At 33.5% G+C, this 144,179-nt stretch overlaps 4 protein-coding genes and 3 long non-coding RNA genes across 13 annotated transcripts; 3 read left to right on the forward strand and 4 right to left on the reverse strand.

Annotated features, from left to right (window-relative positions):
* Positions 1–5,349: 5,349 nt before the first annotated feature.
* On the forward strand, positions 5,350–13,809 carry LOC127714894 (uncharacterized). Of its 2 annotated transcripts, none has more exons than XR_007987985.1 (2): positions 5,350–5,742; positions 12,861–13,809. It is a non-coding gene; the product is annotated as an uncharacterized LOC127714894 (long non-coding RNA). The 2 variants fall into 2 exon arrangements; XR_007987984.1 differs by lacking the exon at positions 5,350–5,742 and adding an exon at positions 10,980–11,372.
* A 10,768-nt stretch (positions 13,810–24,577) lies between these two features.
* Positions 24,578–32,316, forward strand: LOC127714630 (uncharacterized). 6 transcript variants are annotated; one of them, XR_007987833.1, is made up of 4 exons: positions 24,578–26,754; positions 27,636–27,913; positions 28,270–28,855; positions 30,439–32,316. It is a non-coding gene; the product is annotated as an uncharacterized LOC127714630 (long non-coding RNA). The 6 variants fall into 6 exon arrangements; XR_007987834.1 differs by having other exon boundaries at positions 24,578–26,152; positions 26,327–26,754; positions 27,636–28,855; XR_007987836.1 differs by having other exon boundaries at positions 24,578–26,152; positions 26,681–26,754; positions 27,636–28,855.
* Positions 32,317–40,910: 8,594 nt separating this feature from the next.
* On the reverse strand, positions 40,911–42,953 carry LOC127714389 (uncharacterized). Its single transcript, XR_007987712.1, has 2 exons — positions 42,051–42,953; positions 40,911–41,349 (listed from the first exon to the last, which is right to left on the reverse strand). It is a non-coding gene; the product is annotated as an uncharacterized LOC127714389 (long non-coding RNA).
* Positions 42,954–44,953: 2,000 nt separating this feature from the next.
* LOC127714386 (uncharacterized) lies at positions 44,954–59,650 on the reverse strand. Its single transcript, XM_052220442.1, has 9 exons — positions 59,496–59,650; positions 57,641–57,841; positions 56,850–57,014; positions 56,263–56,325; positions 53,415–53,624; positions 51,883–52,053; positions 51,128–51,382; positions 48,853–48,946; positions 44,954–46,585 (listed from the first exon to the last, which is right to left on the reverse strand). Exons 1-9 carry the CDS (start codon positions 59,554–59,556, stop codon positions 46,258–46,260), a joined length of 1,548 nt encoding a protein of 515 aa, XP_052076402.1. The 5' UTR covers positions 59,557–59,650; the 3' UTR covers positions 44,954–46,257.
* A 5,392-nt stretch (positions 59,651–65,042) lies between these two features.
* On the reverse strand, positions 65,043–96,124 carry LOC127715932 (von Willebrand factor A domain-containing protein 7-like). Its single transcript, XM_052222040.1, has 21 exons — positions 96,029–96,124; positions 93,174–93,432; positions 92,290–92,406; positions 90,935–91,108; positions 90,324–90,427; positions 86,667–86,793; positions 85,436–85,624; positions 84,182–84,400; positions 80,829–80,951; positions 79,406–79,567; positions 75,689–75,807; positions 74,480–74,639; positions 73,249–73,319; positions 72,776–72,929; positions 71,832–72,001; positions 70,639–70,750; positions 69,804–69,999; positions 68,665–68,734; positions 67,236–67,444; positions 66,688–66,820; positions 65,043–65,246 (listed from the first exon to the last, which is right to left on the reverse strand). The coding sequence occupies exons 2-21, from the start codon at positions 93,394–93,396 to the stop codon at positions 65,064–65,066; spliced, it is 3,015 nt and encodes a 1,004-aa protein (XP_052078000.1). The 5' UTR covers positions 93,397–93,432; positions 96,029–96,124; the 3' UTR covers positions 65,043–65,063.
* A 5,003-nt stretch (positions 96,125–101,127) lies between these two features.
* Positions 101,128–109,919, reverse strand: LOC127715933 (uncharacterized). Its single transcript, XM_052222041.1, has 7 exons — positions 109,786–109,919; positions 108,797–108,997; positions 107,873–108,037; positions 106,273–106,335; positions 104,572–104,952; positions 104,068–104,149; positions 101,128–103,446 (listed from the first exon to the last, which is right to left on the reverse strand). The coding sequence occupies exons 1-7, from the start codon at positions 109,838–109,840 to the stop codon at positions 103,125–103,127; spliced, it is 1,269 nt and encodes a 422-aa protein (XP_052078001.1). The 5' UTR covers positions 109,841–109,919; the 3' UTR covers positions 101,128–103,124.
* Positions 109,920–119,198: 9,279 nt separating this feature from the next.
* On the forward strand, positions 119,199–133,859 carry LOC127714385 (uncharacterized). The gene is made up of 12 exons (XM_052220441.1): positions 119,199–119,329; positions 121,077–121,283; positions 122,871–123,035; positions 123,414–123,476; positions 124,874–125,074; positions 125,899–126,063; positions 126,477–126,542; positions 128,835–129,044; positions 129,344–129,508; positions 130,243–130,314; positions 130,771–130,867; positions 131,705–133,859. Exons 1-12 carry the CDS (start codon positions 119,263–119,265, stop codon positions 131,832–131,834), a joined length of 1,608 nt encoding a protein of 535 aa, XP_052076401.1. The 5' UTR covers positions 119,199–119,262; the 3' UTR covers positions 131,835–133,859.
* Positions 133,860–144,179: the final 10,320 nt, after the last annotated feature.

Here is a 144,179-nt window from a genome sequence, read left to right on the forward strand (position 1 = left end):
AAAGTTTCATCCAGTAAGGTCTAATAATAAAAGATTTTGATTTTTGATTTTTCTTTTACATTTTGAGGGTTTTCATGGAAACGATGGCCATTTTGAACTACTCGAAAGTCGGGTGCACAACTTTACATGGGGGTCTTCAATATAGTAGAGTTCCATCAACATTGGTCCATTAAATTCCGAGAACTAGCGCGGACAAAAACATGTGGAAGAATAATCGAAAGGAAAAAAAGAAACGTAGAATAACAATACGTAACCTCAACGGAGTAACAATAAATACAATAGGTAGGTCCTGTAATACAGTCCGTTCAGGATGAAGGTTGGCAAATTTAGATCGCCACTGGAAAATGAGCCTCATTCCAGCTAGGTCGTTTTCACAGGGCGGTCCGCCCGCCCTTTCCCGAGTGCCGCCTTGTGCCCTTTTTCTGACGCCCTGTTCCCTTTTTAAGACGCCCTGCCCTTTTTCGTAAATCCATGCCTTTATTGCCGTAATATTTTGATGAAAATACAATTATTCTACCTGTCTTCATATTTATGACAAGTTTATGACCCTCAGCTAATTAACATTTACAGCAGGTGTAATAAGTTGTGATTACAGATAATCCGCTTATCGACATCGGATGGGTCATTAATCCGTTAATTAAACTTCATAATTGACCATTGTAATAATTTTTCTCATTAAATTTGGTCAGTCAGCATTTCAATTTCAATATTTCTCAAAAGATGACAATTTGCGTTTGATGTACATCCGTAGATCGTCTGTTGTTTATATGTCAAAGATTTTTTTTTTTAAATTGATCTTTTAAACTAGTTTTAATCCAGAAGAAAGTAAAAACAATGCTTGACTGTACCTTTCATTGAATATCTATATCCAAATTAAATTAATTAAGGTTCATCATAACAAATGGACAAAAATGGCTGTATTTCCACATCAAAAACTACTCTGAGTACAGACTTACCTGTCCAGTTGGAAAAGTTTTAATGCCTGGCATCCACTAGATATATAAAAGTTAAGTGCATTTTGTGTTTCAGAAAGATATAATCTTTTTTGGATTTTGATGGGCATTTTTTTCCTTTCTGCAGAAGGTGTAAAAATAAACAAATACCTGAATTACTTTGATACTGTCCACTCAGTTAAACCCTTTAAACTCACCTATAGTTGTGTGGATACCTATTGTCTGTCTAATGTCCATGTCAATCAAGGACAATCAATACAATACAATACAGTTTTTACCTGAGAGGGAACATCTCAAAGTTGTATCCCAACTTAGTTTATTTTTACACCTTCTGCATGAACGAAAAAAAATGCCCATCAAAATCCAAAAAAAATTTTATCTTTCTGAAACACAAAATGCATTTAGCTTTTATATATCTAGTGGATGCCAGGCATTAAAACTTTTCCAACTGGACAGGTAAGTCTGTACTCAGAGTAGTTTTTGATGTGGAAATACAGCCATTTTTGTCCCTTTGTTATAATGAACCTTAAAGCTGTAATCCATGATCACAAATCAACTGCTTTGTTTACATTTGTTGAAAGCCATGTGCTTTTTTGGCGGGAAAATTCGGAAAACCCCTTTAACAAGAAACAGTTACATTTCATTGTTATTTATAGACAGTAAGATTTTCATTTTGATTAACTGCTAAGATTATTTCATTAAAAATGAATACTTTCTTGAACTGATAATACTTTAATACTCTACATCTAGGGGTGTGTAAAATGGAAAAGGGGGGGGGGGGATTTTTTTATATATTTTTTTATATATAATATTACAAATATAAGTTTAACAGTCTGAAAAGACATGGTTAAATGGATTTTAATTCTGAAAAACTCAATGTGGTTTATTATAATTCATTTATTATTTCTATCATAATCAGAAACACTGGGCTACATGTATTAGGCATTTCAAACATACATTATTGCCTTTATAAGAACATTCAAGACTATTAATAAGTATGTACCTGTAGTAAAAATACCCTGGTAGGGCCTTAAAATTTCTACTGGGCCCTTGGAAAAAAGTTTTGGGATCCAGGTTGGCCCCTGGAGAAAATGTAAGGTATTGTTCCTGACTGTATTGCAGATCTAGTGTAGTATTTTAACTGACATGCACAATTCATTTCACTAATGAAATAAAAATAATTCTACAAAACTTAACCTTAGACCTACCATGCATAAAAAAAGTTCTAGGGAAGACTGAGCTAGTAATATACGTCCTTGCATGGTCTCTTGAAAACTGTTACCTTAAATAAGGTTGATTTTCATCTAGCGTAAAAGTGACTAAACCCCCTCAAAATTCTTAGCTGAAACCCCTGCAGTTATCATAAGACAATGTTTGACATGCCCTTTTTGAAATATCAATCATCGTGCTAAAGTGCCCTTTTCATGATTGGCTCCCTGCCCTTTTGAAATCCTAGCTGGAACACTGTTCAGAGGGTATATTGGATAGGGACAGAAATCACGCAATCAACGAACCACTCAAAGAGTTGTTGTAACAGTTCGTAACGTGCAGAGAGTGTGGCACTCTTTATACACGCCCCATTCTGACTGGACGTGGCTGCGTACTTGTATTTGCTCAAAGTTGATTGTCGCAAGATAACTTACAAAAGTGCAAATAACATATACGGAACTATCCATTATTTCAAAAATCAAATATCCCGTTTCCATTTATTCGCTATTGAAAAAAAAGCAGTAATCACAAAGTCGACAAGTAATTTCTGCATATTGTTAATTTAGTTAGATAATCAAAGTGTGTAAAAATCAGGTCTTACTAATTATTTTTTAGACTTAAAGAAACATATTTCTCTTTTTCGCCATGTATATCAAACAAAAGAGAGGCGAAAGATAACAGAGGGACATTCAAACTCATATGTCGAAAATAAACAGACAACGCCATGGCTAAAAAAAAAAAGACCAATAGACAAACAAAAGTACACAAAACACAACATAGAAAACTCAAGACTGAGCAACACGAACCCCACCAAACTAGGAGTGATCTCAGGTGCTCCGGAAGGGTAAGCAGATCCTGCTCCGCATGTGGAACCCGTCGTGTTGCTCGTGTTATTACAAACTCTGTAATAAGTAATTCGGTAGGTCACAAGTTAGCCTCTTGTTTTATAATTTTTATTATATTTAGTTTGTCAGAAAATATTGTTTTCGTTTTGATTTGTTTGGGTAAATTTCATTTCGTTTCCTTCCATTCTTATTCCGTTTCGTACTTGTAACAGATATCCACTTTTTAGTCCTTTCCCCCTTTCCTATATTTTAATCAAAAATCAAAAATTTCAAAATTCAAAAAGCGAAATGGTCAAAACTGTACGTTCAGTTTAGTATTTTTAAAGTTTGCTTAAATATCTAAACTATTAAATTTTAAAATGAAGTTTACAATTTTAAAATTTTAATTATTTGGTGAAATTTTCAAAATTTAAAAAAAAAATAAAAAATTTGGAATTTTGATATTTTAAAACTTTGGTCAAAAATCAAAAAACTAAAATTTGAAAACTTTTTGAAATTTTGAATTGATAAGTGTTACACGGACCCCTTAGCATAATACAATTTCCGAAAATATACCTAGTTTTCTTATTTAAGTTTTCGAATACACCGGTGTGCTCTTGTCACGTGAACTTTAAATATAGAAATATTGTCCGTACGTGAATATTATAATTTAAAAGTCGCGTCTGTGCAGGTTCAAATATTAAAGATAATTTTTTTTGATAAAGTAGGTTATTCATTATAAGATTTTTACTATTTTTTATACTATTTTAAGAAAAAAGTCATATTGATGTTTGTACGTGAATTGGCAGTCCTCACGATCTATTCCCATTCAATTTCTTACATCGGGATAAGGTCCGTTTGAATTTGCTTAGTTATTGTTACTTAATTTCAAAAGTGTTTATATTTGCTGCATATCAATCGATTCCTTTGGAATTTATTCCCTGATCTTCTCTGATCTAGCTCCTTACATATACGGATACTTGGCTTGTTCCAGAAAGGTAATATACAGCCAGTAGAAAAATAAGTTGAAGTTGGTACTCCAGGAATTCATTCGCATAGCAACATTTAAACCTATCCTTCACTAATCTATAGCCTGTATAGTCAGTTGTTAATTATTTGATAACTGTTCATGTATATTGACAAACATTTGTCTTAACAGTTAAGCATGTTTGTCTCGTTGAGTTGCTGTCTCATTTACATATTCCCCGCATTTCCATTTACTCTCATACGTTCAATTTTATTTCAATTATAGTAGCTAGATATGTTAGGTGTTAACTGGTGGGTGAGACGGGCAACAGCCGAAGACTATGATGGCGTCATATCTATTCTACAAGACGGCGAAAACGAAGAAGACTATTTGTCTGATTATTTTCATATACTTATAAAAAATCAACTTTGCTATCCATACGTCTGCTTAGTCGATGATAAAATAGTAAGTGCAAATAATTAACTTGACACCCAGTGGCAAAATTTTCATGCATATTCATATTAAGTAGGTTCTGCAAAGTAGGTCACTGAGGTGGTGTCGAACCACCAATGTACCCACTCAAATTCAGAACATATTTAAAAGGGGCCCTACTCTGATAACAGGAAAGTGATGTTGATGCATGGTGTTGTTTCTTTAAAAGAGAGGCGAAAGATACTAAAGGAACATTCATACTTATTAGCCAATAAAAAAACTGACAACGCCATTTCAAAAAAAGCCGGGGTTGATCTCAGGTGCTCCGGAAGGGTTAGCAGATCCTGCTTCACATGTGGCAATAGCAACTGACAATCCACGAATGAAATTTTGGCTGAATGTGAAATACAGTTTAACCATTTTGAGCGCAACTATTTGTGCATGTATTTGCATTACAGTTTAAAAGTAGATGTGGTACATGTTATACTCACTGAAAATATCAGAAAATCAGAGTGCTATTTATAATTTTTTAGTAGTAGGTAGATTTCGGAATGTCATGTGTCAATACGAGGCTTTAAATTGATTTAGATTTCAAATTGGCATGTCTTAAAGTAAATATAAATTTATTGAAGAAAATAAAAAAAAAATTCTTCAGGAATATACCATTCCAATGTAATGCCGTCGTGTAGGTTGATTTGCCATCAGATTATACTTACCCTACCATAAGTCTTAAGTAATCAAATAGCCTTTCGCTTTGGTGGATACTTTTCAAAAGATAAGAAGAGGCTAAGAATTCATCGTACTTATACGAGTTATAGGTTTTATCTGAAAACGATCAATGATTTTCCAATTTCATCCTACATGTATTTTTTTTTCGTGTGTTATTGTGTTGCTGTCCTGTAATGTTACATGACTAGTCTCTTTTTTGCAAAATCTTTATTGTATACATGTACTTAAGGGACTACCATCTGATTTAGAGGGGGTAGGAGGAGGATTTTGAAAATGAATATCCTAATCTGGTAAAAGCTAACACAAAATGCAGGAAACAGTTGTATACAAAAGTGAATATAAATTTTGAGAGCAAAGGCGCTGAAAAATAATTTACATTTACTATTGTAGATAGGATTTTGTTCAAATTGTCATAATAGACAATGGAGAAACTGCATCTTATCGGTCAGGGCGAGTGAGAAGAGAATTTAGAGGTTTTAATCTTTATGAACAATTTGCCGACTACGTTCTTGAGGATCTCAAAATGAAAATAAGAGGCCTTAAACGTATAGTTTTCGCAACAGCAATGCAGTTCAAAGATGTTTACCAAAGACTGGAACGAGGAGGGTTTACCTTTATCACAGCACGTGTATGTAATGTATAAGGCCAAGAAAATTAATGTTTTACTGTATAAAAGCCTGCCCTTATAATCATTTGTAATATTGAAATGAGATGATTATAAAACCAAAAATTTGTATTTTAAAAGGGGGGGGGGGTCAAATGTTTTGCTTTCTGTTTTCGGCGAAATTATGGTTTCTATGCCTCTGTAATGGTTAAAGTTTAAAATTGGCCTGTTTAACATAGCATTTATTTTACATGGCCTTATTAGTAAAACATTTGTTTAAATAGAATAAATGCTCTAATACTACATAATATTTTTTTTTTAACTCACTACAATGTGAAATTCTAGAAATAGTTTTTAGCTCTTTCCATTTTCAAGATAATAAGTACACTGTTTTATTAAATAAATACTGTAAACAACACATTGCCATATGTGTGTCAAGAGTGATAGTCGGATTAACTAACAGTAGTATTCCACTCGCGCTATAACATACATTTGGTCAGCCTTCCTTTTCGACTGGCTATAGTTGTGGTACCATGCGTAGAGCTGTTATGTTCTATATAAAAATAAGTAGATTTGGTGTGATTGCTAATGAGCCAACTATCCAACAGAGAACAAATAACGTAGATATAAGAATATATAGGTCACCACAAGGCCTTCAACAATGAGCAAATAAAATACCGTATGGTAGCTTATAAAAGCCACATGCATGACAAAATGTAAAACAATTCAAACAAGAAAACTAAAGGCCTGATTTATGTACTAATCTATAAACGAAAACAAAATATGCTAGACAGCAACCAACGACAACCACTGAATAACAGGCTCTTGCCTTTGGACATACACTTACACTTACAAAATGTGGCGGCATTTAAAATGTTCGCGAGCGACAAACCCTCCCTCCAAAGGTTCATCATAACAAATGGACAAAAATGGCTGTATTTCCACATCAAAAACTACTCTTGGATTTTGATGGGCATTTTTTTCCTTTCTGCAGAAGGTGTAAAAATAAACAAATACCTGAATTACTTTGATACTGTCCACTCAGTTAAACCCTTTAAACTCACCTATAGTTGTGTGGATACCTATTGTCTGTCTAATGTCCATGTCAATCAAGGACAATCAATACAATACAATACAGTTTTTACCTGAGAGGGAACATCTCAAAGTTGTATCCCAACTTAGTTTATTTTTACACCTTCTGCATGAACGAAAAAAAATGCCCATCAAAATCCAAAAAAATTTTTATCTTTCTGAAACACAAAATGCATTTAGCTTTTATATATCTAGTGGATGCCAGGCATTAAAACTTTTCCAACTGGACAGGTAAGTCTGTACTCAGAGTAGTTTTTGATGTGGAAATACAGCCATTTTTGTCCCTTTGTTATGATGAACCTTAAAGCTGTAATCCATGATCACAAATCAACTGCTTTGTTTACATTTGTTGAAAGCCATGTGCTTTTTTGGCGGGAAAATTCGGAAAACCCCTTTAACAAGAAACAGTTACATTTCATTGTTATTTATAGACAGTAAGATTTTCATTTTGATTAACTGCTAAGATTATTTCATTAAAAATGAATACTTTCTTGAACTGATAATACTTTAATACTCTACATCTAGGGGTGTGTAAAATGGAAAAGGGGGGGGGGGATTTTTTTATATATTTTTTTATATATAATATTACAAATATAAGTTTAACAGTCTGAAAAGACATGGTTAAATGGATTTTAATTCTGAAAAACTCAATGTGGTTTATTATAATTCATTTATTATTTCTATCATAATCAGAAACACTGGGCTACATGTATTAGGCATTTCAAACATACATTATTGCCTTTATAAGAACATTCAAGACTATTAATAAGTATGTACCTGTAGTAAAAATACCCTGGTAGGGCCTTAAAATTTCTACTGGGCCCTTGGAAAAAAGTTTTGGGGTCCAGGTTGGCCCCTGGAGAAAATGTAAGGTATTGTTCCTGACTGTATTGCAGATCTAGTGTAGTATTTTAACTGACATGCACAATTCATTTCACTAATGAAATAAAAATAATTCTACAAAACTTAACCTTAGACCTACCATGCATAAAAAAAGTTCTAGGGAAGACTGAGCTAGTAATATACGTCCTTGCATGGTCTCTTGAAAACTGTTACCTTAAATAAGGTTGATTTTCATCTAGCGTAAAAGTGACTAAACCCCCTCAAAATTCTTAGCTGAAACCCCTGCAGTTATCATAAGACAATGTTTGACATGCCCTTTTTGAAATATCAATCATCGTGCTAAAGTGCCCTTTTCATGATTGGCTCCCTGCCCTTTTGAAATCCTAGCTGGAACACTGTTCAGAGGGTATATTGGATAGGGACAGAAATCACGCAATCAACGAACCACTCAAAGAGTTGTTGTAACAGTTCGTAACGTGCAGAGAGTGTGGCACTCTTTATACACGCCCCATTCTGACTGGACGTGGCTGCGTACTTGTATTTGCTCAAAGTTGATTGTCGCAAGATAACTTACAAAAGTGCAAATAACATATACGGAACTATCCATTATTTCAAAAATCAAATATCCCGTTTCCATTTATTCGCTATTGAAAAAAAAGCAGTAATCACAAAGTCGACAAGTAATTTCTGCATATTGTTAATTTAGTTAGATAATCAAAGTGTGTAAAAATCAGGTCTTACTAATTATTTTTTAGACTTAAAGAAACATATTTCTCTTTTTCGCCATGTATATCAAACAAAAGAGAGGCGAAAGATAACAGAGGGACATTCAAACTCATATGTCGAAAATAAACAGACAACGCCATGGCTAAAAAAAAAAGACCAATAGACAAACAAAAGTACACAAAACACAACATAGAAAACTCAAGACTGAGCAACACGAACCCCACCAAACTAGGAGTGATCTCAGGTGCTCCGGAAGGGTAAGCAGATCCTGCTCCGCATGTGGAACCCGTCGTGTTGCTCGTGTTATTACAAACTCTGTAATAAGTAATTCGGTAGGTCACAAGTTAGCCTCTTGTTTTATAATTTTTATTATATTTAGTTTGTCAGAAAATATTGTTTTCGTTTTGATTTGTTTGGGTAAATTTCATTTCGTTTCCTTCCATTCTTATTCCGTTTCGTACTTGTAACAGATATCCACTTTTTAGTCCTTTCCCCCTTTCCTATATTTTAATCAAAAATCAAAAATTTCAAAATTCAAAAAGCGAAATGATCAAAACTGTACGTTCAGTTTAGTATTTTTAAAGTTTGCTTAAATATCTAAACTATTAAATTTTAAAATGAAGTTTACAATTTTAAAATTTTAATTATTTGGTGAAATTTTCAAAATTTAAAAAAAAAATAAAAAATTTGGAATTTTGATATTTTAAAACTTTGGTCAAAAATCAAAAAACTAAAATTTGAAAACTTTTTGAAATTTTGAATTGATAAGTGTTACACGGACCCCTTAGCATAATACAATTTCCGAAAATATACCTAGTTTTCTTATTTAAGTTTTCGAATACACCGGTGTGCTCTTGTCACGTGAACTTTAAATATAGAAATATTGTCCGTACGTGAATATTATAATTTAAAAGTCGCGTCTGTGCAGGTTCAAATATTAAAGATAATTTTTTTTGATAAAGTAGGTTATTCATTATAAGATTTTTACTATTTTTTATACTATTTTAAGAAAAAAGTCATATTGATGTTTGTACGTGAATTGGCAGTCCTCACGATCTATTCCCATTCAATTTCTTACATCGGGATAAGGTCCGTTTGAATTTGCTTAGTTATTGTTACTTAATTTCAAAAGTGTTTATATTTGCTGCATATCAATCGATTCCTTTGGAATTTATTCCCTGATCTTCTCTGATCTAGCTCCTTACATATACGGATACTTGGCTTGTTCCAGAAAGGTAATATACAGCCAGTAGAAAAATAAGTTGAAGTTGGTACTCCAGGAATTCATTCGCATAGCAACATTTAAACCTATCCTACACTAATCTATAGCCTGTATAGTCAGTTGTTAATTATTTGATAACTGTTCATGTATATTGACAAACATTTGTCTTAACAGTTAAGCATGTTTGTCTCGTTGGGTTGCTGTCTCATTGACATATTCCCCGCATTTCCATTTACTTTCATACGTTCAATTTTATTTCAATTATAGTAGCTAGATATGTTAGGTGTTAACTGGTGGGTGAGACGGGCAACAGCCGAAGACTATGATGGCGTCATATCTATTCTACAAGACGGCGAAAACGAAGAAGACTATTTGTCTGATTATTTTCATATACTTATAAAAAATCAACTTTGCTATCCATACGTCTGCTTAGTCGATGATAAAATAGTAAGTGCAAATAATTAACTTGACACCCAGTGGCAAAATTTTCATGCATATTCATATTAAGTAGGTTCTGCAAAGTAGGTCACTGAGGTGGTGTCGAACCACCAATGTACCCACTCAAATTCAGAACATATTTAAAAGGGGCCCTACTCTGATAACAGGAAAGTGATGTTGATGCATGGTGTTGTTTCTTTAAAAGAGAGGCGAAAGATACTAAAGGAACATTCATACTTATTAGCCAATAAAAAAACTGACAACGCCATTTCAAAAAAAGCCGGGGTTGATCTCAGGTGCTCCGGAAGGGTTAGCAGATCCTGCTTCACATGTGGCAATAGCAACTGACAATCCACGAATGAAATTTTGGCTGAATGTGAAATACAGTTTAACCATTTTGAGCGCAACTATTTGTGCATGTATTTGCATTACAGTTTAAAAGTAGATGTGGTACATGTTATACTCACTGAAAATATCAGAAAATCAGAGTGCTATTTATAATTTTTTAGTAGTAGGTAGATTTCGGAATGTCATGTGTCAATACGAGGCTTTAAATTGATTTAGATTTCAAATTGGCATGTCTTAAAGTAAATATAAATTTATTGAAGAAAATAAAAAAAAATTTCTTCAGGAATATACCATTCCAATGTAATGCCGTCGTGTAGGTTGATTTGCCATCAGATTATACTTACCCTACCATAAGTCTTAAGTAATCAAATAGCCTTTCGCTTTGGTGGATACTTTTCAAAAGATAAGAAGAGGCTAAGAATTCATCGTACTTATACGAGTTATAGGTTTTATCTGAAAACGATCAATGATTTTCCAATTTCATCCTACATGTATTTTTTTTTCGTGTGTTATTGTGTTGCTGTCCTGTAATGTTACATGACTAGTCTCTTTTTTGCAAAATCTTTATTGTATACATGTACTTAAGGGACTACCATCTGATTTAGAGGGGGTAGGAGGAGGATTTTGAAAATGAATATCCTAATCTGGTAAAAGCTAACACAAAATGCAGGAAACAGTTGTATACAAAAGTGAATATAAATTTTGAGAGCAAAGGCGCTGAAAAATAATTTACATTTACTATTGTAGATAGGATTTTGTTCAAATTGTCATAATAGACAATGGAGAAACTGCATCTTATCGGTCAGGGCGAGTGAGAAGAGAATTTAGAGGTTTTAATCTTTATGAACAATTTGCCGACTACGTTCTTGAGGATCTCAAAATGAAAATAAGAGGCCTTAAACGTATAGTTTTCGCAACAGCAATGCAGTTCAAAGATGTTTACCAAAGACTGGAACGAGGAGGGTTTACCTTTATCACAGCACGTGTATGTAATGTATAAGGCCAAGAAAATTAATGTTTTACTGTATAAAACCCTGCCCTTATAATCATTTGTAATATTGAAATGAGATGATTATAAAACCAAAAATTTGTATTTTAAAAGGGGGGGGGGGGTCAAATGTTTTGCTTTCTGTTTTCGGCGAAATTATGGTTTCTATGCCTCTGTAATGGTTAAAGTTTAAAATTGGCCTGTTTAACATAGCATTTATTTTACATGGCCTTATTAGTAAAACATTTGTTTAAATAGAATAAATGCTCTAATACTACATAATATTTTTTTTTTAACTCACTACAATGTGAAATTCTAGAAATAGTTTTTAGCTCTTTCCATTTTCAAGATAATAAGTACACTGTTTTATTAAATAAATACTGTAAACAACACATTGCCATATGTGTGTCAAGAGTGATAGTCGGATTAACTAACAGTAGTATTCCACTCGCGCTATAACATACATTTGGTCAGCCTTCCTTTTCGACTGGCTATAGTTGTGGTACCATGCGTAGAGCTGTTATGTTCTATATAAAAATAAGTAGATTTGGTGTGATTGCTAATGAGCCAACTATCCAACAGAGAACAAATAACGTAGATATAAGAATATATAGGTCACCACAAGGCCTTCAACAATGAGCAAATAAAATACCGTATGGTAGCTTATAAAAGCCACATGCATGACAAAATGTAAAACAATTCAAACGAGAAAACTAAAGGCCTGATTTATGTACTAATCTATAAACGAAAACAAAATATGCTAGACAGCAACCAACGACAACCACTGAATAACAGGCTCTTGCCTTTGGACATACACTTACAAAATGTGGCGGCATTTAAAATGTTCGCGAGCGACAAACCCTCCCTAAAAAAGTTATTGTTACCCTGAAAAAACATTTTTACACCTATGTTTTTGATTGTTTATTCATTCATTGATTAATGACTGCTTAACGTCCAGCGGCAGATATTGCATTTATATTCTGGACGATATGTTTATGTGATAGGAATATACCGTTTGTTGTTTTAGACTAACCCACTTAGTCCGATTTAAACGTGGTAGCTCTCAAAGTAACATTCTCCAGACAGTCTGGTCTTCCTGTCCTGACAAATATTGATGATGCTGGATCAACCAGTCTTTGTTAATGCATGCTCCTAAAGGTCACGTGCTTGATCGAAAAGAGGCATTTCCCAATTTTAAAGGCTTAAGATGACCAAGACGCGGGATTAGGGATAACTATATCACACATTCGAGGCAAGCACGTCACATAAAAACGCTCATTCAGTTCTTTCGACGATTTAATTTACCGTCAGGTACTAGAACTGATTTGTCGATGATACATTGTATTATGATTTTTAAGGGTTTATGAAGCATTTGTAAACATTGAGGAACTTAAAACATGCAGTTTATTTTATGTAGTTTTGTGTCTGATTTAAATATTGGTTGCATTTAAAGGATTTAATGTATATATATTTTTATTATTTTAGAAATGTACATTTTATGCTGGATCAAAAACTTCTGTGAAGAAAAGTATTCAAAAGTCTCAAAATGACTGTTCCTCTACAACTCTATTGGACGAAGTGAATTTCCGAAAAATTATTGCTTCGAAAGAAAAATATCCGAATGTGTTCAAAGATGGCCGACTGGCAGTTGACTCAGTGTTGTACCATATTTATCAGGAAAACGCACCATTGATACTGATGGAAAGAACGAGCGCAGTTATTTCATTCCCAGAAATCTTTGATAAAACACTTTTAACTTTCTGCAGTTACTTTCGTTTACTGAACGGCGAAACTTTCTGTAAGCTTGATATATATGGTAAAATCGGAAGTACTTTATTAGAACATATCAACCTGCATTTACGGATTGTTTTGGAACATGTTACTGATGTGTTTACGATTGATGTTCGATGCAATGAGGATATAGACCTGATTGACTATGCTATGATAAACATAGGTATGACAAAAGTACCAGAAGGAACTTATAGCTATAAAGGCAGTGCTTTCAATGAAAGACTAGTTGTGACACAAAGTAGGTTATAAATTGTGGACCTTATGACGCAGTGACATTTTTGTTTAAATAGCGACACGTGCTATTGAAGACTACAGTGATGTACAGGAAATCGAAGTTGATAAAACTTTTTACTTTTAATTTTAAATAGTTTGACGTTTCACCAGTTCCAAGGTGACTCGGAACAGAACTCGAGCATGCTGTTTGAAGATAATTATTAATGATTTACTCCTTAAATAAATCATTAGCATTAAAATTAATCATTTCACAAATCTGATGTCAATAGAAAGACTTTATATAGAAAACCCCAACAAATGAAGGAAAAACAAATAGTAACAGAATTTGTTCTTTTCCACATGACACCGTAAAGTAAAACCGCTCTATCTTGTATTTAATTTTATGATAAATATATTAGATTTGTTCTTTTACAGTTTGAAGAATAACCAAATTAGTTTCTTTATTTTCTACAGTGAAACTCTGTTTACAATCTTACTTTTGGTATTGCATAACATTGTGACTTATTGTGCTGGTCAAACGAAATCTACTCAGTAGTACAGCGGTCGATATTATGGTGTAAAGAAGCATTACATGTATGTCTATAACAACAGAACAAGTAATATTCAAGCTTGCTTTCTTAATATCTGTGAGTATATTCTTTGATACTGTATGCTTCAACATTGATCTAATTGGACTTGTGTTTTGTCGTCTAAAATACAATGTTATTGAAGTCAGTACTTTTTCAGAACAGATTTTAATAGGACATCTTTTTATGTAAATGAACATTTTCCCCATATTAATCAGCTTACAAGAGAAAGAGTTCAGTACTATCAAAATATTGCATGTCAGTGATTACTGTTGTGTCTGGGTGTACGTCTTTCATTTGGTCAGTCGGAGAGAAAAGTGTGACACCTTCTTTCTTTTTTTTTATCAAAACTTACCTTTTAGTTCTTTTAAATGTAGAATATGACAGTTCAACCAATATAGCTGCATCATATGTTGTTATATGGTGTTTCAGGGTATAATACCACAAGTTACAACGCTTAGCAAACAATGATTAGTTGATCTCATTAAAACATGCTACTTTATGTATTATCTGTTACAGTTGTGTATCTAGTTTCGTTATATCTCAATCAAATACTTTATACTGCCTTCGAAGAGTCAAAAGTGCTTCCAAATCACAGAGATATAAAAGCGTTTTAAAGTCTTGCACCTCTAAGCTTTTTCCACAGCTGTTATCCTTGAGCCAGACCCCCGAAACTACCGGAGGGTTTGACTAGAGCGTCACTAATGAATGTTAACACGATTTTACTTTGATCATTCACACGATATACATGTAATCTAATATTAATTTCCACATAGTTATAAAAAAAAAATGGTTGTATATTTGTCAATGAAACAACAATCCAACGACACTATTAAACCAAAATAAACATTAGGATATGTGGTATGATTGCCAATAAGTAAATTATTACGAGTCCAAATTATTTAGATTTAAGCAACTATAAAGAGCCATATGACATTGAATTGTTTTCGTCCTGAACATGTTATATGAATACTAGTATTTTAAACTCGCCACGTTATCCATTTATTGGAAACCTGTACATTTATCATTTCTGTGTCCGAACATGCATTTAGCGCCAGAATGTGCCTAGTATATAAACTCAGCATAGATACCATGACTAAAATTGTGTACGACAGACGGGCGTTTCGTCTATAAAAGACTCATCAGTGATGCTCGAATCAAAGAATTTAAAAAGGCAAAATAAAGTTCGAAGTTGAAGAGCATTGGGGACCCAAAATTCCGAAAGGTTTTGCCAAATTCAGCTAAGGTAATCTATTTCTGGGGTAAAAAGTCCTTAGAATTTCGAAAAATTTGAACACTATACCTTCCGAATTCTTTCCCACTGAGGATAATACACGGGGAAAGTAACTTAGCGGTCAAGAAATGCTGATCAGACGGATAAATGATTAAATATCGAACTATTTATTCTTCACACTTTTGAAAATTATGCAATTTTTTAACAACCATTTTTGTTATATATAACAGAATTGCTATAAGATTTACACTGGGACAAATCTTCATTAGCATGATTAGATATCTCATCAGATCCTTAACTTATTTTTATTTTACTTTGTTTACGCAATAGAACAAGAAATTAAACGAAAAACCTCTGTTAATTAGAAGACATGGCGTCAAAACAGTAATTGGAATAACTGATATAATCACGTGTCTGAAAGAATTGTATAAAGACGAGGATTTTGAAATGTACTGCGTTAAACGTTTTTATAGAAATAAATGAAGTATTAAAATTACATCAAATGTTAAATATATTCAATAGTCTATGTTCACAGTATATGTACAACAATCGTAGCGCCATCTACATTTGCTTTTTATGATAAGAAGTAACAATATTAGCGGTAGCTATATCAGATACAATTCCACACAGTCCACTTGTTTTGTAATACCGAAATCCACAGCAGTCCTTCACTGCGATACATTCCAATCCACATTCAACATTCGAATATTTTTTCATGGACCGTATCTGTTCAAAAGTAGGACAGTCCTTTGCCAATCTGTAGAGTTTTCTGGACCTAATGGGACTATTTTGCAGAGGTGTAATCGTCTGATCTAAAATATGAAATAATAAAATCTTTAATTTCATTTATTAATTTTGACATTGACGGAACATGTAACTGCATGTGTTTTTATGTGTCGTTTGTCTATGTTTGTGCGTTAAATTTGTTGCTTTTTTATTTTATTTAAGTAGGAGGAAGAGCCGGAAGTAGATGATTGGTGACGTCTGCTGTGCTGTCGAATGTTTTAAGTAATTCCCATTATCTTATACTGTGTATGTAGTGTGCATATTATTAATTGTCGTCAAATTACAGTAGTGTTTTGTCTAAAAATTAGAAGATTTGGTAAGATTGCCAATAAGACAACTCTCCACCAAACGACGCAGAAGTCAACAACTTTAGGCCACCGTACGGTCTTCAACAATGATCAAAACCCATACCGCAAAGTAAGCTATAAAAGGTATAGAAATGTGTCGAGTAAGTAAAGTGTTGTTTACCGTTAGATTAAAAGACGATCAAAATGAGGAATAAATTATGGCAAATAAAACACATCAATGTATCGAGTCATGTTTTGTCCGTATTTGGTTCTATAAGTATACATATACATGTATATATGATCATGTGCTTCGTGTTATTAGATACAGATAAAAAAAAAACAGGCTTAAACCTAAATAATAGTATCCGCCTAAAATGCAATTTTCTTCCAGGAATTTTCCCGGAAAACAGCTGTCCTTCAATTTGCCATGCTGTTAACACGTTCGGTAAATACTTTTGAGTAGCATTTGTCTTTTTCGTTTTTAGCTCACCTGGCCCGAAGGGCCAAGTGAGCTTTTCTCATCACTTGGCGTCCGTCGTCCGTCGTCCGTCGTCCGTCGTCGTCGTCGTCGTCGGCGTCGTCGTCGTTGTCGTCGTCGTCGTCCGTCGTCGTTAGCTTTTTACAAAAATCTTCTCCTCTGAAACCACAGGGCCAAATTTAACCAAACTTGGCCACAATCATTATTTGGGTATCTAGTTTTAAAAAAGTGTCCGATGACCCCGCCAACCAACCAAGATGGCCGCCATGGCTAAAAATAGAACATAGGGGTAAAATGTAGATTTTGGCTTATATCTCTGAAACCAAAGCATTTAGAGTAAATCTGACAAGGGTAAAACTGATTATCAGGTCAAGATCTATCTGCCCTGAAATTTTCAGACAAATCTGACAACTTGTTGTTGGGCTGCTGCCCCTGTATTGGTAATTTTAAGGAAATTTTTTCAGTTTTTGGTTATTATCTTGAATATTATTATAGATAGAGATAAACTGTAAACAGCAATAATGTTCAGCAAAGTAAGATCTACAAATAAGTCGTCATGACCAAAATTGTTAGTCGACCCCTTTAGAAGTTATTGCCCTTAATAGTCAATTTTTAACAATTTTTTGTAAATTTTTGTAATCTTTTACAAAAATCTTCTTCTCTGAAACTACTGAGACAAATTTAACCATACTTGGCCATAATCATTATTAGGGTATCTAGTTTAAAAATTTGTCGGATGACCCCGCCTTCCAACCATCATGGCCGACTTGGTTAAAAATAGAACATAGGGGTAAAATGCAGTTTTTGGTTTATATCTCTGAAACTAAAGCATTTAGAGCAAATCTGACAGGTGGCAAAAATGTTCATCAGATTTATATTTATCTGCCCTGAAATTTTCAGGCGAATCCGACAACCCGTTGTTGGGTTGCTGCCCCTGAGTTAGTAATTTTACAAATATTTTGCAGTTTTTTGTTATTATCTTAGATATCATTATAATATCTAATACTATTAATTATGATTTTAACCTTATTTTACATGATTTCCAAAGCATCAGTAAATACAGGTGAGCGACACAGGCTCTTGAGAGCCTCTAGTTTAATTATAAAACATTTTTCTTTAATCAAATGTCTCATAGTCAGAAGGACACCTTCTATCTTGAAATCGTCTCTTTTATATGACAATACAAGTAACGAAATTTTGATATAAAAATAAGAAGATGTGGTATGATTGCCAATAAGGCAACGATACACCAGAGACCAAGTGATGTTAATATAAGCAACTATTGGCCGACGTACTGGTTTCAACAATGATCAAAACCAAAACCCGTAAAAAGCTATAAATGGCCTCGAAATGACAAAATTTAAGCTAGAAAATCAACGGCCTGATTTATTTATTTATTGTCACGCATATTAACACTAGTCAACCTTAACTGCAGAATGAGTTTGACAAGGTGGGTGGAACACATGTCAGACAGTTAACAATCATTCTAAGAATTGACATGATAGTTCTATGGTGTTGAACCATTATAAACAATTACTTACTAGTACTGTTAGGAACAATAGTCCAATCCACTGTTGCACCATCTTTACCAGTGCTTATTTCAATGTTGTTTATAGCGAAAGGACAGTGATCAATGTCAGACAGAAACACGTTATCACCAATCACATGTCCTCTACCAACTTCAATAATACCACGTTCCCAACTTATCCAAAATGGCTTGTAAATAGAGCAACCCATTTCAGAAGAAAGGTATTCCTTAAGAAGTTTGTATTCTTGTATTTGTCTAGCAAGTATCGACTTCTTGTTGCCATATCCACCAATGATAATATGATAATATGGAGGTGATACTTTTGCGTGGGATGACAGAATAAACATGGCGTCCCGACAACCTTTTACACTAAATATTAGATATTTATCCTCATTTCTAAATGCTCCGATATCTGCCATAAGTATGTTGTTGGTAGCTCCGTCAATTGTCAAAAATATCTCCGCCACTGTAACTAAATTTACAATTTTGATTCAAAGAGTAAACCTGTAAAGCCTAAATTAGTCACTAAAAATATAATTGAACCTGAACCAAACTTTATGCAAACGTTGGGATAAAATGTCATAAGTTTCTCAAGCTTTTTAAGATTGATGCTCATTATTTTACTGTTGTTTTGATGTCGATTTGGTCGTCAAAAGGTCAAATACAACATGTATCATGTAAATTAACATAAGTTTCAAAATGCGATGTTTTTGTCAAAATAAGTCATCACGGCATCGTCTGACTAGACAGTTTGTTTGCCATATCCCCCCCTCAGATTTTCATTCACAAATTTCTTTTGTCAAGTTGAGATAATACAAAGTAAAATCATAGTACTTAGAGTCCATTACGAGGAAAAACAATTTTACAATCCGAGAAAGCCACTTAAAAGCGTTTTAGAGAAAATACGTAGATTTTTTCCCATTCTAAAGTGATTTCCACGAAAATTAAAATATAAGCAATCTTTTAATTTCAAAACCTTGCACAAAAATCATATTTGCATGACAATATAGTTGAAAATTCCCGCATCAAATATCATTTATTGTTTAAATCACATGATTTTCGTAAAAATAATTTTTGAGAAAAAGGTCTGCTTAGCGCCGCTTTTCCTTTCACACAACTGACATTTTTTGTTGTAATAAAATAGAAATCTTACCAGAGGACGACAAAAGAAACAATATACCAAATAAACATTCCATATTTAAAACGCCTGTTCTGGATTTTACATATAGAAGTTACAACTACGTGATCTTGTACTGATGTAGTATACTAGAAATAACTGAAAATTTCTGAGAAATGTAAACAATTACATTTTGTACGTTACTTTTAACCTATTAAGCAACTAAGAATTTTACATTTAACAAATAATGGTTCTGGAATATTTAATTCTCGTTCATATTGCGTGTCTAATGAGTTTTATATAAAAATAGTAACTTTTCCTAGAAATCAAAATCAATCGTTCCTGAAAAATGTTTGTAATGACATTCGCACTGATTTAAACAAAAAATCGAAGAACTGAGAACTGGAATAAATTTTTACTATTAATGTTTTAGTGGGGTTTTTTCATGCAAATAAATGGAAATGCATTTTTATATCGGAAAAAGGTGAATGCAACTGGCGTACATGTCTAATCGACATATCGCAAACTGATGAATATCCGGCAAGTAGAAGTGCGCATTCTTAGAATTGTTTTTAGCGTAGGTATTGTCAAAAACAAGTTCCATAATTTGATATGTAATTCATTTTCCACCTTAAAAACCCTATACTAAACATACCATATTCGTACAGTGTAGGAAAATATAAAATTTATTTGACGACCTTTAGAAACAGAGATAAAATCGAGGCTCGCTGACCTTTTCTTCAGTATCGTAGCAAGTACAAATAAATTTTATATTTTCGGACACTGTACGAATACTGATTTTATCCTGCAATTTAACATTGAACTAAACGTATTTTTGTTCCCCATCTAAATCGTTGAATTTGTTTCTGAATTAATAAACGAGACCGCGATGAGGACCCCAAATTGAATTGTTACTATTTTGTGTTTTGTATAATGCTGTGTATCTTTCGATCTTTTTCTTTTTTGCCATGGCTTTGTCAGTTTATTATCGATTTATGAATTTGAATGTCCCTTTAGTATCTTTCGCCTCTCTTTTTCTTGAACATAACAGTTCGTTCGCAACAGAAGTAAGGTACAAGCCTTATAGGGTATGTTTATCTGTGGCAGTCGACCTGTATTTGTATAGACTGAAGAAAGGTCGATTACAAGATACATTTTATTTATCCTTTGTATCCTTAGTAAAAGTCAGGTGTTAATAGTGTCAGTACCGCCAAATTCTTTTCACTCTAAATAATTTTACAAGATGAAAAAGCGAAGTAGGCCAGTATGACGTAACTAACATAAAAAAAGTAATCACTGCATTTATAATGTCTACGTGTGATTTTGGAAATTGTATTTTGCACGAGTAAAAGTTTCAAAATTCCATAAAATAATATATGTAACAAAAAGTGCAGTCTTGATTTTTTCCCCTGATAATGACAATGTATACCCATTTGTTTAAAGATAAAATTTGCGTGTCTTTTATAATTCGTATTTAAAAACAAATTCACAATATCATTATTTTATAAGGAAGTTTAGGGGTGAAATTTTACCAGGAAAGAAAGAAACAGCATATCAAAAATCAGAAAATATATATATATATCTGCCTTTACTATAGAAATTTTAACTATTGTATGTGAAAAATGTCCACGTCTGGGAAAAGAAATATACTTCTCTAACCGTAGACTTTATGCAAGTAAAACTCCTATTACACCATAAGGGGCGTTCGTTTGGCTGTGTGAGATATAGTAAAACACAGCCAATTCTAGTCGAAACGAATCGATTAAATCAGTGTCCAACATACAGCGGCAGTCAAACATTTCATCTCGTTATCCCCGTCGACACTTTACAGAGCCTATTTAAGCATGAACTATTTGTCACTGAACTCTAAACACAACAACCAATCGTAAAAGATATTTTCATGTAATATCAATATATTCATTTTATGTAAAGGTGTCCTGCAGAATGCATCCGTTTTCCAGTACTCTGTCTCTTTGACATATACCCGTCATCTTTTTTCTTTCATTTACAAATATTTAGAAGTCCACGCCAACTTGCAATCTGGATAATCATAAAAGTACAAATTGACACAGCATGTCTGACAATTAATGGTAATGTTAACTTTAAATTATACTTGTTTGAAGTAGTATTGATAAAGCAAACTGTTAGATCAATCAGAATTTAAATCATGGATATAATTTGCATTTTCTGAGTTCCTGATGCTAAAAGTACACAAGTCCAAAACACTTTGAATAATGAATTATAAAAAACAAACTTAGATAATTGCTGATAACAAAGTTATCTTATGTTATGTAATAAATGTATGCTATGCTATGTTATGCTAAGTTATGTTATGTTATGTAATGTAATGTATGAATGCTATGTAACTGCATTTACCAACCACTTGTTTCATTATTAAGGATTTTTGCTCCTCTGTTAAAGAAAACAAGCTTTTTAAAAGAATGTGATAAATTGATAGTTAAGAAATGACGGAACTGAAAAAGTAGAAAAAGACAGGTCCGTGTCCTTATTTTTGAGATATGATCAACTGAAAATTTGGCGGGAAATGATTCTCTCTAGACTTTTCATACATTTTACATTGGCACCCTTTTTCTTAAAAAGTATGAAAAAATAACAAGGATTTTATAAGATTTTCAAAAATGGCTTTTTAAAATTATGAAAAGAACAGTAGGGGATTAGCGGGCAAATTTTTTGTTGGCACTACATAGACAAAACTAGATGATTCCGAATATCTGACAAAAAGTCAAAAGCAAGAGTAGCGAACATCCTTAATCATTAACCGCAAATTGTAATATGTTCTGTTAAATTACGTTTCAAAATAACACTGTCCATGCTAGTAACATATTTCTAATATTATTCTATATTGTAATTTTGTATATTGTAACGTTCAGAACCATTTTCATACTCACCAGGCTGAAGCTAGCGAACAATAACTAGCGAACAATAAGCCAGCGAACAATAAGGCGATATATCTAAAAACCGAAAAAATGAATAAGACACCAACGGCCGTCAAATGAAAAATATTAAAAAAGGCAGACATTCCGTCCAAATATTGCAATTTCAACTCTATCGTGAAATGGTATTTATCCCATCCATTGATAAAACAAGTCACATCTCTTTTTAGGCTAATATTCAGTACCACAGTAAATCTGCACCTGTCAAGGGATTATTTGTAGGTGTAAGACCACTAATGCACCCACTTCAATTTAGAACGTATGTAAAAGTAGTCCTTTCTTGTAAAATACAGCACCTTTGATGTCATTGTTTAATTGAACTAAGATACACATTTGTAGAAATGGGGGTTGGCCTATTCCATGGCTTCTGGAGAAAAATAATGAGGGGTGTCACGGGGTATGACTATATAGGTCTTGTAGAGGAGAAACAGGCGCATCTTTTGCGCAAGGTATCGAAGGGCGCTATGTTCAAAACTGAAACTAGAGCTCAAAATTTAAAAAAAAAATGTTAAAAACAGGGGGGTTGGCCTATTCCATGGCTTCTAGAGAAAAATAATGAAGGGTGTCACGGGATATGACTATATAGGTCTTGTAGAGGAGAAACAGGCGCATCTTTTGCGCGAGGTATCGAAGGGCGCTATGTTCAAATATCTGAAACTAGAGCTCAAAATTAAAAAAAAAATGTTAAAAACAGGGGGTTGGCCTATTCCATGGCTTCTAGAGAAAAATAATGAGGGGTGTCACGGGGTATGACTATATAGGTATTGTAGAGGAGAAACAGGCGAATATTTTGCGCAAGGTATTGAAGGGCGCTATGTTAAAAAATCTGAAAATAGAGCTCAAAATTAAACAAAAAATGTTAAAAACAGGGGGGTTGGCCTATTCCATGGCTTCTAGAGAAAAATAATGAGGGGTGTCACGGAATATCACTATATAGGTCATGTAGAGGAGAAACAGGCGCATCTTTTGCGCAAGGTATCGAAGAGCGCTATGTTCAAAAATCTGAAACTAGAGCTCAAAATTAAAAAAAAAAATGTTAAAAACAGGGGGGTTGGTCTATTCCATGGCTTCTAGAGAAAAATAATGAGGGTGTCACGGGGTATGACTATATAGGTCTTGTAGAGCAGAAACAGGCGCATCTTTTGAGCAAGGTATCGAAGGGCGCTATGTTCAAAAATCTGAAACTAGTGCTCAAAATAAAAAAAAAGAAAATGTTAAAAACAGGGGGGGTTGGCCTATTCCAGGGCTTCTAGAGAAAAACAATGAGGGGTGTCACGGAGTATGACTATATAGGTCTTGTAGAGGAGAAACAGGCGCATCATTTGCGCAAGGTATCGAAGGGCGCTATGTTCACAAATCTGAAACTAGAGCTCAAAATTAAAAAAAAAAATGTTAAAAACAAGGGGTTGGCCTATTCCATGGCTTCTAGAAAAAAATAATGAGGCGTGCCACGGGGTTTGACTATATAGGTCTTGTAGAGGAGAAACAGGCGCATCTTTTGCGCAAGGTATCGAAGGGCGCTATATTCAAAAATCTAAAACTAGAGCTCAAAATTAAAAAAAAAATGTTAAAAACAGGGGGGTTGGCCTATTCCATGGCTTCTAGAGAAAAATAATGATGGGTGTCACGAGGTATGACTATATAGGTCTTGTAGAGGAGAAACAGGCGCATCTTTTGCGCAAGGTATCGAAGGGCGCTATGTTAAAAAATCTGAATCTAGGGCTTAAAATTAAAAATAAAAATGTTAAAAACAGGGGGTTGGCCTATTCCATGGCTTCTAGAGAAAAATAATGAGGGGTGTCACGGGGTATGACTTTATAGGTCTTGTAGAGGAGAAACAGGCGCATCTTTTGCGCAAGGTATTGAAGGGCGGTATGTTCAAAAATCTGAAACTAGAGCTCAAAATTTAAAAAAAAATGTTAAAAACAGAGGGGTTGGCCTATTCCATGGCTTCTAGAGAAAAATAATAAGGGGTGTCACGGGATATGACTATATAGGTCTTGTAGAAGAGAAATAGGCGCATCTTTTGCTCAAGGTTTCGAAGGGCGCTATGTTCAAAAATCTGAAACTAGAGCTCAAAATTTAGAAGAAAAAAAGTGTTAAAAACAGGGGGGTTGGCCTATTCCATGGCTTCTAGAGAAAATAATGAGGGGTGTCACGGGGTATGACTATATAGGTCTTGTAGAGTAGAAACAGGCGCATCTTTTGCGCAAGGTATTGAAGGGTGTTATGTTCAAACATCTGAAACTAGAGCTCAAAATTTAAAAAAAAAATGTTAAAAACAGGGGGTTGGCCTATTCCATGGCTTCTAGAGAAAAATAATGAGGGTTGTCACGGGGTATGATGATATAGGTCTTGTAGAGGAGAAACAGGCGCATCTTTTGCGCAAGGTATCGGAGGGCGCTATGTTCAAAAATCTGAAACTAGAGCTCAAAATTATAAAAAAAATATTAAAAAACAGGGGGGTTGGCCTATTCTATGGCTTCTAGAGAAAAATGATGAGAGGTGTCACTGGGTATGACTATATAGGTCTTGTAGAGGAGAAATAGGCGCATCTTTTGCCAAGGTATCGAAGGGCGCTATGTTCAAAAATCTGAAACTAGTGCTCAAAATAAAAAAAAAGAAAATGTTAAAAACAGGGGGGTTGGCCTATTCCAGGGCTTCTAGAGAAAAACAATGAGGGGTGCCACGGGGTATGACTATATAGGTCTTGTAGAGGAGAAACAGGCGCATCATTTGCGCAAGGTATCGAAGGGCGCTATGTTAAAAAATCTGAAACTAGAACTCAAAATTTAAAAAAATATGTTTAAAACAGGGGGGTTGGCCTATTCCATGGCTTCTAGAGAAAAATAATGAAGCGTGTCACGGGGTATGACTATATAGGTCTTGAAGAGGAGAAACAGGCGCATATTTTGTGCAAGGTATCGAAGGGCGCTATGTTCAAAAATCTGAAACTAGAGCTCAAAATTTAAAATAAAAATTGTTAAAAACAGGGGGTTGGCCTATTCCATGGCTTCTAGAGACAAATAATAAGGGGTGTCACGGGGTATGACTATATAGGTCTTGTAGAGGAGAAACAGGCGCATCTTTTGCGCAAGGTATTGAAGGACGCTATGTTCAAAAATCTGAAACTAGAACTCAAAATTAAAAAAAAAAATGTTAAAAACAGGGGGGTTGGCCTATTCCATGGCTTCTAGAGAAAAATAATGAGGGGTGTCACGGGGTATGACTATACAGATCTTGTAGAGAAGAAACAGGCGCATCTTTTGCGCAAGGTATTGAAGGGCGGTATGTTAAAAAATCTGAAACTAGAGCTCAAAACTTAAAAAAAAATGTTAAAAACAGGGGGGTTGGCCTATTCCATGGCTTCTAGAGAAAAACAATGAGGAGTGTCACTGGGTATGACTATATAGGTCTTGTAGAGGAGAAACAGGCGCATCTTTTGCGCAAGGTATCGAAGGGTGCTATGTTCAAAAATCTGAAACTAGAGCTCAAAATTAAAAAAAATATGTTAAAAACAGGGGGGTTGGCCTATTCCATGGCTTCTAGAGAAAAATAATGAGGCGTCCCGGGGTATGACTATATAGGTCTTGAAGAGGAGAAATAGGCGCATCTTTTGCCAAGGTATCGAAGGGCGCTATGTTCAAAAATCTGAAACTAGTGCTCAAAATAAAAAAAAAGAAAATGTTAAAAACAGGGGGGTTGGCCTATTCCAGGGCTTCTAGAGAAAAACAATGGAAGTGCCACGGGGTATGACTATATAGGTCTTGTAGAGGAGAAACAGGCGCATCATTTGCGCAAGGTATCGAAGGGCGCTATGTTCAAAAATCTGAAACTAGAACTCAAAATTTAAAAAAATATGTTAAAAACAGGGGGGTTGGCCTATTCCATGGCTTCTAGAGAAAAATAATGAGGCGTCCCGGGGTATGACTATATAGGTCTTGAAGAGGAGAAACAGGCGCATATTTTGTGCAAGGTATTGAAGGGCGCTATGTTCAAAAATCTGAAACTAGAGCTCAAAATTTAAAAAAGAAATTGTTAAAAACAGGGGGTTGGCCTATTCCATGGCTTCTAGAGAAAAATAATAAGGGGTGTCACGGGGTATGACTATATAGGTCTTGTAGAAGAGAAACAGGCGCATCTTTTGCGCAAGGTATCGAAGGACGCTATGTCCAAAAATCTGAAACTAGAACTCAAAATTAAAAAAAAAAATGTTAAAAACAGGGGGATTGGCCTATTCCATGGCTTCTAGAGAAAAATAATGAAGGGTGTCACGGGGTATGACTATATAGATCTTGTAGAGGAGAAACAGGCGCATATTCTGTGCAAGGTATTGAAGGGCGCTATGTTCAAAAATCTGAAACTAGAGCTGAAGATTTAAAAAAAAAGTGTTAAAAACAGGAGGTTTGGCCTATATCATGGCTTCTAGAGAAAAATAATGAGGGGTGTCACGGGGAATGACTATATAGGTCTTGTAGAGGAGAAACAGGCGCATCTTTTGCGCAAGGTATTGAAGGGCGGTATGTTCAAAAATCTGAAACTAGAGCTCAAAATTTAAAAAAAAATGTTAAAAACAGGGGGGTTGACCTATTCCATGGCTTCTAGAGAAAAATAATGAGGGGTATCACGGGGTATGACTATAAAGATCTTGTAGAGGAGAAACAGGCGCATATTCTGCGCAAGGTATTGAAGGACGCTATGTTCAAAAATCTGAAACTAGAGCTGAAGATTTAAAAAAAAAGTGTTAAAAACAGGAGGTTTGGCCTATTCCATGGCTTCTAGAGAAAAATAATGAGGGGTGTCACGGGGTATGACTATATAGGTTTTGTAGAGGAGAAACAGGCGCATCTTTTGCGCAAGGTATTGAAGGGCGGTATGTTCAAAAATCTGAAACTAGAGCTCAAAATTTAAAAAAAAATGTTAAAAACAGGGGGGTTGGTCTATTCCATGGCTTCTAGAGAAAAACAATGAGGAGTGTCACTGGGTATGACTATATAGGTCTTGTAGAGGAGAAACAGGCGCATCTTTTGCGCAAGGTATCGAAGGGTGCTATGTTCAAAAATCTGAAACTAGAGCTCAAAATTTAAAAAAAAAATGTTAAAAACAGGGGGTTGGCCTATTCCATGGCTTCTAGAGAAAAATAATGAGGATTGTCACGGGGTATGATGATATAGGTCTTGTAGAGGAGAAACAGGCGCATCTTTTGCCAAGGTATCGAAGGGCGCTATGTTCAAAAATCTGAAACTAGAGCTGAAGATTTAAAAAAAAAAAGTTAAAAACAGGAGGTTTGGCCTATTCCATGGCTTCTAGAGAAAAATGATGAGGGGTGTCACGGGGTATGACTATATAGGTTTTGTAGAGGAGAAACAGGCGCATCTTTTGCGCAAGGTATTGAAGGGCGGTATGTTCAAAAATCTGAAACTTGAGCTCAAAATTTGAAAAAAATGTTAAAAACAGGGGGGTTGGCCTATTCCATGGCTTCTAGAGAAAAATAATGAGGGGTGTCACGGGGTATGACTATATAGGTCTTGTAGAGGAGAAACAGGCGCAGCTTCTGCGCAAGGTATCGAAGGGCGCTATGTTCAAAAATCTGAAACTAGAGCTCAAAATTTAAAAAAAAAAATGTTAAAAACAGGGGGGTTGGCCTATTCCATGGCTTCTAGAGAAAAACAATGAGGAGTGTCACTGGGTGTGACTATATAGGTCTTGTAGAGGAGAAACAGGCGCATCTTTTGCGCAAGGTATCGAAGGGCGCTATGTTCAAAAATCTGAAACTAGTGCTCAAAATAAAAAAAAAGAAAATGTTAAAAACAGGGGGGTTGGCCTATTCCAGGGCTTCTAGAGAAAAACAATGGAAGTGCCACGGGGTATGACTATATAGGTCTTGTAGAGGAGAAACAGGCGCATCATTTGCGCAAGGTATCGAAGGGCGCTATGTTCAAAAATCTGAAACTAGAGCTCAAAATTAAAAAAAATATGTTAAAAACAGGGGGGTTGGCCTATTCCATGGCTTCTAGAGAAAAATAATGAGGCGTCCCGGGGTATGACTATATAGGTCTTGAAGAGGAGAAACAGGCGCATATTTTGTGCAAGGTATTGAAGGGCGCTATGTTCAAAAATCTGAAACTAGAGCTCAAAATTTAAAAAAAAAATTGTTAAAAACAGGGGGTTGGCCTATTCCATGGCTTCTAGAGAAAAATAATAAGGGGTGTCACGGGGTATGACTATATAGGTCTTGTAGAGGAGAAACAGGCGCATCTTTTGCGCAAGGTATCGAAGGACGCTATGTTCAAAAATCTGAAACTAGAACTCAAAATTAAAAAAAAAAATGTTAAAAACAGGGGGGTTGGCCTATTCCATGGCTTCTAGAGAAAAATAATGAGGGGTGTCACGGGGTATGACTATATAGATCTTGTAGAGGAGAAACAGGCGCATATTCTGTGCAAGGTATTGAAGGGCGCTATGTTCAAAAATCTGAAACTAGAGCTGAAGATTTAAAAAAAAAGTGTTAAAAACAGGGGGGTTGGCCTATTTCATGGCTTCTAGAGAAAAATAATGAGGTGTGTCACGGGGAATGACTATATAGGTCATGTAGAGGAGAAACAGGCGCATCTTTTGCGCAAGGTATTGAAGGGTGATATGTTCAAAAATCTGAAACTAGAGCTCAAAATTTAAAAAAAAATGTTAAAAACAGGGGGGGTTGGCCTATTCCATGGCTTCTAGAGAAAAATAATGAGGGGTTTCACGGGGTATGACTATATAGGTCTTGTAGAGAAGAAACAGGCACAGCTTCTGCGCAAGGTATCGAAGGGTGCTATGTTCAAAAATCTGAAACTAGAGCTCAAAATTAAAAAAAAAATGTTAAAAACAGGGGGATTGGCCTATTCCATGGCTTCTAGAGAAAAACAATGAGGAGTGTCACTGGGTATGACTATATAGGTCTTGTAGAGGAGAAACAGGCGCATCTTTTGCGCAAGGTATCGAATGGCGCTATGTTCAAAAATCTTAAACTAGAGCTCAAGATTTAAAAAAAAAGAAGTGAAAAGTAGGGGGGTTGACTTATTCCATGGCTTCTAGAGAAAATAATGAGGGGTGTCACGGGGTATGACTATATAGGTCTTGTAGAGTAGAAACAGGCGCATCTTTTGCGCAAGGTATCGAAGGGTGCTATGTTCAAAAATCTGAAACTAGAACTCAAAATTTAAAAAAAAAATGTTAAAAACAGGGGGTTGGCCTATTCCATGGCTTCTAGAGAAAAATAATGAGGGTTGTCACGGGGTATGATGATATAGGTCTTGTAGAGGAGAAACAGGCGCATCTTTTGCGCAAGGTATCGAAGGGCGCTATGTTCAAAAATCTGAAACTAGAGCTCAAAATTAAAAAAAAAATATTAAAAAACAGGGGGGATGGCCTATTCTATGGCTTCTAGAGAAAAATGATGAGAGGTGTCACGGGGTATGACTATATAGGTCTTGTAGAGGACAAATAGGCGCATCTTTTGCCAAGGTATCGAAGGGCGCTATGTTCAAAGTGCTCAAAATAAAAAAAAAAAGAAAATGTTAAAAACAAGAGGGGTTGGCCTATTCCAGGGCTTCTAGAGAAAAACAATGAGGGGTGCCACGGGGTATGACTATATAGGTCTTGTAGAGGAGAAACAGGCGCATCATTTGCGCAAGGTATCGAAGGGCGGTATGTTCAAAAATCTGAAACTAGAGCTAAAAAATTAAAAAAATATGTTAAAAACAGGGGGGTTGGCCTATTCCATGGCTTCTAGAGAAAAATAATGAGGCCTGTCACGGGGTATGACTATATAGGTCTTGAAGAGGAGAAACAGGCGCATATTTTGTGCAAGGTATCGAAGGGCGCTATGTTTAAAAATCTGAAACTAGAGCTCAAAATTTAAAAAAAAAATTGTTAAAAACAGGGGGTTGGCCTATTCCATGGCTTCTAGAGAAAAATAATAAGGGGTGTCACGGGGTATGACTATATAGGTCTTGTAGAGGATAAACAGGCGCATATTCTGCGCAAGGTATTGAAGGGCGCTATGTTCAAAAATCTGACACTAGAGCTGAAGATTTAAAAAAAAAGTGTTAAAAACAGGAGGTTTGGCCTATTCCATGGCTTCTAGAGAAAAATAATGAGGGGTGTCACGGGGAATGACTATATAGGTCTTGTAGAGGAGAAACAGGCGCATCTTTTGCGCAAGGTATTGAAGGGCGGTATGTTCAAAAATTTGAAACTAGAGCTCAAAATTTAAAGAAAAAATGTTAAAAACAGGGGGGTTGGCCTATTCCATGGCTTCTAGAGAAAAACAATGAGGAGTGTCACGGGGTATGACTATATCGGTCTTGTAGAGGAGAAACAGGCGCATCTTTTGCACAAGGTATCGAAGGGTGCTATGTTAAAAATTTAAAATTAGAGCTCAAAATTAAAAAAAAAATGTTAAAAACAGTGGGTTGGCCTATACCATGGCTTCTACAGAAAAATAATGGTGGGTAGTAGTGTAAAAAGGAGGATTCTGCTGCATTTGCCATTTTATAAGCGCAAATCCTGCATAGGGACCCCAACCTCAAACATAAAATGCAAATTCATTGTGTTTCAACTAGTCTAAGGGTAGAAACAAGGATATGGCTTTTTGTAAACAATGGTAGATACACCTTAAAGGGAAGTAATCCTAGGGGTAGATACAAAAATATGGCTTTCGTACAGAAGATGGAGGAACTCAGAAGTTAAAAAATCGTAGACGACGATTTTATTAATGACAATGTTTTTAAAGGAAAAGGCAAAGGACCAGAGCGTGGAAATTCTAAAATGGAAGGAACTCCCAACCTGGGTAAAATATAAAATTCTAGAAGTGGTAGAAGTAGATGGGAAGTTTGGGAGGAGTAAGATCTTCACCTTGAAAAACAGAGAAGGAGAAACGACAAGGGTATGGGCCTGCAGTAGTCTGAACAGAGAGAAGGAACCCTTGGATGGAGCCCTCGTGAGAAGTATAGGCTTAAAAGTTAGTAAAATGACCAAACAGGAGTACTTTTCTTGCGATCTTGTAAGAAATTAATTAAAAAAAAAAAATAAAAAATGGGTTGGATGGGGTACAAAAAAAATTTCCATCCGATATTTCTGCCGGTTCGGAAATTTTTTTTTTTTTTTTTTTTGTGTTTTTTTTATGCTTGAAACGGAGCACATCGTGAAGTGAAGCAGAACGGAACACATCGTGAAACGATGTGTGTAGTGAAGCGTAATGAAATTATGTGTGACGTTTTTACGGCGCATGCGCATTAAGGTCCTCACTAAAAGTGGTGGAATGTTGTCGCAGCTGATCTTTCTCATCATAGTAGTTCTTGAGGCAGCTTGTGATCTTACCAAACTCAGCATCATCAATTTGTTCATCATCAGTCAAAGCAGTACTAATACATTGTTCAACCAAGGATTTTGTGGACTGTGCCAATCGCAAGCTGTCGCGGTGTTTTTTCTTCTTTTTCATGATACGCCTTGAGATCAGTGTGAGTACCATCACGCCAGTGGCACTCAAGCAAGCAAGGGATCCTAGGGGAAGGGAGGCTATAATACCTATACCGGTCAAAGCTGAACCCATGGTGCAGCTGTCAACATCAAACTGGCTACGGAACACACACCCTGTGCTATAGACACTACTTTATCGAGTCGTTTGTAGATCTTCAAGGTACGTTGATACTTAAGAATATCCGCGTTGAGTTGGTCTTCCATACATTCGACTCTGGTCTGCCGGTAACCAGAAACTAGAGCTCAAAATTAAAAAAAAAGAAGTTAAAAACAGGGGGGTTGGCCTATTCCATGGCTTGTAGAGAAAAATAATGAGGGGTGTCACGGGGTTTGACTATATAGGTATTGTAGAGAAGAAATAGGCGCATCTTTTGCGCAAGGTATCGAAGGGCGCTAGGTTCAAAAATCTGAAACTAGAGCTCAAAATTAAAAAAAAAGTGTTAAAAACAGGGGGGTTGGCCTATGGGTAACCAGAATCTAAATCATCCATTTATTTATAGGAGCATACCGAGGAGGGGAATGTTTTTGAAGGGGCTGTTTGCACCTAAGATCAGACCGGCTCCGTCGTGGAATTGCTGACCACGCTTTAAGTAGAGTCCATCACCATAGGTGATCTGGGCGTTTGATGGTTTGAGGTAGAGACTGTTGCCACTAGGTTTCACGGTACAAACACACTCACCACGTTTCAGGTACAATCCAGACAATAAGACCTTGTCGATGGCTACACCACCCAGACCGCTCAAGGCTCCAACACCCAAGGCAGGTAGAATGGTCTTGGCTACCATGGGAAGTACCCTCATTACCAGCCCTGCCAACATGGGTAGGAATCCACCTACTTTTTGCACGTTTTCCTTCATTTGGGCGGCACTCAGCTACAGATTCATACCACCAGTACCTTTCTGGAGAAGCTTAATAATCTTTTGATTATGCCGAGAGGTGAGCCACATCTTGTGTTCACCTTGCAGGTTTGCGTGGGACAAACGAATGGAGACCGGACAACCTTGCTTGACAGCCCGTTGTAGTTTATCAGCTTGACCTTTTGTCAAGTTCAAACCATGTTCGTGATAAGTCATTTAATTATACCTCACGAAGATGAAAGCGGATGCGGTGAGATACGTTTGCATGCGATTGATGGTTCGCAAGGTCACCGGCAAGTATTTTAGTATACTAGATTCTTGGGGGTTTGAATGATCTTCATACCAGGACCGTCTGCGGGAAAGAAGCTGTTGATGGGAGACTGCTGTGTACCATTCACATAACTTCTATCTCTATGGATGATATCACTATTCACCAGAATGCTGTTGATGCTGATGATATTTACAATGTGTTCCCCTTCTGTATAGCCGTCTGTGATCATATCGAATGTGTAAATCTGCCGCTTGAATCCCAAGACGGTGTTGATGCTATTGACAACGTTGAAGTCTACTCGATAGTGTCTTGTGAGGGTTAGCGTTGCTCTAAGGGTCGCCCGGTTGGCATCGATGATGATCTTTGTTTTGTGTTTGTTGAGCCGTAGCCGCCGCTGGATCTCATTGTTGATGTCTTCGATGTCATAGGAACCTGTGCTCAGTGCGATGGGAAACCAGTTGGCACCATCGTCGGGGGAGTAGCGGAAGGAATTGTTACCTGAATGAATGTTGGGGATGGAGTTATAGGTTTCCAGGTTCACTAATGCCATCTCATAGGTCTTGGATTCCTTGAGTTCCAGTGGGGGAGGGGGGGGGGGGGTTGAACCAGGTAAGGATTTGACTATCGTTTCCAGAGACGATGAACGAGAACCCCTGTTTGGGGTCAGTGTTGTTTGCAATTCGTCTCAAAAATGTGTTATCCATTTATTTATGGTACACCATTGTCACATATTTTTGCTTCCACTCTTCGATACCGTCATACTGCTCCTTGAGTTGTCTACCAGTCTTCACCACGATCGCAAAGACTTCGGCAGGGCGGCTGGCAAAGAGGAGTTGTAGGTAAATTTTTTCCATTTTGAACTTTTAGAACGCAACGTTCATCTTCTGACCATCGGATTCAAACTGTAGGATTCTGTCGGAAATGATAAGTGCAAATGCTCTGGTGTTGGCTCGAACTGGGCCCGGATCTGAATGTCCACCGTGGCTTCTTTCAGCCGCTCGGACTGGTGACTCACGTCAATGACAAACAAGGAGTACAGATCGATGAAGTCAGAGGGGTTGATGCCTCCGTTGCTGAGGAGGGTGTTCATGTTGTGGAATTTCTTCATGAAGTTAGCAGCCTCTTTGAACACTCTGGCTACCCTGTTTTCGGTGGAAACGGCATTGTAGTCGACGGCCGGGTAGCGTTCAGCGTTGAGAGTGACATGGGTGTTTTGCAATCGACAGTTATCGAACACGGCAGCGTTGCGCTCCTGGTTCCCACTTCTCTCGGGTTGGAAGGCAACGATGATGTACCTGGGCTTCTCGCGACCGCTCTTGGCAGATAAACGCCAGCTGAACTGTGAGGCTTTTGGGACGGCTATGGAATCGCACTGCCTCATTCGAAATCCACAGTTGATCTTCGCTTTACTCTGAATGGTTTTGTATAGCTGCATCTTGTTTTCGTCTGAAGGAGAGACGTGGCGGACGAACTATGAGATCTTACGCAGGACAACTTTTCCCACGTCGACGGCTTGGTCCCTCAGGATGGCATGTGTATCTGAATCGCGCACGAGTGTAATTTCATGCCTTAACCCGTACACGATCTTGTCGTAGTCATCAGCGAACCAAAAAATGTGCTTCAGGGGGATGGCGATTGAAAACGACCCTTTGTTCGCCGGCTTGGCAATGATGTAGCCACGGCGTGCTACAAAGCCGGTGTTGTTTGCATGGGCGTCGGTGGAGGAATCCTTGAACCACAGTTCGTTGAGACCTTGTGATTTGTAAAAGTCGTCGGGGTGGCGACACCGGGGTCGTTGATGTGCTCGATTTGCTGGCCGGAGATCTAGAGTCGATAGCTGGTGGTTCTGAAGAGATACATGATACCATTATGGACGAGGGACACGAGATCAGCGTCGGCATATGCAGTGCCGTCGTTCATTAGGAGCCGTCGTTCATTAGGAGCCGTCCTTCGAAATTCTACCAAGAGATAACTCTCGGCGGAGTGTAGGAACAAATCCTGGGTTTCGATGTTGATTCGGATTTCAGAACCGGCACTGTTCAGTTGGGCACTGGCTTGTGGTTAGTATTCTCGATCCTGATATTCCTAGAGACTTTCGTCGAAGGTCAACCCTTCGGTGATTGTAAGGATGTCAGACATAATGTATTTATTTATAGCGTTAGACGAAGTCGTGGATGGTTTTGATACCAGAGCCAAAGATAAGATTGTTCAACCGAACTTTCTCTGGCTTCTTGCGTTGAACACTTGACTTTTGGGGGGTTTTATTGTGTTTCCTGGGGCGGGTCACATTATCAACCACATGGTCGACGGCTTTGGAGGCCCCTTTCAACACTTTCCAGGCTGCATTGGTGGCAGCACTCACTGCCTTACTTCCTAGGGTTTTGGCGGCAGAGGAAGTAAACATGTGTTCAGCCGAACTGGCGATTGTGTCAAACAGTCCTCTACCACCGTAGCCGTACTTTCGAGCGTAACCTTTTAACACTTATTTATAGGCTGCTACGACGAAGCGCCTTATATTCCTCGATGCTGATATGTCTACCCTTTTTCATAGCATCGATAATCGACACAATTTCGTTGCGCACACCATTAGTTCCTGCTAGGTATGCTGCGGCACACAGTTCCAAGCGGTCGAGAAGCTGCTTGAAGTTGGAAGGTAAAAACACGGTTTGCAGCCCACTGCCAAACTTATTCTTTTGGTAGATGTGGGACACGATTTCCTTCCACTTGTAACCCTTATTCGACTTCGGGGTTCTCAAGAGGGTGGAATTGCCTTGATACATGACACCGGAACTTTTTAGAATCTGTGCATAGTCCTCTAGGTCTTCGGGCTCGAACGATTCTGGATTCTTTTTCACCATGAGTTCCCAGAGGCCAAGGGTTCCTTTGTACCTCACACCATCCACGAAAATATCATCACCGTCAAAAGTAACTTGTGAGATTCCGATAAAGATACTATCGTTTTCAGATCGCAATCCAAAGGTGTGGTAGGCGGAAGGAGTCATACTGAGCTGCAAATACTGCCGTGCTCGGGGTCCAAGGGCGGTGTCTGTAGGTGGTGCGATGGGTAGTGGGTCGGTAAACTCGGGCGGTGGAGGAGGAAGGGCTGGCACTTCTGCAGGAAGGTCTGCGATCGTTTTGGTGATCTGTGAAGCTACCTCTCGCTGAGCCTCAACCACAGGCTTAAACACCTTGGAAAGGTCTCGGCTAAGTCCAATCTTGTCGAGGCGATGCTGCATATTACTGGCTTGAATTTTCCGCTTGGTGTCTTGCAACTACCTGGCAAGCGCCTCACGCTGCTTAGGGTCGATAATCTTGATAAACGTCATTTATTTATAGGATCGAACGCTGTTAAACGCCCCATAGCGTTGGTGTGAACGCCCCTAAGCGTTGGTGTGAACGCCCCATAGCGTTTATAGACGTTTTTCCAAACACCTTATAGCGTTTGAAAAAATATCTCTCATTTAGCGTTTAAAAAGTTGTTGAAACAATGGGGGTAACGAGTATGGTTGTATTCTCTTCGAAAACTTCAAGTGTCTTAGGCATAGGTCTATACGCGGTTGGCATGGGTGTGTACACTGGTGGCCTCGAATCGTCTTGGTAGGGCATTGGGGTTGAGGAAAGCGCTCCACCTTACCATACTGGCGGCCAGAGTTTCATGCGTCGAAATCACCTACACCGCTATCGATCGGGCGGGGGATCGCGCGACCACACTTCCAACACATACTCCTCATATCGACCAGGTCCCACTCGAACTTACATTTGCAGGGCCACTCAAACTTGTAGGGCTGGGGTTCCTCTGTGTCTTCATACTCCAGTTCCAGTAAGAAATCTTCAAACTGATCCATTCTTTATCTTATACCTCATAGAACTCATCTAATTTGTATCGGTATTTACCTGCTGACTTGTGGCTCGTGAGATCGATGGTTACAAATCCATAGGGTTTGGACCAGCAATGCTTACACAGAGCGTCAAATTGTTACTTGGTAAGATCGTTGCAGTGGTCACGCCGGATATGATCGAGATTCTTAGCATCTTGCTGAAAGAGACAGATAAAGTTTGCATGTTCTCGGATCGATTGTCGGGGCAGTTTGAAGTAGTTCTGTCACAGGTAGAAACAATCGACGTTGTTGTGGCGATCGCGCACGTAGTAGTCTTCACACGTGTTCTGTTTGCTCAGCATCAGGTCGTCGAACACTATGAGGTTCTTGTGGCTGGGGTCTGGTACATCGCTCCCTTGCTCGAAGAAAAAAGTGTCGATACCATTTGGGTGTCTTGGTGGAGGTAAGGCGTTGGCCACATCGATCAACGAGTAGGGTGACTTGCCCTTGCACTGTAGGAGGTCTCGGATATCTTCCTTAGGGAAGCCTTTTCCCAGCGCTTGCTGCAACCGCTGGTAGATGGGCTGGTGAAGCGATTTTCCGAAAACGTACAATCGATCGTAGTCGAGCCATCCATCACGCAGGAGTAGGTTGTTCAACAGCGTTGTCTTACTACAGTCCGACCTCCCAATGATCAACCCTCTGATCGACCGCTGCGGTAGGAGGTAGTGATTGCTCCTTTTGGGGGCGTTGGCACTGTAGGAAATGTCTTCGACGTTCATTTATTTAGATGCCTATCAAGCGGTGTTCAAGGAGCGCGTTCCTGAGAAATTGTGGACAGACATTTTATTTTCGTGAAGTTAACTAATCAAATGGTTCTGCATGTTTGAGTTTGTGGTCACACTTGTCCAGCTTGTCCATTATTTTTGCTCATGTTCTTTGATTGTTGCATCATATTCTATCTTCATTAATTTTATATCCGTTTAAATCTGGTCGCACTAGGTTTCATACGTGCTGTCTTTTACTTTTTTTAATAACCCACCATTTCATTACAGCATTCGAACTGGCCCTCGGAGCTTTCAGAATGGTGATATGGTTGTCGTTCATGTTCCAGTATTTGAAGGAACTACCCATGATCATCCCTCTTTATCAATGGCCTTTGTGTTGTTCCATTCCCTGAAAAATGCTATTCGGAGATTGGCGAGCATTTTCAATGGATTCTGGCTCCTTCTGATGGGTCGTCCAAGTTCGTCCCAAAGATGTTCCATTGGCGATAATCAGGAGACATTGCTGGCCACGGCAACACACGAATGTGATTATTCTCCAAAAAATCATTAAAATGTGTGCCACGTGACAACGGGCGTTTTCATGCTGAAAAACGTGGTTAAAACGATGCCTTCGGAGAAACGGGAGAACGAGTGGAGCCAGAATTTCGTTCCTATACCTTTTTGCATTTAGGTTACCTTCAATAATTGTCAGATCGGTGCGTTCCTGGTAGGTTATTCCGTCCCATACCACAATTCCGCCACCCTCAAACCGATCCGTTTCCTGTACGCACGCATCAGAAAATCATGCATTGCACCTCCGGTAGACACTGGCTTTGCCGTCGCTAAATGTCAAGTTGAATTTCTATTTATCGGTAAAAAGGACATGTCTCCATGTTAGTCTATTCCATCGAATCCGTACCCGAGTCCATTCAAGTCGCGACATCCTGTGACCCTGCATAAGGATAGGTCCCTTCAACGGACGATGGGCTCTTAGGCAAACTTGATGCAGTCGGTTACAAACTGTTTGGGAATAAGCCTGTTGTTGTTTCTTCCATGAGTTTGTCGTGCTGTTTGTGACAAATTTACAAATCGATTCCGGAGATGAATAATGCGGATGTGACTGTCCTGACGTAACTTCGTTTCACGTTGCCTGCAACCTCGGGGACGATTATTTGTCGTGCCAGTATCTCTAAGACGAGTCTTAAGCTTTTCAATATTCATTCTAGAGACATTGGGATGATTTGCAACCTGTATTAGAGTCATTTTTGCTTCCAACAACACAATAGCTCGTTCTCTCTCATTATGACGTAGACGTGGCATTGACTTACGTAAAACTTTTTCAATTTTGACAAATTTACAAATCGATTCCGGAGATGAATAATGCGGATGTGACTGTCCTGACGTAACTTCGTTTCACGTTGCCTGCAACCTCGGGGACGATTATTTGTCGTGCCAGTATCTCTAAGACGAGTCTTAAGCTTTTCAATATTCATTCTAGAGACATTGGGATGATTTGCAACCTGTATTAGAGTCATTTTTGCTTCCAACAACACAATAGCTCGTTCTCTCTCATTATGACGTAGACGTGGCATTGACTTACGTGTAACTTTTTCAATTTTTTAATGCGACCTTTTGTTAACAATAGTGCTCGACACATTTAATGAACAAAAGGACAACTCAATTCCATCTCTATACAGGTAAATGTTTGAAAAAATGCTTATTTGTTTAAAATCAGAAAATGACGTAACGTCGTCTTCGAATTTTTAACAAATTAGTAAATGATAGATAAATCATTCAGGTCACTAGTTTTAATCTTGAAAATATTATAAATTAATATATGTAATTTCTTTTAATTAAAAACCAGGGAAATGTTTCTTTTTTTGCCTATATAGCTAGTAAACATTTATTTATATCAGACAATGCACGCACGTGGACGAGGGTACTTATACCGTCTTTAGGAATGTGGCGCTTGGGTTGTCAATGATAAAGTTAACTGGTCTGTATGTAGTTTTACTATCATATCTTTTTAACAACTCAGTACTGTTTGCCGATTTTGTTTTATTCTGGTACAAAACCTCTGATATAAATAGACTTTTGAAAATAATACAAAGTAGACTGTCTATTAAGTCTGTCATAGTATATAGAACTTTAGGTTGTATACCAGCTGGCCTTCGCACTAAAGTTCTTTCATCTTCATCGTTTTCTTTTTCGAAATTCCCTTGAAAAAAAATCAGCCAGTGTTCAGCCTTCTCTTTATCAGTACTTACATAACACATTTTACAATCTCTTTCATCATGTAATTCGGATGGGGGGATTTGGATTTTCATTTCGACTTCATATGACAAGAAATTCTTCTTTCCTAACTCTGATATGTCTTTTTCACGGTTTTCACGTTCTTGTCCGACATTTGAGTTGGCTTTGTTCCTCACTAAATTTTAGTTCCTTTCCACATAGCACCTCTTGAAGCTTTGCGCAAATTATGCGCCTGTGTTCCCTCTACAACACCTTTATAGTCTTACCCCGCGACATCCCTCATTATTTTTTCCAAAGGCTATGGAATAGGCAAATTCCTGTTGTTTTTCCCAATTTTTTTTGAAATTCCGAGCCCTAGTTTCAGTTTTTGGACAAAGCGCAACTCGAAACCTTGCGCAAACCATGCGCCTGTTTCTCCTCTACAAGACCTGTTTAGTCAAACCCCGTGACACCTCTTATTATTTTTCTCTAGAAGCCATGGAATAGGCCAACCCCCCTGTTTTTAACATTTTTTTTCAAATTTTGAGCTCTAGTTTCAGATTTTTTAACATAGCGCCCTTCGATACCTTGCGCAAAAGATGCGCCTGTTTCTCCTCTACAAGACTCATATAGTCATACTCCGTGACATCCCTCATTATTTTTCTCTAGAAGCCATGGAATAGGCCTACCTCCCCCCCCTGTTTTTAACAATTTTTTTTTCAAATTTTGTGCGCTAGTTTCAGATTTTTCAACATAGCGCCCTTCGATACCTTGCGCAAAAGATGCGCCTGTTTCTCCTCTACAAGACCTATATAGTCATACCCCGTGACACTCCTAATTGTTTTTTCTCTAGAAGCCATGGAATAGGCCACTCCCCCTGTTTTTAACATTATTTTTTTTAATTTTGAGCTCTAGTTTCAGATTTTTTAACATAGCGCCCTTCGATACCTTGCGCAAAAGATGCACTTGTTTCTCTACTACAAGACCGATATAGTCATACCCTGTGACACCCCTCATTATTTTTCTCTAGAAGCCATGGAATAGGCCAACCCCCCCCCCCCCCCCCCTGTTTTTGATAATTTTTTTTTTCAAATTTTGACCTCTAGTTTCAGATTTTTGAACATAGCGCCCTTCGATACCTTGCGCAAAAGATGCGCCTGTTTCTCCTCTACAAGACCTATATAGTCATACCCCGTGACATCCCTCATTATTTTTCTCTAGAAGCCATGGAATAGGCCAACCCCCCTGTTTCTAACATTTTTTTTTAAATTTTGAGCTCTAGTTTCAGATTTTTGAACATAGCGCCCTTCGATACCTTGCGCAAAACATGCACCTGTTTCTCCTCTACAAGACCTATATAGTCATACCCCGTGACACCCCTCATTATTTTTCTCTAGATGCTAGTGAATAGACCAACCCCACCCTGTTTTTAACATTTTTTTTTTTAAATTTGAGCTCTAATTTCAGATTTTTGAACATAGCGCCCTTCGATATCTTGCGCAAAAGATGCGCCTGTTTCTCCTCTACAAGACCTATATAGTCATACCCCATGACACCCTTCCATATTTTTCTCTAGAAGCCATGGAATAGGCCAACCCCCTTGTTTTTAACATTTTTTTTTAAATTTTGAGCTCTAGTTTCAGATTTTTGAACATAGCGCCATTCGATACCTTGCGCAAAAGATGCGCCTGTTTCTCCTCTACAAGACCTATATAGTCATATCCCGTGACACGCCTAATTATTTTTCTCTAGAAGCCATGGAATAGGCCACTCCCACTGTTTATAACATTATTTTTTTTAATTTTGAGCTCTAGTTATAGATTTTTGAAATAGCGCCCTTCGATACCTTGCGCAAAAGATGCGCCTGTTTCTCTTCTTTAAGACCTGTATAGTCATACCCCGTGACACCCTCATTATTGTTCTGTAGAAGCCATGGAATAGGCCAACCCCCATGTTTTTAACATTTTTTTTTTAATTTTGAGCTCTAGTTTCAGATTTTTGAACATAGCGCCCTTCGATACCTTGCGCAAAAGATGCGCCTGTTTCTCCTCTACAAGACCTATATAGTCATGTCCTGTGACACCTTCATTATTTTTCTCTAGAAGCCATGGAATAGGCCAACCCCCCTGTTTTTAACAATTTTTTTTAATTTTGAGCTCTAGTTTTAGATTTTTGAACATAGCGCCCTTCGATACCTTGCGCAAAAGATGCGCCTGTTTCTCCTCTACTAGACCTATATAGTCATACCCTGTGACACCCCTCATTATTTTTCTCTAGAAGCCATGGAATAGGCCAACCCCCCTGTTTTTCACAATTTTTTTTTTAATTTTGAGCTCTAGTTTTAGATTTTTAAACATAGCGCCCTTCGATACCTTGCGCAAAAGATGCGCCTGTTTCTCCTCTACTAGACCTATATAGTTATACCCTGTGACACTCCTCATTATTGTTCTCTAGAAGCCATGGAATAGGCCAACCCCCCTGTTTTTAACATTTGTTTTTTTAATTTTTAGCTCTAGTTTCAGATTTTTGAACATAGCGCCCTTCGATACCTTGCGCAAAAGATGCGCCTGTTTCTCCTCTTCAAGACCTATATAGTCATACCCCGTGACACTACTAATTGTTTTTTCTCTAGAAGCCGTGGAATAGGCCAATCCCCCTGTTTTTAACATTTTTTTTTTTTTATTTTTGAGCTCTAGTTTCAGATTTTTGAACATAGCGCCCTTCGATTCCTTGCGCAAAAGATGCGCCTGTTTCTCCTCTACAAGACCTATATAGTCATACACTATGACACTCCTCATTATTTTTCTCTAGAAGCCATGGAATAGGCCAACCCCCCTGTTTTTAACATTTTTTTTTTAAATTTTGAGCTCTAGTTTCAGATTTTTGAACATAGCGCCCTTCGATTCCTTGCGCAAAAGATGCGCCTGTTTCTCCTCTACAAGACCTTCATAGTCATATCCCGTGACACCCCTCATTATTTTACTCTAGAAGCCATGGAATAGGCCAACCCCCCTGTTTTTAACAATTTTTTTTTTAATTTTGAGCTCTAGTTTCAGATTTTTGAAATAGCGCCCTTCGATACCTTACGCAAAAGATGTGCCTGTTTCTCTTCTTCAAGACCTGTATAGTCATACTCCGAGACACTCTCATTATTGTACTGTAGAAGCCATGGAATAGGCCAACCCCCATGTTTTAACATTTTTTTTTTTAATTTTGAGCTCTAGTTTCAGATTTTTGAACATAGCGCCTTTTGATACCTTGCGCAAAAGATGCGCCTGTTTCTCCTCTTCAAGACCTATATAGTCATATCCCGTGACACCCTTCATTATTTTTCTCTAGAAGCCATGGAATAGGCCAACCCCCCTGTTTTTAACAATTTTTTTTTTAAATTTTGAGCTCTAGTTTCAGATTTTTGAACATAGCGCCTTCAATACCTTGCGCAAAAGATGCGCCTGTTTCTCCTCTACAAGACCTATATAATCATACCCCGTGACACCCAGCGTTATTTTTCTCTAGAAGCCATGGAATAGGCCAACCCCTTGTTTTTAACATTTTTTTTTTTAATTTTGAGCTTTAGTTTCAGATTTTTGAACATAGCGCCCTTCGATACCTTGCGTAAAGGATGCGCCTGTTTCTCCTCTACAAGACCTATATAGTCATGTCCTGTGACACCCCTCATTATTTTTCTCTAGAAGCCATGGAATAGGCCAACCCCCTTGTTTTTAACATTTTTTTTTTAAATTTTGAGCTTTAGTTTCAGATTTTTGAACATAGCGCCCTTCGATACCTTGCGCAAAGGATGCGCCTGTTTCTCCTCTACAAGACCTATATAGTCATGTCCTGTGACACCCCTCATTATTTTTCTCTAGAAGCCATGGAATAGGCCAACCCCCCTGTTTTTAACATTTTTTTTTTTAATTTTGAGCTCTAGTTTCAGATTTTTGAACATAGCACCCTTCGATACCTTGCGCAAAAGATGCGCCTGTTTCTCCTCTACAAGACCTATATAGTTATACCCTGTGACACGCCTCATTATTTTTCTCTAGAAGCCATGGAATAGACACACCCCCTGTTTTTAACATTTTTTTTTTTAATTTTGAGCTCTAGTTTCAGATTTTTGAACATAGCACCCTTCGATACCTTGCGCAAAAGATGCGCCTGTTTCTCCTCTACAAGACCTTTATAGTCATATCCCATGACACCCCTCATTATTTTCTCTAGAAGCCATGGAATAGGCCAACCCCCCTGTTTTTAACAATTTTTTTTTTAATTTTGAGCTCTAGTTTCAGATTTTTGAACATAGCGCCCTTTGATACCTTGCGCAAAAGATGCGCCTGTTTCTCCTCTACAAGACCTATATAGTTATACCCTGTGACACGCCTCATTATTTTTCTCTAGAAGCCATGGAATAGGCCAACCCCCCTGTTTTTAACATTTTTTTTTTAATTTTGAGCTCTAGTTTCAGATTTTTGAACATAGCGCCCTTCGATACCTTGCGCAAAAGATGCGCCTGTTTCTCCTCTACAAGACTAGCCTAAAAAGAGATGCGACTTGTTTTATCAATGGATGGGATAAATACCATCTCACGATAGAGTTGAAATTACAATATTTGGACGGAATGTCTGCCTTTTTAAATATTTTTTCATTTGACGGCCGTTGCTGTCTTATTCCATTTTTCGGTTTTTAGATATATCGCCTTATTGTTCGCTAGTTATTGTTCGCTAGCTTCAGCCTGGTTTCATACTCAATTGTATTTTGAAAATTCAGAGATATGGACTGAAAATCGCTAATGGAAAAGTGATATTGCATTAGCCGTTTAATTTGATGAATTCTAACAATTTGAAAAACAAAAACAAAGAATCATATTCCAAGATGTAGAGACTGTTATCATTTTATCAATCTTCGTATATTATAATCAACCCTTGTAGATAGTGTTGGTGGCATGATTTTGGCAACGTTTATTTGCCTGTCAATCTATGAGATACAATGTCAGATCATGTATACTCTCATATATATGAGATACATGTACTCTCATAGAACTAATGCCAATATATGTCAGATCATGTACTTTCATAGAATTCATGTCTATATATGAGAGTACATGTACTCTCAGAGAACTAAATGACTAATAACAACTTACCGTAATACAGTTTATTTAAGATATTTTATTTGACTATACAGTGAAATGGAACGATGTTAATGCAGAATATATGAACACTCATAACTAGCTTGTAAATGCACATCATGTATAAGTTTTGTGTTAGGTTAAGACATTGAAAGAAATGAATATTAACAATGATAATACCTAATATAGAAGTTCATAACAAATTTTGAATAATTTTTCTATGAATGCTATACTATCCTCCAAAGTTGTTTACATTGAAACTCTGATAAAATATCAGTGGTCTTTTAATAAGTTATAAGTTATAAGTAATCAACATCCTAGCACTATTTTCATCCTTTTCGTGGATGAACATGAACGCTAGATTCGTCTTTTTTCAGAGTAAACAATATGAGTGAAAACTCTTACAAATTATTTGTTATTTACATTATGGAACTATCTATACACGAGGCATCGGATTTACACGTCCCCGTACTGATCGGACGTGGCTGCGTTTTTATACATCCCGCACAGCCAAACCGACGCTCGTCTGTGACAAATATTTTACTGCCGCTAGGAAGAAGACCAAAAATGACCATATTTGTAATCCCCAGTAACCCTCAAGGATATCGACAATAAACATCATCACTTTAGCTGGTTCTGTGTCTTTTTAAGTTTTTTTCAGGGAAAATTAGACATTGTCAATAAGCATTTGCCTGAAAATAACACAAAAGACACAGAACCAGCTTAAGAAAACACGTGAAACAAAATATTATCATATAGCATATATTACAAATTATCTAACCCAATATTTCTAAAGTATCAATGTCAAAGGGATATCATAAGCATGGTTGTCGAAAAGTAAAGAACGGCTATGAAACCACCAAATATATAGTTGCTAACACGCTACAAATTTGAAAGCTCTACGTATAAATTTACCAAAATAACACAACATAATAAACCTGCTCGAAACTGGATACTTGTGAGTTTCTTCAATTTGTATTTTGTTTTACAGTGCGTTTAAGAATGTAATGTATTTCATCTTCAACGCTGATTCATACAATAACACACATAATAATGTATGAAACAGATATCAATAAACATATTATAAATGCTACATGTGTGAGTCCCTCTTCTGTTACATATAATTTATTAATATCACATATTAGTTTGCAAGAAGGAATGAATATAATACAAAATATGTGTATAATAATAATGTCTGCTGTCATTTGCATTTCCTTAACAATATAATGTAATGTTAGTATTACCCTTTCGTCAAGTTCAGAAATTCTATGTAAACAGAAAATCATACATGTTATACTGCATATAACATTCATTGTCAAATCTTCGATTTTTCGGGACTATCTAGTGGCACTGTAATCGGATTTTGAAGATAAAGCCTATTTTCCTGTACGATCTGAGTTGAAATTGCCATTGTAGCAATATTTTGAAAGTATAGTTTATTTTCCGGCACAGTCTGGTTTTTGTCATATGGAATCTCCTCGTAGCCTTCGTTGTAATTATTGTCCTTTATACAAGAGTAATGATTGGTATCTTCCATTTGTGTATATAGATTAGTCATTTTGTCAGTCTTCACCGTATCTTCATAAGTTGGTGGTGATGATCTCATTATATCTTTCAGACAGCGAGGTTTCAGTCTAAACAATCTGAAATAAATAATTGATACTTAAAAAGTTGGTTTATTAATGTTTTTTGAAAATTTTCAAAAAAGAAGTAAGTAGCAAATTAGATGTTATGTTTATCTAATAAAAGTGAGGAGTATATTCGTTATTCCTTACCATATTCCTATCATACTGTGGATTATTTATTATCCAGGGGTACTAATTATCGTGGATTTCATTACTGTGGATTATTTATTATCCGGGGGTACTAATTATCGTGGATTTCATAGCTGTGGATTTTCCAAGAAATCAGGTGTTCATTGAAATATAAATTTCTAATAAGCTTGTATGTAGGATTTGTTAGGAATACGAAATCAATTATACACAACAGTAAATGAATCCACGCGTGGGAATTCGAGCAGGACAATATTTTTCTCATACAAAAAGGTATCGATACATTATCAATAATATTACATAAGACTTTTCTATTACTTACATCACCTTTTCTGGTAGTTTTACAAACAATGAACATGATGTAAGCAAACACAAAAAGGAAACTAATTTTGATCAAATTTTAACATATATAATATATGTAACATATGTCTGGCATTAATCCAACGGACAAAAAATCATCCCTTTGTTGCTCCTTATAATACTCGAATCTCACATTCCTGAACATGCTGATCATGATCACTGATCTCAGTTTTCATCAGACTGAACAAAATGACTTCGATAAAGTTGAACCATTGTGGTGACGTCAGCCTATTCATTTACCGTGGATTCTTTTTCTAGAATCAACGCTTCCTAAATCTGCCGCTGAAATTGACTCACCAAATTATATTCAATTGTTTCCTTTGTGTGCCTAATTTCATTAAGTTTGAATTGGCTAATTTACTGATTTCTGTTCACTAATGGAATTTATTTAAAAACTTACCTTTAATTTTTGTAATTTTTATATGCCTTCACTGGGAATCGAACCCTTCCTTGAAATCTGATATGTGTGACTGACATCAACACACCGACGAAACCTCTCGGCTACCAATGGGTTACACTATAGATGTTTACTTTATATATTTAAATGAACATCTGATATACATCGGTTCATAGGACACACAGGGCTTGTACCTTTATATAGACACAATAGGCAGTCGTATAGTATGAGTTGGTAGCCGCGAGGTTAGCATGGTTAAAATCAATGCGTTAAAGATCGGGATTTGTCGGTTTAGGTTCGAATCCCTGTATTCTCTCTGTTGTTCCAATTCTTAAGCTATCCTTGTTTTTTTCTAATTTTGCAAGTTATAGCGGATATTTTTGTAATAATAGCGAGTTTTACCGTTTTTTTTATATATTATTATCGGCTATTTCACATGTTTGAAACAAAAATGATTACATTCTATTTGTCAATTTTTGTTTTATAAATATAGTATGATTTCATCAGTTTTACTACATAATTTTACAAAGGTTTGTTCGCAAATTCCTATGCGAGAAAATCGTGATGTGCCTAGAGTGTTAGAAAAGTTTCGATAACATACTTATTATATATACTTTATATATGCTTTTTGGTCGGGTTGTTGTCTCTTTGACACGTTCCCCATTTCCATTTTCAATTTTATTAGAAATAATTTCGAATATGTCTTATTTTGTATAAACAGATAATATTCATATGCCTGGTAATATAAAGATCTTTAAAGGTAGAAGTGTTATATTTGTATTTTGTTAACCAATTAATTGTGATCTGAGATTTATCAATGCATCGTTGGACACGATAACCACGATAACATGGTTATTTAAACTCACTTACAATACCTTCTAATTAAGAAAAGGCTTTAATTTTGAAAAGAAATTAACACAATAGTTTAAGTTATAGATACAATGGATAAGCGTAGATTCATGAAAAACAAACCATTCGCCCTCCGGGCTCATGGTTTCTTTTTCAAGAATCCAGGCTTTCCAATGTATCTATATAACATAATCATTTATGCACCTTCTTGCATAGAGAATATTTATTTATAATACATCATCTAGGAAATTTTCTCAACTAATACTGTAATGTATATACATGTACATGCTCTGTAACGGACCTTTGATTGAACTTTTTATAAGTATTTGTATTTGTATTCGTCTAGGAAGTTAAGTGTTTGTCGTTTAGGACGACATACTAGGACATGCAAAGTTGTACAATGATGCTGTTAAGTGTTATTTTCACTCATTAAGTGGGACAAAACAAAAATCGATGTAGGTATGTAGCTGATCGTCTATTGCTTTTGGGATGTAGTTCATGAATCATCTAGATATTAACTAAACATACTTACATAAAAATTGCGATTATAACAATCAGCAGGACAAAAACAAGTACAATCAGAGCTGCAACTATTGAAAGGAAGTCAAATGATTCGTCTTTTTCATCTGAAATTGACAAAACGAATTACGAAAAAAAGGATAGACAAAAAATCACAGGCTTTCATGTCTACATACACCAAAGAGTGACTGTACGACGTGTAATGAAGGATTAATTATTGTGTATATCTTCGGTATTGTAATTGTCTTCAACAGGCCTTTAAAGTTATCATTTGTCAGCCATATGTACAAAAACTTCACGTTTATACACTAATTTAAAAGTTTCAATATTAGAAATTGAATTCATTTCATAATCGCTTCTACATGTACCTGGTTTCTCACATAAAATCCCTTCTATCTGATCTCTTAGAAACAATCGCTTTTATCGGTGGTCTTAAAAATGTACATACAATCGCTTCCATCGGGTGTCTTAAAAATATACATGCAATCGCTTCTACCATGTGTCTTAAAAATGTACATATAATCGCTTCTATCGGGTGGTTTAAAATGTTCATACCATTACTTCTATCGGGTGTCTTAAGATGTTCATACATCACTTCTATCGGGTGTCTTAAAATGTTCATACAATCGCTTCTATCGGGTGTCTTAAAATGTTCATACCATCACTTCTATCGGGTGTCTTAAAAATGTTCATATAATCGCTTCTATCGGGTGTCTTAAAATGTTCATACCATCACTTCTATCGGGTGTCTTAAAATGTTCATACAAGCGCTTCTATCGGGTGTCTTAAAATGTTCACACCATCACTTCTATCGGGTGTCTTAAAAATGTTCATATAACCGCTTCTATCGGGTGTTTTAAAATGTTCATAAAATCACTTCTATCAGGTGTCTTAAAAATGCAAATACAATCGTTACAACGGGTGTCTTATAAATGACTATACAATCGCTACTATCAGGTGTCTTATAAATGTATATACAATCGCTACTATCGGTTGTCTTAAAATGTTCATAACATCACTTCTATCGGGTGTCTTAAAATGTTCATACCATCACTTCTATCGGGTGTCTTAAAAATGTTCATATAATCGCTTCTATCGGGTGTCTTAAAATGTTCATACAATCACTTCTATTGAGTGTCTTAAAATGTTCATAAATCGCTTCTATCGGGTGTCTTAAAAATGTTCATATAATCGCTTCTACCGGGTGTCTTAAAAATGCAAATACAATCGTTACAACGGGTGTCTTATAAATTTTTATACAATCGCTACTGACGGATGTCTTATAAATGTATATACAATCGCTTCTATCAGAAGTCTTAAAAATGTACATACAATCGCTTCTATCGGATGTCTTAAAAATGTACATACAATAGCTTCTATCGGGTGTCTTAAAAATGTGTATACAATCACTACTATCGGGTATCCTATAAATGTATATACAGTCGCTTCTATCGGGTGGCTTAAAAATGTATATACAATCGCTACTATCGGGTATCTGAAAAATGACTATACAGCCGCTACTATCGAGTGTTTTATAAATATATATACAATCGCTTCTATCGGATGTCTTAAAAATGTACATGCAATCGCTTCCATATGATGTCTTAAAATGTAAATTCAATCGATTCTATTTGGTGTCTTAAAAACGTATATGCAATCGCTTAATTCTATCGGGTGTCTTAAATATGTACATACAACTGCTTCTATCGGGTGTAAAAAATGAATATACAATCGCTTCTATCGGATGTCTTATAAAAAGATATACAATCGCTTCTATCAAGTGTCTTAAAATGTATATACAATCGCTACTATCGGGTGTCTTAAAAATTGACTATACAATCGCTACTTTCGGGTGTCTTATAAATGTATATACAATCGCCTCTATCGGATGTCTTAAAAATGTACATACAATCGCTTCTATCAAGTGTCTTAAAAATGTGTATACAATCGCTACTATCGAATGTCTTATACATTTCATACAATCGCCTCTTTCGGGTGTCTTAAAAATATACATACAATCGCTTCTATCGGGTGTCTTAAAACTGTACATACAATCGTTTCTGTTGAGTGTCTTACTTAAAATCGCTTCCATCTGCCAGTGGTTTATTACATAAAACATGTATCTTCTTTATTTCAATGCAAAACGTTGTATATTGTTTTATCCCTTTGATAAATTCACGAATGACACTAACATGTACATTCTTAACAAAATATTCATTCAAGTAAAATCATCATAATTCATACAAAATTTAAGTATTAACATAATAAAGAAATGTAATTTTCTGTACCTTTTTGAGGAAGATGTGATGTTGTTTGTTTAATCAGTGATGAAGTAGTAGAGATCTCTTCTGAAGTGTTCGTAGATATGGATGAAACGGATTTTGCTCTTGTTGTCCGTGCTGTTCCCAACGTTGTAGATGTCTTCGTAGGTGTTACTGTGGTAGTTGTTGTTGTTGATCTTGGTGTTGTTGTCGTTGTTTTTGTTGTTGTCGTTGATCTTGTTGTTGTCGTTAATGTTGTTGGTTTTGGTACTGGTAACATTCCTGGGCATTGAACATTTTATAAAATATTGGTAATGATATTACTGGTCGTTTTCTATTTTTTCCCCTTTTTAGCCTAGCTTACATAGTTATGATAAAAGGATTAAATAGTCATTGTCGTCACCTTTTTGGGTTTAAAAGTACTTTCATTTGACGTAAATTTGAAAGACTATACTAGTTCCATTTTTTCTTCCTCTTTTTTTTTTATTTCTATGGTCCATTTTATTTTCAATTGATAATTTGAATATTTTGCTTAACACGGCGTTTTAGAAAACATTACTCTACCATTTTTACTCAGTACTATTGTAAAATATATATCTGAGGATCAATTTGATTTATACAGCTAACAAATTCAGTTCTTTTTTTTATAGTGGATTGTGGAAAATCATGTAAATTTCATTTGGCAATAAACTGTTACATTAGATAATAACCATGATAATGCGTATCACTTCTTTTACGGGTGTCCATAGATAAGCAATATTCAATGAACATTAAGCTCTTACCGAAACAGTATGCTGATTTGTCAACATCTAATTGTGTCAGATAATATGTTCTGTACGTGCCACAGTTTCGTACTTTTATATTATATTCTTGTACACAGGTACCAGTCAGTCCTGATCTGCAAACTTTTCTATTTACAGTTTTACCTCTTTCTCTATCGTCTGGTATACTTCCTAAATGATGTACAAATTGAAAGTTAATTGTTTTTGCATTGAATATACTTAAAATAAAAAGTCACGACCGTTTGCTTTAAAAATCAACCTTTTAATAATGAACAGAGTATAATCTTCCTTTTAAAAGAGGCGGAAGATATCAAGAGAACAAGCAAAATTCATAAGTCGAAGAGAAACTGACAACGCCATGGCAACAACAACAACAAAAAGATGGAAGACAACAAAAGGACAAACAAGTCATAATTAGTATAAATTCGGCAATAAGTCTCATTCGGTGACGTCACAGTCGAGGTACCGTATAGTTATAACCTGTACACATTATTAAGCATGAAATAAATACAATAGGTATAGTGTCATGTTATGATCGCATTTTGTTTTCCTGTGAATCGGTCCTTTTTTTCGAGCGCAAATTAGTTTTCATTTCGTGTGAAAATACATGCAATCAATTCGATTGACTCTGATTTCACGAGGATGTCAGTTTTATTCGTGATAGTCAAACTGACTTTTGATCAAATTAAAGTTGAACAGTTTTCAATTTAATGTTGATTCTCTATTCTGAATACATTTCAACCTAACCTAGCAGTATAATCACTAGGAGTTTATAAAACGTTCAGTAACACTTCGATCTCGAGACTTATAAAGTTGTTATATATTATTTCATGCTTGCTTTTTTTATAATTTGTAATACTATATATACAATGTCTAACCAGTTCCCAAGGCTGGTCAGACGAGACTATTTGTCCATTTGTTTAGTTAGGCGAATGTTTTGACAAGTTTCCTCGGTAAGCATATTCAATGTTAAATATACAATTTACTGTTATGCTTTAAAAAGTAGAACATCTACTTAACCGGTGAAAGGGATATAGTACATCCATTATAGATCCTTCTTTGACCAGTGAAACATGATTTTAACTATCTAGCAAAGAAGTAAATTTAAATGAAAGCATCAAGAATTAGTTGTCTGTCACAAAGAACACACGCACACGCTAAAAAGAGACAGACAACTTAAGCACCACGCATTTTGGTGAATTGTTAAAATACAGCATTATCAATCTCTTCTAAAACAATTGTGTTGTGCGTACTTTGTATCTGTAATTTGAAAAGTTCTCATTTTGGCCCTTTCCAATTATTTTTCAAACATTAGTGCACCAATATATCACATTTATTATCATACTGCGCAATAATAATAATAATATATAATTGCTCAATATATATAAAAGAAATAACAACACTAGACACTTTACCTTCTGTTAACAAATTGCAATCTACAAAGATATATATTTTTTATTTTATTTTAAGTGTGGATGTTCATCTAACAACAACGTAGTTCGACATATCTATAAAATATATATTACATTAACCTTTCATCCAGAGAGGATAGAGAGTGCCGCACTGCATCATTGGAACACTGTAATTGACAATGTCATTTCCGGTCACACTATCGATCCTATACCATCCTGTTCTGAGTCGACTATCTTCTATAGCAACGTCATTTATAGTCAGGGTATAATTAGAGGATCTTTTCAATTCACCTTGTAGTATATCATAATTACTACTATGACAAGGGTCCACTAAAAAATAATTATCAATTATGTGGATTAATTGTGAACACAATGTCGTATTCATTTAGAATCCTCTATTATATTAAAAAGATAAGTATAATAAAGACTCACCAAAGATACTAAGCTTATAATTTAGGACGAGAAATGCGCTTTTCGTCTTTATAAGTCTCAACAGTGCATCTCGAATTAAAATAGTTGGAATGTGTCAAATCAATAAAAAGAGCATTGAAAACTAAAATGTTTAACAAAGTACTGTCAAGTCTGATTGAGGCAATCTATTCCGGCATGTACAAGCCTATAGAATAGTTGTATGCACTTGAACACTTAAATTTAATGTTTGCCTTACACGTTGAATACACAAAATGCATGCTATAAATAAAAATGAATTCAAAGTAATGGGTTAGGGAGAATGTAAATCATCGAGAAAGAGTATATTTGATGAGGGTCATTATTTGACCTGTGAAATTATTGCGAAATTATAGTAAAATTTATTTAGGCCTTTCGTAGTTAGAAATTGCCACGTACTTGGCGGATAGCGGAGAAAAGTTTTGGTTTGACCCTGTCGGGGTTCAAACATCTGCACTCGAGACAAAGACGGTACCAATAGACCACCTAGGCGGTTTCTCCTTTAGTAATATTTGTATAATGTCATACTATACTACCTTAATTATAAGTTATCGCAGTACATTTGAAGCACCATATAAGCATTTTTTTTTTTAAATTCTAGTTTTGCCATTTGTTCCCAAAGGCAGATAATGACAATCCCAAAGCACCCACTTTTGAAGGGACGTAAAATGATAACAAACCAAAACCTTCGCCAGGATAAAATGAGGATCAACTGTGCTTTAGGTGGAAAACCATAAAATTTACAAAAAACTGTGAACTGAAATTTTTTTTCAAGGCAATACAAAAACCTTGTAATCTTAATACGTGTAAGTATAAATAAGAAGATGTGGTATGAGTGCCAATGAGACAACTATCCATCCAAGTTACAATGTGTAAAACGTAAACAATTATAGGGCAAAGTACGGCCTTCAACACGGAGCCTTGGCTCACACCGAACAGCAAGCCATAAAGGGCCCCAAAAAGACTAGTGTAAAACAATTCAAACAGGAAAACCAACGGTCTAATCTATATAAGAAACGAGAAACGAGAAACACTTATGAACAACACCAACAAACGACAACCACTGAACAACAAGCTCCTGACTTAGGACAGGTGCATAAAACTGCAGCTGGTTTAAACGTTTTAACAAGCGCCAACCTTCACCCTAACCTGAAACAGTAGTATAACATTACAACATAAAATATCAATTGAAATGGCTTAACTCGATCAAAAAGACAATACACAAAAGTAAAGATACACTGAACGAATACAAATAAAAACGATGTATCAATGTAAATAAAAACAACTTTAACCTAGGACAAAATGGCGTTAAATAAAGTAACGTACACAGGCAAATTTAAATATAATAATTGTATATATTCTTGGATTTGATTGACTGTTGTTTGTTAAACTACAGTGGCAAATATTTCATGCATTTTCCAGACGAGAACAGATAAATATGTAATACAATATAGCAGACCTATTAGATAGGTCGAACTGAATGAAGCGCAGGATATTTACCACCCCCCCCCCCCCCCTGAAAAAAAGTTGATACGGTGTTTGATAGGGGTAGAAAGTAAGCCTTGCAACAGAACACCTACGAACCTCTCAGAAATGTTGCAGGGGTTCTTAAAAGTGGTCAGATTGGCATTCTCATAGCACGAGGTCAATTTAAAGTCCTCATTTCGACCAGACGGGACGCGTTTGTATACATCACACACAGTCAAACGGACCCTCCTATTGTGGCTAGAGATTTACAGTCGAAACGGGAGAAGTCCAGCTGTTATCATATTCCTATATTCCAGTCAACACATTATAAATCACAATAAACACTTTGATCGGCGTTTTACTTTAACTTTGTAGTCACTTTCTGAGGCTGAAGCGCTGCTTTGGGGGTCACAGACTTTGATCATTCAAGTAGCCACTGATTTAGAACTTTAAGTCTTAGACGATTGCATAACAAGATTTTTCTTATAAATATTTGCATTGTAGTTTATAAGTTATGCTATAATTATATGGTGACTACAATTCACATTACAGAGTTTCAACTGCTATACTCAATATAAAAATAAGGAGATGTGGTATGATTGCCAATGAGACAACTATCCACCAAAGTTCAAATGAAGTGGATATAAACAATTATAGGCAACTGTACGGCCTTCAACAATGAGAAAAACCCATACCGTATGGTCGGCTATAAAAGGCCCCGACATGAACTGTCCGTTTTCGTTTCTTTTAATATCCTCAAACCTGTTACACAATTCGCCCAAAATTTATCATGAGCGAACAATATACGATTAGGAGAGAAAAACTACATAATGTAACTGTTGATTAAACCGAAACGTTCCAAATGTCTAATTATAGATATTTTCAAATTCCGATATTTTCTTTAAAGATTTTTAGTACATAATTGTCAGATATTAGCAAATGTTTAAAAAAAACAGGGAAGAAGGAAGAAAAAAAGCATAATACATAACATATTTTTTACAAATAAAGAATACAAGAATACAATTAACACACTACGGTGATCCACAATACTTACGTTCACATCCAGGACTAAAACCATTATCAGACGTTTCTCCGGTCGGACATGGAAGCTCTGATCCTGAAATATATAAACAATTTGTACATGTATAACTCCTGCATTCTTTCGTTTTTAAAAATACCTGAACATATAAAATTGAACTAAATAGCATTTTGAAATTTTGAAATTATATTATGATATGCTAGTTTTGATTTTTAAAACAAGCATCATTGTTCATTGTTGTAGATGCATTTACATATTGGAAATTCAGCAGAGCTCACCAAACAGAACGGAAAAGGGGGAAGGCAAATATAATACGTAATAATTATTCAAATATTATCTAGAATATATTGGTTATGACGTTTATCATAATGAAAAACTCTTACAAAACAGTTTTCCCTTAAATTTCTTGTAAAATAAGGTTTAGCCGATATCACTGTACAGGATTAACAGCATGATATTTTGATAATTATGGTCATTGTTGTTTACGTTGTTTAGGACATCAACTCATGATGTGATCTACTGGAATCTATATCAACTGATGAAGAAGAACGCGGGTAAAATATTTTTCATGTTGTTTATTCGTTGCCCAATGTATAACTCACCAAAGCAATAAGCCTGATAGCATGGGGTTACAGGAACCAAACTGTAGACAAGATAATTGGTGCAATTTTTCACTTTTATCGGATGTGAATAGGCACAGCAATTTCCATTGTAGTTCGCTGCACATGCTGTAACTGCTCTTGTCTCATTTGTTACCGGGTAGGATCCTATAACATTAATTATACATTTAAAGGCGTTTTTATTTTCTCACGATCATGAATATTTATAAGCAGGTTTCAGATTAAGTAATTAAATTGTAGCTTTAAATCATAACTATTAACTAGTGTATATGTTTGACATTGATACAACGTACATAAATACTTTATTTAAAATAAATTACTGGAGCATTAACATTTATGATTTTCAAATTGTATAGATTTTTTTATATATATAACATTATAATAACACATTTCAATATCTGAAGCAGGTGCATGGTCTTTTTTATCCCCTTTATTATGTTAGCACCTTAAAATCTTTTACGAAGTCTTAAATTTAAAAAAAGTCTTTCAAACATGAGTTGTTCAAACTTAATAGCATGTTAAATTTTTGAAGAAAGTGAGAGAAAAATGACTTAAATGTGCTTAAATATTGTTTTTCAGAAGAGTATCTACCTTACTGAAATATATAAGCTTAAAACATCTACAAAAAAAAATAATTTTGAACAAAGTACACTGTTTACAGAAATTTGTAATTCATAATTCTTCTGAGTGAGACGTATAGTAGGCTGCTAGTGTTTTCATCGCCTTAACATATAATTGATCATTAACCATACAATCTTCACGTTAGGTTTTACCATTCATCCATATAGATGAAATTGTCCCACAACGGAAACCGCCAACTATACATTCTGTTGGCATTCTTTCGCCTGCCTTACTGATAATTCTATACCATCCTGACTCCAGCGTATTATCACATAAATGTCCGGAGCTTTTTGCAGCAGATCGTCTGGATTCGTCCAATGAATCTAAAACTTTATAATTCATACATGGATCACCTGTAAATGCAAATATCAGCGAGTTTGATTCACTAGAAAAAATACACATATTTGTATAGAAAGAAATCACAAACAGAACCTATATGTTATCATCTCTGACACAAATTTTCCGAAATGGACAAAAAATTCATGGTGTTTTTTTGTATAGTGTTCGAAGAGGACTGCAATCTTAACAAAGGTGTTCCTTTTTAGTTGCCTACTTTTAAGTATCAACATGCTTTGTAGGAGATACTGAGAGGAAACAAACGGCCAAAAAAATGTATCAATAGGAAGATATTGACTTCTTTAAACTGGGTTTTACTGTGTGTATTGCTGTGTATTTGTTTCTTTAACATTGGATAGAGTTGAAGGGAGACGGTTGAGATCTCAAAAAACAGGTTTAACCCCGCTGCATTTTTGCGCCTATCCCAAGTCACGAACCTCTGGCCTTTGTGAGTCTCGTATTTTTTTTGTTTTTTTATTTTTGTTCATTATATGTTTCGGAGTTGTGGCTTCCATTTCGCTGAACTATAATAATGAGAAGATGTGGTATGATTGCCATTGAGACAACTCTCCACCACAGACCTAATGACATAGAGGTTTACAACTATACGTCACCGTACGGCCTTCAACAATGAGCAAAACCCATACCACAAAATCAGATAGAAAAGTCTGAAATGACAAATGTAAAAAAAACTCAAACGAGAAAACTAACGGCCTGATTTATGTACAAAACAATGACGAAAAACGGCTATAATATACAGCAGAGTACCATATCAAATAAGTTATTAAACAAAGCCAATCTCTGTGTTTTTAGTTTCAGAAGTAATTTTGGTAAAATCTAGATTAGCCATTGAACATGGAATAACAGCCAAAATATCATGTTTTCTTCATATTTCACTCTTCACAATAACCATAAAAATACATAAACTTTGATACTATGTTTACTATGGAAAAGTCAAATTTTTGTATACAGCTTTAAATGCGACAAATAAGACCGAAAGTAGGATACTATTTGGTCGTTTTTTTCCTTTCAACTTTCCGTTAACATTTCGTGACCCCTCTTGCTATTTCCTTGCTATGTATTCAAATTCATAATTCAAAATCCGTGGTTTGTTTTTATAATTGTTTCAGAAAACTAACATTTCAAATATTATTATACAAAATATTATTGATTTTTCTTTTTTTCATATATTTTTCGTACATTTTAAAATTCATTTTTTTTTCATCCATAGACAAAAAAGATTTAGCGACTTCTTTTTCCTGTTCAATTTCAAAAACAAGTTCACGTACATATATTTCTTTTTTTATAATATTGATATATCTAATATTCAGTATTGAAAAAAAGACTTTAAGAAAATAAAAGATTTTTAGTTAAATTTCCACAGGATATTTTCTTTTATAAAAGACCTCTATCGAAGGTAAATGCACTTTTGAACCTTGTGTTAGAGTTCTGTAATTGGGCTGAATGGTGGGTTTATTATTTGTACGAAGTTTTGATGTTATCTCATTCAGAAATACCTTCTGAAAATCTTTTTTTTATTTCAGTGAAAAAAACTATATTGAAAAATGAGCCACATCTAAATTTTGTGCGTCAGAAGCGCCTTTCTGGTTTTACCTAGATCAGGAAAATTGTTGTTCTACATTTACAAATCTATAAGGTATAAGTTCTCACCTTTTACCAAAATTGTCATTATTCCAAAACATAAAATCGATAGAAAGAATTTAGTTTTCATTTTGTAAACAGTTATGAGAGCAATTCCGACTTCATTTTAAATCATATATGCATGAACACTTTTGCAACTTCCTTGTTGCTTTTGATCAGCTGACTTTATTCTACATTATATACATGTACATTGTATATAATAGTACTTTAAAACAGGTATTGATTTTACATGTTTTTTTTTTTCAAAACAAAATAAAAAGATACAAAGCTTCTTTGAATATCTTTTGTTTAAATATACAATGATTTCTTAAGCTTTTTTTTTTTGTGTCAGTGTTTATTCGTCAAAATATTTTTACGTTATTTGTAAACATGACGACAATATGCTGTACTTCCTACTGCATCATTCTTATAACTTTGCACATCATATGCCTCTGCTAGCAATATGATTACAAAAAAAAAACAACAGTAGTTTATTAGACAAGAACCTAAAAGTCACAGAAACGAGAGATCAAATCTCGAAAAGTTCAACAAAATACCTTACATGATAATAAATTCCTAAGTCAATCCTCAAAGATATAAAACATGAAAAGTCTCCCCCTCTACAGGCAAAGGAAGTGAATACAGTTAGCGCCTTAGAACATAACACATTTTACTTATACTTCACCGTTGCTTATTTAGTTAGACTGGACTTTATACATTTTAACTTTTAAAATCCTATAAAATTGAGAATGAAAATGGGGAATGTGTCAAAGAGACAACAACCCGACCAAAGAGCAGAAAACATATGCGTTTCTGCAATTGGTAGACAATGTAGTGAAGTTTCTTCAAAAATTGACAGGTTTGAATTTAGATATAAATAATACGTTACGGTACATGTTATCTGGATGTGGATATGTAGATATAGAAAAATATCAGCCCGCGAGCCAGAATATGAAGCTAAATGTCGAGTGAGCGTAGCGAACGAACCATTTAGCTTCATATTCTGTCGAGGGGGCTGATATTTTTCAATATCTATACAATCCACATTCAGATAACATTTTTATCATCTTTCAAAGCAATGTTTTTTATCAAAATTTCCTTTTTCGATAATTTCGCGGGAATTGTTATTATCAGAGTGTCTCTGTTATTACTAGGCAACACACGTCATCAAAATATTAAACCACGGATACACCTTGTGGCCAAAATACGCAGGGTAAAATATTCCCATTAACTAGAGGAAGAAAAATGTTTCGTGTACATGATAATGCATATATGAGAGTATAATATTTGAAGATGATACCAAAAAAAAAAAAAAAAATATTAACGATTATATTGAAAGATCGTAGTGTTTCATATCACCAGATGAAGAAAATTTTTACTCGCTGACTGCTGAACAGCATGATACGCTTCATAAAAAAATTCCAGAAATCCAAAATGCTGTTTGTTTTCAAGACTAAAAGTACACATATATATTTAAGTAGTCGTAATTCGTAAAGGAGAAGGTAATTTGAGAAAGACAGATGTTGATAAATTGTCCTTCTTGTATGTAAATACCTCGACATCTCGCACCTTGTACCCGCCATTTGTACGTGAGAAGACAAGGAAGGTAGGTGTTATTTTTGTAACGACTTCCCCACCAAATTGCATTGGGACGGTATTCTGGTTCAGGTTATGGGTACAATTTCCTATAAGTGCTTTGCCAAATGTTATCATTGAGGAAAACATATTTGGTTCAAACATGTCAAAATTTTCCGTCAGATATTTTCTTCTGTATATTGAAAAATAACACAACCAGATCACCTGGATTTTAGAAATATTATACAAAATTGCTTCGCTGCATCAGAGACATATAATACTGTATTATATGTTCTGGCTGCATTCTGTTTGTCCATGTACTGTACATTGATATATCATTCTTTTGATGACTTGGACATTTGAATCGATAGATTGATCTCAATGCAGGTCAGATCAATAGTTCAAATTAGGTCAAATAGTTCAGTTCTGAAAAAAAGTAGTCCCAGCAGAACTTATCAAGACTGCCGTCGACACCATTTTATCAACATCTCGTTTCAGAATGTAAAGTAATTTTAGGAAAAAAGAAATGGTTCATTGTAAAATATGTACTGCAAGTGTAATTTATTTTATTAAAAGAATTTATTTTGTGACTTATCACCATTACAATACAAGGCAATATGTTGGGAGAATTTGTTGATAAGTCCTGCTCACTTGATAATGTCTCCTCACTTGCACGCGCTAACTGGATACGAGTTTTACAGATATGTTGAGGAAGCTGATATAGCGGTAGGGAAGGATGATAAATGTATATATAACGTTACTGAGTAACATAGTTTGAATTCATGATTTCATTCTAATGACAATTGACAATTATGTACAGCTAAGGAAATTGGGTACATAACGGCATAATGCTATTTAGTTAAACAAGAAGATAATGTCATGACACTCTCACGACTAGAGCTAAAGATACTGGGATAAACAGAAATCAATATTTGCCGACTGAAACATTTTTCTTAAATATTCATTTAGAAATTTCCCTGAAATCCTACAAAAGGGGGAAGACTGACCTTCAAGATGAAAATAAATATAGAAAAGACCTTTTCATCTTCATGATCTTAGATTACTGATTTAGATAATTTAAAAGAATGATACCAGTTTTATAATTGTAAAAATTTCAGTTTTATCACAAAAAGATATTCTAATCCCTTACCAAAACAAATATTTTCTATGTCGAATTGCTTATGGTATGGATATATTAGTCTTTTAAAACAACAATATATCATTCAGAGTGCCAGTAGGGGATATACTAGTCTCTAACCAAGAATAATATTTTGGCATATCCTTTTTGCACTAGGTAGGCCATTTTTTGACATCTTATTTGCTTGTTTTAAGGGCCATTATCGTCTCTAATCTAAACCATTTTTACTCAACTAACATGCCACTAGTAGGGGTATGCATGTCTCTTTCCAAAATCATCCAAGATGCTAGCGATAAGGGACATTTAAGTCCCTTCCAAATGATAGAGGTATTGCCATATATCATTCTCCAACCAATAAAATACTGATATTTGCTCGTCCAATATACCAGTCATACATACAGTAAGGGACATTCTAGCCTCCATGAAATTAATATACTTCTTTCAGGTCGATTTATCCTCGTATTTACCTCTTACAAAGGCTACAATTGATATATCATTATTTACATTAGGCGTAAATAGAGCGGAAATTCATTGGGCTGATTGTTACAATGGTTACGATTACATCACAAAGTATTTAGGTTTTTTACCTCTGTTCGTCTATGACAAATCTACTCAGTTCAAATGATATTGCATTATATCTAGGTTCAGTATTATGCACATTTAGTTATGGATTTTTTATTATTTTTTACTAATGTATTAAGTATTAAGTATGCATGAAATATGGCCGAACCTGGACATATAGTATTTGGTTGAGCTTCCAGGGATGGGGGAGATCTTAAATATCTTCAAGATAATCATTTGCTATTTTGGGAACGTTTCAATATTTGATTCAATTTTTATATTATTCACCAAATAACTGAAATAGATTTAAAAATCAATTTTCGTTAAACGAACTGCATTATTGCATTATTGCATTATATAGGGTGTTTAATAATAAGATTCTTATAAACTTACTAAACACAGATACTTGGATTGGAATGATACATGTAGAGCGGTAATGTGAACCCTCTAATGGCACAAAGTATTTAATCGCACCACACAACAGATTAGAATATTGTCAATAACTTTTTCATTGTCTTTCGATTATCGCATATAGTTCATAGTAATACCAGTCATTTAAAGGGTAAATAAACATTAATACGTATGAAAGAGATCATCTGTCACGTTTTCGCTAAATTAAGTTGTTTATGGTATGTAAACTAAATGACACGCACTGATTTTACAGTAAGTGTTTGCAACCAACTGGAGCTAATTAGTATGTCACCTGTATATAAAAAAAAGGAGATGTGGTATGATTGCCAATGAGACAACTATCCACCAAAGTTCAAATGAAGTGGATGTAAGCAATTATAGGCAACGACCTTCAACAATGAGAAAAACCCAACTAGTTTTGTATAGTTGGTTATAAAAGGCCCGACATGAAAAATATGAAACAATTCAGTTGAGAAAACTAACGGCCGAATTCATAACAAAGCAATTTACGAAAAACAAATATGACAGACATGAACCATGAAACGACAACCACCGAACTATAGGTTCCTGACTTGGGACAGGCACATACAGAATGTGGCGGCATGAAACTAGTTTGCTGGCGCCAAAACCTCCCCCTAACCTTGGACAGTGGTGTAGCAGTACAAACAGAACAAAAAACTATTAAAATATGTTGAAAAGGGCTTGACTCATCAGATCAATACATAGCAGACATTTTAGGAGCACAGCTGATAATAGGATAATAAAATTAGCTAGAAATTAGTTTATCCCCTGCACGGTTACTGTGAGTAATGTTAACAAATTGTTCATAACAATTACAAAGGGTAAGAATATTAAAATGAAACAAAATTTGTATAGGTATATCGGAGGTAAACATTTTTCATATATTTTTTTTTCATTATTACGAACAAACAATAAGGCGATGCATGCTTAAATTTTCTTAAAACACACATTTTTTTATTCATTTCAAGCTCCTCCTTCCTTTCATACATTCCACGGCATATTCAATAGCTTAACCTTCTGTAACCTAAACTAATTAGGAAACAAACTATTTAAAATTTAGTTATATTTATAATGTAGAGTTAAGACCTTGCAAACCTCTGTCAATTCATACAGCATGAACTCATAAAACGAAATTTCGCAGACACATTTTCATAATCTTGTAAATTTTTTTATATTTTTGTATATCATTAAATTTCTGAAATCTTCAACTATAATGGTTTTGCATACCGAAAGAGTAATGAAAGCACTTCTCTTAACGCATACCAACTCGCCTTTTCAGAATCTAAAGAACTATGGGTGATCTCATTGTTTGTTTACCGAAATGAAAATAACGTTACGACATTGGTTGAATTTCAATTGTTTAGTACGTTTTAAACCAATCAAAACGTTTCGGTGTACGTTTTTGAAAATATTACCCAGAATGCATTAGATTTTGAAACCGGCGAATTGACAATTACCATAAAACGTTAACAAGGTAAGATTTTGCTGCCAAACATGCACTACCCGTCATGCAATCCGCAGTCGGTCAAAATCGGAAATAGGACAACATGTAGGACACAATCGGTACAGATCAGATGACTTGCAATACGTGAAAGTAATCGCAAATCTAATGTACTGTCGATCTTCCTTAAAACTCTGTCGGAGAAGTTATAATGAAGTCCGTACAGTGTGATTATATATTAGTATACATGAGCGAAACGTATTCATTGCGACTGTGATATTAGAAATTGACAATTGGAAAGTTGAAATCATCATGTTTGTCATTGATACTAGTTTTTGGTTGTCTTTTTGTGTCAGTATCGAGGAAAGTATCAAGATGTGAAGCCAAAATGGGAAGTATTTGCTACAAAACAATAAAAATAACTGTCATACAAATTAAGCAATTCTTTATATTATTGAAAATCTGTTTCTAGTTCTGAAACTGTTAAATCGTTATTGTCAATATCCCAATCGTTAATCTTCATCTTATCTATCTTTGGTTGTATTCCACCTCTGTAAATTATAATGGCTATGTTAGCACCGACCAACAAGGCGAGTACAACAATACCTACTACCACTCCAATTGCTATTTTTCCCTGAAAAGACAGATTCATTTTATTAAAAGTAATTATGCAATTCAATCAATACAATTAAACTATTGAAACAGACATAAGCGACGCCTGTGAGTAATGTCAACAGTATTATGCACATGTGGAAATTTAGTTAGCCAGAAATGAAATTTTCCAATCTTAATACAATTGCATTCTTTACATCATTTACGTACCATAATTACAATGTAATCACAAAATTTAATGATTGTTGATGCCACCGCCGCCGACAGCATACACATCACGTCTCAGTTTTCCTCCGCGATTTGAATACGCAAGTTAATTGAAACACAGTGTAGACTAAATGTTAATGTGTCAACAAGATTAGAACTGTCCCTGCCCTGTTTTCCTCCTATATTAAAGAGTTAAAGTCGTTCCTTTGAAAGTTTAACGGACAAATCATGTATATTTATGTCACAAATGAATGGTTTTAACTGTTCAACACCATCGAATGCGACTGGTCACTTTTTTTTATTTTCCAAGAGTAACACACTGGGTGGCAGTAATGAAGTCGGAACTGATTTTGATTCTCGGAGATATTTATTAGAATGTGCTACTCATTCTTATGTTTTCTATGTAGTGTTTTTTTTTTAATGTTGCTTGTCATTTCGTCCTTTTTTCTCATAGCCTAGTGCTGTTTTTTTATTTCGAATTGTAAGCTTTGATTGATTCCAAATATCTTCTTCCCTTCTATGCTTACCAAAACAAATGAGTGAAATCCATTAAACTGATTCGATTCGTGTTGCTCAATCTTTAGTTTTATGTGTAGTGTTTTATTAATAAGTTGTTTGTCATTTCGTACTGTTTGTAATAAAAATGATATTATCTATTGCTCTCCATCTATTGGGCATGTTGGGTGCTGATTGTGTAGTTTTTTCCTCCCTTTTTAAAATTATAAGCTGTTTGCATATGTATAGATGAATATGTTTTGTTTTACATTTTTGCCGCATTTGAAAAACAATCCTTTTCTGGTTTTATTGTGTTGTTGCAATACTGTTTCGGCAATATTTTATATTACACATATGCGTTTTTTGCACAATAATTAATAAAATGGCATGTTTTTTTTTTTTTTTTGCATTTGCATGAGATAACTGTGTAGTATTTTAAGCTTGACATATCTTAAACTTGATTTTAACATCTCAAATATTCGATTGCGAAGCTCTGCTAAACTTAATATAAGATTGAAAATATACGTTTCACGTAGACAAAGCTTAAAATAGATTGCATTATCTCCTAAACGACAGAGCAGATAGTCATGTTATCTAAGAAGATGTCTTCTAATAATACCTTTAGTACAGACAGATATTTGCTAGAGCAAAATTTTATTTATATCTTATCAATAATAAGGTAAATCTTATTAACTCGGGACAAGACGACTTATCATGTAAGCAGTAAGTATTGTTAGTTTTTTGCAAAAGTGTATGCTTACAGCATCTGATAAACCGGATTCTGAATCTGTAACTGTCCTGTAAACTGGATCCCCAAGGTCAAAATAACATTTTGTGATATAGTTGTTTTCATCAATTACTGTCAAATAGGCCGATCTTGTACAACAGTCACCACTTAAAAAAAAAAAGAAATATAAACTTAGACTTTTTTTCATTTTTATTGTATCTGTATCAATGTAATATGACTTTCATCTTTTTCATAACTTATTAAAGTATGTTCTTCGGCTTCTTGCATCTATTTAAAAAAAAACATTTTCATCGAAGAACATGATATTGGTTTTCAATGTATCAAGTAGTTAAATGAAGGAAATGTTGACTGTTATGTATTTTTAAACATGTTTTTAGTACTGTAAAATATATATACGTTTTTGCAACCATTGATGACAAACACATACAGATTTAATAACCTTTTAACATTTTTTTTTAAAATTGTAGCGAGAGAATGAGACGAACCTTGTCAATTTCATAACACATAATATCATGTAGTAAAAGGAAAATTACATCGATGGAGGTATACTAACACACATACCTAACATTTACAAACATTGGTGACTCTGACATGTTTGTGTGCTGAATTTTCAATCCAATGCTTCCTTTCAATGAGGTCAGTGATGCATCAAAATTTATAACTGACTGTCCAAACCAGTTGTATAAAGAACACATACCATCTTCAAACGTAAGTGAACAATTTCCTGTATTTGACGTCACAGAGCATGTGGTCGGGGTATCAGAACTAATCTGCAAAACATATTTCTACCTTCAAATTCATTTCAATGCACCCACATGTTAAAAAGTAAAACACTTTGTTTTGTTTCATGTGCTTTCTTTGTTTTCCAGGTTTTCTATCTGACTTAAAATGTTAAGCACGTTATACTTGTTGAAATGGAACATATAGTTAAGGGATGTTCAATAAATTACATTAATTTGTTTCTAAATACATTGAAATGTGTCGTACTTTGGCGCTTATGATTTCAAGATTCATAAGAAGCCAATAAGCAGGGTGATCATTGAAATATTTGATATAATAGGTTAATCAATTATTGTTTTCTCTTTTATTTTTGTTCCATTCATGTTCCGTTGTACGTAATGATAAGTAATACGTTTTAATGATGTTTACTTTGAATTAACAACTTACCATTTTTCATCAGTAACATAGACCCTCGGTATGTCATTTACAAATGTCATTCAATAGTTTACACTCGAATATTTTCACACTATACAGACTTCATTAACAGACCCAAAAACTAATCTAACAGAGTTATGAGGAAGAACGAGTGAAATCAACAATATATAAATTTTACGGACATCGTCCCGTATTGGTTGATCAATTGGACGTGTCTGTGTCACAACTCACTAGCGACATGTTTTCGTGGTCGGATCTTTGAGTACACGAATAGTTGTCTGATCTGATAGCATTTTGATTGTATGTAAATTTTCATGGCGGGCAATGCGTCCATGTACAATTTCTCTAACGATACACCCGGTCTCGCTTATTTTCAGGCGACTCCATCAGTTTTTGGTTGTTGCCTTGATTTATATTTTCTTCGTCGCTTTATGAGATTTGAGCATCAGAAACTACTTTTACCTTAATGTACAAATATATATAATTCAATTCCAACACTTCTAGTCATTATACCTTGCCCATTACGAAAGTGACTGACTGTGTTGTCATAAAACAGATGCATTTATATATTTCAATTGTTTTGTATTGTAAAAATTCCGTCTTTTTAACCTTACAGTATTAATGCCTACGTATTAATGACCTCTTTTATAAATAAAAATTAATGACACATTTATGTATTAATGAAGATTAGTGTATTAACCTAACATCATGTTTAAGTCTTATGTCAATGCAGCCTGATAATTATAGACATAAGTGGTTAAGCGATGTTTAAACAGATATTCATTTATTAAATAAGTGTACAAACATTCAACATATCATTGAAATTTAAACATACGAAAATAGTCCTTGTTTCTTCCTGGAGGTTTTCATTTGATCCTACCTCTTGAACAGAAACAGCAATTGTCCTATAATTAAAAGTCGTCCGAAATTAAAGAAACATGTCTTTTCATGACACACACAGATACAAAGGCAAAGGTACAATCGGATAGTTTTGTAAATTATTAGTAAAAAAAAAACTGTTTTGTTTACTATTTTTGCCACATTTGAAAAATTAATCACTGGCTACTCGGTTACATTCCAACAAATGTTAGCACAACTTATATATATATGTAATTAATTCCTTAAGTGTTTTTTTCCTGAAAAGTCTTTAATACTATCTGTTATTTCAGATAGTTAAACACTTGAATTAAAGTGACGTTTTATTTTTATTGTGCTCGCTCTTGTATTTGAATGAATGTAAAAGCATATTTTTATAAAATCTCATATAGGTGTAACGTCTAGATTCGAGCGTCACTGATGAATCTTTTGTAGGCGAAACCCGCGTCTGGCGTACAAAGTTGTAAGCCTAGTATCTCTAATTAGATTGTTTAGCACAGTGAAATTTGTTTTTGTTCTTAGAAAAAAAAGGAATACAGTTTGAACTCTTAAACAAAGCATTTTTGTCCCACCGAAAATGTTTCAGGACGGAATTACGACTTCCTTTACCAAAATTGAATATTTGTGTTGCAGATGTTCCGTTTTTCATAATTGCATCATATCATCAGAATCGCATTTGACAATAAATTTCTCTTATTAAGCAGAACATGTTCTCAAATTTTCTAATCAAAATTCAAAAGCAAATCTGTGCACACATTTTTCATGGTGCTATTCATGGGTTTGTGTCGCGTTTCTTCTTTTTAGAGTATATGTTTTACATGTTGTAATTTTTGAGAATTTATTTCCCAACTTTATTTTAAATGCAATGTGACCTGTAATATCCTATTGGTTACAGCCTAGTTTATTGCTTATTCGCAAAGTTTTTTGTTATCTGAAATTCAAATCAATTGTTTTGGACATTCTTCGAAATATGTTTTTCTTCTTATTTTATTTTTATACTATTATTGTGGGTGTTCTTATTTGACGTGCTATTTCTGATTGCAGCCTTGGACATCTTCATTCATATTTCAAACAGTTGAATCCTTGTATAAAACTTACACTGTCTTATGTGAAGACGTCGCTAAAATGTTAAAACTACCATTAGCCATTCCATAAGCCGATATCAAATGGGTTGCAGTTGTCATATCTACTACAAAATTGCGATCGTTTCCGATTCTTACGATGAATGTCCGGTTGTTTGGCGAGTAGTTCGTAGCAGTATACTCGATCGTTGATGAAGTGCTGGCAATCAATTCTGCAAATGATTTAAGTCGTTTTGTAATTTCAAGTTAGGCTTATATTATTCAAACCCTAATTGATATCGATTGAATTAGATAGTCTCGCTCCATTGATTATAATACATTATGCTTAAATACGTACAGACTTGCTAGTCTGTGAGGCTTTTTTCTATTGCAAGCATGTTTACATTAAACAAATTGTTGGAAAGTTTATAAAACATAAATATCACAAAAATGGCGATAGAGAGAAAATGCAACGCAAATCGGAATATGAAAACTACATACATATCAACGGAAACTAAAAGTTCTGACGAAGACCGAGACATATCAATAAATAAGGTATCCATTTTTCGTTGAGTTTTTGTTTTTACGAAATGATATAAGTTTGTTTGCCATGGCTTTATGAGTTTGAATAATAATTTTGTGACAAGCATTGTTCATAACAAGTAAATGAAAATACCATTTTATAAATTTTGTACGTTCGAAGCACTTTAATGGATTTACCTTACAGGAATTCTCAAACCCAAACCGGGATGTGTTAAAACGTAGGAACGTAAGGAACTATATATAAACCAAAACAGGACTCTAACAGATTATGTAAATGTTATACAGTTTTATTGATTTTTCAAATTATTTTCGTTTTAAAGTCAACACACCTGAAGGCACATTTACGATTAGCTTGAGCTTAACTGGTCTTATTATCGATGATGATGTCCTGCGGAAAGTATTTCCATGTTCATCGATACCAGAAATGCTGACTTGATATTCCTGTAAATATTCATTGACAAGAAATTTATATTTGAAGAGGTATAGAAGTACTGTCATTCACAAAACAAAATGTTTTGCAGTCATTCACTTAATGTAGATCAGTAGCGTGTAATTTTAACGTTATATATATATGGTTTTTAACAATATTGTATAAGTCTACGATAAATCTTCGTCAAACCATCAAGGATCTTCTGAAACACAGAATTTTGAATCTAACAGATATTTATTCAGAACTCCTTTTTCATAAATGTTGGCCATATACCAATTAAAGGATTTGAAATTAGTTGAAGTTAATAACATTTCAGATAATCAAGAAACATAGATGCCTGAATAAATGGACATTTTACAGTTGACGGCAATTTTTATATCAATTTCAAGACAATTAAATGTTTATATGATGTATTTTCTGAATCAAGCTTTGTAAATAAATGACATTTTCAGCACGATGTTAAACCTATCATCCCACGAATTAATAATCTACAGAAATACTTGTCGCTTTTCATGGACAAATTTTGAAAATTTTATGTCCTTCCCGCCTCCCCACCTCCACCATCACCCCTCTCCTCATCACGAGACAATACAAATTTGCTTCTACTACCAACTGCCAATCAGCAAAAAAAACCAAACTCATAAACATTTTTTACAGAAAGAGTTACATTCTACCACACGAAGCGGCATTACATATGTACATTATATATGAAATCCCAATAACTAGCGATTGTAGTTACGGAAACATTGAATACACATCCAAATGAACAAATATTGCACGTTAACAATCAATTTTCCAGCACAAAAGACCATATCAATATTGTTAAACTTTTGGACCGTTCGCTAGAACAAAATACAGTACAATCAATGCCATTCTTGTATTTATTTCTTTTTTTTTTCTTTAAAGCTTATTGCAGTATACCCCTCGTGAATAATAGACGTCTTAAACTATTTCAGATAATATTAATCTATATGTTTATCATCTATGATCCTGATTGAAGGTAGTTTAAAAATCTTAAGTGCAGCAAAACTATAGATAGACATTAATTTGCACTCAGTAGTCTTATCGTTAAAAGATTTGAAACTAACATACCTCCGCAATAAACTGCATTGATGCCAAAGCCACTGTAGCATAAGATGATGAAACAGATGTTATGTTGAGATATTCTATAGAGCCATAATTATCAGTCAGAGTTACATCTGATAGTGCGTTACTGTAGTTAAGTAAGTTATAGACTGTTATTTCAATTGTGTAGTTGTCCCCTGTTTATCAAATGTACAACAAAATTACAAAATAATCAAATCTTCCCAAAGTCATTATTGTCCTTTTTTATATTATATCTTCTTCTTTTATTATGAACAATTTTATGGAAATATTTCCTACAACTATCATACATGGTCGAAAATAACTTCATCCTAAGATTTCGACAGATCCTCACCCTCTATACCTCTAAAGGGACCTGCGGAATTAGGCTTATATCAGCGGGTTTGTACTTACACGAGCAACACGACGGTTTTGTTATATGTAAAGCAGGATCTGCTTACCCTCCCGCAGCACCTTAGATCACCCCGGTTTTTGGTGGGGTCCATGTTGCTCAGTCTTTTGTTTTCTATGTTGTGTTTTGTATACTGTTATTTGTCTTTTGGTCGTCTGGCTTTTTGATCGATGTCCGGAATTGTATTTTATTGACTATTCATTAGAGCAAATTAGTAAAACAAAATAAATGTATGTAGTCGAAAAACACATCAACAGTCAACCAAATAAAAAAAACACAAACTAAAATAGGCGTATTCAATTATGAGATTTTACGATGGACAATAACTACATGTAACAAGATCAAAGAAAGATATTCATATTCTGTCATATTTACATTATACGTTATATTTGGTATGATAAAACCAGATAATTGGAATAATTGCCTCCTTTCAAATATTCATCAGGGGCTGTTAGGGAAACAAAACGTATTTTGGAGAGGAGGTCAATAATGTTTTAATAATAACACTTTAATACAATACAACATTTTATATTTTCCTTACCTGCAATAGGATTTCTAGATATTCTGTACAAATAGTCATTTTCATACTTCTCCAGAATAAAGTAATCAAAATCAACATCCGTTTGTGCTGTAATGTTAACCTCCCATGCAATCTGTGATCTTCTTGTAATATTATATAGACCTGGTGAGGTGTCCTGTCGAAAAATATTAATATTTTTCATGGAAGATATATAGTTAACAAAAGCCAGAATCTACAAATTTTAAGCAACTTTTGTTGGTGCGCGACTCCTGAATTGAACAGCCATGGAGTGAATTACTTTACGTTGTTCTAGTCGTTTCTCTAAGTAAGTTATAGCATTTCAAAAGATAAAAGGCAAGCATCTGTTTTACTACGAATACTGATTATATGTAACAGTTGTAAACATTTGATAACAAACCTAGCCTAAATTGTCAGATTTTTTTTAAGAAAACACACAAATATTTAAAACATATATGTAAATATAGATAACTTACTACGACAGTGATAACAACTTTATCTGGGATCTCTGACAAAACAGTGGCTTCACCATTTTCTATTAACGAACCTTGAAGTATAAGATTCAAAGTAGTATGGTATATTATAGTTTTTAGCCGATAGTATAATAGAACATATATCAATAACAGTACATGTCAGTAATATGTAAATGAAACAACGATTCAAAATCCCAAATTTACAATATGTCTAGTTGTAAGTCTAACGCGACTGGCGACTATAGCCTGACAGATTTTTTATCATTAACAATTTCCTAAATAACAAAACTGAAATAAAACTAAAGACAAAAACTTGGAATAATTTCAAAGAGCAGGGAAATGCACATGAAAATGCACATGCTAATGTTTTGGGTTTTCAAATGTGAGAACAACTCTACTCCATTTAATCTCGATCAGTTGAACAAAACAAATGTACTCTAAACGAGCATTTTAAATTAGATTTTCCTTTTTTTGACATTTTATTAAGATTATTAATTAAAATTTGCAATTACTTATAAGCAATGTGGAATATATGTTAAAATGTTACAATGTAGAAGGTCTGTGGATGGATTAACTTCGTTTTACACACTAAAGCTGAATATATGTTGAGGCCAGTGAAATGTGAGGCAACTGATCTTCTGTTGTCTTAAGTAAATATGTGATTGCAATTAATGTGTTGACCTAATTTATATTTCATATTGATGGAGCATTTAAAGTAGTCTGAATAAAAAATAAGGAGATTTGGTATGTATGTCCTATTGAGAACAATCTTTAGACTCAAGATCAACCACAACTTTCATATAGTATAAAATAGGCCTATTGTTCTGACAGGCAATGTTTCGTTTTGTTGAGGTTGTGTTTAACAACAAAAATAGATAAGAGGAATAGAACGCAAATATAATCCTTGTATTCAAAGTGACAAAATATTTTAAAATAATAGTCAGTTTTTAATGAACTAATGACTTTCACGATACCACGTTTGCGCAGTTAGACAATTAATGTCTCTTCGATGAGGCTCAAGGGCAAAACATTTATGTTATATTTTTTTACTAGTCTCATTTATCTATAATGAGTTTGTTTACAGTGTCCTATAAAGTTATTCTTACAGTAAACAGATTTATTGTAGGTATGCAATACAATTGAAAAGTTCGCATAGATTTTACAAGATATTGTAACAGAAATCATTTTTTTGTTAATAATCAATTTTAAGGTTTCGATCGTTTTTCACACATACCTGAAGTGTTTGTTAAATCCACATCTGCTGTATTAGATGTACCGGTTATCACAATCTTTATATTCTTTACATATGAATCGGCTACAAATTGTAAGTTGTTGCTGTGACTGGTGTTCATAAACAGAACATCTATAATAGCTGTTGCAGAGGGAAACCGTTCCTATAATGTATCAGCTGTTAGTGCATTTTGTAATCAAACATAATCGTGATTATTCAAACTCTAAATAATAATAATTAAATGGATAATTGTACTAACACTAATGTTGCCACATTTTGTAGCAACGTTTACCAAAGACCAGTTTTTCATAATTGTATATTCTATTGTAGTTCCAAGATGGCGTTAAAACTTTCAAGTGTTTAAAAGATTGCCTAAATATATCTTTGTGTCGATCGCCGTTATAAAAGTTATTCAGTGACGTTTTAAAATGAGGTTAAATATGTATACTTTAACTGAAATCAATTGAAATAAAGTAAACAGTGATTGTGTTAACATTTAAAAACGATTATTATGGTTATATCTGTTTCTATATAAATGAGATCATTTTTTTTCCTTCTTAAACCATAAAGACCTGAAAATGAGTAATATACATGTACTTTGAAAAGCATTGAAATTAGGGTTAACAAGTTCTGTCTCTTTGACATTACAGATAGATATATACATCAAAAGCTATGTATGATATGAAATAATATACTTGTGTAACCTATCAACAATTTTCATTTTTTTTTTTTTTATATCAGTTAAAGAATGGGCATAAGTCCGTAATATGCATAATATTCACTTGGTGTTGTCTCCTTTTAAGAAGATTTTCTAACGTGATTAATTTTTTTATAGGCTATTCGTCATCGGATAGCATTAAAACAATTTAATATGAATGTATCATTATCGACCTTAAACGCATATGAAAACGTTGTCGCCTAAGCAGATTTTTGTCAATCATCATAATATTCTTCTAAAGACAACATATTTATATAAATAGCAAAACGTGTTCTAAATTTGTTTTTTTCTTTTCGCTTTTGTTGTTAACAGCTAGACGTCAAAAACAATTTTCAACAAGAAACACAAGTTTGAATAAAGATTTGTTTTGTTTTAGTTAATGCCATCTTGAAAATGATTTAACTTATATCTAATTTATCACCTGTATGACTTGGAAGTGTTATTTTTCTTGATTTAGGTGGATACGAATACATACTGTACAAACATATCTTTACCTCTGTTACTTCTTGCAGAAACGTTGTAATTTGTGATGCGCTTATTCTATATATGTTTCCACCGGTAGCCTCAGCAATTAAATCATAAACAGAGTTTAATGTCTGGCGTTTTTGACGATCTGTAGTAAAAATGACACCAGTATTTGTATGGAAGAGAGTTAACATTATACATATCTTTCAAAAATATAAAATAATTTTGCAAAATTAATATGATTTGTGCAAATTTGTAATTTTTTTTCCCTTCCACATAAATATATGACTAATCTAATTCGTATTTCATCCATCTGGAATTGAATTCATATGTTGAAATAAAGAACGGCATTTCTTTAGCCCCATCAGATTAAAAATGCATTGTTGATCAGAATGCACATGGATTAAAACTTTAATGATTTTGCTTAACAATATTCGTTCTCTTTATGGACAGATTTAGTTCGTCAAATTATCAGAATAGATATGGTTATTAACTGTGATATTTTCCTTTACTTTTTGAAATCGTCTATAAAGGAAATACTCACCGATCTTAATATTACCAAATTGCAAGACAATTTTAACAGTACCAGCTGCCCTGATGATGCACTTACTGTTGAAAATCCCGAGATTAATAAATGAACTGTGAAGTTTATTACTTTTGCTAGAAGTGTCGTTTAACTAATTTTGCGATTAAAAAAGAATAGCAATTATGTTGATCTGAATAAACTTGTTTCAGTAAAGATAATAGAATCCCATATCTCAAAAGTAAACCTAGGGACAGATTTCGCGCAAAAGATCGCATAATATTAACTCCATCAAAATTTACCACAGAACAGCTGTACTGAATGTTCTTACAAAAGATTTCAGTTTATTACGGGAAACAGTCAAACTTGATCAAACTGAGTGCGTTTCCTTGCTTTTACACCACATTATTTTGACACAGTTATCTGGTTATATATACGGCGGAGTTTTGCGTCCAATCTATTTTTCATTACAAGAAACAAATAATGACGTCATTTACAATTGAAGATATCATTGCATACCAAAACATGGAGTAGAAAATGGACATTTTGTGCACTTTGATATGTCAAAAATAAAACAAAATTTGAAAATCCGATTAGTATAACTAACTTATTGCTTACTTTTTCAGCAAATCATGCGGCCTGAAGACCATAGTGCAAGGCATGTAAAATCTTTGAATCTTTCCATTGATAACACTTTTAATTTCAAGAATTATTCTAACGGACTATTAAGCAGACGGAAGGATAAAGATACTTTTAATTCATTTAAGTGAATGCAAGAACTCGGATACACACAGACAATATGTCGAAGTTAAAGGATATCGATTGGTAACATTTGCCGTTTTGTGAGTTAGAGTTCGAGCTGTGTGTTACCTTTACTTAAAAAGTTCGCGATAACAGTGCAATGTTCTATAAATGATATACTAAATGTGTTTGTTTTGTTTATTACTTGCTGTCGTCGCATCTTCTATCATTTAAGTTATGGGTTTTTTTCTGAATTTATTTGCGTTCTGTATATAACAGTTGTATCTTAGTCTTATGATTTCAATAATGTTTACATTTTTAGTTTCTTTCTACACCTCTTGCATGCTTCTTTTATTTCGTATACTTTTCTTCTTTATTTTATATACGCATGTAAAATTTAGGCCTGCTTTCACACTGAGGTCTTGTAGTGACAGAAGGACTTTAAAACTAGTACATGAATGAATTCATTCTCATACAGCATGTGCACAGGGTATCATATATTATGCAAGAGCTAAAGGTTATTTTAAACGGCATCCCTAGCTATTGTAAGGAATTTTTTAAAAGGATGTGTTAAATGACATGTGAGAAACTTCAAAGAAACAGCACCATAGAAACCCAATTCATTCAAACATTGTATGCATAGTAATCGACTGGATTAAATCAACAAGCGTGTAGATCCTGACGGTCCTTTTTTGCAGATTGAACATTTACATTGACCACTTTTAAAAAAATAACTAGATTAGGTCACAATGACATTAATCTACAATGACATCATAAGAGAAACAGTCAAGTGGAACGTCAGTATTAAAGCTGGTAGGCCTATCCATTCCCATACTCACGGTCTTCTCACGCAAGAGCATAACTCCTTACAGAGACAATTTGCCACACAGCTGTCATAAAATCATAGTTGCGGTGTGGGAAGTGCAATACTCTTTAAACACACATCTACATTCAAGTATAAAGGTGATTCCGTCTGAGACGATCTTTAGTCAAAAAGCAAATGATGAAATCTCTGTGGAAACACAGGTGCTTGACGAGTTTATTAATGAAGAAGCTATTACAAGTTTTATGTTGGGCTCAGTCTTTTGTTTTCTATGTTGTGTTTTGTATACAGCTGTTTATATTTTGGTACTTTTCTTCTTTTGCCATGTCGTTGTCAGATGATTTTCGACTTATGAGTTTGAATGTCTCTTTGTTATCTTTCGCCTCTCTCTTATTATGGATGATGTATGAACATTATCTTAGATCTGAGAACATCGCCAGGACATACATTGAGGCGCAGACGAACAACGATTATCAGACCGACATTGACTCACACACAACCATCGCATAACAGAGGAGCAATGAATCACAGATGGACAATGACACGTAGTGAACCTTGACTAACAAACAAACAATATCTCTTAAATTGATATTTCACAAACAGATCATGAAATAGACTCGGTATCAATGCACACACCTGATAAGAATGCTAGTCAACACTTGCAAGCAAAACTGCAAAGGACTTTGTACAATCAAAACTGATCAATGCAGAACCGAAATGATACCTAGTGGTCGTAAATTTCACCCTTAGCGTGTATGTCAGAATATAATTTGTTGTGAAAACTTTTTTCTCGTATTGTTGTTGCTTCTTATCTATTTCTAGCATGAACATATATTTCTCGTTTCACACTGCACGTAGTGTAATACGATAAAGTGATACAAAAAATGCGTTTATTTGATTGTACTACCCAACATTATGTAAAAATTTCGACATGACCATTGGCTATTCGCTAGGTAATTGATGACTTTAAAAGGTCCAAACAATGTACATTTCCTCCATCATATCCATGACAACAGAGATATGTGATTTCTTCCATTTTATACAAAACATTTAACTTTTTCACTCTCGTTATTTAATTAAAATAGTAATAATTAAATCGCCGAAGGATCGTTTATTATTATATTGAAATCAAAATACTCGAGATGGTATCAAGTGATATCCAATTCTCAATCGCTATGAATCCTTTAGTTATTAACAATCATCGTACATTTAGCTTTCAAATTGTAAAATAATACATGTTCATCATACTCATGTTCTCTGTATCTTACTAGGTAAAATTTATTTATAATTGTTTGGTATGACGAGAAATGCCTCCCCGTTATATGGCATGAACCCAACGAAACGTTCCTTGTGCATATTCGAACAATACATGTATCCATATTGTTCAGTTACTTATATGGTTCAACTCGTTCAGAATCAAATGAGTATATATAATAATATGGTCTAACCGTGTGCGTATGGTCTAACCGTGCGCGTATGGTCTACCCATATAAGTATATGAATATGGTCATGACCAAACGCGTATGGTCCGGAACACTTACGTCACGTCGTTTGGTCAATTTTGGATAATTACTTCATTAACAATCATATCACATATCTTTTTTTAATATATTTGCGTATTGAAAAAGCTTTAAAAAATCAGTATGGCCTTATATTTACACGTATTTCGCTTCTTTCTGCAACATCCGCCAGTCAACATAAAGTCCACTGTTATATTCTTGCTTATAGCTATTGCTGTGACATCATCATATTCTAGATAGTCCTTCGAGGTAGCGTCAGTGAAAACAAATATAGTTGAATGATTTTGGCATTCTTCTATACCTGAAAAAAAAGATTCAAAAACATACCTAGTTCCTATTCAAACATGCATGTTTTGTTAGAAAATATTATGCGAATGATAGTATGTAGTTATTAATCTGTTGGATCTGCACAATTATCTGTTCACGTTATTTTAAGGTTGTGAGGTTCATGGACACACAAATGTAGAACATAAGATTTTAAACGTTCTTACATAATCGCTCTCATAATGTACTGTTTATGTGAAGAAACCGAAATGCTGACTTATAGTTGTAAAGAATTACCTTTGATGGTACAGAAGGGTGTTGATAACCGCGTTTTCTGAACCTATGCTTAATCAGACTAGAATCAGAAAAGCATTTTACATTGAACCTATGCGTATCAGTTGAAAAAACATTAATTTTCACGCACTTAAGAATATATGTTCCTTAGCATAGGTAGATACAGCCGTGGCAGATAAGGGGCTGGTTTTAATTATAGTGAATATATTTTGTTCCATCGCAAGTATATTTCCCCGAACTTGTCGACCTGAATATGCATGATATTATTGCCACTCGACCATGTGAACGTAAACGAAACACATCAATGTATCCCATATATTGCTCATTTTAACGTTGTGGAATTATTAGAACAGCAGAAATGCACACTCAATCAATCAGACTAATTCAAATATTTAAATCGATATAGTCATTTGGTTCACGTTGAATTCAATTCAGTTTATAAATGAATGTTTATCATGTTTATGGCAAGATAATTGACAAACATTCACTATGTCTGATACAACACTGGAAAATTCTGTATTGAAATCATCTTTCACTGCGAGGGGCCTCGGTGGCCGAGTGGTCTAAGTAGTTACTACTGTAATCACTAGCCAGTCAACACTGAGGTTGTGAGTTCGAACCCCGCTCGTGCGGGTGCACTCGACTCCAATCTTAATTGACTAGGATTGTCAGTTTTCCTATCGAAGGTCGGTGGTTTTCTCCGGGCACTCCGGCTTCCTCCACCAATAAAAACTGGCCGCCACGAAATAGCCCAAAAGCGGTGCTTAAAAGTGGCGTTAAAACACCAAAAATCAATCAATCAATCTTTCACTGCGAATCGGTTTGGCTCCCCATAAACCGTTTAAATATAAATTGGTCTGTTTTTTCGGAAGGTTATTTCTATGTGTGGTTGAATAATTTGGCATATTCTGGAAAGCTTGAATCATTTCGTTTAATGGGCTTAAGTTTAGCAACAACAAAAAAGTTTGTCGAGTATCCCCAAAAATTGATAAAAAATTTCTTACATTTACGCAATCCACTCATTGAATATTCTGGATAATCACCACCACCATATAATGTCAAATTTCTTAGAGCTGAAATCATCTCAAGTCCGTTTTCCGTTTTCAAAACCAATGTAGTTAATGATTCTGTTATATAAATTTGAAAAACTTGTTTATTTCTATAGAAAATTAAATCACATAACTGTATAATGACAAAAGCATTCATCTTTGAATCATAAAAAGACACAGAACCAATAAACCGCACCTTCAGTAATTTGAATTTCACATTATAGTGCATTCTTAACATTATTTCTCAAGAACAATTATGCACAGATTTTTTTCTGTTATTTTCACGTATTTAATTTCTTGTTAAGTTTCTTTATTTAAGCGACAGGAAAACCAACTCGTGTATCAGTCCAAGACTTTGTATTCAATGGCTGATCTCCACAAAAAAAATACTGTTGATAAAAACTATTTAAGAATAGTTCGCCATTTTCACTTGCATTTCCACTGAACTAAAACGATAATATAACTCACAATTTGATCTTTTCATATCAGTTTGTATTCCTTATTGAAATTCTAAATCTACTTTTTGAAATAAATGCCAAATAAAAACAAATGTTTGAACTGAAGTGAATCCAAATAAAATTGGTATAGTTCTTCTTAGTCACTTATGCATCAAGTAGAGCTGTGAGGAAACTTGTATACTCTCAATGCCATTCACAAAAGTTAACAATTTCTGTAAGCTACCACTCCTGCAATTGCTTTAAAAGGTTGTTTACAGGCGAAATAAAAGTGTATGCTTAGAATTTACTTCACATTTTTTTTTGCATAACAGAATATGATACAATGTACCCGGCATCTTGCAAAGCAACACCACACAGATACTAAATTAGAAATAAGAATTGCTTTATTCTGTACTTGCATGAATTATGCCTTCACATTCTGAAAGGTATCAATGTTCTCCATTTTTTACTTAACTCTTTCTTTTTCTTAAATTTCAGGTTATAATCAACATTGTAGTTTAAGAATCTTATGTCTAAATTCGTGTTAACACAATTTACATGATTTAAACAGTCCGAACGTTTTATAACTTTATCTTAACATATACTCAAAAGTTTTAACGTAGTATAATTTTATTTCATGACATTCTTAACAATCTTAAAACAAAAGGGTTTCACAAACATTTTTAAATTGTCCTAACATTCCTTTCTCGTTTGCTTGCAAAAAGTAATCAAAACATTATATCAAGAGCCTATCCTGAATTGGCTGCCAATGACAATTCCGGCAAGTTAGATATATATGTAGGACTTGGAGGTGCGATGGAAACACTGAAGTGCGACGGTGACGCTGAAGTGCGATGGGTACGCTGAAGTGCGATGGTCCGCGCCGAAGTACGATCATCATGGTCTTTTTGCTGAAGTGCGATGTTTTGGCATGACGCTTGAATATTGTGACGTTATCAAATACAACGTTACTTTAAATACAACAAGAATTCGCAGGCAGAAGGATAAGATTTTAAAAATGATGGTTTCATGCTACAAAGGCAAGGAAAGGGAAAAGAAAGTAACGAACGATTCAAGTCTCGAACAGGTTTGAGTAGTGCAAGTAGAGGTTACAAAAATATGTAAAACCAAGTCAGGCAGCATATTGTGGGGAGCAAAACGGATAAAATGATGATATGAACTTGGGCTGCAGATGGGCTAACAAGTGTTCGGAAGTATGCCGCAAACATTTTGTACGACAAATAAATTATATTGATCTAAATATTAATTTTGACTTCTCTTCAAGTATGCATCACATTATTTTATGTGAACAACTAAATAATAAAATGAATTATTAGCAGTGTTTTTGTTATATCAAGTTGAAATAATTTTGTTTTACTCCTGAGATAAATCCAGCTTTGTAATAAAACCGACAGTTTAGCCTTATTTTATTTTGATTACAGTGTTAATCTTATACCACAAATTAGGCCGAAATAAACCCGACTCGTCCCTACGTGTACTTCCAAATTTTTCCTGCACTGCGTAGAAGCAGCTAATTTTAAAGTTTCTGGTGGAACACGGGACACGTCTCGACATAAGTCAAGCATAAATATACTTGGCGTTTTTTTTTTTTTTTTTTCTTGAATACTGTTACGACATCAGATAAATGAATGAATGATTTTTGTGAGTAATTTCTCAGCTATGACATGACGAGAACAAGTTACATTTAATAAAATGAGATGGACCCTGCTTAGTACTATATACGACACGCTTAACTCTTTTTTGTTGTTATCGCACTTGAACGCTACAAATAAAGACATGACCTCCAATTCAAATCCACTATACTTAATCTGATCCATACAGTCTATTTTATGCTAGGCGGAGAATTAGAAAACTTAAGTTTTAAAGTTTTTTGTTTCACTTGACCAGAAATCTAAATCAAACTTCCAAATGCGAGGCTAGCACGATAACCACTACACCACCACATCAAATGCGGCTCTTACTTCAGACCATTGCATTTTAGCTAGTATACACCATAGCACTTCATCGTAACAATCAACGTCAACGTCACAGTTACATGTAAACCATCCCACTTAAGAGTAAGCGAGTAAGCGTCACAATGTCACCATTGCACATCACCGTGTTAACCGACGCACTTCATCCTGACCATCGCGGATCGGAGTAACACCGCGGTTCAGAGTCCTACATACATAACAAAATTAAATAAAGGTCATACAGTTACTCATTGTATTGTCACTTTTAACAAAAATTAAAGTATTCTGTAGATCGTGAAATGTTTGGAAAAAAGCTATTTCTAAAAAAAAAAGGATAGTTTTGGGATTTGCAATTGTCGTAATGTTATTTGAATTCCTTTCATTTATGGGATTTTCAAGAACTGATATATTAACAAATAAGTTAGTCTTTTTAAGGCTACGATAAGTGTAAATGTGCAGTACCACAGTAGCAAAATCTAAATTATAAGTCTGCAGTGTTGTCACATTTGAAAACTGTATTGAATATTCGTACAAACATAGGTTACATGCAATGCTCTTCAACTTTGTACTTGTTTGGCTTTATAACAATTTTGATCTAAGCGTCACTGATGAGTCTTTTGTAGACAAAACGCGCGTCTGGCGTATTAAATTATAAGCCTGGTACCTTTGATAACTATTGACGTCCTTTATTGAACATGAAACACATATTCTAGTTTTTAAGATTACGAAGACATGATATGATTGCCAATTTTACAAGTTTAGGCTACTGTACGGACTTTTGAAAAATTGCGAAAAAACAAACCGTAAAGAAAGCTATAAAATTCAGGTAAAGCATGAAATATCGCAGATGAAAAAAGAAGGAAACAGTTCTTCGTAATGCTATTAAGTTTTGTTTTACCTGGATCTGAAAATGTAGCTAACACGTAATCAGCTGGTTCATTATCAGTTCCCCTCACAGTTGTAACTATCTCAATGCATCCTTTTATTACAGCCTCTATTTCATCACCCATTGAACCTGTTACATCTATGGCAAATCCAAAAGAGCCTTTGTTTTTCTTATATAAATTAAAGATCTTTGCAAATACATCGCCAGTTAAGTCCTTTATGATACCAATTTCTACAAAATATTTCTATTTGTTAAAATTTTAACTTACAGGGTCTTACCTGAAAAGTTACCTTATTGCGATGTATATAATTTTAAGATAAGGTACACCGTTCAATATTGTATTTTTTTCTGGTTTTAAACCTTTGAAAAGTTTGAATCACATAGAAGTTAATACAACCCATATTGGCATGAAATCATTATAAAAATAACAAGGGTTGCTCCCATTTTTGACTTCTGGTTTGTGTTACAAAAGGACTTTAAAGCTTATACAAAATCATATCATATAGATCAAAAAATATTATTGCCCTTGAAATGAAATATTTAGCTATTTTTGAATCATTGTCAATCATCATAAGAAAGAAAGAAATCTTTAAAGCAAAAAATGAAAAACCATGCATAATCTTCAAAAGTGCCAGTTTGATTGAAATTAAATTTTTTCAATCATTTTGCGTTTGGTTTGCTCAATTTTAAACTTTTGTTTTAGTGAACAATATGTCGACGTCTTTTCATAAGTTTTTGTGTTGGCCATTGTATTATCTGTTTTACGTCAATTTATGGTGGTTGATTACCCACATGTCATATGCTAGCTTTTAATGTTGCAATGTAAACGGATAACATTCTCGTCGCTGTGAACGATATGTGTGTTTGATTAACCCATGGAAAGTACAAAGAGTTTTGATATCAAAATAATATAAAACGTTATTGAGCATAAAATCCATAGATCTTAACATTACAGCACAATTGTCTGAAGTAAACATTTCTTATATATGTTGCAACCATAGTTTTATAACAAGTGCACATTAAATGAGTTGGTAACTTGAATAAAAAGAAACCATTATAAACAAAAAGCCAATACAGATAGAAGTACTCCAAGGTGGATGGTACCCTCGGGAAATAATAGTTTACAAACATACAATTATATACAAACACAATGACAGTAACATGAACGTACGATACTGATTACATAAATTAGGAAATTTGTACATATTTGCATATTTGCTATAATATTGAAATATCTTGTTGTATCACTCATAATAAGTGATTTACCAGAGTCTATGAGAAATTGAAAGGTTGCTTCTTCAGCTGCTAAATATGCTTTGAAGTGTGAGTGGTAATGGGGAGAATATGTTGAATCAAGTCTATCTTTATTTATCCCTCCAGATGCAGTTGTGTTTCCATTGTTTACATCGGAACTTCCGCCAAAACCACACTTCCCTGTAGTGTCTTCCGAACTTCCTTAAAATAGAGAAAAATAGGGAAAAGAAGATAAGCCTCCAGAACGAAATAGAGTGCAGCAATAAAAAAAATTGAGAGCAAAAAATGTACCACACCAGCGAACATGTTTATTTATAACTCTGCCTCGACTAACATATTTGTTATTGTGTTTAAGCATGTTGTTTAAATATGCTGTGATCTTGTAATAATGTAAGTGTACTTAATCAGTACAATGTAATATTTTATGCGTATATAAGTTCTTGCACGCACTTTGCATGTTATAGTTAAGTTAGAAAAAAATCTAAAAAACATCAAACCACCTTGGCAAAGTTGACGGTATAAAATTTCCTATTTGGTTTTTTAATGAATAACACGAAATCAAGTAACCGCACAAGAGACAACCAATAGCTAGTGAACAGTGCCTTTATTATTGCTCGTCATTTTCAACTAATTAATCATGTGTCTCTCCATAACAGTAACAGTAACGCTCCATTGTATTTCGTTTACATATTAAGTAAGTTTCGCACGTGCATCTATTCTATATACGGATTTAATTAAAAGGAGTGTGCTTCTTACACGAAAACTGCTGCAACAGAGTTATGAAGAAGAACAGCTGATCTCGACACTACATTGTATAAGTTTTACGATCACCAACACGATTTGGTTGACCGATACGATGTGTGAGTGTCTCAACTAATTAACAACATGTGTTTGCAGCCTTATATCTTTAGATACCGGTATAGTCGTCTGATCCCTAATTTTACCGATTGTATCTTAATTCCGATTGCGACATTTTTACTGAGAAGTGTGAATTTACATGGTGGGTGATGCATGCATATCTGGAGACGCTTATCCTGTCGACGCACCTGGTCTCGCTCCTTTTTGGGGTTCATGCGATTTCCTCATTTTCTGTTTGGAACCTTGATTTGTCTCTTCTGGTGCAGAAAAAAAAATGGTACCGTTAATGTTATTAATCGATTTACGAGATTCGAAAACGGGAAACTATTTTCACATTATTTAGTAACACATGTAGGAGGATGAATTGTAATTTTGGCACACTTACGTTGAGGACTTACAGCATCTTGACCACCATGATATCCGCTTGTTAACACATCAGTTACTAGTAAATTGTTTTTACAAGAGTTTTTGTTGTCCCTTGAATAGATAGATAAATAAATAATCAATGAAAGCTAAGTTAGTAAATAAACAATATGACACCGTTTCACTAATGTGTCTAAGAAAAGTTCATAGTTGATTGAAGTGATAAAACTCCGACAGAATATGGGCAATGATATTTCATTTATTTCTTTGTTATTTTAAGAATTGTATCGAGCAAATAATGTTCGTCTCTGAAAGACGGGACACGAAATATATTCACAGTTTTGAATATATGGTCATGCACTTATAACAGTAATTGAGGAAGAAACTACATCACATACACTCGAATGAAAATATTGGATTAATGGTTGATGTCGATTCCTTTTGGAAATAATGTTAATGTAGTTTGAATGAGATGTGAAGGTAGTACATGCAGTATACCAAGCCAGTTGAAAAGTTACAAGTCAATGATCGGACATGGACATAGACGCGGTCAGAGTTTTACTTTAAGAGGTTTCGATGTTTCTCTTGTACTCTTTGAAAATGTATGCAGACTAAAAAGTTGACGTTTGGCATCAATAGAAAAGATGTGGGTCTGTTTTTATAAGGACTTTTGTTAACCAGTCTAAATATATGTCCAGTAACGCTGACTTGACCCGTGATCATGATCAGATGAAGGGTTGAACTGTCTGAACCTGATGTAGATCTAATAAGTTTTCACAGACTAACTTAGACCTATATACAGGTTTTTTTATATTGTCCTATGATGTAATACGTTCGACAAGACTTGTTTAAAAGTCCATACGTTGATACGTCATGTTAAACAAAACAGATGAGGATTGGTGTATTCTGTCACGAACAAAGTTATAATCAAAATAATATTGGCACTATGATTCAACACAGAAGAAGAAGTCTATTTCAGATCAGTTGCGATTAGAAGTTAAGGTATTTTTTTTAAAACCAACTAGCACTTAACATGTACGTTAATGAGGACGTGACTGAATTTTTATTTTATATCTTTTGTTTCCCTTCATTTTGATATGACGAATTAAGCCTTCTCTTTACAAATAAGTTTGATTAATTCCTACCAAGCTTAGAGCTGACCAGACCAAAAAGATAATTTATGAGTAATTATTGTTGTATTTCGATTTTTGTTTTGTTTACATTAGACTTATGTGCAGGACTCTTTGACAAATTAACTTGGTCCGGAGTAACTTTATCCGACCTGTTATAGGAATGATGACTTTTACAGAAAGCACAAAATAAAATTTAGGACAAAATAAATATATGTTGAGTCATAAACATTCAGACAATTATCCTTCAAAGACCAGTGAAGTAACCAACTGCATCGTACAACTTTCAACAATGACCACAGCCAACAACGTATATAAATATATATATATATATATATATACAAGTCTAAATTGAAAACAACGTTCAAACCTATGATTGCGTTGGATAAAAACCGTATTTTTTATACGTGTGCATGCAAAACAAATTTCTTGGTAGAGGGGTCTAAATACAGCACAAACAACATTTTCCAAAAAACCAAAAAGTGAAAAAGTATATTTTAACAAAACGCATTTGACTAGCAGGTCGAACAACGGATGTTCTTAAACCCTGCTGACTGCCATGGCGATTGCCAAATAAACGGATCACAAATGTAACAAAATGGATCTTAATTTTAATCTAATACCAAATAGAAAACAAAAAACTTGCGGAATAGATGGTATACCGCAAACATGAGGTGCAAACATTTGTACACCATATCCGGATTTCGACAATTAATGTCTCTTCAGTGATGTTAGGAATCGAAACGGTATTTGGAAGGCCATATAATTTACCTCAATTTGGGATTGACTCTTGAATTTTGAAGAGTCGAAATAGGATGAACGGATCATATAAACCCGAAGGCAAATATAATACAAGCCCAAACGAAAAAATATAAACAAGTCTAAATTGAAAACAACGTTCAAACCTATGATTGCGTTGGATAAAAACCGTATTTTTTATACGTGTGCATGCAAAACAAATTTCTTGGTAGAGGGGTCTAAATACAGCACAAACAACATTTTCCAAAAAACCAAAAAGTGAAAAAGTATATTTTAACAAAACGCATTTGACTAGCAGGTAGAACAACGGATGTTCTTAAACCCTGCTGACTGCCATGGCGATTGCCAAATAAACGGATCACAAATGTAACAAAATGGATCTTAATTTTAATCTAATACCAAATAGAAAACAAAAAACTTGCGGAATAGATGGTATACCGCAAACATGAGGTGCAAACATTTGTACACCATATCCGGATTTCGACAATTAATGTCTCTTCAGTGATGTTAGGAATCGAAACGGTATTTGGAAGGCCATATAATTTACCTCAATTTGGGATTGACTCTTGAATTTTGAAGAGTCGAAATAGGATGAACGGATCATATAAACCCGAAGGCAAATATAATACAAGCCCAAACGAAAAAAATATAAACAAGTCTAAATTGAAAACAACGTTCAAACCTATGATTGCGTTGGATAAAAACCGTATTTTTTATACGTGTGCATGCAAAACAAATTTCTTGGTAGAGGGGTCTAAATACAGCACAAACAACATTTTCCAAAAGACCAAAAAGTGAAAAAGTATATTTTAACAAAACGCATTTGACTAGCAGGTCGAACAACGGATGTTCTTAAACCCTGCTGACTGCCATGGCGATTGCCAAATAAACGGATCACAAATGTAACAAAATGGATCTTAATTTTAATCTAATACCAAATAGAAAACAAAAAAACTTGCGGAATAGATGGTATACCGCAAACATGAGGTGCAAACATTTGTACACCATATCCGGATTTCGACAATTAATGTCTCTTCAGTGATGTTAGGAATCGAAACGGTATTTGGATTATATATAATCATAAACGACTTCAGTATAACAAAATTTTAATCGATTCAGCACAGAAACATACGGCATGATAAAGCCTAGTACTATAAATTGAAAATCAATTATGACATGCCACAAACAGCGATAACCAGTGGACTACAGGTTTCTGCCTTTAGACATGTACACTATAAATATTGTTGGTTTCAACATGTTTGTGAGTAGCAGATAGTGTCAATCATCTAGGGCATTTATATAACATTAGAACAATAGAACACACTGAGAGAAAAAAAGAACATGAAACTGATGCATATACCATGTATTCCAAGACTAAGCTTTCATTTAGTTCAGCTCGAATATAGTAATTCAGATAACTTATAACATGTTTAAGATAAGCAGTCAATGAAAAATCATGATCTTATGCAGTGACACGAGTTTTGACATGATGCGGGACCAAAATTGTTAGTTATTGGATAGCAATATACATTAAGTTGGGTATCAAATTATTGAAAATGAAACTAAGCAAACTAAAGGTTGAATAAATAATCAAAGTTTTGCTTAACAAGTAATAAGTTCTGTAGTCATATGACCTGGCAGAAACAGTCAAAGGTTAAATTTGACCAGAGAAAATAGATGTCATCAAATTAATTTGGTGTATAAGTTATGTCGAAAAAATCTATAATATTTTATAGATTCCATCAATTATAACAGGTTGGTTGTATATGTAATTATCTTTGTATGCATCACAAGGGTGTGTTATTTATCAAACAAACTTGCCCTGAGTTATCGCAGTCCGAACACGTATCAACATCATCAGCAGCCACTGTGAGCAGTGTTTTACCAGGAACACCTTTTCAAAGACAGTTATTTATTTAAATATGTTTTGATAAACAAGTTAAATAGCGATCGTTACTTTTTCTTTATGTCTTCTTCTTATTAATTAAAATGAGCGAGTATTTGTACAGAACAAGCGCAAATGGTACCTTATTGTTCGAACCAATAAATGTTTAGGTCATATACATTTAAAATGACAAATACTAGAGTCAACAATTACTGAATGGGGTTACATTAGCCAAACAAAAAAGAAAAAAAAGTGTATAATACATATTCAGTAAATTTAAAGGCTGATGTACATGCCTTGCGGTAGCAAACTAAATAGATAAAACAAATAATATTAACATCAAACATCTGGAAAAAAAGTCAGATAGAAAATGAACAGAATATGAAACAGTAACGGGCATATGAAAACGTGATCTATATAGTAATGCAGACAACCTTCAACATACATAATATCGCTTATACCCCATATTAACATTCGTTTAGTAATGTTTAGGTTTCGAGTGTTACGTTAACTTACCAAAATCCCTGTAAGTTTTATTCCTATCCATTTCAACCCAGTTCGTAGTGCTGTAAAACGCTTGTATGGTATATAAACATTTCCCTACATATTTTCGCAGCAGAGATATGCTATAATCTGGTTCATTAATAATCTCTTTCATCCTTTGCCTGAGTGACACTAGAAATGTGTGTGCTAAAAAGAATGTATTTCCAATAAAGCTACTTTCAAGTTTGTTTTCAGTTTTGGCTTTTGCTTAATCAATTTTAATAGAAAATGTACAATTTCTAGAAACAAATTTTTATTCAACTTATCAAGCTCTGTGACTGATTCATGAATGGTATATATTTGCACAAGACAACTATTTTCAACAATTGATCAGTCGGGTTGAGGCTATTATAACTTCATGACAAAAAAATCCTGATAGCAAGCGGATGAATTAATGTATCAAAACCACATTGTACATGTTGTATATGCTAAAAGGTACAAAGATTCCAATTCCATTCGACAAAGTTGACTCCTTACCTTTTTTCCTGGCTTTTAAATGTTTAGGTTTCAATGTTCCTGGTGAACATACATAACAAAAACGCAGATAGGACGTACGCAATTTAGAAAGTGTTTTTCATTTATTCGCACTGGTTCGTTGTCAACAATGGTTAAATCTGACAAGTAGTCACCACTTCTTAAATGATATATGCCATACTTTGCTTTCATTCCTGGTTAATACATTAAGACCGTATTCTAAAAAAAACTAAGTTTCCAACTCCTCTCAGACAAAAAGACTTTAGATGAATTCATCTATAATATTTCAGTCCCTTTGATCATAAAACTAAAGATATTTTCATGTCACTTGCTAGACAACTACATCAGGTTTATAGTTCTATATCTAATGAATAGCTACTATTATAGAACCAGCTATGATGTTATAACAATCTTTAAATATTTGATGTGCAAAAAAAAATTTTTTTAAGAACGTATATGACGAAACAATAAGAAAACAACTGTTAGAATAAACCATCTTTTACATTTCTTTTTTATCTATATCGGGCAATTTTATAAATTTTTGATCCATAATTAGATATCATTACTGTTTTAAAATGAACTTATTTTACTTCACGTTCAGTCAAAACTACTATAAAGGTCACTTCTATTAAGCAATGTTCAAAAACCGGACATGTCAGGTCACCACTTCCTTGTCCCGCTGTAGTAATGCATTTGCATTTTGAACCTCAATTCAAAAGCAACTCTCGTAAAAGGTTATGTTTTCTGGTCCCATGTGTGACCTTTGTATACAGATTGTTTTACTGTAGTTTCCTTTTCGTCATTTTGGGGAACCATTTACGAAAGATGAAAAGTGCAAATAAAGTTGTACACACCTTCTAATATCTGTTCCCCATTGCAATGTATGTATGCCTCTTTCAGCAGTTCTTGTTTTTCTAGATAAGAATATATTTCCTGAACACTATCGTAATATTTCTCTTTGCCATCACTGTCTAGAAAATAAAAATATGACTGACTGTTACAGTTTCTTTTTCAATTGAACTCTTTGTCATGCATATTAATAGCAACGAAAATGGATGATAAACTGAGTAAATGCAATTTTTTTGTTGTCCTTTTCATATATGTTTTTTGGGCATTTATTTATGTATTTGTATATTACGTTTGCCCTTATAGAATGAGCCATTTGCTAAAACATACACACACAAGCTCAATATGTCATAATGCTTGTAACTATAAAATAACTGCAATATTCACATCATGAAGGGAAAAGAAATCATTAATTTAATGAACAGCATATGACGTAGATAGCCACTTTCTAGAAGACAACACAATCCTTTACATTTATCATGGCTTCCAGGAATCAAATAGTGCTCGTCCTTATATTGAGCATGTTTGGTAGAAAAAGAAATAAATATCGGAGGAAATATCTGCAATGATTCGACTATTAAAGGAAATATTCGACAGACATCATATGGAAAGTATTTTCAAAATGAACCAGTTGTATTGTTTGCTAGTATCTAAACCATCATTGCCTGTAATGTAGGTAAGATAACAGTTGATACATGTACTAAGTATATAAAATGAAAACAAGTATTGAGTATTATCTTTTGAATATATTTTTGATGTATCTTATTGTTTTATAGTATTTACGTGTCACTGATAACAAGTAATTGAGATTTACCGCTTGCATTACCCGTTAATGAAAGACCATTGAATCATACATATTCTGCCATGTTTCGCATTATAGACAAATACTTACCGTCGCCAAAAAAGGCATTCACTACCTCAAAGAGATGTACATCATCTTCAAGATAGTTATATTGTAAAAGGAACTGGCCTACAGCCCTTCTAATTCCTATATTTAGCATGTCTTTGTGTGACCTTGTGTTAACATGGGGCCATCCAGTCAAAGGGTATGGCGGGAATCCATAAATATTATGTAAAACAAGGAAAAACATAGCGGCATTCAGAAACGTCTTCATCTCGGTATTAAGCACTTATTGCTCTTTTGTTATCCCCTATAATAAAGATCAGATATAAGCACATGTAGGAAAATGAGAGAGAATATACTAATGGAGCAATAGAAAATCATAAGTCTAATAAAACAGACATATCATGATAAAAAACACATGACGAAAGGATTCACAACAATAACAAAATATTACATATAAAACTACCGCATGAGCAACACAAACCCCATTTAAATCCAGAGTGAACTCGGGTGCTACGGAAGGGAAAACAGTTCCTGTTCAAAAGAGGCACTCGACGTATTGCCCAAGCAAATATATATCCGGGAATAAGTTTGCTTTATATGAGATTATTGTCCGACTCTAAAATAATCCAAAAAATCACAAATTCTATCTAGTAACCTCTTTTTAAGTAAAATTGTCTTATTGTACAATAAAGATGATTTTACAGATATATTTATAAACAAAATTCAAAATCCAAGTCCTAAGGGCACATGAGCGCCTCTTTAAAAAAATTGTCGAATCAAGTATATTTGGTCTCACAAACATTTCTTTGTCAGATTTCGTATTAGACCAATACAAATTGACCCCCATATTATCAAATAGACAATGACATTACCGGTATTGATCCATATTTTTGATGAAGGAAACTCCAATACATAATATTTCATCAATGTGGAAGGGAAATTATACAAGAGAGTGTTACATAAATGTTAAAAAAAATGAAAACCTTGATATTTGTTATAACATAAAACTTTTTTTAATTTAAATAATGCAAACACACCAAATATTATTACTTACAAGCAGACGTTTATAGATTCTAGGTTCTGACCTTGTTTATCATCTTAATTACGTGCTATAGTGTTCTTTTGTTTGTCTTTGTATATTATTAACAATAACTGTTTAATCCATTTTTTGGAAATATCCTTATGGCTTGGCTCGGTATTTTTATATCCCGCCATTGTGTTATTGTACTATTGTCATTTTTTTTCTTCTTGTCTTTCACTTTTGCTTATGTGCTTTGTCTATATGCCATTTTGTTTTTCGTTGTTGACATAGTTGTTTGGTTTTATAGATATTAAGATTATAAAACAATGTTGACTGCTGTACCCCTAACTTTTGACATTTTACCTATCATATCTATTTGTTTTGCTCACACATTATTGGCAATATGATTGAATTTTATGCAACTTTCATACAAGTAAAAGGTTTAGCTAGCAATAAAACCAGGTTTAATCCACCATTTTCTGCATAAGGAAACGCCAGTACCAAGTCAGGAATATGACAGTTGTTTTCCATTCGTTTGATGTGTTTGACCTTTTGATTTTGCCATTTTACATTATAAGGGAATTTTCGTTTTGAATTTTCCTTTGAGTTCGGTATTTTTATTATTTTGCTTTTTATAACTGCTTTGATATTAAAAAATAAAATCCAGTTAACTAATTTATTTGTAATGCATCAGGCAATTTAGTTCAACAGAATCATCTGTTTTTTGAAGGCATCAAGTTTAAAGTATCTCTGTTTTTGGAAAAAGAAAAAAAATAGCTTTCATCAAATCAGTCATTTATTTGGTTGTTTTTTACAAATCGTTTTGTTATCTCGTATGTTTGAATGTTAAACTGGACAACCGCGGAACAATTCTAATTACATAAGAATCGGCGTATAAGAATAAAGCCTTGATTTTGTAATTGGCAGTAACTATTGATTATACGAAAAACAATAGGATTCGGAAGGGTTATTTTTCAAACTCAACAACGTTCACACACATTTTGATCCGTCTTTGCATCCAAGTTCCCAATACCCGTAACAAATATTTGTGAGACCAAGCATTATAGAATTTCAATTGCCTGGAAAATTTGAACTTCAAATGTGCATACAAAAAAGTCAAATATCAAAAATACTGAACTCCAAGGAAAATTCAAAACGGAAAGACCCTGATCAAATGGCAAAATCAAAAGCTAAAGCTCATCAAACGAATGGAAAACAACTGTCATATTTCTGACTTGGTACAGGCATACAAAATTAATACAAGAAAGTGTTTGTCTTGAAGCTAAAGCGAGAATATCAAGCACAATCATACCCTATATTGTTCCATTATTAGCCACACGTTTTCCTGAAAATCCAACTAATTCGTTTTGCCCCTTATACCACGATTCCTATATAATTTAATTTTATTTCAATTCAAAGTATACTTGGTATATATGAGTAACACCTAAATACTTCTAAATAAAAAAGGACAGTGATGAGTGTTATTAAACCAGGTCGTATGAATGTGGTTAATGTTGAAGAAATACTTTTAATAGTAAAAATGTCATATAAAGTATGTAATTTTACCAACACATTTTATAGTTAATAATATGAAAGAGGAATAGTAACAACAATAATTTTAAAATAATGTCACACATTTGAACATTTCCCGGATTTTTTAGTAATTGTGACTACTTAAATTAGTAATTTGTAAAACCAAAGCCTTTCTATACACAATGTAGATATCAACGTAAATTCTGAAATTTCATGCTTAGAGTACTAGTAGAATAACATTTTATTGATATGAATATTAACAAATTTGTTTTAAGGTCAAGAAATTGAATAATAAACATGAAATGATAATGACAAGAATTTGATTAATTCAATAAAATATACTTACATTTAGTACACAATTAAAAATTCCATAAAATATCACTGCTTTTTTTTATTATTCAAATATGATTGAAAACATCAAAGCTTAAAATAGGTATCAACCCGGAATAACCAATAGATGATCATCTTTTTTCATTGGAACACAAACAACAAAAAACGCAATAATGTAATTGTATTCGTTAATGAAAACAATACTTGCCATTACAGCGTATAAACACCTTTGTTTTAAAACATTTTTAGTTTAAATATATATACTGGTTGTTAAAAGAAGTTTAATCGGTCCTTCAAATGCAAACAAACCTTTTTTAAAAGTCGTTTGTCCGAAGCGCTTTTCACGATTTACCTTCATCAGGGACATCAAACATTTGAAAGCCACGAATTATAAACATGTAGACACGTTGAGAGCTATAGGACCACATTCTAATAATACGTTTTTCTTGAGGGAGTTATAACCTTAGTTTCCTAGTAATTTCGTAATTCATCAATTCATATAAACTTCCAAATAATATAATTCTCAATGACAATAATAGTGTAATGACAATGTTGGCAATATTGCAAAAGTTTAAAAAAAAACCTATAAATTCTGTACAGACTAATGGATACAGATACCCGGTTGTACCAAAGTGTCGATGTGAGCATGGTTATAGTGATTTCTTCTATTTGACAGTGAAATTTATGCTAGAGAAGTAGCAGTTGGCTGTTCGGGATGTAAAATTACGCAGCTACGTTAGGTCTGAAACATGTGTTAAATTCGTTGTTTCGTGTAGGGTGAATGCCACGCTCTCTGCACCTAGAATAATAAATACCACAACTTTCTGTTGAGTCCGTACGTGGTTTGTTGAAAGGCAAACTTTGGCTTCTGTATATTTTACATACCCTCTGTGCTAGTGGTGTTATGCCACAATTGTTTCCCTTATTAGTCTTTGATAAAGGCATTTTTCAAAAGGTTTTGTAGAATTTAAATTTGTTTCAAACAATTGAATTACATGGCATGCATAATGTTTTATCCTGTCCAGTATTACAATGAACATTTCACACACCATTTCATTGCATATCAGAACATTACCATCACCAGTAGTAACCCAAGCAACTTCTCATCCTTCTTTTCTGAAAGTCTCCAAAATATTGTAAAGGAACACCAGATAAAGACCAGAAGTGTGTTAGAAATACCCAAGATATATGTTTATGACTTTCAGGATTAGTTTTCTACAACTGTCAAATTCAAGGGATTAATATTTTTTCGTACTTTTTTCAACATGAAACCGGATGTGCCGTACTATGTTTTGGTAGTAAAACACTTACAGGTTGTCATGTTTCCCACCCTTTATCCCTTGGGTTTTACTTTGCAGGAGAAACTTCTTTAATTTATTTATTAATAATTTGTTCTCGTCATGAATAAGCATGAATACAATGCCACTGGACAATTAGCAAAAACAAAATCATTTTATTGCGTACAGCGCTCACTGCATGTTGAAGAGTCTTTGAAACAATTATATGAGGATAACGCGTGTGACCAGTTGCAAGACAAAATTACCTATCACCATTTGTAGAGTCAAATCATTCTTTTTCGAAGTAACATTGCATAAAACTTCCTAAAATTCTAGAGAAATAAAAAAAGATAGTCCAAATATTATCGATGTTTATCTTATATAAATAAAAAAAGATGTGGGTATATGCAATAAAGACTGAATCCCTACGATAAAAAAAAATATAAATCATTTACTTAATACACATTTGTATATTATGTTCATTTGAAATGGATTTACTTTAATATACCTTGTATAGTATTTCACAGTTGATTAATACAACTTGAACTCTGGAGATTCTTTATCTTGGACATCCTGGAACTTTTGACAATTGGGTCAGATTATCTACACATTCCTTACATGGTATATATTGTTTGAAGTCTATCTTGTAGTTATTTTCTGGACAGAAGTACGGCCTATATCCCCAGATGTTGCTTTACACAAAAAAACAAGTTTTTTTTTCAGTCTTTACTTTGATTCACAGTACATGCAGTCCACTTTTAGAACCCGTAAGAAGTCAAGCCAGGAATACTTAGGGCTATGATGCAATGGTTACCCCCGTCCCTATGCTGGCAGACTCGAATGGGTCTAAGGTATCTGTTCTACGATGGATACTAGAGGTTATGTCTATCTCTACCTCTGGTAAAATGACAATGTTTATAAGCACTCAAGAGCATACGATACGGTTGTGATCACATGGTGATTGTATGTCGAAAATTTGAGTTCAAACTATTTTCAAAAGATAAACACAAGCGGATTTATGTAAAAACAATTTGGAATATCTTTTCTCCTGTCCATAAGTTTGCATTTAATTTTTTTGTAGAAATGATCCATTTCTTTTAAATATTCATGCTTTTAGAAAAAAAGTTGCCGTTTTATGCCTTATATTAATCCAATTTAAAAATAAAACCAACGGTGATTTGTTCATAGAAATTAGTAGAAACAATCTTCTTCTTCTTCTTCTTCTTCTTCTTCTTCTTCTTCTTCTTCTTCTTTTTACAGGTAAGGAACCGATTCAAAACTTGAATTTAAAAATTTTGTGCAGTGTCGAGCAACACAGAAAGTTCTCTCTTGGCTATTAACATTTAAAACTTCGCAATATGTTTACTATTAAACTATGTACATCTTGGTGTTGCCTAGTTCATTACAGATTAAACCTTCAAGGCAGTTCTGAATCCTTTAACAATGTTGGCCGACGAAATATGATGTTGGTAGACTTTTCCAATCACTGATGGTCCTTGGGAAGAAAGATTGGCCATATGCATCGGTACTTGTTCTTTCTTGGTAGAAGCGTGTTTTACCTCAGGTCCGGTTATCGTTTGGGTTCAGATATTTTTGACGATCTGTGTCGATTAGATCATGTTTGAACAGCATGCATAATCTGTTTGTTTCCTGTATTCTTTAATGCTTTCCCAATTTTACGGTTTCTGTAAATAAATCGATGCGTTTATCCCAGGTTAGTTACTGATTGTTACTCCTAGGTATTTGCAGGCTTTATCTGTCTCTAATGCATGACCGTATATTTTGTAAAATGTTTGTATTACCGGTCGATTGTTCTTTAAAATTCTTATAACAAGTCATTTTTGGCGTTGAAACTCGTATGCCATTTGTTTTACCAATCTTTCAATGAATGTCACTTCTGCTTGGTTTATGATGGTTCGAAGAATAGACAGCCGTCGGAAAATAATTTGGTCTCTGATGTATTTGCTATTTCTGACATGTCTTTGATGCAAACCAGGAACAGTAACCTTGGTAATAGTCCTATAACTGTGCCTTGACGTACGCAAGAGAGTAATGGTACTTAAATGGAGACAGTTCCCTCTAGTATAATGCTCTGCTTTCTGTTATTTTGGAAGGAGCGAATTAATATGATGGTGTTAGGATTGACGCTGTAATATTCCAATTTAGTCCGTGTAGCAGGCGGTGATGTGGCACCATGTCAGACGCTTTTGCAAATTCAGAAGGATGATATCTACTTGAAAGTTTCTTTTTAATGTTGATGCAATGTCGTTGATTGTTGCGAGTTGGGATTCGCAAGATCGTCTTTTGCGGAATCCGTGTTGTGCATTAGTAATAATTTTATTTCTATCGAAATGGTCCATAATGTTGATGTGTACAATGCGTTAAAAGACCATGCATGCAATTGATGTAATAGATACTGATCTGTAATTATATGCAAAGTGCCTTTCGTCTTTTTTGAAGACTTTTGACATGGTCATCTCTCCAATCTTGTGAGACGTCGCCAGTGTTCAGTGATGTTTGATACAGGTCTGTTAGAATTGGAGCAAGCCGGTCTGCTGCTGCGGTCAGTATAAAAGATTGACCGGTTGCTTATGTCGTTTAAGATTTTTTAACAATTTGTGGACTCCATTAATGCTAATCTTAATATCCTTCATGGTAGAATATGGACTTCTCCCTTTATTAGGGAAGTTATTATGGTTTTCTTTAGTAAATATTGACTGAAATTGATAATTTAGAATGTCGGTTTTGCTCTTGTTACAATAGCTTACTTGAAACCTTTACTAATTTATTTCATAGATACAAAGATATGGTTTTCAAAGTTTAGTTGTATCCGTAGAATTTCTATGACATCCTTATTTTGGATACGACTCATGTAAAAACATTGATCATTTGAATAAATGTATACTTAAATAAAGGATATCATTTAAGCACCGTAGTAAGATCTTTGAAAATTATGTTATCAGTATTTACATTAATTTTGTTTTGACAAATCTAAACTAAACAATAGTTAATGTTATATATATGAAACAACTTAGGATTATTTATATATGCATCCCGTCGATGTTATGTACCTACAGTTGGAAATTGCCCAAAGTCAAGCATTTCTTAGACTTTTTTGTTAAATCGAAATCCTCTAGTGTTGTACTGATTGATACTTTTTGAGATAACATGGTTTATTTATTGATTGTAATTGGCTTTGAACTAAATTTCATTACCTCCAAGTCCTCTAAAATCAGTATTTTGTGTCTTTTGTCCTTATCTTAGTTGGGGGTTTTTTGTGCTTCGTGACAATCTGATTAGTCAATCCATTCCCATTTACATGTTCTGTTTTGCTGTTCTACATCTGTTACGGGTTAAGAAGTGTTGAACGCTCACAAAGACGTCTGACTCTGCCACATTCTTTATGCTATTGTACTAAGTCAGGAATCTGTTTTTCAGTTGTTGTCGTTGGTTGCTGTCTGTCTCATTTGTTTTTCCTTAATTGTATTATTATGATCACGCAACCCTCCCCTAGCTTTGGACAATCGTAATGTACCACAATTTTAGACCAAACTATAAAAAGCGGATAGAAAATGCTTTTTCCATCAGACCTGCACTTACCCCACAAGAAATCCTATAAAAAAACATATACTAAAGAGTACAAACAAATACTGAAAGCTACTTCAAAGCCAATGCCAACTAATATAAACCATATTCTCCAATAATAAAATTTCAATCGGTATACACCCAATACACTTAGAGAAAAAAACTGTTTGAGATTATCAAATGTATTTGTATCTTTATTTGTCAACAAAGTACATTTCCTTATAGAACTATCTGATTTATAACAACAGCAATAGAGTTTATTGAAGACATTTTATTTGACTATACAGTGAAATATGGGTATTTGTTTAGAAAATATCTCATAACTCTACATTATTTGTTAAATCATAGTTCCGGAAGAAATGTATATTAACAATAATGATATAAAATATAGAAAATTTTTAAGCGATTTTTATATATATTTTTAATATTGTATCTTTTCAACCGATAATAATATAACAGTGGCCTTTGAATAAAGCAAAAATCTTCAACACTACAACACCTTTTCCCAATCATTAACTGCATATACATAAAGGAATTGAATCAATTATATTTTGCAGAAAAAAAGGATGAGTGAAAACTCTTTTGGACTGTTATGTACTATGGGACATAGGAAAACAACGTAACACTACAATTTCTGTTAAACAGTATAACAAGAATTATAAAAATGTAGTATTTTATGACCAAAATAGGCGGATGATACCAAGAAGACATTCAAAAGTCATAATTCGAAGAGAAACCGTCAATACCATTGTAGAAAAAATGGAAGACGAGGAAAAGACAACCTATATAAACATAAGAATATGTGGTTTAACTGCAAATGCGACAAGTATCCACAAGAAACCAAATGGCGTAAAACTTATCATCAATATGTCAACGTCAACAATGACCACCACAAATATTGCACAGCAAGCTATAAACGGTCCAGAAATGAAAAAAATCTAAACAGTTCAAACGAGTAAATTACCGGCTCATTTAGGTACAACAAAATAAACGAAAAACAAATAGGACAGACAGTAATAAATGACAACCACTGAATCTTAGACTCCTGAATTGTGACTGGTACACACATAAGGTGACTGGTTAAACATATTTGCGAGCGCTCAACCCTACCAAACCATATACAGTAGTGTAACTGGACACCAAAAGAACATATACAAAACTATAAAACTCAGTTGAAACGGGCTAACCAATTCCTTAAAACACCATTAATAACACAAAAAATTAGCAACAAAAATGCCAAAATATATACAACATCACAAGAACCTTTAGTTGCAGTAGGAAAAAAGTATAACAAAAATTACAAATTCAAAGCAAATTCTAAAAGGGGAAGTCCATTAAAACTGACAAAATCAAACGTTATCAATCAAGGGAACAAGTGAAAAAAAAAACGACTGACATATTCCTGATTTGGTAAACTGATCAGTAGCATTTTATGCTATTGTGATTACACTGCTAGGAAATATACTGACGATTCTGTTATTGATTATGAATAATTGGTTACATGATTGATTCAGTCAATATTTACATTCTAAATTTAGCCTTACTTATTCAATGTTCGAAAATATATGCATTTGCCTGAAATTAAAACAAAAGATGCAGAACCAGAAGAAGACGAGTGAGGTGGGAGAACAGCCATGGATTATATCAAATTGTACATAACTTGTAAATCAAATGTGTTTAGTAACAATATAAAAAGGTTATCATTTGCATGTCATGCAAAAAAAAGGAACGGTCGTGAAACCACTAAATCATTTATAAATTGATTTAACATGCTGCGTAGTTTGTAGACTTGGTGTCAATTTACTGTGACAGTTATAATAAAGCATAAGTTCCATGTGTGAACTCATCAATCTCTGAATAGTAGCGGGTTTCTTCAACTGCATTGAGACATATTCCTTAACATGACATTTGACAATGCAATGTATTCTGTTTTCAATATAATATAACGAATATGATAAATTATTATAATATAAGTACCCAATTCATGACAACTGCATGTGTAAGTCGTATATCTGTAACATGTAAGTTATAAATATTACATTTTAATTGTTCACAAAAGTATAAATATGATACAAAATTTGTACAATGTGTTTACATTATCTACAATCATGTTCAATTATCATATGTTACACTATAATTAAAATTTGACATTTGCTCATTCGATGATATTAATAACTTTACAGTATGTGTATAAGAAATTATACACCGGTCAACATGCTTAAATAAATTTATTTATTGTAAATTCTTTGGTTATTCAGGGTTATCTAGTGGCACTGAGTCACTAAGAGGTTTTTGGAGATATAGCTTATTTTCCTCTACGATCTGATTTAAAGCTGGAATTGTAGCAAAGTTTTGAAGGTACAGTTTATTATCCTGCACAGTCTGATTTTTTTCATATGGAATCTCATCGTAGCCTTCATTGTAATTGTTGTCATTTATACAAGAATAATGACTGGTATCCTCGATTTGTGCGTACGGATTAGTTATGTTTTCAGTCTTCACCGTTTCTTCGTAGGTTGGAGGGGATGTACTCTTTGTGTCCTTTAGACAGTTAGGTTTTCGTCTAAAAATTCTGTAATAAATAGTTGAAGCAGGCTATATCCATGAATTTAGAATGCGTTTAAAAGTAAAATAAATAATAAGCTTACAAAATGATGTAAAGTTAACCTCAGCATAAGGTAAGGAGAACAATTACTATTCCTTAATAATACTATACTGTTGATACATTGTTATTTGAGGGGTTCTAATTTTCATGGATTTCGTGAAAATATGTGGACCAAACAAATAGGTTTTCAACGAAACACAGATTTTCAATTAAATTATATGCAGGTTTTATTTCAGTCTGCAAAATCAGTTATACACGAACAAACAATGTTAGTCAATCTGTGAAAAGTACTCAATCCATCTTCAATTATTTGAATATTACTGGTTGTACCTCATCTTTTCAGTCTGTTTTTTTTACACAGTAAACCAAATTAGGAAACTATTTTCATCCAATTTGAGCATGTATAGCGTATGACATTCAGCAGTAAAACTTAAAATCATCATCCCTGTGTTGCTGCTTTAACATGGTATACCTGAATTTTATACTTCTGAACATAATTACTTCTAACCTCAATTTGAAACAGTTCGTCCATCGTTGCCGAGTTGTGTTAACTGCATTATTTATATAATTTTAGGTGAACATACTTACACAACAAATACAGCTATAACAATCAGCAAGAAAACAACAAGTACAGTCAGACCAACAACAGTCATACTTGTTGCCTTTTCATCTAAAATTGACAAAATGAATTGCACAAATTAAATATGTTAAAAAAAATGCTTGCATGTCAACATAGTGTTGAGATTTACAACATGTGCTATAAAAAATATATATTTTGATATCGCCATTTCAATTATCCTCCATATGCTAGCCATCTTTTATAATGTTTTATTGTAGAAGCCATTTGTACGAAAACAAAAAAATAATGGCAGTTGATATTAAATTTAAAATTATGTTGTCTTTAATAACTATGATAAAACGTATAATTACGTGCTTTATTTGAATTGAAACACCATGTTAACACTTTTGCTACTCGTAATAATTCACGAATGTGAATATCATTCACATTCTTTACAAAATTTTCATTCTTAACAAGTCATTATTCATACACAATTTGAGCATTGATAGAATACAGAACTTTTGTTTCCGTACCTTTTTGTGGTAGATGTGTTGTTGTATGTTTAGTCACTAGTGAAGTAGTCGATATCTCCACTGAATGTGTTGTAGTCATGGATGAATCGATTGCAGCTCTGGATGTCTTTATTGTTTCCAAGGTTGTAGATATTTCATAAGGTATTACTGTGGAAATTGTTGTTGATCTTGATGTTGTTGTCGTTTGTTTTGCTATTGTCGCTGATCTTGACGGTATTGTTGTGAAGATTGTTGCTATTGTCGCTGATCTTGACGGTATTGTTGTGAAGATTGTTGCTATTGTCGCTGATCTTGACGGTATTGTTGTGAAGATTGTTGTATTTGATTTTGCTTTTGTCGTCGATCTTGATGTTATTGTCGTTAATGTTGTTGGTTTTGGTACTTGCAACGTACATGGGAGTAGAAATTGTATAATTAAACATTAATTTTGGTTATGTTATATCACTGTTTGTTTCTAATTTTGTTATAATTACTGTATAGCTTATTCTATATTAATGCACTTGGCGTTTCTGTAAACAGCTCTAATTTGGTGCTCAGGCTACACTGATTAATAACTGGCATGTTTACATTAATACATTTTAGTTTTAACAATTTACAATGTAGTTTATATATAATTTTATTATAATCAGAGTTTCCGTCGCAATTTTCGAATTTGGCGAAAAATAATAAAACTGTGTTGAGAAAAAAAATTATTTGCGAAAAACTTTGGCTAAAGAATTAACAAACAAGATAAAAAACATTGCTTATTTTATTCAGAAAAAAGTTATATCACAAAAACACTGAACTCCGAGGAAAATTCAAAACGGAAAGTCCCTAATCAAATGTCAATATCAAAAGCACAAACACATCAAACGAATGGACAACAACTGTCATATTCTTGACTTGGTACAGGCATTTTCTTATGCAGAAAATGGTGGATTGAACCTGGTTTTATAGCGCTAAACCTCTCACACTCAGAACACTCAACTAGATAGTACGTATCCGATAAATAGATCGAGGATGGATCACGACCTGATGATGTTTCGGATACAAACTAAATTATAACTATAATTTGATGTTCATTCATTAAAATATTGATTATAGAATAGAGATGTGGGAATAATGTTCAATGTAATTTCACGTTACATGTTATATTAGATTACAGATTTACATGAGACGATAACGCTGCGTAAAGCAATTAAGGTAGTTTGCAACAAGGAAAATAAGTTGGCGAAAAAGTGGTGGCAAAATTATCTTTTGGCGAAAGAGGGCTATAAAGGAAATGAACTCAGGTATAAATTCTACTATACTCCGTGTTTTTCGATGCTCAAAAGGACAACTCACTAAGAGAGTTTTAACTGCTATACTCATTCCGTATTTTGGTCGATGATGTAAAACATGTTACATAGTTTGTAACAGACAATTTTGTCTTGATCGTCCTATTTACACTAAGACAAAAAATACAAGACCGGTTCAAAAGAATCTATATCATTCGTTTATCTAAATTATTTCGTCTTTGTTTAGTTTTAAGATGATACATTTTTAGTTTCGACGTTCGATTTATATCATAGATTTTTCGATTACAAAAATATTGTAGTATTTTAACAAATGATTATCTATGTTTAATTATTGTAAAGAAGTGAGACAAAACTATGGATAATAAATTGAATATATTTTTCAAATAAGAAAATACAATAACAAAGGTTGATCCTTAATACGTACGTTCACACCCAGGACTGAAACCATTATCAGAAGTTTCTCCAGTCGGACAAGGAAGCTCTGATCCTGAAATATATATACAACTTATACATGTGCATTCTTATGTTAAGAGAATCCTTTTTCAATGTATTGTACAATAACAGTTTAAAACCTATCAATCTATTACATAATTACATGAGTGTATGATTCAACGGTGTCCTATTGTGAAAAGGGCAAACATCTGTCACGCTCAAAACCCAAGTCTGTGTGTCTGTAAAACAGCACTAGATATTACTTGAATATTGCAGAGAACATGCTATTATCCCGTTTTTGCGTGTTATATTCGTTGCTGTTGTAATTAGCCACGTGTTCTTAAAGTTAATTTTCCATTTAAAGATTGGGAGATTTGGTACGATTGCTTCATATACATGTAGTATTTAAAAAAAATAATGTTTAGGAGAGGGAGGCATGGACAACCTTGAAAGTTTACTAGTGGTGTATTGTTTCAGTACTACAACTATGCTATTTGCGCCATATATTCATATAATAAAGGGAAAGAAAGAAAAGGAAATCCGACATCGTTTGTTCGCGTCACTTTCCATCGTGGTTTATCTGCAAGGTGTACATTCTACACAACACAGGAAAGAACAACTTGACAATCCTTTGATGTCTACTTGTTTCTTAGCCTCGTAATGATATCGTTTATTCCAATATAATCATAATAATGAAGGATGATTCCTTATTTAATTTACAATAAAGAGAAGATATATGTTTATTATCTTATGTGCACCCTTTGATTGAAAATTACTGCATCTTGCTGTTCATTGTGCTTGTTTAATTGATTCATATTTAGGGTACTCATATTTGAAGCAAGGAAAACAGGAGACGGTAGCAAATGTGGTCAATGGAAATTAAGAAATAGAAAACAATACATGTGTAAAAAGAATCCAAAGATTAATAATTAATAAAAAAGTTATATGCAATAGTTGATGTAAATATATAGATTGAAAGAACTACACATTGGCAAATTACAACCATTTCCAATTTATTTGATATTCCAATACTGAAATGACTACTGTTTCTAGTTGCACACTAAATTACTATTTATATGTGTTTTTCTGTAACGACACAATTTGTTATACAAATGTACCTTTGAAATTAAAATAATCTTATATCAGTTGAAAATTAATTCAATACTTGTATTAAAATGAAATTTTAAATTCCTAAGCCTTTTTCATCAAACCCATAATTCGTTAACCTCTGTGTTCTGAATGGTCAGCATTGTTATTTATGAAAGGACTGTTAAACAAGAAACAGTAATAAAAAAAACAATATTTTATGATTATATCCAAACACTTACATGACTTTATGTTGACATAAGGCACACCGTTATAGCTAGCTTTTATCACTGGAGTATTAGATCTTAGCCTAGTTCTATGATATCGTATGGAAAGAAAATCGAAATGAAGATCAAACATAATAACCAAAAGAATGAAAAACGACAGAACGACGAACAAAAGTGCCTTAATTGAAAACTTTTGTTTGTCTTTGAATATATGATTTTTAGAATTTTGTAGAGGTATATATTAAAATGTCGTCTTTGTGGAACGAATGTTTTACTTACCAAAGCAATAAGCCTGAGAGCATGGGGCTACAGGAACCAAACTGTAGACAAGGTAATTGGTGCAGTTTTTCACTTTTATCTGATGAGAATTGGCACAGCAATTTCCATTGTAGTTTGCTGTACATGCTGTAACTGATTTTATCTCATTTGTAATTGGGTAGGTTCCTATAACATTAATGAAAACTTTAAAAGCACTTCGATTTGCGTGCACTAATAAATATATATAAGCAGACTACGTATGATATTGTACCTTTTTCACTATAAAGATGTAAATCTTATGAGGTTTCCCGTTTTCTACCCCGAATATTAGGTTATTGTTTTGAAAGAGGTTCAAGCTGATAGAAAGATATTTAAGAAAATGAAAATGAAATAATTTCCATAAAGAGTTGGCATTTACACCCGATGTAGGCCAAAAATAATGATTTTTGGTAAATGTTGACAAACAAGTATAGACGTTTAGCTCCTTTAGGTCGAGGAAACATAGAGCGCAGGGTTCGATAAACTAAATATTCATGTCAAATATATTGTTTGTTCTAACAAACAAGATGTTAAACGATCCTTTGTTTCGACTTATGTGTTTGGTCCAAAAAATTACTGTTCCATGCATTTCCGAAAAAGAGACTTTTTACTATCTAGTTATTGTTTAAGCTTTTGTTTTATTAATTTTCTGAAAATAGTGAGAAAATGAAATTATTGATAAAGTTTTGAAATAATTATTTTCACAAGATAATATATATTACTGAAATGGGGAAGATTAAAATGTCTCAGAAAACAATTTGATTGAATATATTTTTTTCATTAAGCAAGCTGTTTAAAAACAATGTGCATTTCTTAATGCTTTCGAGTGAAACGTCTAGATTTCTAATGTTCCCCTCGTCCTACTACATTAACCGTACAATCTCGAGTTTAAAGTTTTATTTTTACCATTCATCCATATAGAGGACATTGTCCCACAACGGAAACCGCCAACTATACATTCTGTTGGCATTCTTTCCCCAGCTTTGCTGATAATTCTATACCATCCAGACTCCAGGGTATTATCACATAATTGTCCGTAGCCATTTGCAGCAGACCGTCTGGAGTCGTCCGCTGAATCCAAAACTTTATAATCAATACACGGATCACCTGTAAAATCAAAGAAATGAAGTAAATGATCCAGATTAATTGAAAACTACAAATTTGAGTTTTTTTGTAAAATTTTAAGGAGATTCAAAAGGGGGAAATATATGCATGTAAGTCGAAAAAAAAGACAGACAACTTCATGACAGAACAAAAATTGAAAACAACGAACATGTCAACAAACAATTTAAGAGTGGGTAAAGTGAAAAATACAAAACATTGGACTGGTCTCTAATCCCCTCTAAAAGTAGCACTAATCATTTTCGTCGTGACAAATGAAAATCAGGGTAATAGTCATAAACGATGACAATTAAATGAAAGAAGGACGAAAGTAGGCAAATGAAACATATATAGACATCATTTCCGAAATTGTCCATACAGCAGTGAAAAAGTACGTAGATCTTCCAAAGAGAACTCAATTTCAATTCACATTAATTTTATCCCAGTTCGTATGAAAATACAGAGATACCCTTTTCTTACGAAAAAACGGTGCGATATTTAAAAAAAACACTTTAGTTTCATACAGATTGTACAAAAATTCAGAAAGAGTTGTGAATTCATAGAGCTTGTGGCATGGTACAGATATGAAGGCTCAATGATATTTTTATAACTTTTTTAGGATTTAGTGTTTTACTGAACATTTTTTTATATTTAAGTCTAGTGATTATTGAAAAGTGTGTTATTACTTTTATTAAGGTCGATTAATCATTGTTTATAAAGAATTCTATTAGGTATACTTTATTAATAAATATTAATATGTTGTTATATATTCACAAACCACATTCAGTTCTTACCTTGAGTAATAATCGTCAGTATACCAAAGAATAAAATCCATAATATTGTTTCCATCGTCTAATTGATTACGAACGAAATACTTAATTTAAAAAAAACTAAATATGCATGAACACTTTCAACTTCCTTGCTAATTTTGATCAGCTGACTTATGTTTTAACTTATATATATATAACCACACTAAAACAAGTATTGTCTTTGTGAATATCGTTTGTTCAGCAAATGAATGTAAACATACAATTCTTTCTTTTGTTGTATTTTATATATGACTTTATTTAACACATTTAGATGAAAGCATGTTGTATTTCTAAACAATTCATGTCCTAATTCTACTTAAAATATGGAACTGCGGTATAATAAATATAAGCGACATCATATAACACGGCGGTAGATGATAAGAAAAGAACGTGAACGTCAGAACAGAAATCCTGTAGAATTTAGGACATCTTGTATCATACAAGAGCATGCCCAGGTTTTACATTTCCGTGCCAATTAATACTCGTGTTATTTTTCTACTGGCAAAATCGCGACGATAAATTGCTTACGAATTTAAGTTGGTTTACAGTATATTATATAATAAAAAGTAAAAAAAACAAAAATACCGAACTCCACGGAAAATTCAAAACGGAAAGTCCCTTATCAAATGGCAAAATCAAAAGCTCAAACACACCAAACGAATGGAAATCAACTGTCATATTCCTGACTTCGTACAGACATTTCCTTATGTAGAAAATGGTGTATTAAACCTGGTTTTATAGCTAGCTAAACCTCGCACTTGTATGACAGTCACATAAAATTACATTATTGACAACAATGTTTGAACAGATATAAACAGATATAATAGGTAAACATATCAATAATAGGGGTACATCAGTACACATTGTTTTATAACCTTAATCACTATAAAAACAAACAAATATGTCAACAAAGAAAAACAAAATAGCATATAAACAAAGCACATATTAGGCAAAAATATAAGACAAGAATACAAGAAATGACCATATCACAATAACACAATGGCGGGATGTATATGTACCGAGCCACGCCAAAAGAAAATAGACTGTTTACCAAGGATATATTACTTCTAACAGAAGTATTTTCATATGATTGAATATTACTATTTTAGAGAGCCATGAATAAGCAGTTCAAATGCAATCCACATGTCCAACCCTTCATCCCAGTAGAACCCTATGACAAACTCTACTTATAGTATGTATTGTTTAATTGTTTTTGTCCTGAACATGCAAACAACAATCAATCAATCTTATCTTTGAAAAAAAAAACGCCCACATCTACATGTATTAATTGAATGTTTGTTTCTTTTAAAACTATACTATGGTAAACGAAAACATTAATAGTTTCTTGTAGTATTTTACCAAAAGCTGCACAAGTCAAAACGAACATATTACGTTACAGTCGAATTTATCGACGTGATTGACAACGTATGTGCTGAGTTTGATGGCTTAATATTCTAACCTATACAATTGCTAACATGTATCACATTGAGCCGACTCATGTTTTGTACTTATAAAGACATGACAGAAAAACACATTGCATCAAGATTCAATTGCGCTTTTTATTCAATGTTGATGATGTCCTATCATTCAAAAAACATTACACGAGTTAATGCGTATATCGCATATAGTGCTTTGAATGTGAAATTAAGAATTCTATGTAGGTATATGGTATATTGCGTAAACCAATATTTTTATTGGGATCATATTTTACAAACGTTTTTAACTGTTAATTGTTGGACAGTCACACACATCATAGTTGCGACTTTTTTATATCTCATTTAAACATAGGTTAAATTTTAGCCCCAAAAGCATAGAATGACAAACAGAATAGTCCTTTATGAAGAGTTCTTATTTTTCAAAGGTTTGATTGATCCTTCATGTATACTGTTTATCGCTTGATGTCTGGTGTCATTTTGGCTCAGTCATACATTCCACAAGTACAATGTCAATCTATCACTTGTACATAGGTCAACTCTTAGCCCCAAAAACATAGTTATGAGGGAGAATGACAAAGATAGTACGTTATGATGTGTTCTTCTATTTAAGTATTTGATTGATCCTTCGTGTATAATCGCTTGATGTTTGGTGTTATTTTGACTCAGTCATACATCCCAGACGTGCAAAGTCAACCTGACATTGAGACCAGTTTTTTTCATGATCCTGGCTGTATCTATGATTAGTTTATAAATGTTTTTAAAGGTTTTATTAGACAATTTTAATCTCTATACGCCAAAATTGATTTTCAAATGAAATGTTCCTTAGATAAAAATAACATTTACTACATTTCGTGCGTTCAAGATCAAATGTTTTGAAAGCAAACTGAATATCCGACACATATAATTATACCAGGAAGAGACTCTCTTTATAAAATGAAATTAGTTCATCGTCCTTATCTTTCTTTTTAGTACTTTGTGATTCAAATTGTAATATAAATACAAGTCAAGTTTCTTAATATTTATTGAAGTAGACTAATTTTAATTGTTTTTCACCAACTTTTATAAATTAGTCCTTAGGGAAATTATTCCCTGATATTGACAAGGAGAAATATATATGTGGACATATATAATTTACACTATATTTCGAAGTTCAGTACTTAACCCGAACTTTTTTTACATAAACATAGCATTTTTCCCCTAATTGCAATTCTTCAACTCGATTACAAAAGAAATCCACTTTATATTCTCTAATTTAGCTATGGTGTAAAAATAAAGACAAGTATTTCCCAGATAAAACATAAAGATTACTTTATATACCTTTATTTATATTTTATTTTATATGACATCAAAAGCATTTTTAAAAAAAAAACATTCAACGCCAACCGGAAAACTAGTGTTCGTTTAATTTCTTTCACGCGTGTGTCCTTAGATTTTGTGTACTGTTTTTTTTTTGGACTTGTTTGTCTTTTCGTCGATTTTCAGTGGTGGGGATTGTCAAGACGTTGCCAGTCCTTACACGTATGAGTTTTTAATGTCCCTTTGTATATTCAGCCTCCATTTAAGATTTATCTTTGTTTATGGAACAAAAAGCATACACATCACAATTGCTACTCAACATTTATTTCTAATAACAATATAATGTTGTATAATAAAAAAATCAAACCAATATTGATGCGTTAACTAATCGTGTAACCAATATACTTTTCATTATTTCACATTTAAACAGTGAGGCGAAAGATACCAAAGGGACATTAAAACTCATAAATCGAAAATAAACTGACAACACCACGGCAAGGAAAAAACAAAAAAAAACAAACGAAAGACAAACAACAGTTCACAAAACATAACATAAAAAACTAAAGACTGTGCAACAAGTACCCCACAAAAAAACGGAGGTAATTGCAGGTGCTCCGGAAGGGTAAGCAGATCCTGCTCCACATGTGGTACCTGTCGTGTTGCGCATGTAAGTACAAACCCGGTCATTAGTCTAATTCGGTAGATAACATTCGGGGAAAAGGGGCGAGATTGAAGTTTCGACAATTGGGACATATACGTTGTCATCTGTGAAACAGATATTCTAGAATGGTCAACCAACTCATGATGGCGTCCTTAAAATTTATGAAGGGATGATTTCAACTTCACCACTTGGAATAGTTTATGTAAGCAGCAACCCTCTATCAAGGAAGTATATGTAACAGCATAATAAGGGACGCATAAAACTTGTATTGATCGATGTTATGTCATTTACCTATATTGTGGTTTAAAAAACAGACAAAAAACATTTGTAATAACCGTACTATTTATATCCCAAAACTGTTAAAGAAAATAAATTCAACTTATATATCTTATTGGATATAAATGAAAGACAAATCGCAACAAATTAAATTTAATCATTCAAATATGTCTAATTATAAACGCATTCTTTAGGTTTTCATATTGTTAAATGAACGAGAGTTGTTATAAGTGCGACAGTCAATGAAAAGATAAACCACTTGTCATTATCATAGGGATTCAATGGAAAACAATATAGCATAGCGAATGTGTCAAGCACCACAAAAGAAACATTTGAAGTTTGGATAGGTTTATTCTTCTAGAATAATGATATCGTATTAGGGTTGTTCCCCTAAACGTAAAAATCAACCGATTGTAATCATATCATTGGCAGACAACATGAAATTCATATATAAACACCATTAAACCCGGAAGATACCTTGAACCAAGTAATATTTCTATTTACGCTTGAAACGATTAAAATGAAATTATATTTTGAAAAAAAAACTTTGGCTGAAAGATAATACGATTAATTCATAAACCATAACATTTGCAATATAAATTTGTTACAATTATAACGTTTAGAAAAGTTGAAATAAGATTGCGCACTTAACCGTTTGATGGACAGAATAACTAACAACAATGGGCTCATACGAAAGGAAGATAATAGAAAAGGAACAAAATCGTTTCTTACAAAAATTTACAAAAAGTTATTTGAACATCAGCCGTTCACAATTTGGTATAACAGAAATGCACTTAAGATTTACAGGTACCAATTTTCGATTTGACGACATAAAACTCAAACTGTATTCTCCAGTCTGATGCAATCAAGGAAAAACAATTATTCATTCATTTTTAAATCAGTCAAACTAAGTCTGCGCTTGATCACAAAATATCAAAGCACCAATCGTTGAATTATTGCCCTAATGTTTTTTTTTTAATTATGCTCCGGAAGGAAATATTTGTATTTTTAAAATAAAAAAAAAACTTAGTTGTTCCGGTAAGGAAAATAACAGATTGTTAAGTTGATGCGTTCGAATGGCTTTTATTGCGTTATTCACCAAGATCTGTTATCAGCGGTATACATTCTTTTCATAAACAGAACGACAACTAGTTAACACTATATCTAACAACAGTGTGTTACATAACACATGCCTGTTCTTGGAATGCTCTGAAATAAGCTTTTATTTTAGATAAAACAATATTGCTTTATGTAAACCAGTACAAATACAGTCCATTAAAATTCAGAAAATTTGTATAATATAAAAATAGGGAGATATGGTATGATTGCCAATGAGACAACTATCCACCAAAGTTCAAATGAAATGGATGTAAGCACTTATAGGCAAACTTACGGCCTTTTACAATGAGAAAAACTGATACCGTATGGTCGGCAATAAAAGGCCCCGACATTAAAAATATGAAACAATTCAATTGAGAAAACTAACGGCCTAATTTATAACAAAACAATTTACGAAAAAACAAATGAAAGACATGAACCAACCAGCTACTGAACTACAGCGACTCATTTCACAAAAATTCTTACGAGTAAAAACACTCGTAAGTCATGAACATTTCAGTATAACTTACGATCAATTTTAGTCGTAAGATTTTTTGTGAAAAGAGCCCCAGGCTCCTGACTTTGGACAGGCACAAAGAAAATGTGGCGGGGTTAAACATGTTTGTGAGTGCTCAATTCTACCCCTACCCTGGGACAGTGTTGTAACAGTACAACATAAGAACAAACTATACAAATCAGTTGAAAAATGCTTAACTCATCAGATTGATACAAATAGAAATACATGTAACAAAAACACAGAGTGGACGTTGACGGGTACTTATACATACTTACATAACCTTACTATAAAACAAATTTGGCTGCTGAACGCTAAGTTGATTCTTTTAACGGAACGAACGTAGAAAATTGCAGAAAAATTTTGTTTCGTAATCAAAGGAATGATGTTTTTGATGTTGCAGCACCTGTTTTGATTATTTTTAAATTTTAAAACAAAATTGCTATGTGAAGATCGAATGTTTTGATAGAAAATTAATATTACACATACATAGTTATACTAGGTAATATTAATCCATCTTCCGTGGTATTGTGTGTAGTTTATTATAATTCACCTCGTCATATTAATATACAGAATAAATGTCCATCTATTTCGTCATTTCACATTTGTTATACTATCAAAATGGACAAATCATACTTGAATAGATCAATGTTATGTCATTTATCTATTTTTTTGCTAAAATTAGAAAAAAAGAATGCATAAGACAAAACATCTACCTTACATACATAATTGGTATTAATAAAAAGGTATGTCATCGGTAATCATACCACATCTCTCTTTTTTGTATATCTAAACGAATTGTATTGTATTCATTCAAAATGGTGTTATCATAATAGCATACTTTAGGTTTTCATATTGTTAAATGAACGTCTACTGTCACATGTGTCATAAACTTGTCAGTCAATGAACAGATAAACGACCTGTTATTATTATAGGGTTTCAATAGAAAGCAATATAACGAATGTTTCAATTAACATTAAAGAAACATTTGAAATTTAAATAGCCTTTTTCTTCAAGAATAATGATATCTTATTAAGATTGTTCCGCTTGTCGTTAAAATTATTCTCTGGTTTATACATCTTTGGCATACAACATGTAATTTGATATACAAACATGTTAAACACGGAAGATACCTTGACCTAAGCGATATATTGTTATATAGGCTTTAACTGATCTACATAAATATACAAAAATTTGATTGCAAGCTAAACAAAAAAGAAGCACATAACTGTATATATCGTAACATTGCCAGTATTGAATTCTTTCAATTATCACATGGCCATAAATAAAAGTTGAAATGAGATAACGCTCTTAAACGTAAGATGCACAAACAAATTCACCACATTTAATGTCGTCTAAATATTTCACTTAACGTTTATAGCAGAAAGATAATTGAGAAGGAATTCAATCGTCTCTTGAAACATTTTGAAATCGTTATAACATGTATAGGATATATAAAGGTTACTTAAAAATGTTGTTCATATTTAGGAGATAACAGAAACGTATTTAAGATTAACGGGTCTCAATTTGCCATATCATTGTCTGATATTGAATCTTTAAATTCAAGACTGTTATGAGTTTGACTGTCCCTCTGGTATCTTTTGTCCCTCTTTTATCTCCAGTCTGATGCAGCTAAGAACATAATAGCTAATCATACATTTAAAATAAGTCATACGACGTCTGTGTTTGAGTGCAAAATGTCAAGCATTAATCAGGTTTTGAAGTCTAGCGCCGTAGAAATAAAGTAAAGCACTGTGGATGTAAAGTCCAGTGATGTATATGTATAGTTAAGCGCAGAAGATGTATACTCATGCGCTAGGAATGTAAAGTCTAGCGATGTGGATATAATAAAATTTGAGCGCTGCAGATGTAGTCTAGCGTACGAGATGTAAAGACGAGATCTGATGATATAAAACCAAACATTATAGATATAAAATAAAGCGCTATATATATTTAGGCGAATTATATATATGTATAAGTACGTCTGAACCAGTGACGACTCTACAACAGATTCAGACGTACTTATAATATAATTATTTCTGTGACTGCATCTTACATTAATTTGTAGGATCCTTTACAATAGATAATTCAGCTGATCTGTAACAATTCCATCTTCATGCCTTATATATCATATACTGTGTTACGACGCTAGATAAAAACTGACGAGGAAAGGTAATACACGGCCACCGAAAGCTTTATTATTTTAGAGCCTAGGTGGTCGAGTGGTCTAGCGCGTCGGGCATAGTGCAAGGCGATTTGGTGCCACGATATCTCAGTAGCATGAGTTCGAATACCAGCCAGGGAAGAAAACAAATTTGCTTCCGCAAATTTACAGATCTAACATTGTTGGGCTGTTTTTTAGACGAATTATATATATATATATATAGACAAAGTATAGCGCTTGTTATATAAAGTTCAGCGTTTGATATGTAAAGTCCGATGCTGTTCATATAAGACAAAACAGCGCAGTAGTTGCAAAGTCCAGCACTGTTTATACAAATTTCAGCGCTTGAGGACCAAAGTCAAGCGCTGTGTGTATGTAGGACTCAAAGGTGCTATAGGGACACTAAAATGCGATGATCACGCTGATGTGCGATGGTCCGTTTGCTGATGTGCGATGGTTTACATTACGGGTGATGACTAGTTTAAAATCTGATCTGTTCAATAATTAGGCCTATGACAAATAGATTATTTTAATAGTTAGTATATACATTTGCATTCTCTATTGTCTATGTATATCCTTAGTATCAGTAACTCTGATTTTCTGCATGTGAACATAATTCTGCTTTAACATTTATCTTTACTTGGTTCCTCTTGCTGTAATATTATAATACGGATAGTATGTCTGCGGACACGTATGTATTTAAAGAATACCACGCTCTGTCGTACGTATAGAAGAATCGTTTGTAGATTTCTAAAAATAATCCGCTACAGAAGGTTAGCTTTTCCCTCTCCACGAATTATTTCTTGTTTACCGTAGTATTAAAAGGTCATAAGCAACTTTAAAACCCAATTTTAACAAATATTAGAGCATTGAACATAGAGTGTATGTAATCTATCGCACTCCAGCGTTACCATCAACGTACTTCAGCGTAGTTATAAACAAGATAGCATCACAATGCCACCATCGCATTTCAGTGTGATCAAAAACGCACATCAGCGTCCAACCATAGAACTTAAGTGTCGTATCATCGCTGTTCAGCGTAATCATTGTGGTTCGGAGTACAATCGCCGTACACAGTCCTACATATATACCGTTGAGTTTACATCCCAAGTGCTGAACTTTATACAAACAGCACTGGGACTTTTTGTGTTATATATATAGTGTTTTGTATTATAGTTGCGGTGTTGTTTTTTTTGTTTTCGTTGTTTTTTTCTTGTGGTCAATGAATATTCCTTTTTGGTCATACAGACAGGAGAGAATTATGCACATGCTTAAACATTTTTTAAAGATTTGACACTTGCATGACAATACGGATATTATTAATGTATGAGATTTTGAAGTTTCAAAAAATGGTACCGTTTAATACTATATTTATCTTTTTATATGAATTCGAACACACAATAATTAGTTTTAAGATACACAGTGTTTTATAGATGTTCTGGATTGTGCAATTTAAGTATTATATAAAGAAACACGTTAATTATCTTAAAGGAAGATTAACTAACTATTAATCATTAAATACTTTTATAATGATTATTCTGAAACACATTGCGTAGAAAGTTACAGGTATGTGAAAAAGCATACAACACGCCTATATAGTCATAACAAAAACTGAAAAGAACAAAATATTTGCTTTATAGATTAAAAATATTGCTACAAATACGTTTTCATTTCTGATAATAAAATAACAAAAGATATATTTATTGGTAGATTCGTTGGATTTAGATTAAAAAAGTGATACTAATGATATAATCCAAAAGCAAAGGTTCAGAGAAAAGAGTCAATATTATGCTTTAACATGTTTAAAAGAAAAACGACGAAAATAAAAACAATAATTACAAATGTGTTTATTTTTATTTTTTTGGCTCAGATTTCAATTTAATAATCAATACTGTTTTGTTTTGAGGTTTAAACCAATCACGTGTCACAAATTATTGAAAAAGTATAGAAGTATTGTAAAAAAAATGGCCGGGTGAAAGGCAATGGCCGTTACCTGACGTAACAACAAAAGAACTTTATGGATACAATGGGGAAGATTTTAGCATTGTTTTTATTACTTTTCATCCATATTTTAACGACTAAATGTGAGTATCTAATGATACTTTCTTTGTGTAATATGATAACAGATTCCATAAATGACGAAAAGATATATGTCAACAATTGTATATGAAGATACATATTATTCTAAAGACAGAAACACTATATCATATCACCCCCATATATATATATATATCTAGCTTAATACGTTTTTATTTTTAAATTAACTACTTTAGAAACCTTATTTTGAACGGGGTTTTATTTCTATATGGGTCTAAATTGAATATTAAATTTGGATAGCACAACACAATCCATGACAAAAAATGTATCAAAACATGCATTTCCCCGTTATGAAATAAACTATACAGAGACATGAGAGATATATACAGTTTAAACGGCGAATTGCACCTTAATGAACTTGCGGAATAAATTTAACTTAAGGGCATACGATACAGTTACAGGGAAGGTAATGACGTTGCTAACGTAAAATATTATTTTCGCGACGTCAAACTGTGACATATCGGGAAAAGATGCATTTTTCGGTTGATTTTTATCATTCAGACTGATTTAACTTGAAAACAAATTCGTGGACCTCTCTTTTTTAAAATGACTTTAAAAATAATTAGATTTAATTACGTATGAAGATTATTTGTACCAACTTTTATAAAAAAAATCACCGATGATTTTTTTTAAATCAGATAAATATACAGCAAAAAATGCCGTTTCTTTTCTAAAATCATGAAACTTTGATAAAAATTTATTATTTCCAAAGAATTGTTATACAAATTTAAAACATTCATATGTGAAGAAGATATTCCATATACTTTTACAAAAATCCGCTTGTGTTTATCTTTTGAAACAAAACAGATAGGTATGTCTATCCAAAGGATAGAAATGTCCAAAAAACCAAAATTTTGAGAAAATGTCTAAAATTTCGACCGCATTTATCTCTTAAAGTAGCACATGAAGGTATATTTTTTATTACATATTTGAATTGACTAGGTGAAAAATAGGTTGTATGGAAATTTTCGTAAAAAAATCACCGTGGGATCAAAACTGTATCGTATGCCCTTAAATGTAGCGTTATACCTTTTGAAGTTGAAAAAAAGAAGAAAGTCGAAAAATAATAAACAGTAATTCAATAAATCAATGCAATTCCGAAATAAGAATTTACTATAATAAACTTAGTCATTTAGTGAATACAATTAACTAAGAATCAAAAAATATAACACAACTCCTTGCGAAATAGATCATGAATTTATGATACTAAAACAATAAAAACCTAGGAGAATTTACTATAACATTGCTCGCTTTAGTTTGTCATTTTTGTAATGCTATTTTCCTCAACATCTGTATTATGTTTTGGGTTTGTTCATTATTTTGCCAAATTAGCATCTTGTGCAGTAAAATTAATACTTTTAACATTATTATTATTATATGAATACCCAGCAATAATATTAGGCCACTGATGTTTAAACTTTAAAAAACATAAAAAATAAAACTAGTACTAAATGTCCCCAAACTTTACTGAAAGGGGTTTGCTCATTGTTGAAAGCCGTACAGTTACTTAAAATTGTTTTCATTATCATCATGTGGTCACTGGCGAAAAGTCGTAACATTAGTAGTCATACCACATCTACATTTTGTTATGATATGATTGCAAAACGACATACACTGCTACAACATTGTACAACAACCAAATTTATAATATTAATGATGATGATGATGATAATAATAATTAAAAAAACACGTTGTCAGCGGCCGTATATTTGTTGACTTACAACGTTTTTCAAGGTGATCCATGTGATACTTACACAGTTCTGGATTCGCTCGAGGAGTACGTTCGATCCGTAGCTAATGCTGCCTCTTCTCCTACACTATGTGACAATACCTTAGAAGCTGGTTGGTACCGTGTCACTAGCTATGCTGGGGAACGGATGCCAACAGAATGTGTTTTTGGTGGAATGAGGTGTGGAACAACACTTTCAATATGGATGAACGGTATTTATTATTTTCTTGATATAACTTTTAAGCAATAACTTATAAGGTAATAGCTCATAAAAGGTTAAACATTATATCAACATGTGTTTATTATTGATGAACGTACTTTGATGACTTCAAGTAAAAGAAACATTGACCAAAATAAAGAAACATTCGACTCTTTTCATGTCAGTCTGACAAGTGAAAATGAATTTCGCATGTTATAAACATTACAGTGTAATCTAATTCCAACATTAAGATTTTCTATAAAACATCATTAACGATACATGCTCTTAGGGGTATCATACAAACGCTATACGCGGGTTTTGTCTATGCAAGACTTATCAGTAGAGTTCAAATAAAAGGCTTCGTTAGGCCAAATCAATAACATAGGTGAACATTGAAAATTAAAAGCAAATAGAAAATGTACACAATATGGCTACAGCTGTATTTGCCTTGGTTGAAGATGTTATTATGGTTTGGTGTTTTAAGTATTTTATTTCACAAAAGACATTATGAATGAAATAAAAATATAACTTGTTTCTCAGGTACAATAAAAATGTTTTCTGAAATAACCGTAACAACTTTGAGTTTGCATTATAAATAAAGAAGGAACAGGAAATCACCCAAATTCTAACCAATTTCTTATCCTAGATAATTTTGTGTCATGTCTCTGAGAATAAGAATTTCTCATGCATAATTGAGCACATTTGTAGCTTTTGATTTGCAAATGTTATGATTTTTTTGTAAAAAAGATGATGTTTTATATGTTTCAAATAATAAGACATATGCGTGTATGTAAATACATGGACTTTCTTTGTTTTAGATGATTATAGAGAGGTCATTTAAATTTGATTAATATCAAACTAATTCAAGCTTGCACATACAATCATGCGGCTTTATTGAAATTCCTTTCTTTCAAGTAAGCGAATTAAAAAAAAAACCAAAACAATGGATCATGTAAATCATATATTGAAGATAACCTATATAAATATTGTAAAAGTAATAATATAGTCAACTGTTGATTTGATTAATACACGATAAAGATATCTGGGATGATTGCCTATTAGACAACTATCGACTCCAAACAGACGTGTATGTAAGCAATTAAGGGGAACCATATGACCCTCAACAATGAAGAAAACCAATATCGTATAGTCAGTCATAAAATGCCTTACCATGACAATGTAATGCAAACGATGAAAACAGCCAACGACCATTTATGACAGAATAATGAACGAAACAAAAATGATGACAAACAAAAATAAACGACGACCACTGAATTACAAGTCTATCTTAGAAGAATATCGTGGTGATAAGTAATTTTTGTATGCTTAAACCTCCCCTAATCTTGTAATAGCACGACATATATTGTGTAGTAACAAACTGTACAAAATAGTTTGAAATGGCTTAACTCATCAGATTGACATGACGCACAAACACAACTAACATAAAACCACAATACATATTTAGTGGAATCACGTGTGAAATTAAAGCATCGTAACTGAATAATTTGGGCGATTTCTTTCCTTAATTAAGCACTTTCTTCTTAGATGTATTAATGTGGTATGAAAACGTTATGTTGATCACTTTATGATTTTGTGCTAGGAACGTATCCAGACACCGGTGTTGTTGCGACTGTTCAAGCATGCGCGGCACATTATGATGGAGATTGTTGTAAATACTCTTATGACATAGAGGTCAAGAACTGTACAAACTATTTAGTGTACAATTTGCTTCCGGTGTCATCATGCTATCAGGCTTATTGCTTTGGTATGTTATAAACGTTTAGTAGTTTTCAAGTAAAAAATTGATTTGTAAAAGGATAAGGAAAAATTATTTTGAAACAGATACTTCCATTACTAGGTTTTTTAACAGAGTTCAGTTGCTCCATGTGTTACCAATTATTTATTAAAGAAACATATGTTTCCCATAATTAAACTACTTAAACGTCCTGTTATATCTAACTTAGTATTGTGAACAATCAATTTCTTAGTTGTATCGTAAATGTCATTTCATTTTTAATCAAAATGTTGATCCTGACATATATATAACAAAATCTCAGTAAAATCCGTATGCTGGTAACACAAATGCAAAGTTTATTAATGGTAATATCGGTTAATCATAAGAACGTTTAATTTATTATCTTAGGTTCGGAAATGCCATGTTCTGCTGGTGAAACATCTAATAATGGATTTACACCTGGATGTAAATGTAAGTGATGAAACATATTTGAAATCTTAGTTGCATCATTATATTATTTGATTATAAACTATAGTGGTCACTTTGTATAATTCTTTTTAAGGACCCTTGTAATATATACATGTATATATATTCAAAATTGCAACAAGCTTGATAAAAACAATTATTTTACTACTTTGACTTTTTAATAGAATGTATTCTTTTTGACAACTTAAAAGAATTTTAAAAGGGAAATATTCAGTTCCATCATTTCGGTTTATTTCTATATGAAATATCTTTTTATGTACTGTTTATGTACTTTAATAATGTCAAAGAGAGCATAATCAGTTTGCGGAGTAAAATTCCCTTTACATGTTCAGCATATTGTCCCATAAATCAATTTTGCGTTTTGCAAATCGTTTAGGCATTTTTATTGATGCATCTTAAGAAGTCTTTCTCTTGGGATTCGTTTCTCCTTAGCCAATATATTAGTTAACAAGGACGATTTTTGCATCTTCATACTTTTTCCCTTACATGTTAATCAAGATTTCAAAACAGACTGTTCAAATTCGGTTGTTGTCTATGACTGTTAATTATTGTTGTTTCCTGGATAGATTGATACAAAATAAAAAGATATTGTTCATCCTTGATGAGTTTTGCAGTTATGTGTAAATTATTGCGTTTACGATGATTATTTCTTACGACAAGTTTTATGTCGTTTTCATTCGTAGTAGGTAATTTGCGATGTCTCGTCCTCAAGATACGAATGTTGAATGATTCGACATTAAAAGCTAGCGATCGCATGATCCATTTAAAGTAAAATTTACTTATATTGTGTACGGTATTGAATGTTCTTCCTATAGACCTATATATGTTGGTGAAACTAGACAAAGCCTAAACGAAAGAATGAATGATTAAAAGTATAATGTGCATGATTCTGCTTACAATACTTTCTATATAACTATTTTAACTAGCCTTAATGTCTCTATTTCTGACAGGTTTTTGTTGCCTGAGACAAAAAATGTAGCTCTTAACATATCACGAAAGTCGTCAGATCTGCTAATTTAGCAAATTTTTCCTTTTCCCGATTGTGATATCATGACAGAGTGAATTCGCATTGTACATGATGCTTATGCATGTACTTGTCTGACAGTTTATAGTTTGGTTCCTGTGAATAGTTGGCATATCAGTAATATTAAAACATTTCTTTTTGTAAAACATGTATACATTTGTAGCAGGAGACGCTTATCCTTTCGAGACATATGGTCCCGCTCCTTTTAGAAGTCACTCAATTGCCTGCGATTTGTTGTTTCACTTAAGTGTGTATGTCCTTAAATTATAAGAATTGAAAATATGGTAACTACTGCTGTCACTAATGTTTTTCAATGTTACCGTCAGAATCCACTATATCACTATAAATTATCTTGTAGTTGATCCTTGCTTGGAAGAAAACTATCAAACTTTAGATGATTGGCAACGATCAGTTAATAATACAATCATTGGCAATTTGTGTGACAATCGGCTGACTCCAGGATGGTACCGTCCAATTAGTCTCGTAGGAAATACAATGCCAACAGAATGTACACAAAACGGATTCAGATGCGGAACTACTTATCCAATATGGATGAATGGTAGGAAATATTATAAAAAAAAAACAAGAAAACATAATAGCGTATTTACCTGATTTAGGAATCTATTATGCTATTTATTGTTTTCGTCAAAAGACTTCTACAACTCCATTTTGCTGCACATAATTATATTCATGAAATTTCGTAAGCGATCATGCAAATCCTGGCTATTGCATTAAAAACACGTTTCGTTAATGATTCTCTATTTTGCCAACCGACTTTACATTAAAAATGAATAGTTGTCAACTATTTCGTAATGTATTAAACGCCAGTTTGATTTGGGGAATATTTCGGGAAAACTTTTTAAAACCCTTACTGTAATTTCATTTATAATACCAAATACAAGAACGTCTATTAACACGAAAACACGATCACAAATGCAAATATTAATATCCTGTTATACACAACACAAAACCCTAAAAGTATGAATAGTTTATGAACCGCCCTGTTACCAGTTTCGGCCTAACCATATGGAAACAGTCTACAGTCAGTTTATTAGAGCTGTTGAAATCCTGCTGTGAAATTTAATAGACAAGTTGTGCAACATCGTTATGTGCCAGTTATTAAGTAACAGTTCGTACCAAAATATGCTACTACCATGTAAGTAATGAGAGAAAACATTAATATATGCACCATCCATGGAAATATTTCTGTAAAGGCTTATTAAAATTTTTTAAAAGCAAAATTGCTATATCAGTTGTTGAATATGTGATAAGAGTCAAAAGGGAAACAAAGTAAATGTAAGATGATTGTTGATATAAGATATAAGTTATATAAATGTTAAGTTTTGCTTTACATTTCAGTCTTTTTTTTTTTTTTTGTAACAGGATCGTACCCTTTGTCTGGCAAAATTGCAGATGTTACGGCCTGTGTAGCAAACTTCAACGGAGGCTGCTGTACCAGTTCATATGACATCCGGGTTAAAAATTGTGACAGTTTTTACATATATAACTTACAAGCTACAAGTGGATGCTACCAATCCTATTGTTTCGGTGAGATATTACATTTGTTAGATTACTTCCTTATATATTCTTTTTATATGTGTTTTGTTCATGAATGTATAGTAGAAACTTCTTGTTGATAGAAGCACTGGATAGAAAGTTACAAAAATGATTAATCATAAACAGTCACATGTTACAAAAAACTGGAACTTATATATACAGTGCAAAGATGCGGCATAGGAAATCAAAGACATACAAGAATGTTGAACCCAATTATTGATCATATGAAAATGACTTGTATTTCTAAATGCCTTTACCATTGAACGAGACGACACAATATTATTACTGTCCGTATCCAGTTATTACTTTATGTGTTAACATATTTGATCTTTCAATGGTTATTTTGAATAAAATTTTTGATTCGACAGAAGTCTAAATAGTTACATAATATATATACGTTTTAGGTACTGAAGTTAAATGTCCAGTGGGAGAAACCTCGGATAACGGAGGGTTTACACCAGGATGTGAATGTGCGTATTCAGTCGATTTAGGAATACATATATCATATTTACTTCTATTTAAAAAGAATAACAAATTAAAAGCAACAATGCTGTATTCCCTAGTCATAACTGTATGTTCACGTCTGGCTAATAAGTAGGCAATACACTTACAAAGAAACAGAAATACCGATTGGAATGAATATGAAAAAGAAGAAGAAATAAGGGACAATCAAACTCATAAGTGGCAAATAAACTAACAACGCCATGGCAAAATGGAAAAAGACCAAAAGACAAACAACTGTACACAAAACACATCACAGAAAACTAAAGACTGAGCAAAACGAACCCCACCAAAACCCGGGGTTGATCTCAGGTGCTCCGGAAGGGTAAGCAGATCCTAATCCACACGTGGCACCCGTCTTATTGCTCATGTGAGTATAAACCCGGTGATCAGTCTTATTTGGTATGTCACATTCGCGGAAAAAAGAACAAGATTGTGGTAACGATAATTCGAACCTATCCGTCGTCATCTGTAAAACAGATATTCCATAACGGTCAACCAACTCGTGATGGCGTCCAAAAAAATTTCGAAGAATGATTTCAAATTTACCACTTGGAACTCTTGTTTTAATAGCTTCCTTGTGAGCAGCAACCCTCTATCAAGGAAATCATGATAGAAAATACAAGCCCTTGAATATCGTATCAACTGGGACATATAAACGCTATATGCAGGCGCTACTGGAATGTTGCTACATAGAAATAGAAATAGAAAGTTCACAATTGGGAGACTGAAATCATCTCTTAAAGTAAAGTTTTGTTTTCAACCGACCTTCATTGTCAATTTCGAGAATGTAAGTCAAGATATGAGGCATCTGTATCTGGTATATCGTTTATTTCAAGTTCGATCAGATAATTGCGTTCAACATAGTCACCAAACTTTGAGTTATTTAGCGAGAGAACATCATTTATAAATGGGAGAGTGAAGTTGAAGGATAACACTAACCTTTTTCCTGTATGAAGTCTGCCTCAAATGAGTAAAGGAACAAGTCGACAAAAAGAAGAGAACAGTTGGTTTCCATGAGAATGTCGATTGTTGTTTTTTTTTTGAAGTCTTCGAAACGTAACAAATATGTTGTCAACCAAGAAATCCATCATCTTGATAATGTCAGTTTCAGAAAATCTGTTGTTCTTTATTTATTAAACAAAGCAGGACCAACTCTTTATGTGTTTTAGTTTCGAATGGGGAATGTGTAAAGTGTGAAAAAGTTAAATGTTTCAATACTATTGCAAGATCTACGAGTCTTAGATTGTATATACTCTTAAGATTTTGAATTTTTAAGTATCCACATCTAATTCACGCCACCTCTAGAATAGGTAGTTTCGTAAAAACTTTGAAGACCGGCTTTGATTGCTGATAATATTGATGTTAATAATTTAGAAGGTTTCAAAAAAACTTGTGGTAAAAGAGGAACTGTACCTCTGGTATCTTTCGTCCCTCTTTTACCACAGTGGATAAGTCTGAATATATACCGAAAGACTGAAAAAGACTGACTAATTTATTCTCCCGTCGTTTAGGGGCTGTGCAGATCGAAATGACCGTTTCAGATCAAAATTGGTTTGCTTATGCAAACATTTTGTTATCAAAAATTAGAATTGAAAATCCTTTTACAAGTCATTTTACTCCTCCTCATAGTGCATTTCTAACTATGTACTAAATACAATTGTCTTTCTTTAAAAAATATGTAAAACTAAGACCTGCATCAATGTCAACGTTTGTCTGAAAACCAACAAGTTTAAACATTTCCTAATTACCTTTTCAACAGAACTTTTTAATATTCTTTTACACACGACGCTATTTAAGCTATAAAGAAATTTATCATATCAAAGATGTCTAATCATTATTTTTAAAAGGTCTCAATTCTGTGTTCCTATTTCATAGCATATAGGTCAACAAATATAATGTTATCAAGCTATAAAATTTAAAAATGTAATCGTTTGTATTTGATATTTACATAACATATTAAGAACGACGAGATATATTCGACCATATGTTTTTTTCAAATAAATATTGTCCGATACTTACAAAAAAGAGGACCAATATAAAACTAGCTATGAGACAGTACCATATTAAAGCAGCCAATATTTAAAGGGACCTTTTTGAGAAATTCTGTTTTTGTTTTTGATTGTTTAGTTTATTAGGAGTTTTGTTTCCATAATTGAAAACAAATTCCTAAAATTATATAAAGCAAGCCAATATTGATATATATGTGAATAAATAAATATCCAGAAAGTGGACAAAAACATATTATATAAATTCTTTAGTCGACCCATGTCATAGCATCAACTACGAGGTACTCATAGAAGAAATGAAACGATCATCAAACTATACACTGCAATCCGATGATGTGGCCATAGAGGACAGTCGATTAACAGCGGGATGGTATAGAATCGATAGTGCAACCGGAAATGACATAGTCAATGAGAGCGTTTATATGATGCAGTGTGGTACTTTATATCCACTGTGGATGGACGGTTAGTACTGTTTTATTTATAAATTGAATATACAACATGTAGATGGTCTTTTGTTTGATTTTGGTGTTTGATAGCTGTCTGATTGAGGTTACTTCATTTTGACGTTGTAACATGTCGTATTGATAATTATTTAAAATTAATCAATGCTATTTTTCACGGCTAACATGTAAAATATTAAGTACCGTTACATTAACTTAGAATTTAAACCATTTGATTTAATAATAAAGTTAAGGGCATTTTTACAATAGTACTGCATACTTATCTATCCAAGTCCCAACTTTAAAGCATTAATACTTTAGGAAACTTACCAGATGTTTCTGATAAGACAGTTGACAGAAAAGTATGTAAATCAGGAGTATCAAGTATATGTGACCAGACGTATGACATAAAAGTTCGCAATTGTGGTAGCTACAGAACCTATTACTTGACACAGCTGAATGCTGACAAATCTGCCTATTGCTTTGGTAAGATAACATTTTGTAGACAATTTAGATATTAATTTTTGTTTGCTCTAGTTTGAATTTCCGTTTGATGTTAAATGACAGAAAGCACATCCCGAGAAACATATAGTAACGTACTTGTCATTATTATCAAAATAAACCAATAAATTCCTTAAACATCAACAGTCGCAGATCTGTGAGAACAAGTAACACGTTTTGTTTCTTTTCTCTTGTTGTTTTTAAATGCTTTTGAAAAGAAATTATACAAGACTACTATTCTATAACAGTCGCCATATGCTGGTGTACTGTCCCTCTAAATCCCTACCATGGTTACCACTTTAATCCGCACAATCTCAAATGATATTATCGTCCGTGTGTATATATTTATGGATGTAGTAGAAGAAGAGAGGCGAAATATACCAAAGGAGTATTCGAAATTACCAGTCGAAAACAAACTAACAATGCACCTTCAATATGCTTAGGCACACTTTTTGTTTTCACATATACATGCATTATACTTTATTTTCTTTCAAATTGGTGTTATTTCTAAATCAGTGGAAAATTAATTTAATTTTGTAACGTTATATTATGATAGATCATTTCCCAGTACTACCGTTGTTTTCATTGAATTTAGTTGGGTCTGTTCAACATGCATAGTTATTTCTATTAATAATTCATTAATTTAAATTAAAGGAAGACAGGACATTTGCTTGTAATTTTGTGTCCTTAATTTTCAATATGTTATTAAAACTTTCTAGGTACTCTACCCGTTCCTGATACTACAACTACAACCACAGGAAATCCTCCAGGAAAACCTCGACCAAAAGAAGGTATGTTACATTTATCAATCCAAATTGTATCATGGAATGTACGTTAATGCCATGCGAGGTTGAAATAACTTGAAACTGGGTTGGATCGACCACTTTACATCCAAAACTATAAAGCATCTGCCTTGTTCAATTCACCATTCAAAACAATTATTTAAGCAATTTATGTATATATACATTTTATGATCATTTGAACAACAAATGCCATAACAAGAAAAACGAAGTACAACTGCAGTACAAGGGATCGTTAATATTACAAAATTAACGATGCTTTGAATTATAATTGTAGTCGGCTTTAAAGATAACTGAATCTTACCAAAATCGGATATAGTTATTGTTGTGCGAGTGACACAAATTTTCTTCTACATTTTATCAGGATAATTGAGGGGGAATCTTTGAAAATATTCTAAGTCTTTTTCGAGTATGTTTACTTTCAAGTACCTCTCTGTGCTTCAATAGGTGATGAAAATGACAAAGGAGATAAACCGTACATATGGGTAATTGTGGCTATGCTTGCAGTGCTTTCAACAATATTGTTAACTATACTCCTTTTAAGGTAAGTTTAATGCAGCAAAATTATTTTAGTTCATGTATTTCTTTATAATTTTAGACACTATTTGTTAGTTTAAACAGGTTTTTTTCAACAAAAGATATAAACAAACTACGGAAATGTTATTCCAAAGTCGAAATTTATTTGAAATTTATTGATACTATAACCTTTAACAAAATGTTACAATTATATACCATAGATTAGTAATGTTTAAATATCATTATATGAAAATAATTCGAAAGTATTTTTATTTTGTCTAAAAGACATCTTATTTATTTTCCTATTAAAATCGGTTTATAACAACATATCGTTTTTTTAGCATTCTTATATGGACTTAAACTTAAATCAATATGGTAACTCCTACTATAACCCGTTTGAATATACGGTTTTTGCTGATTTGGAATTCTGCTCACAGATCATTTGATTTGTTTCCCAACAACAATCCCTGTTTTATTGGTACAGGTTACTCGAGTAACACGTGTCGTATGTACTGGCATACGTTAGTTTCTTTTAAGTTTGTTTTTTTTTAGGGGGGAAAGGGGGGGGGGGTAATTAACCACGAGGAGGACACTGGACAGTATACTAATGCATGACGAACTGAATCTACAAGATTTTGTTTCAGGCATTTGTTTCTGGATTGGTTTCTGGTTAAACCACTTTCAATTATGTTTGTATTCCAAAGTTTAAAATCCGTCCTCACAAAAAAGACAAGTTTATGTGTTTTTTTTAAATATTGAACTCACGGAAATAAAAAGTGAACATTGTTATTTTGTTATTTTGTGACACAACAGTAAAAACAATTAAAGCTTTAAACATGTTTGCTTTTTCTATTTTTATTTAAAGATTGCTTGTACCAAAATCTTTACCAAAGCGCTCCAGTAGCATTTACATGTCTGAAAAGCTTCCGCCTTCTAATGGAGAAGCAAAAATAGTTTCATCACCACCTAGAAGTACAAGTTTTTTGGAGTCTTAAAGATACGACTACTAATTAATTCTTTGAGAAAGATATTGATGAAGGATTCAAAACAATGCGACATAATAATTTGTAGTAAGAAGAAACTTTTGTTTATTATTAAGTTAACTGGTATGTATATTTTTCAAGTTGATATTATATACATAGTTCCACTTTCAATAATGTTTAGAAACTATCGTGATGTGATTATCATATAGACATGCGTGCAATTTACAAGTGTAAATTGATTTGAATGTATTTGATTTATAAATAGTTGCAAGCAATAATTTGTCAAATCGAAAACAATTTCTTAAAAAAATTATCATATGAAAAACGTTAAGGTGGTCTTCGGTTCGGATTATTACCTTGTTTTTTTAGAATTTGTAATTTTTTATTTGTCTTAACATTGATTGGGTATTCATGGTAGTGAAAACTAATGCTTTTCCTCTCAGAAAAAAAGCTTCTTTTAATTCAGATATCATTGTGCGTGCTTGAATCTCATATATCCTAGGCAACTTAAGATGAAGGATACTTCCAATCTTCTCTGACTATATCCGGTATTGGCTTTTCTCATTGTTGAAGGCCGTACGGTGACCTATAGTTGTTAATTTCTGTGTCATTTGGTCTCTCGTGGAGAGTTGTCTCATTGGCAATCATACCACATCTTCTTATTTTTATAATTATCCTCGATATTGACACAAATGGATGACTTCAATGTTTCTGTTTTCTCATTACAATGTTGACTGCTGTATCCCAGTTTTTGGCATTTCTACCTATTATGTCTGTTTGTTTTGCTTACACATTGTTGTCAATATAATGTAATTCTATGCGATTGTCATACAAAGGAGATGTTAGCTAGCTGAAAACCTAGTTTAATTCACCATTTTCTACATAAGGAAATGCCTGTACCAAGTCAGGAATCTGACAGTTCTTTTCCATTCGTTTGATGTGTTTGAGCTTTTGAATTTGCCATTTTATAAAAGACTTTCGGTTTTGAATTTCCTTTGGAGTTCGGTATTTTTGTTATTTTACTTTTTTGTCAAACTAGAACCAATAACAAACATGATGATTTTGAATTTACAATCGCCAATTTCCCATTTCTCTTCAGTAAGGTACCATATGTCCTAACGTTTGTCGTTTGATCGAGTATGGAGTTGCATGGCGGGTGATGAATGCATAGTAGGAGACGCTTACTCTGTCAACGCACCAGGTTGCTCTCTTTTTGGAGTTTATGCAATATTAACAGTTTTGTTTGTTAGTTTGGTATGTCTTCTTAATTGATTTGTATGATTTTATAATCAATAAACTTCTTTAGCCTTACATGACACTTTTTATGGTTACTCTTTTTGAGTTTTCAGGTTTATCCTCATTCTAGAGTTCAAGCTTTTGCTTTGCACATGTTCGACGTATCAACCGACGCAATAATAATAAAAATAATAATAATTATAAAAATACGACATCGTATACGAACACGATTATTATTATAATGTTAATAATAATGACTATACTAGTAACAATGAGAAATCGTTTCTATTTTTTTAAAACGTAGAATATTCATAGAAACCAACTTTGAACAAAGAAATTAAGTGCATTTTCAATGGATGCTTTAAAGATGTGTTGCGCAAAAAAATTTCACAACTTGTTTACACATGTTACATGTATTTTACTTGTAAAATGATAAGATAAATAATTATCTTTTTTAAAAGATTGAGGAACGTTGTCTGTTTCAATTTTTATTTGTCAAATCAAACCTGTTTTTGGTTATGTTAAAAAACAAATGTTATGTGTTTAGGTTCCGTCATCATTGGCCTAAGCTAAAATATATATGCACTAAAACTACTATTATATGTATGTAGATGTCGTTTGACTCATATTATTGTCACTTTAGATGAAGATTAACAGAAACGATTATGCATTTTGCAATTTCTGTATCTGTATTTTTATTGTATTGTGTTGTTTATTATTCATTATCTTGTTTATGTAACACAATTGTTAACAAAATTCCAGCTAAACATAAAAAAGTTTTAATTTTTGAAAGTTCGAAAATTGCATGACGTTCTTGCATGAAACCGTTATTAGCAAAAGCGAGGGCTTCTTGGATACAAAACAAAAATAATTAAGATCAATAGATTAAGGTAGTACATAACACTACAGGGAGATAACTCTGTAAAAATCAGCTAATCGTTTTAATCACTTTCTTTTGTTAAGGAAATATTAAGCTTCTCAATGATCAAAATTAGTGTTTGTCTAACTGCTATATATCCAATGAAATTTTTCCGATAAAGTGTGTGGTTCAAGTTTTTTGAATTTTTATAAATTTTGTCAAAGGGTCAAAGTAAATATTTTGTCAAACTTTTATGAAAATTAAACGAGCCAAATTAATGTTTGTAAAGATGTTTGGTTCCACCTTAAATTGTAGTGATATCTTGATCTTGATATTGGTGAATGATCCTTTTTTTAGGATTCAGAAAAGTGCGTTCGTCGCACGCAATTTAGAAAAGAATTATTATATTTAACTGCAACTTCCTAAATTAAATAAGCTTCGATGAAAAGATCCATGCATTTATATTTGTGCTAGCAAGGCGCCTTCCATTTCTGTTTCGGTGGGTGAAAAATCATTTTAAATACATTGTTTGGTTCTAAATGTCTTAACACAAATTCTTTCAGAATAGAGGAGACAAAATGTTTGTTTTGAAACAAAAGTATTATAAAAAAAGAAAAAAATCAAAAAAGAGATGTCCATAAAACCTGACCAAACAGAACGCTGAACTTCATCAACGAACGAAACGACTGGAAAACAACTGTCATATTTCTGACTTGGCACTGATATTTTCCAATATTCCAAACCTGTTCGTGCATTTTTCATTGTTATTCAACGCAAAATAATTATCTTAGATACCTGGGACGATCTCAATTCATGATGGGTCTCTTTTGTTTACTTATTGTACCTCGAACTTATTAACCCGGTGTAGGTCTTTAAGTTGAGGTTCAATTTACTGAAAGTGAATCGAGCATGAATAATTAGACACGCCCTTATAGAATCAGGGGGTTCCAAAATAGGATCGGAAAAAACAGCCAGCGAAAAACCATAATTTACAATTTCAGAAAATCAAAGTGCTTTTGGTTGATTTAATATCTCAGGTCAATAATCAGACGGTATTTGAGTGGAAATACAAACCTGTCCGAAACCGGGAAATGTTGGCTGCAATCGGAATTTATTTACAAAATAAGTTCTTATCTCATTTACTTATAGTGGCCGCTATTGATTGTAAATTCATGTCGTTTTGTTTTTGGCATTCGTCTACCGTGGAGCAAAAAGAGGGGGTGGGGCTAATAGCTTAACTTACGATTTTAATCATGGTTCAACTTTATTATAGTACGGCATACGTTTTACATCTAGCCAACGCTCTATCTTATTAAAATGTCACTCTAAAATTGTTATCATTTGCTTCAGGTCGATCTACTTGGCATCTCTTTGTGAATATGCATGACATATTTGCCACTCGACATTAAGGGAGCAATCAATTAATCAGCTCCATTTAGTGATGTATAATCATTAGTCTTCAGTTGATAATTGTCTCAAACAGTTTTCTAATTTTTTTTTTTGAATTTTGATTTATATTTGATTTTTTAAGCGTAAATTTTAGCATTTCTTTCCTAATTTGTTCTTTGCATTTATTTGTTTAATATTAAATAACGTAGTCCACATCAGGGGTTACATTTAATCATATCCAGCCAAACTAGGAGGAGGGGAGTAGAACAGAATAAACATCTTCATTGAGAGACATAAACTCATATATTAAAGCGTACAACGACGGCAGTCTCGTCTAGGTGACAAAATTTGTTGTGTCAAGTTTTTTTTTATATCTGCTATAGTTGTCATAAAAGCAAAAACGGATAAAAAATGTTGGCAACAATTTATATAAGGATTCAACTTATTTTGACCGTTTCATCTATTTTTTAGATATTGTTTTACTGATCGGTTTTGTTATCTAAAGTTTTTTTTCATCTACAATTGTCCTTACAAAAGGCGCAAAAATGTGTTAAAATCAGCCATGCGACTTATTTGAAGATTTAGCTTACCTTTGTTGTTGTTTAGAGATTTCACTCATTTAACTTGTGCGTAGACCGTAATTCCCCCCTCAAAGAATTCTTCAAATGGTTCTTTAACGTATAGATAGCTTGAAACTCTCACTACACCAGGCATCGGATATACGACATTTCTATTTCGACCACACGAAGCTGCATATTCATACATCCGAACAGCCAAAAGGACTCACCCCTTTAGCAAGGGTATACTGTCGGACGGGAGAAGTCCAGAAATATTTCTATACCCAAGTCAATCCTTTGGTTTTTAATGAAAGGAGATAAAGGTATACATTAATGCGACAGCAAACCAACGACACAGACAAATCAAAACATTAAGAGTCAACATACAGTATTTTGTAATAGAAAGATGCCTATACAGAATAATAAGCTCAAAACCGCCACATGACAAAAAAAAACGAGTTAATTTATTAATATTTACCTTCAAAGATATCCCAACAGGCAATTTGATTTATCAATATTTACCGTCAAAGATATTCCAACAGGCACAAGTGTTTGGTTGAAAAATATCACCTGCTCTTTTTTAATTTCGATCGGTGGAAATAAAGAAGGTGTAATATAAACCAGTAGAAGAAAAACACTTCCTTGTACAGTAACGGTAAAATGAATGATGATAATGGATGACGTCCAGCGGCACATAAAATGCATATTCAGGACAAAACATGTCAATATAATATGAATATTTATCCTGTTTTGTACTAGACCGACACGCTGAGCCGGATTTTAAACGTGTAAGTTCACAAGGTAACAGTTCGCAGGAAGAAAAGTCACCCTACCCGGACACATTTTCGACTCCGAGCCGACCAATCAGTGCTCTTACTCGCGTGTTTAGCGTTGAAACAGCAAATGCTAATTAATTGTAACGTCTTTGTTTGACCCGGTCGGGATTCGAACCAACGACCTCCCGCTCTCGAAACAAACACACTCCCAGGAGACCAACCAGGAGAGCGGTAGTAAAGAATATCTTACAATAAAATCAAGTACAATAAAAAAAAGACAGTTTCACAGAATTCTCACAGTTACTAAAGCGAGCTGAAAGTATCTAACCTAAATTAGATGCGTTAAATGATATTGGAAACTACACGTAAATGTCGATGGCCGACTTCAGAGTAGATTTCATGGATCAACGCTCTCTGCAAAGTAAAAACTCTTGCACCAATTATTTGAAGGGTTCGGATGTGGCCAGCTGCCTTTATTCAATATACCCTCATTTTCCAGTGGTATTCCCAGTTTCACGTGCAACCTCACTGTCGACTTCCTATTGTAAGACCTACCTATGGTATTCAAAATTTATGTGTTCTCGTCATGAACGCGCATGGAATATTTGCCACTGGACGTATAGCAAACAAAAATCAATCAACTTCATAAATTATTCCATGTACATAGTACACGAAGACGAGATCTTGTAAAATGCTATAATGTAAAATTTCCATTTAAATCACTCAATAATAGTGCAAAATTTTTTATGTTTCTTTTTGTTATTTTTTTGGCAATTTACTACATAACTGAACACTTAAAGTTTCATTTTTAAATATTTCTTTACTATGGTTTTTATCTGCTGTTTTATGGCGATTTATGATTATGTAAAGAAAGGTAAAGGTTTTTTAAGGTATTTATGCTTCATTTAGACGTGAAAAGGGAATGACGGACGACTAAAATAAAAGTGTTTTCATATAATTCATTTTATTTCAATTTAAGAATGATGATCGACCTTGCGAAAATATCTCATCTATACACGTTTTGATCGAGCCACTCAAACCTACATAACATGATGCTAAAGATGTTACATTAAAGGGGCACTAGCTGTCAAATTCATGTTCACTGATTTGACTCAAATTCTAATATTTGATTTATAACCATGTAAAACATTTATTCAAATTATAAAAAGTCTACAACAAACAATTTACAGGGCATGGGCTAGATAATATGTAGCTTCGTTTCGTGTCTATTTAAGTCTTGACGCCATCTAATTAACTATCGAGTTGACCTCCGAAGACCTCCGATGGTCATATAAGCGATATAAACATAAATATAGATATAAATAGAAAAGGAACTCGTGCAATTGGATTTTTCTATGTCTGTTTAATTTCATATTATAGATTAAAAATATATGTTAATCATCGTTTTACCTGTATAAAAATGATTTTTGTGGATCGAATCAGTCAATCAAATGATTTACCTTTGTTTCACTTTCAATGTTGACATTCTTTTCCTTTAAATAACCGAACACGCACAGTTCATGCGTTATCCATGTCTAGGGGTTAAACCGAAGTTCACATGAATACGGATTCAATGAGGTCGAATTATTCTCTTGCAAGTGAATAATTCATCATCAATGTTTCTTAGGTTAATTTGACAAAATTAAACCAAAATGGCTGCTAAAGGCGAATTATTATATCACTATTTCACTTTCACTAATGATTGAACAAAAAAAAATCAAACTTTAGATTTTTTATATATCTCGTAGCTAGTGCCCCTTTAAGGCTATTTAATACGATTTTATTCATTGAAGTTTACAGGCATAGTTTTTTTATATAAAAAACACAAACAAAACAAGATTTATTAATTAATTGGACTGAACAGACAACACTAATCATGTTGCATTTGCATTTAACGTACTGTAGGAAAATTACAGAATCAAAAACAAAATGAACAATAACCTGAATATTGTGAAGAACCTTATGCGTCTAGGTCTGTTCGATTAGAAGTAATGCAACAAGCTGTTTAAAAAACAAATTTTTGGAAGAGTTCACTTACTGTTTTCATATGGTCTGGTCTTTACGGATCTATTTCACGATTACTGACAGATTAAAAACATCAAATATATATAACAAGAAGTTTTTGTGCAGAACATTCATCGCTCAGTTGTAAATAAGGTCTGTATAGGGTTTTGATTCACTCATTTATAAAATAAAAAATCTTTATTTTGAAAAGTTTAATTTTATAAAACTATCCTATAATGTTATTTTAATGCTAAAAAATATAATAAATAAATAATTAAATGATATACTGCCATTTAATCGGTCCGTTCCCAATGCAATAAGGTAACTGTATATATCAGTTTGAGTACTGTTTAACTATCATTAAGTTGAATATATTTAGACTCGTCCAATTCAGGGGAATAAGGCTTCTGTATGTGGTTTTTTGTGTACTTTTCTTATATTTTTGACGGTTTGTAAGTCAGTTAAAGTTCAATGATTAAGTTAATATAGACATTAAAAGACCTCCTCACAAAAAGGACTGTTCAAATCCTATCATTAAACTTTTACTATTACAAAATGGTGGAATAAATCTGGTTTAAAAGCTTGCTTAAGATTCCACCTGTATGACGGTTGTTTATACATCTGTGATGAAAATAAGAAGAAAAATATAATAGTTAAACTAAACTATCTAGTATATTTCGTTAAAACAAAAGAAAGACTTAACAAACGGATTTGCGGTCAAAGGTCAGACATAAACAACAGTGAAAATGACATTCATTTGGTTGATGTTTTACACATCTATCCAATTGAAATTGAAATACATTAGGTAAAGCTGAAGCTGCCTCATATCTACACGTCACATCTAGAAATTGACAATGATTGTCGATTTAGAACAAAATTTACTTAAAAATTAGTTCAACATTCCAATTGTAAACTTTCGATTTCTATGTAGCAACATTCATGCAGCAATTGCATTTTCAATCCAGAAAAGCGCTTCGGACGCATGGAAAAAAGTAAAATATATCTTGAAAAGAATTTGAGGTCTGCTAAAGCATTGATCATGTATGGTTTTAACGTACGGTCATATGTAAGTCCTTGAGTTTCCAAGCAGCTAAATTATATGACGAAAAATTTAGAAAGATAAGGAAAATTTTAGGGTTGAGGGTGGATGAAATCAATAATGACCCTTGGAGATCTGCAGCTTTATTTGACAGACAAACTGAATTATCAGGTCAAAATAAGACGTCATTTGCAAAAACATCAAACTCAGGTCCAAATTATTTTCAAAGGAAGGCCCAGCATCAGTGTCAATTCCCAAACGGATATTGCTGGGCCTTATGTAAATCAGGGGAATGTACAGCAAAGTTTTGTAAACTTAAACACCAATGTGTACCTTGCAGCAAAAAAACACTGTACCCTTACATACCCAGAAGAAAAAGGAAAACAAGCAATTTTTGTCAAAACTTCCAACACCAATAAAAGTTGAAAATCTTAAACATTTTCAGCAGGTTATGATACCCAGTTGACAGATAAATTGATTCATGGTTTTTCTTTTGGATTTTCAATCAATTCTTGTTTTTCTACATCAATAAATAAAGGCATTGTTCCTCCAAATCATATAAGTGCAAGGGATTATCATGTTGTGCAATCAAAACTGAATAAAGAGATTGAAGCAGGTAGAGTTAAGTGTCCTTTTACAACCCCCCTTTCCCTCTTTTTGTATGCTCCCCTTTGGGTTTAGTTCCAAAAAAAGAACCCAATTCTAATCGATTCATACATGATTTGTCGTATCCTAAGGGTAACTCTGTAAACTCTGGTATTTCCCCAGAATTTTCGGCTGTACAATACCAAACCATTGAGACAGTTATAGATTTGGTCCAATCTTATGTCTCAAAATGTCTGATGTCCAAAACAGATATTGAGCATGCTTTTCGCTTAATTCCAACTGCTAAAAAAGATCATCATCTATTAGGTTTTCATTGGGACAAACAATTTTTTTATGATGCCTCCTTTCCAATTGAGGCTTCTTCCTCGTGTCAGCTGTTTGAGTCTTTTTCTACAGCCCTCCACTGGATTTTAAACGCTAAATTTCAAATGTATGGGGTATCACACTTGTAAGTTGATTTGTTCTTTGTCGGCAAAGCTGGCTCTAATGAATGCTATAGAGCATTACAAACTTTTCTTTGTCTTGCCGATAAATTGGGGGTACCCATCAAATCAGACAAAACACAACGTCCTACTACTTGCATTACTATCTACGGTGTTGAAATTGATTCTACACAGATGGCTGCTCATTTATCTATGGAAAGAATTGAAAAAAATGTTGCTATTACTAAGTAAATACAAATGTAAACGCAGTATCTCAGTTAGAGAAATACAATACCTATTGGGTCTTTTAAATTTTGCATGCGGAGTAATCAAACCTGAAAGAGCCTTTTTACGGAGGCTTTTTGACCTGACTATAGGCCATACATCTCCTCATTAAAGACTCAATCTTAATTCTGATGCAAGATTAGATCTGAAGTTATGGTACAATTTTATTGAAAATTACAATGGTAAACAAAGAATGGGTTTCATCAGGTTTTTATAAAACTTTTTTCTGATGCTGCAGGTACATATGGTGGTTTTGCTGCCAGTTTTTGGCAGCAAATGGTTTTCAGGTGAATGGCCACCGGAGTTAGTCGATTTACACATTACAGTGAAAGAACTTCCCGATTGTTTTTGCTATTGGCAAATCATAAAATACTATTTTTAACAGATAATTCAGCTGTTGCTGAAATTATAAATAAAACATCATCTCGTTGAAAAGAGTATAATGAAATTGATTCGAAGATTAGTGCTAGCTGCATTAAAGTACAACATCTATTTTAGAGCCAAACATATTCCTGGGAAAACAAACGTTATTTGTGACTTGTTGTCTCGTTTTTCGTTTTAGGAAGCTCATCAGATTGCTCCTTGGTTAAGTTCAACTCCTGTGGCCATTCCACCTCACTTTTTGCATCTATGACTGATAGGCTTGTTACGGCATCATTATCTGACGCTTCTGTGTCATCATATAAAAGAATGTTAAGTGTGTATTCAAATTTCTGTCAGCAATTTTTTCCAGGAGTTATTCTACTTCCATCTTCTCATGTCATGGTTGCTCAGTTTATTTCACATTTGTTTATTCAAAATTATCAACCATCTACAATTGCATCATACATATCAGTCATCAGTTTTATACATACAATTAATTTTTACAGGATCCAACAGACACATTTTTTATTAAAAAGATGTTGAAAGGTACAAAACAGTTGAGACATTCTGTTGATACACGGTTGCCAATAACCTATGATATTCTTGTAAAATTAGTTTAGGCTTTACCAAAAGTAATAGTTGGCATTTATAATCAAGTTTTGTTAAAGGCTATGATGTTTATAGCTTATTTTTGTTTCTTACGTATTGGAGAAATTGCAGTTAAAACTAAGTCTGAATTCTATAGAGTAATTCAAAGGGAAGATATAAAGTTTGAAAGAGTAAATGGTCATGTGAGCAATATGACAATAACTATGAAGTTTTACAAACATAGTAATCTGCAAAGTGAGACATTATCAATAGCTAGACGCCCTGAACATTATCTCTGTCCTGTTAAAGCTATTGAGGAATAAAAAGTTTACATAATTGTCCACACGGTCTTTTATTTCGATTTAAATATGGAAAACCTGTTTCAGGTTTTTATTTCAATTCTTCATTAAAAAGTTTGTTAAATTTCGTAGGTGTAGACACCAATTTGTATAAAGGTCACAGTTTCAGAATTGGAGCTGCAACATTTTCAGCTGCCAGAGGTGTGCCTTTAGCCTTGATCCAAAACATGGGTAGATGGAAGGCAAAGGCTTTTCAACATTATATACGACTTGATAATTTTCACACTTAAATTTAATAATCACAGTAGTTTACTCAGTGCATTGGTAGAGGTCAACATGGCTTGTTTTACCTTAATGTGATTCATTTTTGTAAGGATTAATAAGGCTGTTTTATATATGTTAGAATTAGTTTGCTATTGTAGAGGTCAACATAATTTGCTCTGCAAATAAAAGTTGTTTCTGTCAGCCATTTACTGTATGTAATGGTTTTTATTTGGTTGGTAGAGGTCAACATGGCTTGCTCACCTTTCATTAACAAGATTAATTATACTAGTATATATTATTTTTTGTTTTGTTTATAATCTTTGTTATTATTTTTGTAGGGTCAACATGGTTTGCTCTACACTTTTAATTGGAATGCAAAACATGCAAAAGGTGTATATTTTATTCCATTTTTGGTGTATTTTGTTGAGGTCAACATGGTTTGCTCAATTTTTTCTAGAGTTTCTTAAGTTGACTTCAAAGTCCTCGGATGGGGATCCCTCTGGGGTTTTTTTTTTTTACCCTTTTTCAACCCCACATTTGCTTATTAAAGTCATTGTCATTTATGCAGAACTATTATAATAGTTAAGATGTAAGTTGCATCTTAAATTAATTTCTGAATAAATGACATTTTACTCAACTTGTGTTTTATTAACAGCAAACATAGCTCAGACTCTTTGATCTAGGTCATTTATACTTAGTTTGCTAGTTGTTGTCTGTGTCTAGGAACATTAGCTGACAAAAAGAAGAAATGCTCACGTTAAATGTCAGTGATGCAAATATTGTGCTTTAGTAATCATGAAAACTTCATTACGTAGGATCAAAGCTGTTTCTTCTGTTTTTTCGGGTTTTTGTTTTTGTTTTTATCTTTTTAATTTAGAAAAAGTTTATCATAAGAACATGAAGAATGCAAACGTATGACATTGATTTCAATGCGCAACATAAAATATAGTTAACGATTCCAGAGTAGTATCTTAACTAGATGTTGGGCAACAACATACATAATGATCAGTTTTTAGACGGCAGATTTACCCATGTTCTAATCATTTGATTATTACTGAAGAATGCTTTTAAAAGAGTAATTGCTCATACTGTATTAATCAACAAAATAAGGCAGGAATATATAACGTCACTTTACTGGTACACTGTACATTCGTATAAAAAGAATTAACCTTTTTATAAACTTAATTTAAAGAAGAAAATTTACAATCGTTGCAATGGAAAGTCAATGAAATTAACCTTTATGTTAACAATAATTACATTTCAGCCTAAACAACATACTGAAGTACAGAATAATGTCGCTTGTGTTTTTGAAGAAACAAAATTTTATTCAGCAATTCAAATCTGTCACCAAGTTCTGAATACAGATATGTGAACATCTATATCGTTAATCCGACTTGCGTAAATAGAAATACTTAACTTAAAAAAAAAATACAGATTAATAAAACAACTCATTTCGAATATTGATTCGTGCAACCCTCTCGTGGCCTTACCTTATTCTCATAAGATTACCAGTTTTCAACAAATATAGCAAATTATTGCTAAATTCCTTGACGATAGTAATATCTTAAACGTTAGCTTTGTCTATGATCAGAAACATTCAAAACCGCTGTCATTTGGGTCTTAGAAACATTTCCTGCAATACTTGGTCAATTTAACTGTGCACATGATTT

The sequence above is a fragment of the Mytilus californianus genome, unplaced genomic scaffold (assembly GCF_021869535.1).
Source record: "Mytilus californianus isolate M0D057914Y unplaced genomic scaffold, xbMytCali1.0.p SCAF_9, whole genome shotgun sequence".
NCBI classification, from domain to species: Eukaryota; Metazoa; Mollusca; class Bivalvia; order Mytilida; family Mytilidae; genus Mytilus; species Mytilus californianus.

What these genes read in the sequence shown, in the direction of transcription:
- LOC127714386 (XM_052220442.1), bottom strand. Translation starts at nt 59,556, where the DNA reads ATGAAAACTAAATTCTTTCTATCGATTTTATGTTTTGGAATAATGACA. An exon ending in AATGACAATTTTGGTAAAAG is followed by an intron (nt 57,842 to 59,495) that starts GTGAGAACTTAT and finishes TTGCATTTACAG; the next exon opens with GTGATCCATGTATGAATTAT. An exon ending in CTATCAGGCTTATTGCTTTG is followed by an intron (nt 56,326 to 56,849) that starts GTGAGTTATACA and finishes TATATATTTCAG; the next exon opens with GATCAGAGCTTCCATGTCCG.
- LOC127715932 (XM_052222040.1), bottom strand. Translation starts at nt 93,396, where the DNA reads ATGAAGACGTTTCTGAATGCCGCTATGTTTTTCCTTGTTTTACATAAT. An exon ending in AAGAAACAAGGACTATTTTC is followed by an intron (nt 67,445 to 68,664) that starts GTATGTTTAAAT and finishes TATGTTTTGCAG; the next exon opens with ATTAGTTCTGATACCCCGAC. An exon ending in CCAATGTTTGTAAATGTTAG is followed by an intron (nt 66,821 to 67,235) that starts GTATGTGTGTTA and finishes TTTTTTTTTAAG; the next exon opens with TGGTGACTGTTGTACAAGAT.
- LOC127715933 (XM_052222041.1), bottom strand. Translation starts at nt 109,840, where the DNA reads ATGGAAACAATATTATGGATTTTATTCTTTGGTATACTGACGATTATT. An exon ending in AACACATCTACCACAAAAAG is followed by an intron (nt 104,150 to 104,571) that starts GTACGGAAACAA and finishes TGTCAATTTTAG; the next exon opens with ATGAAAAGGCAACAAGTATG. An exon ending in GTTATAGCTGTATTTGTTGT is followed by an intron (nt 103,447 to 104,067) that starts GTAAGTATGTTC and finishes TATTTATTACAG; the next exon opens with AATTTTTAGACGAAAACCTA.
- LOC127714385 (XM_052220441.1), top strand. Translation starts at nt 119,263, where the DNA reads ATGGATACAATGGGGAAGATTTTAGCATTGTTTTTATTACTTTTCATC. An exon ending in ATTTACACCTGGATGTAAAT is followed by an intron (nt 123,477 to 124,873) that starts GTAAGTGATGAA and finishes ATTATCTTGTAG; the next exon opens with TTGATCCTTGCTTGGAAGAA. An exon ending in TTATCCAATATGGATGAATG is followed by an intron (nt 125,075 to 125,898) that starts GTAGGAAATATT and finishes TTTTTGTAACAG; the next exon opens with GATCGTACCCTTTGTCTGGC.